Genomic DNA, 144,179 nt, shown 5'->3' on the forward strand with positions numbered 1-144,179 from the left:
TATAGGACGGTCTCAATCACCTTGTGTCCACGCGAAACTGCAGCTTCTATGTTTAACAAGAGATCAAGACCTACCTACCTTGCTCTTCATAACACGAGTGGTGGTGCTGATAGCACCACATAAGACAGGTATTGGTGACTTTACTGGAGCAGCAGTATCTCTCGTATGTTGCACTGTCCTTTAATCAACCAACTGTCCACAACACAATCTGTTACATTACACTACAACCAAGATTTGTCCTTTTGTGGTAATTTCGCAACAGGAAGATACACTTCACTGTAGTAGTTCTACCGCAAATTTTGAGATTGTACAAGAGTCAAATGTTGAACACTATTGTTCATTTGTTTAGGGCAATGCTCATGCAACACACTCTTCCCCTTCTTCTCCTGAAGTCAATCTGAGCCCTCCAGTGCACTTTGGGTGTCTCTACAAAGGATTTGCTGAATTCAGCGTTATTTCTCTTCCTTGCTAAACACCATCACAGTATTCATTACAAATGATAGATTTCCTGGTATCTATCGACGACAGTTCATTATTGTTTCACATTGTAAGTAAAGTGATGCAAGATTTTCCTGCAATTTTCCTGCTAAGTGAAGAGTTATTTTTCTCATTTCACTGTCACTCTCATTACATGAACACTTGGTGCAACACGAGGTGGTGTGACTTATGACTGGTACACGCTGCATGTGGATTTCATTAAACTGTTTATGCGGAAACAAGAGAAGCTATCAGCCCCTCTGTTGGGCCGAGTCCTTCAAGGGGATTGAAAGGGGCTGAGGGGCTGAAATTCCCTTTCTGGAGAAATTTTTCTCCACATTTACCCTAGACTCTATACATCCCTAATTAAGGTGACATATTGTATAATAATAATAATTACTCTCATGCTACCTGTCTCTCACATTATTACCATACAGTAGAACCCCCGTATCAACTGATTTGGTATCGTCAATTTCAGTTATCCATGGTTTACTGTGGACCAAAAATACCTCTTAATTTTGCATAACAATGGCCCCAATGTACAATAGTAGAAAAGCTGGTAGTTCTTCAAAGACTAAGAGAAGCCATGAAATTCTTCCCATCAGTGATAAGGTGATAATTCTCCACTTACTGTGCATAATTTATCAGTTAAACTTTTTAATAGGTATATATAGGACTTGCTACTATCCAATGGTTTTAGTATCCACGGCAGATCCTTGGAGCTTTTCCCCTGCATATATGGGGGTCCTAATGTATACAAATTATTTTTTAAATTACTGCAATGGCCATCTCCCACCCAAAGAAAGCATGCTGTAAATTTAATGCTTAAGACAACAACATTTGAGTATCTTTATTCGTGAAGTGTTTTATCAGTTCAGAGAAAGGTGGAAGATGAGTTTGAGGTAATCAGTCCCTCGATGTGTTCAGGCCATCAGTTAAGTAGCCTCTCTGGTTAGTGATACAAAAATAATTTTAAACTATATTTATTACAGAAATAAAAAAAAAACATACATTTTTATTAATAATAAGCAATATTTATATGTATAAAAAAGACAGAACTTCCATTAACGCTGAGAGAAGACCCCCAGTTTTGGATGGTACTTAAAAGGGAATGCTCGGTCTGGACCTCTGAAAAGACAAAAAAGCAAAAAATTTTTTCATTAAAATTACCTCATTATTCATAATTCATTATTAAACCATACTACGGGTAGGGATAGAACTTGTGGTCAGAGTCATAAAACTCCAGACCAACAATATTAATGCATCCATCTGGAGTTTTATGGCTCTCTGACTGCAGGTTCTATCCCCACCCGTGGTATGGCTTGTTTGCAATCATATCATTACGATATCATGAGTCAATTCATTATTAATTATACTGCAATTTACAAATGCAAGTGTAATAAATAGTGGTGAACTGAACAAGCTAATGCATATGATATGATGAAGAGTAGTTAACTGAACAAGATAACACAGTGAGAACAGTCAAATCTTAACACACACCTGTCTCTCTTCTCCATGCTTCTTGTGTTACAAAGTCTTTGGGTAGGAAGGGTGTGTATATTTCAGTGTTTAATTTTTAACCCATGTGAAATTTACCTGTCTATTTATCAGTCTTTATGACATGCATGGATAAAATAAGAAAAGAGCCCAAGTTGTAAGCTGTTATAGTGTTCTTATACTTAAGGTGAATTTCGAGTTTTTTTTACTAGAGCCCGGCCTTGGGCCAGGCTCGTCTGGTGCCTGCCTAGTCAACGAAGATGTTACTGCTGATGACCCGCTCCAAGTAGGTTTGTATTGAATCATGATACGGTGCATTGTATATGATATTAGATGTTGGGAACAAGTTTATATCCATCCCATCCACATAATACAGAAAGTGGAACTTCAAACTTACCTTGCAGGTCTAAAAAATATTTTCTCCTTATGGAATTGAGCATCAGGACCTCTGGCATCAGCATGAGCACTGTAAGCCTCGGTATAAACATCTAAACACACCGCCAGGCGGTATAAGATCAAGGGGAGCAGGTGAAGGCGATCACTACGTGATGAAACTAACTCATCCCAATGTACATTTACTTCTTTTTCCATATGCTGAAAAGGAAAAATCAATTATTGGAACACTGAATCTGAAAGTACTTAACACTCATGAAAGGTGCTACAGACTAATACAGTAGATCCCTGACTTAGGATACTCTGGCTTATGATATTCCACATGTAACACATTGGTACTTTGGAATCAATTAATGACTCGCAAACACTGACCTGGAGTTACAATCTTTGCCAATAGTCAAGTAAATTATTTAAAAAAAGTTTTTTCTTGAATATTTTTGCACCAAATACATTCATATGTTGCATAAGATCATGCTACATGTGGGGAGAGTTCATGTTTGTTTGACAGCAACTGGTAAATAAGTATAGATTCAATTATAATGATTTTATTAAAACTCAATTATATTCATTAATTTGTCCTCCTAGTTTTCACCAAATGTAGAAATAACGATGTGTGCACACTTACTGAAGGACATGTTTCACCACTGGTGACTTTATATCCTCACACAAAGAGAACTAGAAACACATGTACAATGCCAGAAAAATAAATCAAGCCAATAATGCTAAATAAATCAACAAATATCTATGTTGCTGAAGCTTATTGTATGTTGGGCAGCTTGCATATAACAAAGCAGTAACTTCAACCCATCACTCATTCTCAGTTGCCACGGAGTTTCTGCAGCCTTGTCTCTCATTTTGGATTTTCGTGCTTAACCGTTTGATAGTTTAAGCTAATTTGGTTACCAATGATTCTAACAGTGCTCTGTAAGCTTAGTATGGAAGAGAAAGCTTCCATTTTGGCCCTGGTGAGAGAACAAAATAACTTTGAGACAGCCATGAGACTTAAACAATCAGAAGTATCCATGTAGAGGGTGAAGACTGCACCAGTCACTTTTCCTCCTCGGGACACTGAACGCCTGACCACACCCCATCAGCTTGACAAAGCTATATCCCCAGATTTTGTTTTTCCTGACTCCCCACTATATATTCTGTATTTCTAGTTATTTTTATTTATTTTATTATCACACTGGCCGATTCCCACCAAGGCAGGGTGGCCCAAAAAAGAAAATTTTCCACCATCATTCACCTCTTCATCGTCTTGCCAGAGGCGCGCTTACACTACAGTTATAAAACTGCAACATTAACACCCCTCCTATTTCTAGTTCTTTGCATAAAAAGATTGGGAAAAACCTTCACTTCCAATCTGTGTAGATATTATTGCAGTTTCATCCTTACTCTTCACCAAATACAGTCATATTTTGTGTATGTTCATATTGGGCTCACATTTAAGTATTAAAGACTGGTCAAGAACTGTAGATAATAAAAATGTTCATTGTTTGGGTGAAATACTTATTCAACCCAGCCACACAGTAACTTCATCTTACCATATCAGTGAGTGTTGTGGGAAGAAAGATGCAATTCATGGCATGAGGTTTGATGTGGTGGATAAGTACAGTGCAAGGGTGTTGGGGTGCAACACGCTGTGGTAGTGGTATGGGATGCATAGTACATCATGGGGGGATAGTGTGGGTGGGTGGTGGCACAGCACATTGTGGGGAGTACAATGTGGGGGGAGTATAATGTGCAGGGTGGTACAGAGACTTAGTACATTGTGGGGTTGGAATAATGCAAAGGCATATTACAGTGTATTGTTGGAGTACAGTCAAGAGGGTGGAATAAAGTAGGGAGGAGGCATATGAGGGATTAGTTTAGTACAGTAAGGGAGAGAAATATAGTGTGGAAGTGGAGAAAAAATGTACTGTTGTGTTAGATATGATGGGAGGGAGAAAAGGAATGCAAGGGAACAGGAGGTAAGGAATGGGAGGAAAGAAAAGGAGAGGAAGAAAGAGGCACAAGTCTGAGTACTTTACAATATCAATTTCAATGTTAAAAAAAAAAATAACATTAATTAAGGAATATTATAGGTCAAGAAGATATCAGTGTAGTGTCTGTGGCACATTGGGAACAGTTCCAAACAGATCGACACATGAACATTTTTCAGGAACACATGAACAATGTTGGTGAGGGAGCTAGTGTAAAAACATTGTAAATTACTGAGGCTGAGAGACAAACCCTGAGCTGTGGGTTGTTAGTTGTCTGGTGTTGACCCTCCCAGTGAAGTGACAGTGCCACCACTGGAACTGTACTCGGATGATCCGGGGAAACTGCCACCATTGCTTCTAGACGCACTGTTACACAAATTATTAATATGCATAATAATAATAATACTATTATAATAATAATAACAAATGTAAACTACATTTTATAAAAGCTATCATTATACTCAGTGGATTTTCCCATAATTTTAAAAGTCCGTTATATGAAGGGTATACTGTACAAAAATGTATATATCCTGTGTTAACAAATGTATTTCTATCTTTTAAGTGCTGTGAAAAGAGTCCCTGACTATGCGCCTACAGTAGAAATACCTTCAAAAGTATCCATAACATTATGTGAAGTCACACAACAATAAGAAAAGCAAAACAATTTCTAGAGAGATTAATACATTTCCTTTGTTTCTTAAGATGAAGCAAAAGTATTCCTAGTTTATTAACCCGTAAACGGTCCAAGCAGATCTACGTTCACATGTGTAGCGCTCCAAAAGTATATCTACATTTTTTTTACATATTTTCAAATATAACAAAAAAAAAAAGTAGATCAAAGTTTTTTTTACACATTTTCAAATGTAAAAAAAAAAGAGATCTACTTTTTTTACATACTTTCAAATGTTGAAAAATTGTATATATACATTTGGACCGTTTACAGGTTAATCCTTGTGATACAGCAACAGAAACTTATGATGAAGAGGAGATGGCAAAGAAATCTGAAATATACAGTGGTCCCTCAATTATCGCCCATAATCCGTTCCTGGAAGTGGGACTATTATCGAAATAGACGATTTTCGAATCAATTTTCCCCATAAGAAACAATATAAATACAATTAATCCGTTTCTGACACCCAGAAGTATTAAAACAAAAAAATTTTTTACATGAAATATAGATGTAGCACATAATACAATGGCACATGATGAATGAAACATTAACAGCATAACACTTACCTTTATTGGCAATTCTTCTTAGTGTATGGAAGACTGGAGGAGGAGAGACATTGGATTACTGTTTGGAAGGGAAATCCCCTTCCATGAACACCTCGGGCACCTTTTCTGGGGCTACTTCTCTTCTCTGTTTCTTAATGCCACTAGGACCAGCTTGAGAGTCACTGGAGTCCTGTCTCGCAAAAAAAATTGTCCAGAGAGCTCTGTTTCTGGCGTCTCTTTAAAACTTCCCTAAAATGGGCCAAGACTGTCACTGTACAAGTGGCCGATATGGCTTGCAACATCCTTCTCAGGGTGATGTTTCTCCATAAATCTTTCCATCCTACCCCACATTTCAAAAATCTCCTTAATTTCTGAAGAAGGCACCTTCTTCCATCTCTCTTCCTCCTCCTCCTCTGCAGCAAGATTCTGAGCTGCGATCTGTTGCTGTTCCTGCTGAAGCTCTTGCAGCTCCTCAGTGGTTAGCTCTCCGTTGTGGTCCTCCACCAACTCTTCCACATCCTCCAAACTCACATCCAACCCCATGGAACTCCCCAATGCTGCAATAGAGTTCACAACTGACATAGGCTCATCAGGGTCAGCCACAAGCCCTTCGAATTCCCTCTTGTGGACACAATCTGGCCACAATTTTCTCCAAGCAGAGTTCAAAGTCCTGGTAGTCACTCCCTCCCAAGCCTTACCTATAAGGCTTATGCAATGGAGAATACTGAAGTATTCTTTCCAAAAATCTCTTAGGGTCAAGTGAGTGTCTGAGGTCACATTAAAGCACCTTTCAAACATTGCCTTGGTGTAGAGTTTTTTAAAGTTTGTAATGGAATATTATGAAATATTTCGTATGAACACGTGAGGGGACTGTCACTCACTGGTAAACAATGGCACACTGGCTGGGAAGGGAGGCCGAGGCGGCTCAGAGCCATGAGTATGCGTCCCGGACAAAAGACGATTAGTGAGTTAACGGACTATTTGCGAGCCAATGTTTAGACGAAATAATGGGACTACATATATTTCCGAAATGGACGATTTTCAGGCCGGACGATTATTGAGGGACCACTGTATTTGGCATATTTGTATTCACTGTCAATTTATATCGCACTAATTTACCAATATCACGGGAAAGCCACGAAGCTGCCGGAAAAGCATTGGACAATTGAACTACCTTGCTGTTTGTCCAATAATAAAGTGGTACATAAAAACCAAAGAATAAAGGAGATTAAGAATTTGTAGGAATGACTGTTTATAGTAAATAAAAAGCATGTAACAGGTTTACACACTGGCCTGGAGCTTTAGGACTCGTGCCATGGGTTCAATCCCCGCCTGTTCACTGGTTTGTTTGCAATCATGTTATTACAATTTCATGAGTCACGATGGTGGTGTTGAGGGGACTTGAGCTAGAGTTCGCCACAGCCACGCTGGTGGGAGATTCATCTTAAGATTTTATGAGTCATGTTTATTTTACACACAAAATTGCATATGTCAGGTCATATGAGACCTTGGACTGTAAACCTCTCAAATTTCAAAGTTTGACTAAAAAGCCTCAAGTAATTCCATTCCCTTTAAGAAATGTACAAAATAATAATTTTTTTTTAACACAGCACAATGCGCACATGTATGTGTGTTTCTGTCCCTTCTTCAATATTTCCAACTTGTTTTCAATATTTATCATGATGTAATCTTTGTTCTTTATATACATTCTACTGTGCCAATGTAAGAAAATGACATTTCCACCATTATGTGGAACTCTTTACTAAACATTTTAAGTTCTCAGTAGAGAGTCTTAAAATTTCTTTGAAAGCAGTTAATGGATGAAGCTGGCTGGTTTGTACGAGACTAGTACCTTCAGGATGGAGAAGACCCAGAGCAAACAAACCTGGATTGTACAAGGCCAATACCTCCAGGAGGGAGAGGACCCAGAGCAAACAAACCTGGTTTGTATTAGGCCAGTATCTCCAGGAGGGAGAGGACCCAGAGCAAACAAACCTGGTTTGTATGAGGCCAGTACCTCCAGGAGGGAGAGGACCCAGAGCAAACAAACCTGGTCTGTACGAGGCCAGTACCTCCAGGAGGGAGAGGACCCAGAGCAAACAAACCTGGTTTGTATGAGGCCAGTACCTCCAGGATGGAAAGGACCCAGAGCAAACAAACCTGGTTTGTATGAAGCCAGTACCTCCAGGAGGGAGAGGACCCAGAACAAACAAACCTGGTTTATATGAGGCCAGTACCTCCAGGAGGGAGAGGACCCAGAGCAAACAAACCTGGTTTGTATGAGGCCAGTACCTCCAGGAGGGAGAGGACCCAGAGCAAACAAACCTGGTTTGTATGAGGCCAGCATCTCCAGGAGAGAAAGGACCCAGAGCAAACAAAGATGGTTTGTATGATGCCAGTACCTACAGCAGGAAAAGGGCACTGAGCAAACAAAGATGGTTTGTGTGAGGCCAGTACCTCCAGGAGAGAAGGACCCAGAGCAAAGATGGTTTGTGTGAGGCCAGTACCTCCAGCAGGAAGAGGACCAAGAACAAAGATGCAGAGAGAGACAGGATATTAAGACAGTATTCCTATTTTATCTTCATGTTGTTTATCTAATTTAACAACAATGTATTACCTTCAAATTGAAAACTTACCATGTTTGCGATCAAATATAGCCTTGAACAATAAATGTTGTGGCGAGACTATCTGAGCTTCACAAAGTGAGCGAGTGGATGGGGCTGCCTCGTAATCTGCCCAGGTGATGGGGCGCCAGGACTTCAACTCAGAGCACACCTTCCCTGGGAAGTGTTGACGTAGCAGCTCAGCAGGTATTGCAATCGAACTGCAGTGTTAAACTTTATTACTAAGTGATGTCAAAATACACTGAATAATGTTAACAAATATAACTAAAAAAATTGCAAATTTATTGAGGTTATTGGTCAACCAGCAGAGAAATGCATTGTTTAGGGAAATATTTAATTATTTTAAAAATATACATTACCATAATATATCTATAAGTACGGCACTTAATAAATTTCTCTTAGGGACTCCCAGGAAGTAACCTCAAGACAAACATCTCTAGCAAGTTAAAATTATGTACCTTGCCCTTTCTTTCTCTTGAGAGACATACATATACATATTCTTCCATCTTACCTTTCCAAGATGTTGATTGCCTGCCAATTCCTACAACCCTGTGCATCACTTTGTACATTTTTCTTGCAGTTCTATCATCTGCTACAACCTCACATATTATATATCCAACAGCCCATATTTATAGTCTCTGACATCAAACATCTTTCATACACTTGGTGTTTGTGGGTTCTGATGAACCACAAGGAACCTCCTAATGAATCACAATGTATACAACTTATTTGTTTAACCTCTTAATGCACCAGTTTAGGACTTCCCCAATGCATTCTACCTTAGGTTTCCTCCTACTACCTTTCTGTTATGAATGCCATTGTCTATGCCATCAGTGATTACCCCACAATGCCACATTCCTCACAACCCCAGTCTGTCAGTGACTCCACAATGCCACATTCTCACAACCACCATAAGTCATGTACTGTACCATACTGCACATCTCTCAGTCACTCGTCAACCAGCCTCATGTGTTCCTCAGTACGCATCGCCACCCTTACATGGCACAAATTAAGACAATCTCACACCTAATCATCACAATCTCTTCACTTATACAGATGCTCATTGCTTTACGATGATTTCACTTATATATTTACTTTACGATGGCATGATAGCACCACTGTAAAGCACTGTACAATACTGTACATTTATTGATAGGACAAACTTGTATTCATTTATTTACTTTTCAATACTGGTATTTAGTTACAGAAATTGTTTTTTCACTTATTCAGTGACAGTAATTATTTATTTATATCATGTTCGTAAACAACTTACAATATTTTCACTTTACGATGGGTTCATTGGAACAAAACCCCTTCGTAAGTTGAGGAGTACCTGTACAGTAAAACTTTAACAAAACAGACTCGTATGTAACAAGATTTCTCAAATAATGGACAAAACATCCAACCAAACAAACATTTGATCCAACAGATTAAGTCCACTGCATCAAAATTTTGTTATTAACAGTAGTGTGAATGTCTGGCAGGCTCTCCATACAAGAAACCATGTCTGCTGCACTGACATTTTATCTGTTAACAGTAGTGTGAGTGTCTGGCAGACTCTCCATATAAGGAACTAAGACCGCTGCATCTGGCATTACAAAATAACGGATTTTTGTTCAAGGGACACTCCCTTTCCCTTTATATTATACTTCATTATACCAAGATCTCATTGTATAGTCATGCTTACTATGACCTCTCTACAGACTTGACATGACTGCTGCTAGCAGCCTGCAGAACTACACAGCCATAACAATCAGGCACATGAAGCAAGTTGTGCTCCAATTTGCTCTTGAAAACATCTGCCATTGTTCTGGCAACACTTTTAATATCTGCAGATAACACATTAAAGTTATGAAGAGGCAATATTTCTGATATCTGCAGATAGCAGATGAACCCTTTCAAGGCCGAGACCCCTGATCTCAAACTTGCTCTCAGGGTTGAAGAATTTAAAAAAAAAATTATTTTAACTTATGATAGGGAATCTTTGTCCAAAGGTATTGAAACCAAAAATACAAAATGTGATAGTAACATACAGAATGTTGTTATTTATATACGGAATTACACTCTAGCAAAGTTAGTGGTCTTAGTGCGATATTTACACACTGGTGATTTTGCCCACTTTGCACCCTATTTTTGGCCAATTCCATTTTTTTTAATCGACCAAACTATAGCAATTTTGCTGGTATTCCTTCTATTCTATCGACTGAGTACAAGAAACTGTCCATTTACCTATTTCAACTACCTAATAACGTGATCAGAAATCGGTAGTTTGACCAATTTCACACAAAATTAAAAAATCGCCAATTTAAAAATAGGACCCAGAATAAACAACACAGGTATTTCTGACACTAAAAAACAAAAAAAAAAATTTCCTCTGTTCCATAGTCATGTCTCCAGGCCCCTCCTATATTACGCTTGCTTTCCATTTTGAATTTTTATCACAAAAAGTAGATTTAATGTTATGCAGACTACTGCATTATTGTAATAATTGTAAAAATAATGTCAGTGCATTCCTAAATGTGCATAAGACTGGCCAGTTGGACATGTATTGGACAAGTGTGTACTCTGTAATACAGCCTCTTCTCACTTACTGACGTACTCATTTACTGACAACTCAGCATTACAACGGGCTCTCTGACGAGTTATTTAATACTGCATGGGAACTTGGGTCATGAATGGGCAGCGCAGCATCTCAGCATCAAGCATCTTAATCTCCTTCCTACAGCCACTCAGTACACTAACTTTCAGTCTCCAAGACTACATATTTGTAAAAATTTTCTGTTGTTTTTCCTCTTGGAAGAGGCTGCGGCAAAATTTATGTAGGTGAAACAGCAAGAAACCTTGACACCCGCCTCAATGAACACATTTATGCATGTAGGAACAATAACTTGGGCAACACCTGTGTACAACACCGTAATTCCACCAATCATCTCATGAAATTCAGGGACGCCCAATTAGTGATCAAACAAACTAATTTCCACAGACACAAGTGCCTTGAATCAGCATTAATTGCTATTTCTAATACAATTAAACAAAATAAAGGCAGCTTCACCATCTCTGAAGTCTTAGCAATAATCCTCCTGTCAATACTACACAAGCACATTACAGAGAATGAACATTAAAACAGGCCTTCTCTATCCAGCCTCCAATAGAAATATATGTCTAACCTATTTTTTTGTTACCCAAGTAATAGCTTTTACATCCTTTTACTCATGTGCAAGTTAATTGTTCTACCATATTGTATTACTACTACTACTACTACTACTACTACTACTACTACTACAACTTATATCACTACTACTACTACTACTACTACTACAACTTATATCACTACTACTACTACTAACACTAGTATTGCACCTCACTCTGAGCCTATATATACCCTCTGTGTCCATGTATTGTTTGTAACGACTTGACAAAGCTCCTGGAGAGCAAAACGTTGCCACAATAAAAATGTCACATCAGTTGCACTTGTGTCCTTTTACTTTACATATTGTCGGTAATTCTACCAACATTATTACTACCAACTGTAACTCATGGAAGCCACACTGCCTTTAATCTCCAAATAAATTTATGTGTGGGGTAACAGGTTTAAAAGTCATGAACCACGGATATTAATACAGTGGACCCCCGCATAACGATGGCATCACATAGCGATTTTTCCGCATAACGATTACTTTTATCGCAAAATTTTTGCCGCGCATACCGATTAAAAACCCGCTTACCGATTTTCGTCCGAGACGCGTCCAATGTGCCCTCACATGTGCCGGCCGTCCCATTGTTTACCAGCCAGCCTCCGCGGTAACATCCAAGCATACACTCGGAATATTTCGTATTATTACAGTGTTTTCGGTGCTGTTTCTGGAAAATAAGTGACCATGGGCCCCAAGAAAGCTTCTAGTGCCAACCCTGTGGTAAAAAGGGTGAGAATTAGTATGGAAATTAAGAAAGATTTTGAAGGGTTTGGGGCTAACCCTGAGAAGCCTATGCCAGTTGTGGAATCCATTGTGCCTACTTCAAAGATTAAGGAAATGTGTGCACAGTGGGTTGAACTGCAAACCTTTATAGATGAAAATCACCCTGACACAGCTGTTGCAAGCCGTGCTGGTGACTATTTCAATGACAATGTTATGGCCCATTTTAGGAAAGTCTTGAAGGAACGGGAGGTACAGAGCTCTATGGACAGATTTGTTGTGCGACAGAGGTCCAGTGACTCTCAAGCTGGTCCTAGTGGCATTAAAAGAAGAAGGGAAGTAACCCCAGAAAAGGACTTGCTACCTCAAGTCCTAATGGAAGGGGATTCCCCTTCTAAACAGTAAGAAGATAATGCTCTCCCCTCCTCCCATCCCATCAATCATCACCAGATCTTCAATAAAAGTAAGTGTCATGTAATTGTGCATGCCTTTTTCAGTTTGTGTGTATTAAAATTAACATTTCATGTGGTAAAAAAAAATTTTTTCATACTTTTGGGCGTCTTGCACGGATTAATTTTATTTCCATTATTTCTTATGGGGAAAATTCATTCGCATAACGATTATTTCGCATAACGATGAGCCCTCTTGCACGGATTAAAATCGTTAACCGGGGGTCCACTGTACATGGTTCTCTAACTATATTATATATTCAAACCTAAGATCCTTTTGTGGCTCGAAGGAAAAAAAAAAAACATTCAGTGAATTCATTGTTCATTCACTGCTGAACAGTAATCATGAAAGGCTATGTATAGTGCCATGCTTAAGGCAACACAACAACATGTTAAGATACTTGCCACACCTAACATGACATAGTAGTGGGCAGCAGGGCATAGAGCCACAACAAATAAACATTACAATAAAGTCTGTTGGCATTGTGCATACAAGTAACCAATAAGACCAAAAAGATACTGTGTGGAAAGCTGGTTGTGTGAGAGGATGACTGTGTGAGAGGTTGGTTGTGAGGAAGGTAGGATGTGTGGGAGGTTGGCTGTGTGGGAGACTGGCTGTGTGGGAGGCTGGCTGTGTGGGAGGTTGGCTGTATGGGAGACTGGCTGTGTGGGAGGCTGGCTGTGTGGGAGGTTGGTTGTGGGAGGCTGTGGAAGTTAACAGAAGATCATCATCTTGCTGTGAATTAACAATGGCTAACAACCAACCACTTTTCATGATGGCTGACAAAATATTTAGTATTTGAGAAAGTCCATACAAGTCTGGGCCAGTAGGCCTACCACAGTGCTCCTAAATATTGGTATTAATTTGCTCTCCTGTTATCACTGCAGTAATGAACCAGAGAGAAGTAGTTCCTACCTGGTTGAATTAGCAGTTTCCAAGTTGACAAGTTGAGCATGCAGAGCAAGTCTGGCTTGTAGCCTCCGGCGGATTGCCTGTATGGTGTGAGGCATCTGTTCAGCACTATCCTGCCAGGTTACTACCTCTGCCACCTCACCAACACTGCTTCCACCACCAACAGCACACTGTAAGGTTCAACAATGTAAGAATAATAGTAAGAATAATAATAATAATAATGCCCCTTCTCCTGTATATATTACTAAATGTAAAAGGAGAAACTTTCGTTTTTCCTTTTGGGCCACCCCGCCTCGGTGGGATACGGCCGGTGTGTTGAAAGAAAGAAGAATAATGAAAAAGAGTGAGGAAGAGCCAGTTGTGAGTGTGGGGGAAGTTTATGAGGCAGTGAGTAGAAAGAAATCTAGTAAGGCAGCTGGGATTGATGGAATAAAGATAAAAATGTTAAAAACAGGTGGGAATATAGTTTATGAGTGGTTGGTGCTTTTATTTAATAAATGTATAGAAGAGGGTAAGGTACCTAGGGATTGGTAGAGAGCATGCATAGTTCCTTTGTATAAAGGCAAAGGGGACAAAAGAGAATGCAAAAATTATAGGGTAATAAGTCTGTTGAGTATACCTGGTAAAGTGTTTGGCAGAGTTATTATTGAAAGAATTAACCCTTTCAGGGTCCATGCCGTAGATCTACGGCTTGATATTGAGGGTCCAAACCGTAGATCTATGCCATGAGCTAAGCTCACTCTGATAAGCTGTGAGTGGTAAATTTGGGCCTAGATATGAGAGAATACATCTATGTGGTATGTGTGCACCAAATAAAACAAATCCTGCAGCACACAGTGCATAATGAGAAAAAAAACTGAGACCGTAATTTTCAATTAAAACAGCAACTTTGCAGTGTTTTTCCTATTTTTTTATAGTTGTATTTGCGATTTCTTGGTATCATTTGATAGAATGGAAGATATATTACAGAAATAGAGATGATTTTGATTGGTTTTAGTACTGAAAATGCCTTGAAACTGATCTCAAAGTAGCGGAAATGTTAAATTTTTGCCGATGTTCAAGAGTAAACAAATGACCTCACACATCTAATACATGCCAGCTGGTGGGTCTAATATACATTCACAAATGTGCTGATATTATTTATACAATTATTACAATATTGCATGACAGTAAATCTTCTATTTTTTGGTTTGAATAAAAATTCATTATGTGAATTAAAAATCAAAATGGAATTCAATTGTAAAGCCTGAAAAATGTAACTAATGAACAGAGGAAATGTTAGTTTAGTGCCAGGAATGCCTGCATTGTTTAATCTGGACCCTATTTCGAAACTGGAATATTTTGAACTTTGCACTAAATTGGTCAAATTACCAATTTCCAATCACTATTTTGTAGTTGAAACAGTTGAGTTGGTGATTTCTTGTGCTCAGTCGATAGAATAGAAGTAATACTAGTGAAATAGCTAAGAATTTGGTCGACTGGAATAATGTAATTGGCCTAAAATGAAAGTCAAAGTCGGCAAAATCGTCGATGCGTAAATATTGCTGACACATCAAAATTCGCAAGAGCATAATTTCATCAATTTTCCATCAAATTTCGTACTTTTTGTTTTATTACCTTCAGAAAAAGATTCTCTACCATTTCATAAGAAAAAATAAAATTATTTTTTGAAAATTCTTGGATGCTGGTGTGTACTTTGAAATTTGGCCTCTGGATCCTGAAAGGGTTAAGAGTAAGACAGAGAGTAGGATAGTAGACGAACAAGGTGGCTTTAGAAAAGGAAGGAGGTGTGTAGACCAAGTGTTTACAGTGAAATCATATAGATGAACAATATTTACATAAGGGAAAAGAGGTTTGTGTGGCATTTATGGATTTGGAAAAGGCGTATGACAGGGTGGATAGGGGGCAATGTGGCAGATGTTACAAATGTATGGAACAGGAGGTAGGTTACTGAAAGCAGTGATGAGTTTTTATGAGGATAGCGAGGTTCAGGTTAGAGTATGTAGGAGAGAGGGAGATTATTTCCCAGTAAAAGTAGGCCTTAGACAAGGATGTGTGATGTCACCATAGTTGTTCAACATACAGTGGTACCCAGCGTTTCATACAAAATTCGTTCCAGAAGGCTATTCCAGTGCCATTACCAAACGAATTTGTGCCCATATGGAATAATGTAAATTAGATTAGTCCATTTCAGACCCCCAAAAATACACTTACAATAGCACTTACAATAATACACTTACATAGCTGTTCGAGTTAGGAGCTGTACTAAACTCGGGGTACCACTGTATTAATAGATGGCGTTGTAAGAGAGGTGAATGCTCGAGTGTTGGCAAGAAGTGTGGGATTAAAAGATAAAGGATCTAACACAAAGTGGGAGTTGTCACAGTTGCTCTTTGCTGATGACACTGTGCTTTTGGGAGATTCTAAACAGAAGTTGCAGAGGTTGGTGGATTAGTTTGGAAGGGTATGTAAAAGAAGGAAATTAAAGGTGAATACAGGAAAGAGTAAGGTGATGAGGATAACAAAAAAAATAGGCGATGAAAGAATGGATATCAAATTGAAGGGAGAGAGTATGGAGGAGGTGAATGTATTCAGATATTTAGGAGTGGACATGTCAGCAGATGGGTCTATGACAGATAATGTGAATCATAGAATTGATGAGGGGAAAAGGGTGAGTGGTGCACTTAGGTGTCTGTGGAGATAAAGAACTTTGTCCATGGAAGCAAAGAAGGGAATGTATGAGAGTATAATTATACCAATGCTCTTATATGGGTAGTGAATGTTGCAACAAGGAGAAGGCTGGAGGCAGTGGAGATATCATGTCTGAGGGCAATGTGTGGTTTGGTTATTATGCAGAGAATTCATAGTGTGAAAATTAGGAGGTGCAGGATTACTAAAATTATCCAGAGGGCTGAGGAGGGGTAGTTGAAGTGGTTCGGAAATGTAGAGAGGCTAGAACAAAATAGAATGACTTTGAGAGTGGATAAATCTGTAGTGGAGGGAAAGTGGTGTAGGGGTCACCCTAGGAAAGGTTGGAGGGAGGGGGTAAAGGAGGTTTTGTGTGTGAGGGGCTTGGACTTCCGGCAAGCATGCGTGAGTGTGTTAGATAGGAGCAAATGGAGGCAAATAGTTTTTAGGACTTAATCTGCTGTCGGAGTGTGAGCCGGGTAACATTTATGAAGGGATTCAAGGTAACCGGCAGGCCGGACTTGAGTCCTTGAGATGGAAGGGTTGTTAATGTTGCAGTTTTATAATTGTAGTGTAAGCAAGACAGTGATGGAGTGAATGATGGTGAAAGCTTTTCTTTTCGGGCCACCCTGCCTCTGTGGGAGACGGCCGATGTGTTAATAAAAAAAAAAATAATACTACTAATAATAATTATTTTTACAACTGATACAAACCAGCTGACATCACTGGCATACTATACAGGAAGCTACTAGTTAAGAAGAGCATTTTAGTCAACTTAGGTTAATCTTGTGCCCCAGGATGTGACAACAGTCGGCTAACACCCAGGTACCTACTTACTGAGAAGTGAACAGAGGCAACAGAAGATGCAAGGAAACATGCCCAATGTGCCGCCCATGCTGAGGATCAATCCCAGACCCCTCAGTGTGTGAGATGGTGAAAAGGGGAAATGGAAGAAGCAAGTAACAGAAAATGGGACTACGATGGCATGAGAATTTTTCTGAGAGAAGTGGAATGGGAAAGTTAACTGGAAAGTAGAACTGTGCAAGAAATGATAGAGTTAAAGTGCGACTTATTCCAAGCATAAAGAAAAGAAGCAGGAAAAACAAAGCCCATAAGGGTTTAGCTAAGAATGCAGAGGCCATGGGAAGGTACTAGTAGGAGGGCTTGGAAAAAATAAAAATGCAGAAAACCAAGAGGCAAGCAAGAAATGAATATGCAAGAATAAGAAGGGAGGCTGAAAGACTATGTGAGAATAATTTTGCATCTAAGGCCAAAACAGAACCAAAGTTACTCCACAACCAAATGAGAAAAAAAACGACTTTAAAGGGGCATGCGATAAAGCTGAGGAAGGAGGAAAGGGCACTAACAGAAAAGTATATAAAGTGCCTAGCAGAAGACTCAAAGAACTATTCACAGAAGAGACAAACAGGTACTGGAGAGTATCAGTACAATAAAAGAAGTGATGACATTCTTAAAAGAATTGATGTAACAAAAGCAATGGGAACAAATAATATATCTTCATGGTTGCTGAGAGAAGCAAAATAACTATGTGACCCAATAGCAAAGGCATTTAAATAGTCTCTCCAGTCAGGACAACTACAAAAAAATTATAAAAGAGAAAATGTCATTCCTTCTTCTTTCAACATACCAGCCGCATCCCACTGAGGTGGGGTGGCCCAAAAGAAAAAACTAAACCTTCTCCTTTTAAATTTAATAATATATACAGGAGAAGCTGTTGCTAGCCCCTTGCTCCTGGCATTTTAGTCGCCTCTTACGACACGCATGGCTTACAGAGGTAGAATTCTGTTCCATTTCCCCCATGGAGATAAGAGGAAATAAACAAGAACAAGAATTATAAAGAAAATTGAAGAAAACCCAGAGGGGTGTGTATATATGCTTGCACACGTATGTGTAGTGTGGCCAAAGTGTAAGTAGAAGTAGCAAGATTTACCTGTAATCTTGCATATTTATGAGACAGACAAAAGACACCAGCAATCCTACCATCATGTAAAACAATTACAGGCTTTCGTTTTACACTCACTTGGCAGGACGGTAGTACCTCCCTGGGCGGTTGCTGTCTACCAACCTACTACCTACAAAAATGTCATTCCTATATGTAAAAAAAGGACAGCAAGAGACCTTGAATTACAAGCTGGTATCTCTAACACACATAATGTCAAAAGTTTTGGAGAAGATAGTGTGGAAAATGATCCTGGAACACTGAGAGATGTTTCTTTACTGACAATCAGGGTTGGGTAGAATGAATTTTCTTGAGCTGTAGAAAAGCATTTGATACAGTACACCAGAGATTAGTCCAGAAGTTAGAAGAACAGGCAGAGTCCTCCTCTGGGATTAAGTTCCATGTTTCACTGTTTGTTAATGATGTAAAAACTAATGAAAAGAATAGGAACAGGAGAGGACAGTGATCAACTCCAGAGAGACCTCAACAGACAGTAGAAATAGCCACACAAGTGGCTTTTCAAGTTCAACCCATACAAATATATGGTCATGTGCTTTAGAGGAGGAGAGGACAGACTGGACACAGAGTACAGCATGGGAGGAGAGAAGCTGCAAATATCAGGAAAAGGAAAGAATCTTGGGGTAAACATAAAACCTATGATATTACCAGAATCACATATAAATCATATAATGGCAGAGGCACATGAAGACTAGCAAACCTCAGAATAGCCTATAGGAACTTGAATAAAGAAGCACTCAGAATATTACGCACAATATATATTGCTGAGTATGTAGCCCCAGCATGGAGCCCCACACCTGGTCAAGCATATGAATTAAATGGAAAAGGTTCAAAGGTTTGCAACCAGGCTCATACAAAACTCAGAGGAATGCACTGTGAGGAAAGGCTGAAAAAATTACCCTGATGACCTTAGAGGAAGGGGATATGATTACTACAGGTATATACACAAACCTAGGTAGTAGGTTGGTAGACAGCAACCGCCCAGGGAGATACTACCGTCCTGCCAAGTGAGTGTAAAACGAAAGCCTGTAATTGTTTTACACAATGGTAGGATTGCTGGCGTCCTTTTTTCTGTCTCATGAACATGCAAGATTTCAGGTACGTCTTGCTACTTCTACTTACACTTAGGTCACACTACACATACATGTATAAGCATATATATACACACCCCTCTGGGTTTTCTTCTATTTTCTTTCTAGTTCTTATTCTTGTTTATTTCCTCTGATCTCCATGGAGAAGTGGAACAGAATTCTTCCTCCGTAAGCCATGCATGTAGTAAGAGGCGACTAAAATGCCGGGAGCAAGGGGCTAGTAACCCCTTCTCCTGTATAAATTACTAAATTTAAAAAGAGAAACTTTTGTTTTTCTTTTTGGGCCACCCTGCCTCGGTGAGATACGGCAGATTTGTTGAAAGAAGATACACACAAAATCTTCAGAGGAACTGATAGGCTTGATAAGGACAGACTGTTTGAATCAAAAGGACCAGGATCAAGGGGATACAAATGGTTGAAAAGTGGATTGACTTGGATGAGGGCAGTGGTGGAGGTAAACTCAATAAACAGCTTCATGAGAAGATATGCTAAGGCCCCAAGAGGCCAACGATCTCTGTATTTGTTCCAGCTCTGATATTTCTCTTGTTTTGAATGGGGCCATCAGCACTGAGCAATATTCTAAATGAGGGAGCACTAGCAATTTGAAGAGTGTCACCATCGGCATTATTTCCCTTATTTTGAAAGTTCTCAATACCACACCCCGTCATCTTCCCGGCTGTTGTGATCTTTGTCTCGTTATGTTCCTTAAAAGAAAGGTCAGCTGACATAATTATTCCCAGGTCTTTTACATGTTCCTTTCATTCTATTTGGTGACGCTCTTGAGTTTTGTATATAGTATTTCTTTTAGCTCTCCATTCTTTCCATATCTAAGAAGCTGGAACTTATCACCATTGAATGTCATGTTGTTCTCCACTGCCCACTGGAAAACCCTGCTTATGTCTTCCTGTAAATTTTCAGTGTCCTCTACCATAGTGATTTTCATGCTTATTTTAGTATCAACTGTAGTGTAAAGCACCCTTCTGGCAAGACAGTGATGGAGTGAATGATGGTGAAAGTTTTTCTTTTTCGGGCCACCCTGCCTTGGTGGGAATCGGCCAGTGTGATAATAATAATAAATAAAAAAAATAAAAAAATAATCTGCAAATGATGATAAAAAAGTGTGATGGGTGTTTTTATCTATGTCTGCTATGAGGATGAGAAACGGCAAAGGTGCCAGGACAGTGCCTTGGGGCACTGAGCTTTTGACCTCGCTGATGCTGGATTTTGCTCTGTTTACTAATGCTTTTTGTGTTGTGTGTGTTAGGAACCTGGAAATCCATCTGCCTACCTTCCCCATAATGCCCATGGTCCTCATTTTGTGCGTTATCACTCCATGATCGTATTTGTCAAACACCTTAGCAAAATCTGTGTAAATCATATCTGCATTTTGGTCTCCTTCCAATGCCTCCATAATTCTGTCATAATGGTTCAGTAGCTGTGACAAGCATGATCATCCTGCTCTAACACCATGCTGGTTTGGGCTATGCTGGTTGTGCTGGCCCATGAAATTTGTAATCTGCCGTCTCATCACTCTTTCAAAGATTTTTATGATGTGAGAAGATAGGGGTACTGGTCTGTAATTTTTAGCTAGTCTCTACTACCTCCTTTATGCAAAATAGCTATGTCTACACTCTTTAAGGCCTCCTGTATTTCACCTAGATCTAAACTCTTTCTCCAAAGAATACTGAAGGCTCGTGCAAGTGGTACTTTGCACTTCTTTATGAAAAGAGCATTCCATGAATCTGGTCTAGGTGCTAAATGAGTGGGCATGTTGTCCATGTTGTAACCTTTCTTCCAATAGTTGCTTATATCTCACCCTAACTTCCTCTTCTCTTAGTTTATGAATTTTCACCTCTCTCTTATGTGCTGTTACCATTTTCATTTTTGCCCCCCCATCTACCTCTTATTCTAACTGTAGCTACTTCAAAATAATGATCTGATACATCTGTTTCCCCTCTATAAACATGCACATTCTGGTCTACCCATCAAGCTTTTATCCACCAATACATAATCCAACAAGCTACTTTCATTATGCACTATATTGTATCTGGTATACTTATTTATCCTCTTTTTCTTAAACTATGTATTACTTATTACCAAACCCCTTTCTATACATAGTTCAAATAAAGGCCCCCATTTTCATTTACCCCTGGTACTCCAAACTTACCTACTACTCCCTCCAGTTTTAACAACTTTAGCATTTAGTACCTCCACTACAAGCACTCTCTCACTTGGTTCAAAACTCCCTAAATACTCAATCAACATCTCCCTCTCTCCTCTACACTTATCTCTTCCCCAGATGTATAAACACTTACTATATCCACTTTTCACATTCAACCCTTATTTTACTCCACATAATCCTTGAATTTATACATTTAAATACCCTTTTTTCCTGCCAAAACTGATTCTTGAACATTACTGCTACTCTTCCTTAGCTCTAAATCTATTAGAAACCCCTGACCTAATTCCATTTATTTCTCCCCACTGAAACTCTCCTACCCCCTTCAGTTTTGTTTCACTTAGAGCCAAGACATCCAGGTTCTTTTCATTCATAACATCCACAATCATCTCTTTCTTATCATCTGCACTACATCCATGCACATTCAAACACATCCATGCACATTCAAACAGAGCTATGAAGAATTTGAAGGTGTCTTTGGATAATGACCTTCACACAGTGAGAATATGAAGCAAAAGGAAATAAAGAAACACATTAGAGAACTCAACAAACAAATGAATGATGATGTTGCAGGACTGGTTTCCTTATTCTTATTTTCATCAAGCTATACGGAAGAAGGGGTTACTAGCCCATTGCTCCCGGCATTTTAGCTGATTTTTACAACACGCATGGCTTATGTAGGAAAGATTCTTATTCCACTTCCCCATGGAAATGAAAAGAAATAATAAGAACAAGAACTATTAAGAAAAATAGAAGAAAACTCAGATGAAAGTGTTTACATAAATGTGTACATGCATGTGTAGTGTGATCTAAGTGTAAGTAGTAGCAAGATATACCTGTTATCTTGTGGTTTATGATACAGAAAAAAAGACAACAGCAGTCCTACCATTGTGTAAAATAAATACAGGTTTCAGTCTTACACTCATTTGGCAGGACAGCAGTACCTCCTTGGGTGGCTGTGTGTTTTAATATATCATGTAGCAACCTTCAGGTAGTAGGTTGGTAGACAGCAGCCAGCCAGGGAAGTACTACCATCCTGCCAGATGACTGTGAAACAGAAACCTGTAACTATTTTACATGATGGTAGGATTGCTGGTGTCTTTTTCTGTCTCATAAACACGCTAGATAACAGGGATATCTTGCTACTCCTACTTACACCTTGGTCACACTTCACAGACACGCACATGCATATATATATACATACATCTAGGTTTTTCTCCTTTTTCTAAATAGCTCTTGTTCTTCTTTATTTCCTCTATTGTCCATGGGGAAGCGGAAAAGAATCTTTCCTCCATAAGCCATGCGTGTCGTATGAGGCGACTAAAATGCCGGAGCAATGGGCTAGTAACCCCTTCTCCTGTAGACATTTACTAAAAAAGAGAAAAGAAAAACTTTATAAAACTGGGATGCTTGAATGTGCGTGGATGTAGTGCAGATGACAAGAAACAGATGATTGCTGATGTTATGAATGAAAAGAAGTTGGATGTCCTGGCCCTAAGCGAAACAAAGCTGAAGGGGGTAGGGGAGTTTCGGTGGGGGGAAATAAATGGGATTAAATCTGGAGTATCTGAGAGAGTTAGAGCAAAGGAAGGGGTAGCAGTAATGTTGAAGGATCAGTTATGGAAGGAGAAAAGAGAATATGAATGTGTAAATTCAAGAATTATGTGGATTAAAGTAAAGGTTGGATGCGAAAAGTGGGTCAAAGAGGGAAATGTATGAGAGTATAGTTTTACCAATGCTCTTATATGGGTGTGAAGCATGGGTGATGAATGTTGCAGCGAGGAGAAGGCTGGAGGCAGTGGAGATGTCATGTCTGAGGGCAATGTGTGGTGTGAATATAATGCAGAGAATTCGTAGTTTTGAAGTTAAGAGGAGGTGCGGGATTACCAAAACTGTTGTCCAGAGGGCTGAGGAAGGGTTGTTGAGGTGGTTCGGACATGTAGAGAGAATGGAGCGAAACAGAGTGACTTCAAGAGTGTATCAGTCTGTAGTGGAAGGAAGGAGGGGTAGGGGTCGGCCTAGGAAAGGTTGGAGGGAGGGGGTAAAGGAGGTTTTGTGTGCGAGGGGCTTGGACTTCCAGCAGGCATGCGTGAGCGTGTTTGATAGGAATGAATGGAGACAAATGGTTTTTAATACTTGACGTGCTGTTGGAGTGTGAGCAAAGTAACATTTATGAAGGGGTTCAAGGAAACCGGCAGGCCGGACTTGAGTCCTGGAGATGGGAAGTACAGTGCCTACACTCTGAAGGAGGGGTGTTAATGTTGCAGTTTAAAAACTGTAGTGTAAAGCACCCTTCTGGCAAGACTGATGAAGTGAATGATGGTGAAAGTTTTTCTTTTTCGGGCCACCCTGCCTTGGTGGGAATCGGCCAGTGTGATAATAATAATAAAATAATGTAGCAACCATACACATATTATACATTCCTTATTGTATTAGGCCACTTGCAATAAAAAGTGTCTCAACATTTCATAAGTATGTTCTCCACTTACGAAAATTATCTTTTTCCACTAAAAAGCGTCTTACTCTTCTTGAATGTTTTCTCTACTAATAATGAGAAGTGTCTTACCATCTCTTGAGTTTCTTCTCCAGTACCTGCAGACTGTTTAGAACTTGAGAATGACAAGCCTGCCAGTGTCTGTGCCCACTTGTATGGTCTACCAGTGGCACTGAGGTGGTCACAGAGGTTGATGCGTAGACGGTTCAGCTGGAAAAAGTTGGCAGGATTGGGCGATGTCTGTCCATCATCGTCAGGTAAGAGACAGTTCAAGAGAGTATCTCCACTGATCACATCTCTGAAAATTAAAATACATCATGGTAATGATTTCTCAGTGACTACTAATATACAAGCTCTCACCAATGTTTCTGAACATTATGAACACAATATATCTTAGTGTCATATTGAACGTGCAATCTTTAGCGTAGCCTTCAATATACTACCTGTGTTCAGAACCTCAAGTAACACAAACCCACAGAAACACTAAACATTCCTTGTGTTCAGAACCTCAATGAACACAAACCCACACACTAAACAACAGAAATTACATAGATTAATGAAAATTTGGACTTTATACTGAAGCATTCTTGAGTTTACTAAAGGGGAGCTACTAAATATCAGTTACCTCTCAGTGTAAGTTATCTTTCTTTTGTTGTGACATTCTAATTTTTAAGTTGTTCCATAAGCCTTTTCCCCTTCATTGTATTCTTGTAATAATGTTGGTAGAATTACTGACAATATGTTAGGTAAAAGGACACTAGTGCAACTAATGTGACACTTTATTGTGGCAATGTTTTGCTCTTCAAGAGCTTTGCCAAGCCATGTAACGGCCTGACAAAGCTCCTGGAGAGCGAAACATTGCCACAACAAAATGTCATACTAGTTGCATTTGTATCCTTTTACCTAGCTGTATGTTCTTTGTCTCCTGCATATTCTATGTGCTTTTTCTTCTGTACATTCCTCTACATTCTTTCTCTGAGGAATAGATTTTATACCTTATATGCTTGTGTACAGATCCTCCCAGACTTTACATCCGAGTTCTGTTTCGACCAGCCGGTCGGATCTTGAAATGGACAGACGTTGGAGCTTTGTCAGCATGGCATGTACAAGTCGTATACCTGTACAATATTCTTTTAACCCAATAAATTTCTGTAATGATTATTTCATTTTTTATCAACCTGCTTTATTACCTTAAGTTTCATTACTCACAAACTGATGTTCCTAACTTGTATGTATTATTTACAGACTTCACAAATTAAAATGCTGTATGGAATGTAGCCTAGACTAGGTCTATCAATTTTCTTGTTACTCATTAATTTAACATTATCTTTCACCATCATAGTCTTTTGATGATTTTAACAAACACAATACAGAAAACATATTTATCATTTTTTGTTTTCTATTTTATCATTTTTAAAATACCAAGAGTAATTTCTATATTCACATATTTTTTTTTAACATGTCGGCCATTTCCCACCAAAGCAGGGTGACCTAAAGAGAAAGAAAAACCCTAAACAGAAAGAAAAAAATTTCATCTTCATTCAGTACTTCCACCATCATTTATATATAGTCACTGTTTTTGCAGAAGCACTCAGATACAACTTTTTAGATGTCCCTCCAAAAAGCCAATATCCCAAGCCCCTCCTTTAAAGTGCAGGCTTTGTACTTCCCACCTCCAGGACTCAAGTCCGGCTAACCGGTTTTTGTGAATCCCTTCACAAAATATTACCCTGCTCACATTCCAACAGCTCATCAGGTTCCAAAAACCACTTGTCTCCATTCATTCCCATCTAACACGTTCATGCACAATTTCTGGAAAGTCAAAGCCCCTCACCCACAAAACCTCCTTTGCCCCCTCCCTCACCCCCTCCCTCCAACCTTTACTAGGATGACCCCTACCCTGCCTTCCTTCCCCTAAAGATTTATACACTCTCCAACTCATTCTACTTTGTTCCATCATCTCTAAATGACCAGACTGCCTCAACAACCCTTCTTCAGCCCTCTAATACTTTCAGTAACTCCACACCTTCTAATTTTCACACTATGAATTCTCTGCATAATAACCACACCACACACTGCCCTTCGACACGACATCCCCACTGAAAATTATACTTATGTGTACCTGTACCTAAATAAACTTACAGCATTATGCAGGGTGAGCACCCCGGCATAATGCTGTGGCAAAAATCAAAGGCATACCATACAGGGGGGTCTTTTTCGTCAGCGCATTATGCTGGGTAGCAGCCATTAGAATGATGTCACGGCCTGCCGCCACACTCCACAGTGACTCCTCAATGCTCACGTGGCTGCTGTGGTGAGAGGAAGTGTTGCACTTTTGTCTCTCATCCGCCCCATCTTCAGTTCGCTGCTCTCTTTGGTTTTGGGGCTATACATGTTTGATTATGGGTAAAAGGAAGTCTTAACACCAGAAACTATAGCTCAAATCATAGGGCCTCACAAAGCTGGGCACCACACAAAAGAAATAGTGGAGAATGTTGGTGTGTGTGTGAGCATTCAGTGAGGAACTGGGTGCAGTGTTTCAAGGCTGGTGGCTGTGTTGAGTTACCATCTGCCAAACCTCGGCCTGGCCCCTCGAAGAAGGCATCTGTTCGTACTTCAACTGTGTTAAAGAAGCTGTTAGAGAATACACCTATCATAATTGCTAGAAAATTGAAAGAAAACAACCCACATCTTCTCTCAGAGGTGTCTGTAAGAACTGTTAACAGACGTGTGTCAGAGCTGGACTACAGTAGTCACCACCAGGTTAAGAAACCAAACGTCTCCAAGCCACAGAAGAAACATAGGATGGATTATGCAAAGAAATATCTTCACTGGAATTCTCAACAGTGGTCTAAAGTACTTTGGAGTGATGAAGCAACCTTTATCATCACCTGTAACCGTGGGGGACATGTGTACCAGCCCAGAGGTAGTGACCCGTTAGACCCACGCTACACCTGTGAGACCACCAAACACCCAGACTTGCTCATGATTTGGAGGTGTTTCAGTGCTCAGAGTGTTGGTGAAGTCATTGCACTTCTCCTAAACCAGTATATGAGCTAGTATAATTACCTGGAGTTACTGTGTGACAATTTACATGAGGCGTTTGACAAGTGTGGGGCTACGATTTTTATGAAAGATAGTGCATCGTGTCATACTGCTAAATCTGTATTTCAGTGGCTTAAGGACTGTGAAGTGAGGTTCTTTAATGACTGGCCAGAAAATTCCCCAGACCTGAACCCTATTGAGAACCTCTGGTCAACAGTGAAATGAAGTTTACTGGGCAAGGATATCAGTTCCATCCCACGGTTGGTGGCTGCTCTACATGAGGCATGGAATAATATACCTCCCCAAACTCTCAAGAATTTGTGTGAGAGTCTTCCTACATGGCTGAGGTCCATGATTAACCCTTTCAGGGTCACCAGGCCCTCTCCGAGACTTGGTCTCAGGGTCACCAAATTTTCAAAAAAAAAAAATTATTTTTTCTAGTGAAAAGATAGAGAATCTTTTCCCAATCATAATGACACTAAAAGTATGAAATTTGATGGAAAACTTATGGAATTATGCTCATGCAAAGTTAGCGGTCTTGACGATGTTTACGCATCGGCAATTTTGCCTAATTTGAGCCCTATTTTCGGCCTATTCCAGTGTACTAGTCGACAAAAATCATAACTATTGCACTAGAACTCCATTTTTTCTATCGAATGAGTACAAGAAACCACCCATTTACTGATTTCAACTATCCAATAAAGTGGTCAGAATTTAGCAATTTTGCCAATTTCACACAAATTTCCAAAGATGCCAATTTCCAAATAGGGTCCAGAATAAACAAGAAAGACATTCCTGGCACTAAAATAACATTTCCTCTGTTTATTAGTCATGTCCCCACGCCCCTCTTACATTCTTTTGCTTTCCACTTTGAATTTTTATTCTCACAAAAATAGAAGATTTACTGTTATGCAGACTACTGCATTAGTGTAAAAAATGGTATAAATAATATCGGCGAACTTGTGAAAGAATATTAGACTCACCAGTTGACGTGTATTGGACGCTTGGCATGATTTGTTTACTTTTGAACTTTGGTAAAAATCAAACATTTCTGCTACTTTCAGCTAAATTTCAAGGTACTTTTCATTGTAAAACCAGTCAAAATCATCTCAATTTCTGTAATATGTCTTCCATTCTATAAAATGAGACCAGGAAAACTAGAATACAACAATAAATGCCATATGAAAATACAGTGCAAAGTCGCTGTTTTAATCCAAAAACACGGTCAAAGTTTTTTTTTCTCATTATGCACTGTGTGCTGCAGGATTTTTTTTATACTGTGCACACTGACCACATAGACCCATTCTTTCATATGTAGGCCTACCAGCTTTCTCTCACTAGATTTGAGGGCGCTAGAATTTAGGCGCACTAGTACGTCAAAAACCCTGGTGCGTAAGCCGTACTAGTACGGCCAAAACCCTGAAAGGGTTAAGCATAAAAGACACAGCAGCAAGTATTAAAACCTTAGTAAGTATGCAAATATATGTATTATAATCTTTCATGGTATGTGTTTGTGTTTTGGTATGTTTGTGCAGGAGGGGCGGCATAATGCTATGACTAACACTGTACATGCTGTGCTGGCATGCTGGTACAAATTAAAATCACTAAGAGTGTCTCACTAATCTTTAAGATATCATATTAATAACAATAATAATAATCACTCTAGGCACTTTAAATGTTGTATATAACATTATTATAGACATTTTCATTAATCCATCTATAAGAACATAAGGAGGAACACTGCAACAGGCCTAATGGCCCATGCGAGGAAGGTCCAAATCGCCTACCAACTGTTATTTATTCTACTGCAATAACGTGAAGACAACTTGTCCACAATGCAAGGTGTTTGTATTATGGGGAAAAAGTTTCACAAACACATGTATTATGCAAAGGGAATGCATATGAACTGTGTTTAACCACCCATTACCTGTTCATTCTCAGTTTGTTTACATTTTCCATGTCTCTCATTCTCTCTCGTTTACTACGACATCTAGGGTAAGTTGTGATAAAAAGAGGGGGGTTAAGGTACCTAGAGATTAGCAGAGAGCATGCATAGTTCCTTTGTATAAAGGCAAAGGGGACAAAAGTGAGTGCAAAAATTATAGGGGAATAAGTCTGTTGAGTTGTAGATAGTAGGTTGGTAGACAGCAACTGCCCAGGGAGGTACTACCGTCCTGCCAAGTGAGTGTAAAACGGAAGCCTGTAATTGTTTTACACGATGGTAGGATTGCTGGTGTCTTCTTTTTCTGTCTCATACACATGCAAGATTTCAGGTACGTCTTGCTACTTCTACTTACACTTAGGTCACACTACACATACATGTACAAGCATATATATACACACCCCTTTGGGTTTTCTTCTATTTTCTTTCTAGTTCTTATTCTTGTTTATTTCCTCTTACCTCCATGTGGAAGTGGAATAGAATTCTTTCTCCGTAAGCCATGCGTGTTGTAAGAGGCGACTAATATGCCGGGAGCAAGGGGCTAGTAACCCCTTCTCCTGTATATATTAATAAATGTAAAAGGAGAAAATTTTGTTTTTCCTTTTGGGCCACCCCGCCTCGGTGGGATACGGCCGGTGTGTTGAAAGAAAGAAACAAAGTCTGTCGAGTTGTAGGTAGTAGGTTGGTAGACAGCAACCGCCCAGGGAGGCACTACCGTCCTGCCAAGCGAGTGTAAAACGGAAGCCTGTAATTGTTTTACATGATGGTAGGATTGCTGGCGTCTTTTTTTCTGTCTCATAAACATGCAAGACTTCAGGTACGTCTTGCTACTTCTACTAACACTTAGGTCACACTACACATACAAGTACAAACATATATATACACACCCATCTGGGTTTTCTTTCTAGTTCTTGTTCTTGTTCATTTCCTCTTACTTCCATGGGGAAGTGGAACAGAATTATTCCTCCATAAGCCATGCGTGTTGTAAGAGGCGACTAACATGCCGGGAGCAAGGGGCTAGTAACCTCTTCTCCTGTATATATTAATAAATGTAAAAGGAGAAACTTTTGTTTTTCCTTTTGGGCCACCCCGCCTCAGTGGGATACAGCCGGTGTGTTGAAAGAAAGAAACAAAGTCTGTTGAGTTGTAGGTAGTAGGTTGGTAGACAGCAACCGCCCAGGGAGGTACTACCGTCCTGCCAAGTGAGTGTAAAATGAAAGCCTGTAATTGTTTTACATGATGGTAGGATTGCTGGTGTCCATTTTTATATCATGAACATGCAAAGTTTCAGGTACGTCTTGCTTCTTCTACTTACACTTAGGTCACACTACACATACATATACAAGCATATATATACACACACCCCTCTGAGTTTTCTGCTATTTTCTTACTAGTTCTTCTTCTTGTTTATTTCCTCTGATCTCCATGGGGAAGTGAAACAGAATTCTTCCTCCATAAGCCATGCATGTTGTAAGAGGAGACTAAAATGCCGGGAGCAAGGGGCTAGTAACCCCTTCTCCTGTACAAATTACTAAATTTAAAAAGAAAAACTTTCGTTTTTCTTTTTGGGCCACCCTGCCTTGATGGGATACGGCCGGTTTGTTGAAAAAAAAAAATTATTTAGAGACCTTAAAAAATTTAGTAAATTTTTTAAGGTAAGTAATGAGTGTACTGGTTGTGCATTTTACTTTTTACAGTTTTTATACCAAATTCTATTGCCTCGGTGGGAGACGGCCGACTTGTTGAAAAAAAAAAAAATATATATATATATATATATATATATATATATATATATATATATATATATATATATATATATATATATATATATATATATATATATTTTTTTTTTTTTTTCTTCAACAAGTCGGCCGTCTCCCACCGAGGCAGGGTGACCCAAAAAAAAGAAAGAAAATCCCCAAAAAGAAAATACTTTCATCATCATTCAACACTTTCACCACACTCGCACATTATCACTGTTTTTGCAGAGGTGCTCAGAATACAACCGTCTAGAAGCATACACACATAAAGATACACAACATATCCCTCCAAACTGCCAATATCCCAAACCCCTCCTTTAAAGTGCAGGCATTGTACTTCCCATTTCCAGGACTCAAGTCCGACTATATGAAAATAACCGGTTTCCCTGAATCCCTTCACTAAATATTACCCTGCTCACACTCCAACAGATCGTCAGGTCCCAAGTACCATTCGTCTCCATTCACTCCTATCTAACACGCTCACGCACGCTTGCTGGAAGTCCAAGCCCCTTACCCACAAAACCTCCTTTACCCCCTCTCTCCAACCCTTTATATATATATATATAGTAGGTTGGTAGACAGCAACCACCCAGGGAAGTACTACCGTCCTGCCAGATGACTGTGAAACAAAAACCTGTAACTGTTTTGCATGATGGTAGGATTGCTGGTTTCTTTTTCTGTCTCATAAACACGCTAAGATAACAGGGATATCTTGCTACTCCTACTTACACTTTGGTCACACTTCACAGACACGCACATGCATATATATATATACATACATCTAGGTTTTTCTCCTTTTTCTAAATAGCTCTTGTTCTTTTTTATTTCTTCTATTGTCCATGGGGAAGTGGAAAAGAATCTTTCCTCCGTAAGCCATGCGTGTCGTATGAGGCGACTAAAATGCCGGGAGCAATGGGCTAGTAACCCCTTCTCCTGTAAACAATTACTAAAAAAGAGAAGAAGAAAAACTTTATAAAACTGGGTTGCTTAAATGTGCGTGGATGTAGTGCGGATGACAAGAAACAGATGATTGCTGATGTTATGAATGAAAAGAAGTTGGATGTCCTGGCCCTAAGCGAAACAAAGCTGAAGGGGGTAGGAGAGTTTCAGTGGGGGGAAATAAATGGGATTAAATCTGGAGTATCTGAGAGAGTTAGAGCAAAGGAAGGGGTAGCAGTAATGTTAAATGATCAGTTATGGAAGGAGAAAAGAGAATATGAATGTGTAAATTCAAGAATTATGTGGATTAAAGTAAAGGTTGGATGCGAGAAGTGGGTCATAATAAGCGTGTATGCACCTGGAGAAGAGAGGAATGCAGAGGAGAGAGAGAGATTTTGGGAGATGTTAAGTGAATGTATAGGAGCCTTTGAACCAAGTGAGAGAGTAATTGTGGTAGGGGACTTGAATGCTAAAGTAGGAGAAACTTTTAGAGAGGGTGTGGTAGGTAAGTTTGGGGTGCCAGGTGTAAATGATAATGGGAGCCCTTTGATTGAACTTTGTATAGAAAGGGGTTTAGTTATAGGTAATACATATTTTAAGAAAAAGAGGATAAATAAGTATACACGATATGATGTAGGGCGAAATGACAGTAGTTTGTTGGATTATGTATTGGTAGATAAAAGACTGTTGAGTAGACTTCAGGATGTACATGTTTATAGAGGGGCCACAGATATATCAGATCACTTTCTAGTTGTAGCTACACTGAGAGTAAAAGGTAGATGGGATACAAGGAGAATAGAAGCATCAGGGAAGAGAGAGGTGAAGGTTTATAAACTAAAAGAGGAGGCAGTTAGGGTAAGATATAAACAGCTATTGGAGGATAGATGGGCTAATGAGAGCATAGGCAATGGGGTCGAAGAGGTATGGGGTAGGTTTAAAAATGTAGTGTTAGAGTGTTCAGCAGAAGTTTGTGGTTACAGGAAAGTGGGTGCAGGAGGGAAGAGGAGCGATTGGTGGAATGATGATGTAAAGAGAGTAGTAAGGGAGAAAAAGTTAGCATATGAGAAGTTTTTACAAAGTAGAAGTGATGCAAGGAGGGAAGAGTATATGGAGAAAAAGAGAGAGGTTAAGAGAGTGGTGAAGCAATGTAAAAAGAGAGCAAATGAGAGAGTGGGTGAGATGTTATCAACAAATTTTGTTGAAAATAAGAAAAAGTTTTGGAGTGAGATTAACAAGTTAAGAAAGCCTAGAGAACAAATTGATTTGTCAGTTAAAAATAGGAGAGGAGAGTTATTAAATGGAGAGTTAGAGGTATTGGGAAGATGGAAGGAATATTTTGAGGAATTGTTAAATGTTGATGAAGATAGGGAAGCTGTGATTTCGTGTATAGGGCAAGGAGGAATAACATCTTGTAGGAGTGAGGAAGAGCCAGTTGTGAGTGTGGGGGAACTTCGTGAGGCAGTAGGTAAAATGAAAGGGGGTAAGGCAGCCGGGATTGATGGGATAAAGATAGAAATGTTAAAAGCAGGTGGGGATATAGTTTTGGAGTGGTTGGTGCAATTATTTAATAAATGTATGGAAGAGGGTAAGGTACCTAGGGATTGGCAGAGAGCATGCATAGTTCCTTTGTATAAAGGCAAAGGGGATAAAAGAGAGTGCAAAAATTATAGGGGGATAAGTCTGTTGAGTGTACCTGGTAAAGCGTATGGTAGAGTTATAATTGAAAGAATTAAGAGTAAGACGGAGAATAGGATAGCAGATGAACAAGGAGGCTTTAGGAAAGGTAGGGGGTGTGTGGACCAGGTGTTTACAGTGAAACATATAAGTGAACAGTATTTAGATAAGGCTAAAGAGGTCTTTGTGGCATTTATGGATTTGGAAAAGGCGTATGACAGGGTGGATAGGGGGGCAATGTGGCAGATGTTGCAAGTGTATGGTGTAGGAGGTAGGTTACTGAAAGCAGTGAAGAGTTTTTACGAGGATAGTGAGGCTCAAGTTAGAGTATGTAGGAAAGAGGGAAATTTTTTCCCAGTAAAAGTAGGCCTTAGACAAGGATGTGTGATGTCACCGTGGTTGTTTAATATATTTATAGATGGGGTTGTAAGAGAAGTAAATGCGAGGGTCTTGGCAAGAGGCGTGGAGTTAAAAGATAAAGAATCACACACAAAGTGGGAGTTGTCACAGCTGCTCTTTGCTGATGACACTGTGCTCTTGGGAGATTCTGAAGAGAAGTTGCAGAGATTGGTGGATGAATTTGGTAGGGTGTGCAAAAGAAGAAAATTAAAGGTGAATACAGGAAAGAGTAAGGTTATGAGGATAACAAAAAGATTAGGTGATGAAAGATTGAATATCAGATTGGAGGGAGAGAGTATGGAGGAGGTGAACGTATTCAGATATTTGGGAGTGGACGTGTCAGCGGATGGGTCTATGAAAGATGAGGTGAATCATAGAATTGATGAGGGAAAAAGAGTGAGTGGTGCACTTAGGAGTCTGTGGAGACAAAGAACTTTGTCCTTGGAGGCAAAGAGGGGAATGTATGAGAGTATAGTTTTACCAACGCTCTTATATGGGTGTGAAGCGTGGGTGATGAATGTTGCAGCGAGGAGAAGGCTGGAGGCAGTGGAGATGTCATGTCTGAGGGCAATGTGTGGTGTGAATATAATGCAGAGAATTCGTAGTTTGGAAGTTAGGAGGAGGTGCGGGATTACCAAAACTGTTGTCCAGAGGGCTGAGGAAGGGTTGTTGAGGTGGTTCGGACATGTAGAGAGAATGGAGCGAAACAGAATGACTTCAAGAGTGTATCAGTCTGTAGTGGAAGGAAGGCGGGGTAGGGGTCGGCCTAGGAAGGGTTGGAGGGAGGGGGTAAAGGAGGTTTTGTGTGCGAGGGGCTTGGACTTCCAGCAGGCATGCGTGAGCGTGTTTGATAGGAGTGAATGGAGACAAATGGTTTTTAATACTTGACGTGCTGTTGGAGTGTGAGCAAAGTAACATTTATGAAGGGATTCAGGGAAACCGGCAGGCCGGACTTGAGTCCTGGAGATGGGAAGTACAGTGCCTGCACTCTGAAGGAGGGGTGTTAATGTTGCAGTTTAAAAACTGTAGTGTAAAGCACCCTTCTGGCAAGACAGTGATGGAGTGAATGATGGTGAAAGTTTTTCTTTTTCGGGCCACCCTGCCTTGGTGGGAATCGGCCGGTGTGATAAAAAAAATATATATATATATATATTTTTATATATATATATATTTTTATATATATATTTTTATATATATATTTTTATATATATATTTTTATATATATATTTTTATATATATATTTTTATATATATATTTTTATATATATATTTTTATATATATATTTTTATATATATATATATTTTTATATATATATATATATATATTTATATATATATTTTTATATATATATTTTTATATATATATATTTTTATATGTTGGAGTGTGAGCAGGGTAATATTTAGTGAAGGGATTCAGGGAAACCGGTTATTTTCATATAGTCGGACTTGAGTCCTGGAAATGGGAAGTACAATGCCTGCACTTTAAAGGAGGGGTTTGGGATATTGGCAGTTTGGAGGGATATGTTGTGTATCTTTATATGTGTATGCTTCTAGACTGTTGTATTCTGAGCACCTCTGCAAAAACAGTGATAATGTGCGAGTGTGGTGAAAGTGTTGAATGATGATGAAAGTATTTTCTTTTTGGGGATTTTCTTTCTTTTTTGGGTCACCCTGCCTCGGTGTTGAAAAAAAAAAAATATATATATATATATAATATATATATATATATATGACATGTTATCAGCTATTTATATGCATTTAAAGGTGAAAAAGGGGTGATTCACTTCACGGCAATTTCTGTTTTACAGCAGTAGCCTGTAACCTAACCTGCCATATAAATGATGACCCTCTAGTAAAGTATATGCCCAAGAAGCAATGTACTCTTTGGGCCTTCAGTTTATTGTATATCCTGGGCCGTAATACTGAAATTTAGATTAGAATCTGCATATGCATTTGATCAACATTAACAACCTCCTTAAATGTTAAAGCATGTTGTGTAACTAAAACCTCTAACAAACTGTCAGAAATACTCTCATAACAAGGAGCTTTCTAAAAAGCTTGTCACTAATGTCACCTTATTTGCATCAACTGTCAGTCATTCTTTATAGAAATAAAGTTTTCTTTACATAGTTTTCACTAAATGTTGTGTACTATTTAAGCACAAGATCATCTACATGGTTATCACTTCAAGCACAAGATCATCTACATGGTTATCACTTCAAGCACAAGATCATCTACATGGTTATCACATCGAGCACAAGATCATCTACAAGGTTATCACAATGTTCCACACAAGTCATCCATACCTTGGGAGACGAGACATCTTCATTCAAATTAAGATGTGCTCTCAAGCCCAATTCATTTAATCATACAAAATGCAATAAGTTAGACAGATACAAAGCAGACAACAGCAGTAATCTTACGTTATGGCAGACTTGGTCTTCTCATGGAGATGAACTGAGCACTTGGCTGTCACTATACGCAATGTCTGCATGTAGAAAAATGAAACGCACACGCTGTTTCCTTCTGAAAAAATGAACATAGAAATAAGAAGATAGAGAAGCATGTAAACTATCACCCAGTACTTCTGGACATATTGTTATTCCTTACATATTAGTAAGGGTTCACATACATGTATAACACACACTTTTAAAATTGCAACTTAACAACTCATGCCATCATCTGCCTCTTCTTACACAGGACAGACCTTGAGAAACCTAGAGACACAAAACACAAAAGAGTTGTCATGGCTACCACCATGGTGAACACACAACAAGTCATCACTACCTCAAATAACCCCAATGTCACTGATAAAACAACCTTTCAGTGAACTCCTGCACTCTGCATAGTAAAAACTATACATGCATTTGCTCAATATCATGAACATGGATAAAACATTATAATCAATCTATATTTACTCTCAATATCTGTAATCCTCTCAAATGTTAATCATTTCATTGTGTCCACCTTAAGTTAATAATCAAAACTGTAATTCTTCTCTACTAAACTTATTAAAGCCATATAGCATGAACTAATAGAATATTAAATTTTCTTGTAATCATTGTAACTCAACTAATGACCATATGTACAATTACTGCACTGTTATTGCCTTATTAATCTTAAGTTAGATTTAAGTTTGCCCAAAATGCTCTGCATATAGAGGGGCTTTTGGAATGTACACCCAACTGTTATACGCCTTTGTACAAACATGTATCACGCTAAAATAAAAATTATTATTATTATTATTAAATCTAACTTCATCCTATGTGACAAACAAGATCTTCAATACCTTAAGGATATTACTGAATGCACAAATAACCCACATATGGAAGAATGAAACTTACACGTAACGACTTTTCGATCCATGTGTAGTATGACTTAATTGTATATAAAAGTATCAAGATATATCTATTATCTTGAGAGTTTTTGAGATAGAAAAAAAGGCACCAGCACTCCTACCATCATGTAAAACAAATACAGGTTTCTGTCTCACACTCATTTTGTATGACAGTAGAACTTCCCCTGGGTGGTTGCTGTCTACCAACCTACTACTATAATGTTCAGTAATATAGAATAAAAACTGAAAACTCACAATACCCTGATTGGAACAATACACAAATAACCTGTAAATAGGAAAATGACACATGATGACATTTCGGTCCAACTTGGATCATTAACCAGTTAACCTGTTCACTGTCACAACCCTTGCTCTCGAGCTTGCTCTTAGTGTCGAAGAATTAAAAAAAAAAAAAAAAGTAATGTTTTCTGACGAAATGATTGAGAATCTTTTTCCAATGGTAATGAAACCAAAAGTACGAAATTTGATGGAAAACTTGTAGAATTACGCTCTCGCAAAGTTACGGTGATTTCCACAACTTTGAGCCCTATTTTTGGCCAATTCCATTGTTCCAGTCAACCAAACTCAGAGCTACTTCACTAGAACTCCTTTTGTTCTATCGATTGAGTACAAGAAACTGCCCCTTTACCAATTTAAACTACCCAATAAAGTGATCTGAAATTGGTAATTTGGGCAATTTCTTACGAAATTCAAGAAAGGTCAATTTCAAAATAGAGTCCAGAATTAACAATGCAAACATTCTGAACACTAAAATAACATTTTCTCTGTTCATTAGTCATGTCTCCAGGCCCCTCTTATATTACGTTTGCTTTCCATTTTGAACTTTTATTCACATAAAAAATAGAACATCTATTGTTAAGCAGACTACTGCATTATTGTAAAAATTATATAAATAATATCAACCCATTTGTGAAAGCATATCAGCCCCACCAATTGACATGCATTGGACGTGTGAAGTGATCTGTTTACTCTTGAACATCAGCAAATATCGAACCTTTCCACTATTTTCAGTTCAATTTCAAGGTACTTTTAGTCTGTAAACCATTCAAAATCATCTCTATTATCTGTAATATATCTTTCATTCTATCAAATGAGACCAAGAAAATTAGAATACAACCATAAGTACCACACGAAAATACACTGCAAGTCGCTGTTTTCAATCAAAAACACTGTTGCAGTTTTTTTATCATTATGCATTGCATGCTGCAGGATTTTTTTTACACAGTGAACACTGACCACTCAGACCCATTCTCTCGTATACAGGCCAACCAGCTATCTCCTGCAAGACTAAAAGCCACTAGAATTTTGGCATTGTATTATGGGACCAACACTGGCTTGCAAGCCGTAATATTATGGGACTGACAGTGAAAGGATTAATCGTCCAAGTTGAACCATAAACTAATTAAGGGGTAAGGTTTCGGATATTGTCTGTTCGGAGTGACATCTAAACTGTCGTATCTCAGCACCTCTGCAAAGACAGTGATTACGTATGATGGTAAAAGTGTTGAATGGTGATGAAAGTTTTTTGTCTTTCTTTCTTTTTGGGTCAACCTGCCTTGGTGTGAAACACCCAATGTGTTTAAAAAAAAAATGATCAAACATTAAATAACAATAGTCAAGGATCTCGAAAAACTTGTAGAGACAGCAATATTCCCAGAAGACTGACTGGGTATTAAAAATATCTTAACTAAGATATTTTTAATACCCAATCAGTCATAAAATGAGAAATACAAGAAAAAAAAAAAACTAAAGATGATGACAGTCCATCACAACAGATAAATCAAATTGCCCAGGGGTTAAGAATAACTTACGACCATACTAGAAAACAAGACCACATCCAAGATAACACAGCACAACATAATGAATCCCTTGATGAAATTGACCAACAGAGACAAACTTTATCACAGCAAAAAGTACCAACCTATCTCCTGATCCTCAATACAAGGACTGCACACAAATGCCAGTGAACTTTATAAATAAAATGTGCAGTGTTATATTCGATAACAAAATAACACCACAATACATACATCTGGCAAACATATATCAGGAGGAGCACAACAACTATTGCTAAAATTTAACAATACTTCAACAAAATTGCACCTAATGAAGTTTGCAATTTCTCACAGATAAAATTTCTGTGTTAAGAAGTGTATCACAAAAAAAAAAAAGTACCAAAACATGTTCCACAGCCGAGACTATGACAAAAACAAAACAAGCTAGAACTAATTCACCAATAATTCATATTTGTACAAATTGCCAAGTGTTAAACAATACATTTTCTCTTTATATCACACTATTCTTCATGTGTATCATAAGAGGCAACTAAAATGTTGCAAAAAAAGAGAAAAACTTTCATTTCTTCTTGTTTGGGTCACCCTGCCTCTGTGGAACATTAGTCTTGTTCTGTGTGGACTATTTTCTTTTGTTTTCTTGCAATTACTGATTATAACACATCTGCAACTGTGATACAAGTTTTTTTTATACTGATTACTGATACTACGTACTTGTTGAAAATGAGAAAAAGTTTTGGAGTGAGATTAATAAGTTGAGAAAGCCTAGGGAACAAATGTATTTGTTAGTTAAAAAATAGGAGAGTTATTAAAGGGAGAGTCAGAGGTATTGGAAAGATGGGGGGAATATTTTGAGGAATTGTTAAATGTTGATGAAGATAGGGAAGCTGTGATTTTGTGTAAAGGGCAAGGAGGAATAACATCTTGTAGGAGTGAGGAAGAGCCAGTTGTGAGTGTGGAGGAAGTGCGTGGAGCAGTGGGAAGAATGAAAGGGGGTAAAGCAGCTGGGATTGATGGGATAGAGATAGAAATGTTAAAAGCATGTGGGGATATAGTTTTGGAGTGGTTTGTGTTTTTATTTAATAAATGTATGGAAGAAGGTAAGGTACCTAGGGACTGGCAGAGAGCATGCATAGTTCCTTTGTATAAAGGCAAAGGGGACAAAAGAGTAAAAATTATAGAGGAAGAAGTTTGTCGAGTATACCTGGTAAAGTGTATGGCAGAGTTATTATTGAAAGAATTAAGAGTAAGATGGAGAGCAGGATAGCAGGCATGTATAGGAGGCCTGGGTTACAGTTTCAATTAGTGCCTCTAATCAGAGGCACTAACTGTAACCTGACTGAATTACTTCCCTTGGACCACTGTTTGAGCCCCTCATCCATCCTTCTGTTTATTCATCATAAGTGGTTGTTTACCTTTAGTGCTGACATTGATCTTAACACAAAGTGGATGTAGTCCCAGCATTTGCTTCACTCCATCGTCTATTTCTTCTGTGTCCATTTTCTGGGCTTTGCGATTGCGCTTCTTACGAGACAGATTCTCCTGTTGAAAATCAAAATTTCGTTGCAGAATAATTGCAACACCAAGCAGTCACCAGTCTGACCCACATAACAAATTTCACATTTTACACAAGGGATCTTGTAGATGAAGCTACCAATATTTTTTGATGCATTCTTTATCAAGATTTTATGACAACTTGGCTTATTACCCCTACATGGAAATTAAAAATTTTGCGAGTGTGACAAATTAAAAGAGAATGTTTTTCTTAAAATAGCTACTTAAAGAAAATTAAATCAAAAGTAAACTTTCGATTTTATGGTGAGCTGAAGTTAGCAAAAAATGATAATTGTAGGCAACAGCTGTGTAAATGATTTGTAGGCAACAGCTGTGTAAATTATTTGTAGGCAACAGCTGTGTAAATGATTTGTAGGAAACAGCTGTGTAAATGATTTGTAGGCAACAGCTGTGTAAATGATTTGTAAGCAACAGCTATGCAAATTATTTGTAGGAAACATCTGTGTAAATGATTTGTTGGCAACAGCTGTGTAAACAACTTGTGGGCAATAGCTTGTAAATGATTTGTTGGCAACAGCTGTGTAAATTATTTGTATGCAACAGCTTGTAAACGATTTGTAGGCAACAGTTGTGTAAATAATTTGTAGGCAACAACTGTGTAAATGATTTGTAGGTAACAGCTGTGCAAATAATTTGCAGGCAACAGCTGTGTAAATGATGATTTGTAGGAAACAGCTGTGTAAATAATTTGTATGCAACAGTTGTGCAAATGATTTGTAGACAACAGCTGTGTAAATAATTTGTAGGGAACAGCTGTATAATAATTTGTAGGCAACAGCTGTGTAAATGATTTGTATGCAACAACTTTTCACAAGGCAGTCTTTGATTTCACTCTGATCACTATTATTCCGGGTTCTATTTGTTAGAGAATTACATATCCATTTGTCTGCATTTCCAGTTATTGTTCTGCATGCATTTCCTGAGCTACAGCACAATGGCTGCACATATCAAAGGTGTCAGCAAAATATGTGTACACAACTGCATTTTGCTTGTTTTCAATACATCCAAGACAATGTTGTAATGGTCTAGCAATTGCAAGATGCAAGAGCGACCTGCTCTAAACTCATATTGTCCTGGTTGCTCAACTGTTAGAAATTCATGTAAGTAGCAATCTTGCTGCTTAGAACTTTTTCAAAGAGTTTCATAATGTGTAACATTAGTATTTAAGTTGACAGTTTTTTGCAATTGCATTACTGCTACCTTTGTGGAGTGAGGCAATAGCAGTGATTTTAACCCTTAAACTGACCAAACAGATCTACGTTCACATGCGTAGTGATCCAAAAGTAGATCTATTTTTTTTACATATTTCCAAACATTAAAAAAAAAAAAAAAAAAAAGTAAAACAAAGTTTTTTTTACACGTTTTCAAATGTAAAAAAAAAGGATCTACATTTTGTACATACTTTCAAATGTTGAAAAAATGTAGATCAACATTTGGACAGTTTAAGGGTTAATAAATAACAAAAAAAAGCACAATACCGTGACTGGAACGACACACAAATAACCCGCACATAGAAGAGAGGAGCTTATGACGACGTTTCGGTCCGACTTGGACCGTCGTAAGTAAGCTCCTCTCTTCTATGTGCGGGTTATTTGTGTAAGGGTTAATGACTCCAGCACATAAGTTCCATCATCTGTGAGATGATTTCTCGAAGTTTTTGATGAGCATGGAGTTCCACAAGTCAGGGCCTAGGGCAGTGTGCTGGGGCACACTATCAATAGCTTCATCAGGTGAGTGGTGTTAGCATTAAGTCAGATATTTTGAAGATGTCATCAGAGTTTTGAATCTCATACATGAAAAGCAGCTAGTAACATAGTATAACATTACAAAACATAAAATGTTTTCCATCCGCAAGTGGTCAAGACTGCCTGACAAGCATCACTAACCTCTTGTTCATCCTGGTTATTATTAGACACTGTAACCCACCACTAACCTCTTGTTCATCCTGGTTATTATTAGAGACACTGTCATACACCACTAACCTCTTGTTGATCCTGGTCATTATTACAGACACTATCATGCACCACTAACCTTCTCTTGATACTGCTCATTATCACAAACACTGCCATGCACCACTAACCTCCTGTTGATCCTAGTCATTATCACAAACACTGTCATGCACCACTAACCTCCTGTTGATCCTGGTCATTATTAGAGACACTGTCATGCACCACTAACCTCCTGTTGATCCTAGTCATTATCACAAACACTGTCATGCACCACTAACCTCCTGTTGATCCTGGTCATTATCAGATTCAGAAAGGTTTTCAGTTCGGGAATCTTCTTCCTTAGCAATGAGTTTCTTGGCAGCGTCAACATCACCAAACACTTCAACTTTTATGTTAGCATCAAATGCTTCTCCATAGGCAGATGCCTGTAAAAAAAAAAAAAAAAAAAAAAAAAAAGAGTAAAAAGAGGATCAAAATCCACGCCTTAAAATGATAATCTCACCGTATCATTCAAGTAACAAATTGTGCAGGGAGTGCTGGCCAGCAAACTAGCATTCTTGCTTGTGTAAAACTATATTAACCCAGCCAGAGTGAACTAGACATACCTGTGTGAGTAGCCAAAACGGTTGATAAACCTACTATTAATAGGCTGAAACTTCACATAACAAAAACTGTTGTGAAGATATCTGATATCTTCACAACAGTTTTTGTCTATATCTGATATACACAAAAACTGTTGTGAAGATATAATAAACACTTGTAAAGATATCATAGAGATAAGATGCAGCAACTTCCGATGCTACACAGACTGTCCTGAATGGATCCACAATCTTAGCAAAGTTAAGAAGGTAATGACAGATACAATACTGATTTTCCACCACCCTTAGTTCCAAGGCATTACAAAAAAAAATCACAGAACAGATGGGGCTTGAACCATGGCAAGTGAATCCTAAAACTCACAGGCCAGTGTGTCAACCACTTGATACATTTACTGATTTTGCAGGACCAATAATACACCTCTGACCCACCGTGGTCTGCAGGAAACAATAAATTAAACACTGGAACGAATGAAATAGGTTCATTAATTTTTGTTAGATAGGAATAAGTGGTTGATTTCCATTATTTCTTATGGGGAAAATTGATTCGCTTTTCGATATTTTCAGTATTCGATGAGCTCTCAGGAACAGATTAATATCGAATACCGGGGTTCCACTGTAGAAGAAAACCCAGAAGAGTGTGTATATATATGCTTGTACATGTATGTATAGTGTGACCTAAGTGTAAGTAGAAGTAGCAAGATGTACCTGAAATCTTGCATGTGTATGAGACAGAAAAAAAAAGACACCAGCAATCCTACCATCGTGTAAAACAATTACAGACTTCTGTATTACACTCACTTGGCAGGACGGTAGTACCTCCCTGGGTGGTTGCTGTCTACCAACCTACTAGCTAGGTCTTTTTTTTATAATATATGTAACTGCATTTGTGTATACCTGAATAAACTTACATCCTTACTATGAACCAAAACCAGACGTGTTCGTCTGTTTGTTTATACAGTGCACCACCGCATAACGATCACCTCCGAATGCGACCAATTATGTAAGTGTATTTATGTAAGTGCGTTTGTACGTGTATGTTTGGGGGTCTGAAATGGACTAATCTACTTCACAATATTCCTTATGGGAACAAATTCGGTCAGTACTGGCACCTGAACATACTTCTGGAGTGAAAAAATATCGTTAACCAGGGGTCCACTGTACATGTATACTCCACGCCTCTGGCCTCTCTCATTTATTCATTCTCTCTCTCTCTCTCTCGTTTATTCATTTTATCTCATTTACTCACCTCTCGCCCTACATTAAGACAACAAATATTTTAAAGTAAGTAATGAGTGAACTGTATATGCATTTTATCACTCTGGGATGCTTTAAATGTCATAGTTTATTATGAGCTGGCTACCATACCTCCCCACACCTGACTTCCTACAAAAAAATACAACTCGCCTCTCACCCTACATTAAGACTACAAATATTTTAAGATAAATAATGAGTGTACTATATGTCTACTTTAATTTTTTATTGCTTTTTAATACCTCGTTCTACCGCTAACTTAATATATGTTAGTGTAAACTTGTTATCTAGCATTTATATGCATTTATAAGTGAAAAAAAGGGCATTCCATTTTACGGCGATTTCCGCTTTACGGCAGTAGACTGGAACTTAACCTGCTGTATAAGCGAGGCCCTACTGTATTACTTGAATACAGTGGACCCCCGGTTAACGATTTTAATCCGTGCAAGAGGGGTAATTGTTATGCGAAATAATCGTTATGTGAATGAATTTTCCCCATAAGAAATAATGGAAATAAAATTAATCCGTGCAAGACACCCAAAAGTATGAAAAAAAAAATTTTTTACCACATGAAATGTTAATTTTAATACACACAAACTGAAAAAGGCATGCACAATTACATGACACTTACTTTTATTGAAGATCTGGTGATGATTGATGGGATGGGAGGAGGGGAGAGAGAGTGTTAGTGTTTAGAAGGGGAATCCCCTTCCATTAGGACTTGAGGTAGCAAGTCCTTTTCTGGGGTTACTTCCCTTCTTCTTTTAATGCCACTAGGGCCAGCTTCAGAGTCACTGGACTTCTTTCGCACAAGATATCTGTCCATAGTGGCCTGTACCTCTCGTTCCTTTATGACTTGCCTAAAGTGTTTCACAACATTGTCAGTGTAATAATCACCAGCACGGCTTGCAATAGCTGTGTGAGGGTGATTTTCATCCATGAAGGTTTGCACTTCAAGCCACTTTGCACAGATTTCCTTTATCTTTGTAGTAGGCAACTTCTTCAATTTCTCTCTCCCCTCCTCTGAACCAGTTTCCCCAGGTCTGGCCTCTTGCTCTTGAAGTTGATCTATCAGCTCATCAGTGGTTAGTTCTTCATTGTCCTCCTCCACCAACTCTTCCACATCCTCCCCACTAACCTCCAACCCCAAGGACTTTCCCAATGCCACAATGGATTCCTCAACTGGCACAGGATTCTCAGGGTTAGCCTCAAACCCTTCAAAATCCCTTTTGTCTACACATTCTGGCCACAGTTTCTTCCAAGCAGAGTTCAAGGTCTTCTTAGTCACTCCCTCCCAAGCCTTACCTATAAGGTTTACACAATTGAGGATATTAAAGTGCTCTCTCCAAAACTCTCTTAGAGTCAGTTGAGTTTCTGAGGTCACTACAAAGCACCTTTCAAACAGAGCTTTTGTGTACAGTTTTTTGAAGTTTGCAATAACCTGCTGGTCCATGGGCTGCAGGAGAGGAGTGGTATTAGGAGGCAAAAACTTCACCTTAATGAAGCTCATGTCCCCATAAAGTCGCTCTGCCACGTCTGTAGGATGACCAGGGGCATTGTCTAACACCAGGAGGCACTTAAGGTCTAATTTCTTTTCAGTTAGGTAATCTTTCACATTGGGGGCAAATGCATGGTGTAACCAGTTATAGAAAAAGTCCCTAGTGACCCATGCCTTACTGTTTGCCCTCCACAGCACACACAAATTATCCTTGAGGACATTCTTTTGCCTGAACGCTCTGGGAGTTTCAGAGTGATACACTAATAAAGGCTTAACTTTGCAATCACCACTAGCATTGGCACACATCAACAAAGTAAGCCTGTCTTTCATAGGCTTATGTCCTGGGAGTGCCTTTTCCTCCTGAGTAATGTAGGTCCTGCTTGGCATTTTCTTCCAGAACAGGCCTGTTTCATCACAATTAAACACTTGTTCAGGTTTCAGTCCTTCACTGTCTATGTACTCCTTGAATTCCTGCACATATTTTTCAGCCGCTTTGTGGTCCGAACTGGCAGCCTCACCATGCCTTATCACACTATGGATGCCACTACGCTTCTTAAATCTCTCAAACCAACCTTTGCTGGCCTTAAATTCACTCACATCATCACTAGTTGCAGGCATTTTTTTAATTAAATCCTCATGCAACTTCCTAGCCTTTTCACATATGATCGCTTGAGAGACGCTATCTCCTGCTAGCTGTTTTTCATTTATCCACACCAATAAGAGTCTCTCAACATCTTCCATCACTTGCGATCTTTGTTTCGAAAACACAGTTAAACCTTTGGCAAGAACAGCTTCCTTGATTGTCTTTCTGGTGCCCACAATAGTAGCGATGGTTGATTGGGGTTTCTTGTACAACTTGACTAGGTCGGCGATACGCACTCCACTTTCATACTTATCAATGATCTCTTTCTTCATTTCAATGGGAATTCTCACCCTTATTGGTGTACGGTTGGCACTAGAAGCTTTCTTGGGGCCCATGGTCACTTATTTTCCAGAAACAGCACCGAAAACACTGTAATAATACGAAATATTCCGAGTGTATGCTTGGATATGAGTAGTAGGTTGGTAGACAGCAACCACCCAGGGAGGTACTACCGTCCTGCCAAGTGAGTGTAAAACGAAAGCCTGTAATTGTTTTACATGATGGTAGGATTGCTGGTGTCTTTTGTCTGTCTCATAAATATGCAAGATTACAGGTACGTCTTGCTACTTCTACTTACACTTAGGTCACACTACACATACATGTACACGTTTATTTATACACACTCATCTGAGTTTTCTTTGATTTTATCTTAATAGTTCTTGGTCTTATTACTTTTCCTTTTATATCCATGGGGAAGTGGAATAAGAATCTTTCCTCCGTAAGCCATGCGTGTTGTAAAAGTCAACTAAAATGCCGGGAACAATGGGCTAGTAACCCTTTTCCTGTAAAGATTACTAAAAAGAATAAGAAGAAGAAAATTGTCAAAGTGGGAAGTCTGAATGTGCGTGGATGTTGTGCAAATGATAAGAAAGAGATGATTGTGGATGTTATGAATGAGAAGAAACTGGATGTCCTGGCTTTAAGTGAAACAAAGCTGAAGGGGGTGGGAGAGTTTCAATGGAGAGGAATAAATGGGATTAGGTCAGGGGTTTCAAATAGAGTTAGAGCTAAAGAAGGAGTAGCAATAATGTTGAAGGATAAGCTATGGCAGGAAAAGAGGGACTACAAATGTATAAATTCAAGGATTATGTGGAGTAAAATAAAGATTGGATGTGAAAAGTGGGTTATAGTAAGCGTGTATGCACCTGGAGAAGAGAGAAGTGTAGAGGAGAGAGAGAGATTCTGGGAAATGTTGAGTGAATGCGTGGGGAGTTTTGAATCAAGTGTGAGAGTAATGGTGGTTGGGGATTTCAATGCTAAAGTGGGTAAAAATGTTATGGAGGGAGTAGTAGGTAATTTTGGGGTGCCAGGGGTAAATGTAAATAGGGAGCCTTTAATTGAGCTATGTGTAGAAAGAAATTTGGTAATAAGTAATACATATTTTATGAAAAAGAGGATAAATAAATATACAAGGTATGATGTAGCACGTAATGAAAGTAGTTTGTTAGATTATGTATTGGTGGATAAAAGGTTGATGGGTAGGCTCCAGGATGTACATGTTTATAGAGGGGCAACTGATATATCGGATCATTATTTAGTTGTAGCTACAGTTAGAGTAAGAGGTAGATGGGAAAAGAGGAAGGTGGCAACAACAAGTAAGAGGGAGGTGAAAGTGTATAAACTAAGGGAGGAGGAAGTTCGGGCGAGATATAAGCGACTATTGGCAGAAAGGTGGGCTAGTGCAAAGATGAGTAGTGGGGGGGTTGAAGAGGGTTGGAATAGTTTTAAAAATGCAGTATTAGAATGTGGGGCAGAAGTTTGTGGTTATAGGAGGGTGGGGGCAGGAGGAAAGAGGAGTGATTGGTGGAATGATGAAGTAAAGGGTGTGATAAAAGAGAAAAAGGTAGCTTACGAGAGGTTTTTACAAAGCAGAAGTGTTATAAGAAGAGCAGAGTATATGGAGAGTAAAAGAAAGGTGAAGAGAGTGGTGAGAGAGTGCAAAAGGAGAGCAGATGAAAGAGTGGGAGAGGCATTGTCAAGAAATTTTTATGAAAATAAGAAAAAATTTTGGAGTGAGTTAAACAAGTTAAGAAAGCCTAGGGAAAGTATGGACTTGTCAGTTAAAAACAGAGTAGGGGAGTTAGTAGATGGGGAGAGGGAGGTATTAGGTAGATGGCGAGAATATTTTGAGGAACTTTTAAATGTTAAGGAAGAAAGGGAGGCGGTAATTTCATGCACTGGCCAGGGAGGTATACCATCTTTTAGGAGTGAAGAAGAGCAGAATGTAAGTGTGGTGGAGGTACGTGAGGCATTACGTAGAATGAAAGGGGGTAAAGCAGCTGGAACTGATGGGATCATGACAGAAATGTTAAAAGCAGGGGGGGATATAGTGTTGGAGTGGTTGGTACTTTTGTTTAATAAATGTATGAAAGAGGGGAAGGTACCTAGGGATTGGCGGAGAGCATGTATAGTCCCTTTATATAAAGGGAAAGGGGACAAAAGAGATTGTAAAAATTATAGAGGAATAAGTTTACTGAGTATACCAGGAAAAGTATACGGTAGGGTTATAATTGAAAGAATTAGAGGTAAGACAGAATGTAGAATTGCGGACGAGCAAGGAGGCTTCAGAGTGGGTAGGGGATGTGTAGATCAAGTGTTTACATTGAAACATATATGTGAACAGTATTTAGATAAAGGTAGGGAAGTTTTTATTGCATTTATGGATTTAGAAAAGGCATATGATAGAGTGGATAGAGGAGCAATGTGGCAGATGTTGCAAGTACATGGAATAGGTGGTAAGTTACTAAATGCTGTAAAGAGCTTTTATGAGGATAGTGAGGCTCAGGTTAGGGTGTGTAGAAGAGAGGGAGAATACTTCCCGGTAAAAGTAGGTCTTAGACAGGGATGTGTAATGTCACCATGGTTGTTTAATATATTTATAGATGGGGTTGTAAAAGAAGTAAATGCTAGGGTGTTTGGGAGAGGGGTGGGATTAAATTATGGGGAATCAAATTCAAAATGGGAATTGACACAGTTACTTTTTGCTGATGATACTGTGCTTATGGGAGATTCTAAAGAAAAATTACAAAGGTTAGTGGATGAGTTTGAGAATGTGTGTAAAGGTAGAAAGTTGAAAGTGAACATAGAAAAGAGTAAGGTGATGAGGGTATCAAATGATTTAGATAAAGAAAAATTGGATATCAAATTGGGGAGGAGGAGTATGGAAGAAGTGAATGTTTTCAGATACTTGGGAGTTGACGTGTCGGCGGATGGATTTATGAAGGATGAGGTTAATCATAGAATTGATGAGGGAAAAAAGGTGAGTGGTGCGTTGAGGTATATGTGGAGTCAAAAAACGTTATCTATGGAGGCAAAGAAGGGAATGTATGAAAGTATAGTAGTACCAACACTCTTATATGGATGTGAAGCTTGGGTGGTAAATGCAGCAGCGAGGAGACGGTTGGAGGCAGTGGAGATGTCCTGTCTAAGGGCAATGTGTGGTGTAAATATTATGCAGAAAATTCGGAGTGTGGAAATTAGGAGAAGGTGTGGAGTTAATAAAAGCATTAGTCAGAGGGCAGAAGAGGGGTTGTTGAGGTGGTTTGGTCATTTAGAGAGAATGGATCAAAGTAGAATGACATGGAAAGCATATAAATCTATAGGGGAAGGAAAGAGGGGTAGGGGTCGTCCTCGAAAGGGTTGGAAAGAGGGGGTAAAGGAGGTTTTGTGGGTGAGGGGCTTGGACTTCCAGCAAGCGTGCGTGAGCGTGTTAGATAGGAGTGAATGGAGACGAATGATACTTGGGACCTGACGATCTGTTGGAGTGTGAGCAGGGTAATATTTAGTGAAGGGATTCAGGGAAACCGGTTATTTTCATATAGTCGGACTTGAGTCCTGGAAATGGGAAGTACAATGCCTGCACTTTAAAGGAGGGGTTTGGGATATTGGCAGTTTGGAGGGATATGTTGTGTATCTCTATACATATATGCTTCTAAACTGTTGTATTCTGAGCACCTCTGCAAAAGCAGTGATAATGTGTGAGTGTGGTGAAAGTGTTGAATGATGATGAAAGTATTTTCTTTTTGGGGATTTTCTTTCTTTTTTTTTTTTTTGGGTCACCCTGCCTCGGTGGGAGACGGCCGACTTGTTGAAAAAAAAAAAAAAAAAAAAAAAATGCTTGGATGTTACCGCGGAGGCTGGCTGGTAAACAATGGCACGGGCGGCACATGTGAGGCTGGCTGAGGGCGCACATTGGACGCGTCTCGGACGAAAATCGGTGAGCGGGTTTTTAATCGGTATGCGCGGCAAAATTTTTGCGATTAAAGTAAGCGGTATGCGGATTAATCGCTATGTGATGCCATCGTTATGCGGGGGTCCACTGTATAGGCATTTTCACTAATTCATTGATATTTTTTTCGAAATTATATAATAAACATGCTACGTAACATAAACATGATAAAAACACTCACAGTTGAATAAATTAACATAAATATGAGATTTTTCCCAGTCGTCTTGCTGGAGCATCAGAAAGAATAACATTTTCTCTAGTTCAACTTGTTGGAGCATCGGAAAGAATAACCTTTTCTCTAGTTCAACACCAAAGGAAATGTGTACACAACAGTATTACTTTTGGTAATTAGAAAATTGTTCCTTTCATATGCCTTCACTCAGAGCGTCATTCCTTCTAAAAATGGTGTTACATGAGAATGGGAGTGTTGCTCGTTATTTGTTCTACTGTACCACTGTGGAGACAACTTGTACACAATGTAAGGTGTTTGTATTAACGTGTATGAACCATAACCAGATGCGTTTGTCTGTTTGTTTACACACTCTGCACCTCTGTCCTCTCTCATTTACTCATTCTCGCTCTCTGTTTTTAGCTCGCTTACTCACCTCTCACCCTACATTAAGACTACAAATATTTTAGGGTAAATAATGAATGTACTGTACAGTGGAACCTCAAAAACCGAACTGCTCCCAACACAACCAATTATGTAAGTGTATTTTTGTAAGTGCTTTTATAAGTGTATTTTTGAGGGTCTGAAATGGACTAATCTAATTTACATTATTCCTGATGGGAATAAATTCATTCGGCAAAGGCACTCGAACAGCCTTCTGGACTGAAGAAAGTTCGATATTTGAGGTTCTACTGTATATGCATTTTATCGCTCTAGGGTACTTAAAATGTTGTAGTATATTACGTGTGGGTGGGTTGGCCAGGACTACCATACCTACCACACCTAACTTCTTGCAATAAATATTACTTCTCAGCCTATATTAAGACAACAAATATTTTGAGATAAGCAATGAGTGTACTGTGCGTGTATTTTACTTTTTATCGTTTTTTAATGCCTAGTTCTATTGCTAACTTAATATATGTTAGTGCAAACTTGTTATCTGGCATTTATGTATTTATAAGTGCAAAAAATGGAGTACTGCTTTCCAGCGATGTCCGCTTTCCAGCGGTAGCCTGGAACCTAGCCTGCTGTATAAGTGGGGCCCTACTGTACTGTGGAACTTTTGAACAGTGATATTGTGCAGTGACATTATGATACAGTCATACCACAGTACAGTGGAATTGTGAGAATGTGAAACTCTGGTACTGTGGTACTATAGTAAAGTTGTACAGTGCTACTGTAGTATGGTGAAATTGTGATACTGTCGTACTATGGTATTGTCGTGCTGAGGTAGTATCACTCTCAAACTCTAGTACAGTAGGTTCTCACTTAATATCGTTGATAGGTTCTTGGAAACTGCACTTTAAGCTAAATGATGTACTATATCAAAACAATTTTACCACAGATTAATAGATATAAACAAAAGTTAAGTTCTTACTGTACATTTCTGATCACAAAAACACCACCAAACTTCTAAAGACCTAAAACACTTCTAATATTAAACATTGAAATAAATGTGAACTATACATACATTTAAGTGATGGTGGTCAACAAGGCGGGACCCAACCATGGACAGGACATGTGCGTGAGTGCAGGGAGTACTCACGCACACCCACACTCACTCATACTGGGACAATTTAGACACACCAATTAACCTAATGTGCACATTTGGGATGTGGGAGGAACCCAGAGTACCTGGAGAAAACCCACGGAGACATGGGGAGAATGTGCATATCCCTACATAGGAATTGCCTCCAGCTGGGAATCAATTTTTTTTCTCATCAATGTTATAATGAAATGATGCTATTTTGTGGAACTGTGATATTATATTTTGGGTACTGTGTATTGTTGAATAGTTGGTTTAGAAAGACACGTAAGCAAACACTATGACATATGTCATAGTGTTTGCTTACGGTATTTATTACCAAGGTTTATACCATAGTTGAATAGTACTACAGAGCAAACTGTCAAACTATGGTACTGTGGAAGTGATGCTGTGATACAGAAGACTAGTTGTACTGTGGTATTTTGTCACAATGACTATGATACTACTTTCGTTTTTCTTTTTCGGCCACCCTGCCTCAGTGGGATATGGCCAGTTTGTTGAAAGAAGAAGACTGTGATACTGTGTAGCGTTCAATTAACCTGAACATAGTGTGTGTGGAGAGGACTCGCCTAAACCCAGAGTGTGTAGAGTGGACTCACCTGAACCCAGAGTGTGTAGAGTGGACTCACCTGAACCCAGAGTGTGTAGGTGTACTCACCTGAACCCAGAGTGTGTAGAGTGGACTGGGCAGCAGTTGAACAATCCTCTGCTGATCTCTCTTGGCATCAATGGGCAAGTCCAGAGCATCTTGAAGAGGACGAGTAGCCTGAAAGTAATACCAGAATGATGAGTAGCCTGTATTAGTATGATGGGTAGCCTGTATCCATATAATGAGTAGCCTGTATCAGTAGTATGATGAATAGCCTGTATCAGTAGTGTGATGAGTAGCCTGTACCAGTAGCATAAATGAGTAGTCTTTATCAGTATGATGAGTAGCCTGTATCAGTAGTATAATAAGTAGCCTGTATCAGTAGTAGAATAAGTAGCCTGTATCAGTAGTATAAGTAGTCTGTATCAGTAGTATAATAAGTAACCTGCATCAATACTATAATAAGTAACCTGTATCAGTAGTATAATAAGTAGCCTGTTTCAGTAGTATAATAAGTAGCCTGTATCAGTAGTATGACACAGCCTGGGGAAAAACTTTATTACTCATATATTCTTCTCAAAACTCCTCAGAGAGACACTTCATTACCTACACCAAGGCAGCAAGACCCAAACAAGAAAAAACATTCACCTTCACTCATTCAACAGTTGTCCTGCCAGAAGTGCAAGGATATCACACTGCAGATGACTCTTTGACCTGCAACATCCCCACCTATATGTTGACATTTGTTACTTCAACCTGACCTGCAACATCTCCACCCATATACTGACATCTGTTACTTGAAACCTGACCTGCAACATCCCCACCCATATGCTGACCTTTGCTTTGTGTGACCAGGGCAGGCATGGGCCCTATGCTTTAGAATGGCATCAGAAATATTTTCATTAAATATAATGTTAATAATTGGAAAGATGACTGAAGAATATCTATATACTACATACAAGATAATAACTTCTCTTGGCTCCTAGTATCATAACGTGCTCACCTCCAAAATTGAGTTAATCCTCGGTGCCAGTGATGCCAACTTTCGCTCTTGCTCATTGATATTTTCAGCAACTGCCTCTTTCTCTTGAGTGAGTTTATCAAAGAGCTGCGTCTGGTCCCGGCGCTGCTCCAGTTCCCACTGCAGGCGAGCCAACCGCTGTTCGTGAGGATTTTCCACAGTCTCAGCCTAGAAAACATAACCCCTTTCAAACACTCTTCTGTTATACATATACATACATTTCTTAACACAGTGGCTCTTCCTCATTAATGCAAGGTGAGATAAATGTGACATCACACTTATTTCCTTCCTTGTCTGTCTGCTTATTATGGGACAAAGTGTAACTAACTAGAGAACAACTCCTCACTTCCCTTAAAACCTGGCATCACCTGAACAGCCTTCCAATTCCAATTAACATGGATATACTAAATTTTAGTACCTTATTTTCCAGCACTTAAGGTGCACTTTTTTCCCCACAGAAAGTATTGGAAAAATCAGCCTGAACTTTATACGCTCAAGGTCGGGGTCAAGGGTAGGCTTCGGGTTACGCTTTAGTATGAAGTAAGAAAGCAATTAGCCTCTGAATATGATTACTGATTTCCCATTATGATACTTTTGTCTTGCATTTTATATGCAAGAAAATACAGTAAACTAAGTTTCTACTCTGCACCAACTCTAACCTAGCAATCTAAGTTGACTCTGCTGAAATTCACATTAAATATTGCATAAATTAGGTGTGGAGTTAATAAAAGTATTAGTCAGAGGGCAGAAGAGGGGTTGTTGAGGTGGTTTGGTCATTTAGAGAGAATGGATCAAAGTAGAATGACATGGAAAGCATATAAGTCTACAGGGGAAAGAAGGCAGGGTAGGGGTCGTCCTCGAAAGGGTTGGAGAGAGGGGGTAAAGGAGGTTTTGTGGGCGAGGGGCTTGGACTTCCAGCAAGCATGTGTGAGCATGTTAGATAGGAGTGAATGGAGACGAATGGTACTTGGGACCTGACGACCTGTTGGAGTGTGAGCAGGGTAATGTTTAGTGAAGGGATTCAGGGAAACCGGTTACAGTGGACCCCCGCATGATGATTACCTCCGAATGCGACCAATTATGTAAGTGTAATTATGTAAGTGCGTTTGTACGTGTATGTTTGGGGGTCTGAAATGGACTAATCTACTTCACAATATTCCTTATGGGAACAAATTCGGTCAGTACTGGCACCTGAACATACTTCTGGAGTGAAAAAATATCGTTAACCGGGGGTCCACTGTATTTTCATATAGTCGGACTTGAGTCCTGGAAATGGGAAGTACAATGCCTGCACTTTAAAGAAGGGGTTTGGGATATTGGCAGTTTGGAGGGATATGTTGTGTATCTTTATACGTATATGCTTCTAAACTGTTGTATTCTTAGCACCTCTGCAAAAACAGTGATAATGTGTGTGTGTGGTGAAAGTGTTGAATGATGATGAAAGTATTTTCTTTTTGGGGATTTTCTTTCTTTTTTGGGTCACCCTGCCTCGGTGGGAGACGGCCGACTTGTTAAAAAAAAAAAAAAAAACTGTGAACAGCATAACTAAACTGTTACCTGGAGAAGAGTTCCTTTATGTTTACCTTGCATCGATTCTGGGGGTCACCCCCTCTCTCGGATGCTGGTCTGATCACCCAGGGTGTTGGTGCCGCCTGCATGCAATCCAATGTTTGTGCCACAGCCTGGCTGATCAGGAACTGACTTGAGAAACTTTTCAAGCTCCCTCTTGAAAACAGCCAAAGGTTTGTTAATAGTTCCCCTTGTGCATGAAAGCAGGACGTTGATAAGTTGAGGTTCTCTTACGCTTATGGACTTCTCTTTTATTGTCCTCACTGTGCTCCTCCTTTTCACTGGGGGCATTTTGCATCATGTGTCAAGCCTCTTTGTTTTCCTATGGAGTGATTTCAGTATGAAGGTTTGGGACCAGATTTTCCAGGTGTAAACTATGACGTACTTTTTTTGCTTATTGCAAGGAGAGCAATTCAAGGACTTCAGAGTTTCCAGAAGCACAGATGCTCTCTGAATATATCAGGTTCTCTATATAGTCCCAGCTCTGCAATTTCTCCTACCTTGATTGGCACCATTAACATATAGCAAAATTCCAGCCCAGGGAGAACACATGACTTGAACATTATTACCACTGGCTTGGGAACTCATTTTGAATATTCTAGTTTCCTAGCCTACCATGTTAATGCAGTAGCAATAGCAACATTGTTGTAATCACTAAACGCGACATTCTCGAACACTGTTACTCCTAAGTCTCTCACATTGAATTTCTGCTCCAATGAATGATTTGAATTTGTCTTGTACTCAGTTTAAATCTTTCCTAGATTCTTCCAGAGCAGAGTAACTGAAATTTGTCATCAATTAGCACTGTATTGTTGTCTGAGGCTAAATAAAGATTCCCATATGTTGCGTAAGTGTCTCAATTCTTCAACTTGTCAGTTTTCAAAACCATTCATCACATCTGGCACCTCTTGTACTCCCCTTCCTCCAACCATTCCTTGGACGACCTGACCCCTACCCCTCCTATATTGCACCTCAGATTCATATACCTTCGTCGTCTTACTGATACTGAACATCCTCTGTCAACATGCCCAAACTACTTAAATTAAGCAGCCCCTCCTCCCTCTGAATTAAACCCTAAGTAACCCACATCACTTTTTAATTTCTACATTACAAATTCTCAGCATGATATTCATACTACACATTGCTCTCAAACAACATCTATACTGCTTCCAGCCTTCTCCTTCCTTCAGCATTCAAAACCCATACTTCACACCCCTAGGAGTGTTGCTAAAACTATACTGAAGTATAGAAAAAATACTGAAAAAATAATTATTATTTTCACCCTTTTTCAGCACATCACTTGTCTTCCACTAATGTAAGGTAACCTTTATACTGCATATCAGTATTGAATATTTAAATCAAAAGAGTATAGTGTGTGTGGAGGGAAGACTAAGTGAAGATCTTACTGGACGACTGATGGACTCCGGAGCTTCCACGTAGAACTGCTCTACAGGCACAAGATCAATCTCCTGGTCAGCTGACTGGAAGTCCAGGCACCGTCTCACTTCCTTCTTCAGATGGGCCACTTCATAGAGAAGATTCTGCAGCTGCAATGTCACGCCGTCAACGCTCTGACGAGCTTCAGCAGTCTTCTCGCGGGAATCACGCATTCGAACCTGTTGACAAGAAACTCTGAGGTAATTTATACTGACCAAGATACTGTGAATAACATAAAACTGTGAGTAAAATACAATCATGGAAAGCAGTAAACACATAAGGGTCATGCAGTGCCTGCAGACTGGCAAGTGGCCAGGTTAGATCCAAGGGAAGGATACCTCTAATTCAATGGATCAAGAGCCCTTCAGCATCAAGGCAGCTCCTGGAAGGGTACTCAGAGTAACACTACTACTTCTTTCTTTCTTTCAACACACCGGCAGTATCCCACCGAGGCAGGGTGGCCCAAAAGGAAAAACGAAAGTTTCTCCTTTTACATTTAGTAATATATACTGGAGAAGAGGTTACTAGCCCCTTGCTCCCGGCATTTTAGTCGCCTCTTACAACACGCATGGCTTACGGAGGAAGAATTCTGTTCCACTTCCCCATGGAGATAAGAGGAAATAAACAAGAATAAGAACTAGAAAGAAAATAGAAGAAAACCCAGAGGGGTGTGTGTATATATACGCTTGTACATATATGTGTAGTGTGACCTAAGTGTAAGTAGAAGTAGCAAGACTTACCCGAAATCTTGCATGCTCATGAGACAGAAAAAAGGACACCAGCAATCCTACCATCATGTAAAACAATTACAAGCTTTCGTTTTACACTCACTTGGCAGTACGGTAGTACCTCCCTGGGTGGTTGCTGTCTACCAACCTACTACCTAGGTAACACTACTTATAATTCAAAATAAATATTGTAAATCAAGACAATTTATGCATTAAAAGTAACACATTACAATGTATAAAAATTACAACATAATAATAAGTAAATGTTTCTTGGTGTCAAGTTTTAAAATGGAAGACAAACTACTGAAATGGAAATGATATTGGTTGGTTTCAGTATTGGAAGAAGCTTGAAATTAGGCTGAAAGTAGTGAAAATATCTGACCTTTCACAATATTCCTGGTCTATCTGTGTTTTGACCAGGTCTGCTTCAATTACTGGACCATCGTAAACCATGACCAATCATTCTTGGTTATATTTTATTATCAGAGAAACAGGATAAAACTTCAATTTTTTGTATAATGATGGATTCAGCATGGAAGGCAAGTGTTACATAGGAGAGGCCTGGGGACGTGATTAATTAAGAATAAAGACTGCTTCACTGGCTGGAATCTCTAGTGTTTATTTCAAATTTTTAAATTGAAATTTCTTTAAATTTTGTGTAATATTCACCAAAGTACCAACTTCTGTGCAAATTATAGGGTAGTTCTGATAATTGAATGAGCTCAGTTGATAGAACAGGAGGCATACTAGCAAAATAGCTAGAAACTGGGTCAAACTAAGCATAGAAATTTTATTAACCCGTAAACAGTCCAAGCAGATCTACGTTCATATGCGTAGTGCTCCAAAAGTAGATCTACGTTTTTTTTTTATATATATATTTTCAAATATAAAAAAAAAAGTAGATCAAAGTTTTTTTACACGTTTTCAAGCGTAAAAAAAAAAATGATCTACTTTTTTTTACATACTTTCAAATGTTGAAAAAACATATATATACGTTTGGACCGTTTACGGGTTAAAATAGAACTCAAATTTGACATAATTGCCCACTACCAAATTTTGTATTTTTGATGTCATTACCCTCAGAAAAAGATTTCTACCATATCAGCTGATTAATTTTTTTTTTTAAATTCTGACACTGTCAACACTTAATCTTTGAATGTCCAGCCCCCTCCCTTCTCTGCTGGAACTAACCCTTTCACTGTCCAGATCCCCTTGGAATTAACCTCTTTCACTGCCCAGACCCCTGGAATTAACTCTTTCTCTGTCCACACCCCCCTGGAATTAACCTCTTTCACTGGCCAGAACCTTGGAATTAACCCTTTCAGTGGCCATCACATACAACTATGTCATTGAGGCCAGGCTCCCTCACACAGCTTAGTTAAGCTGCAAGCAGCAAATTTTGGCCTAGACATGAAAGGATGGGTCTCTGAACAGTATAAAAATAAAATCTTGCCTTACATGGTGCATGATGGAAAAAGCTTAACATCTCTGACCACATATTTGGTTTTAAAGAGTGACTTCGAGGTGTTTTTTAGGTTTTTATGGTTTTATTACATGTGTCATTTGACAGAACAGAAGATATATTACCAAAATACAGATGATTTTGCTGGTTTCAGAACCAGAAGTAGCTAGAAGTAATGAAAATATTAATTTTTTGCCGATTTTCCTGAGGATGGGTAAGGCCCCTCTACACCCCTTGGTCTGGTTCATGAGTTTTTAATAATAGATCTGATTCAATTATTGGAATGCCGTAAACCATGACCAATCATTCCTGGTTATAGTATATTGTTATCCAGGAAACAGAGTAGATCATCTATTTTTGTGGTTATGAATTCAAAATGGAAGAAAAGTATAATATAGGAGAGGCCTGGGGATGTGATTCATGCACGGAGGAAATGTTTTAGGAATGCCTACATTGTTTATTTTAGACTATTTTGAAATTGGTATTTTTTTTAATTTTGTGTAAAACTGGCCAAGGTACCAATTTTTGTGCATTTTATAGGGTACTTGTGATAGATGAATGGGCAGTTTCTTGTGCTCAACTGATAGAAAATAAAACACACTAACAAAATAGCTTAAAGTCTGCAAAATTTCCGATGCATAAATTGCATCCAAACCATTAACTTTATGCCTGCTTAATTCCATAAATATTCCAGCAGATTTGATTTCATTACTTTCAGAAAAAGATTCTCTACCATTTCAAAAGAATTTTTTTTTTTAAAGTGGACACTGGGTGCAATATTAATTTTGGGGGACTGGACAGTGAAAGAGTTAATTTCTGTGATAGTCTGAAACATTACTGTGATAACATCAGTATCAGTAACCTTGTCTTTCCTGGCTTACCTTCTACACTCAACTGAAACACAGCAGTGACAACATTAATTTAAAAAGTCTCACATATCCTAGCTTACCTTCTGTACCCAACTGAGACACAGCAGTGACAACATTAATATAAGCAGCCACACATGTCCTAGCTTACCTTCTGCACTCGACTGAGACGCCTCAGTGACAACATCAGCATAAGAACTTGGATACGACGTTCTTCCACCTCGTTCAACCACTGAAACCCACAACATCTTGTTATTCTATATTCATAAAACCTGAAACATGTTATGTATCATCCACAATCATGGTAATTCATTTTGATAAATCATTTAATGTGTTTTCCATAATATAGGAAGCACTGGTGTACTGAAGACCTGTGACCAGTTACAAGGTTCTTCAACCCTAGCAGCTTGACCCAAGACCAGACTTCACTGGTGACTGCCAGGTGACCTAGGTTGTTGCTGCTAGCAGCCTGCATGCCTACCAAGTCATCACAACTTGTCTAATTACTCACTTGTAGTGAGTAGCTGGAACTTTTCCCTTAACAGTTTTGATATTCCTGGTAGAAGGAAGTTATTTACCCTAGACACTGCTGTGTTTGCTCTGAATGACCACCATGGTTTTAATGTTTAACATAAATATAAAACTTACATGCCTGTCATCTATAACTGTGCCTATGGTACCTCTGCTTTTACTGAGTTTTACATAGTTTCTCCCACATCTTTCATGCTTCAAGTTATGGTAGTGTGCAGATTGGGGACCTGACACTTAAGCATTTTCCAAATACAGTGGACCCCCGGTTAACGATATTTTTTCATTCCAGATTGCCAGGGAACATAAGGAATATTGTGAAGTACGTTAGTCCATTTCAGACACTACACGTAAGCATAATTGGTCGCATTTGGAGGTGATCGTTAAGCGGGGGTCCACTGTATATAAACTAGAATCTTATATATGGTATATCTGGGGATAATATATTCAGTAAATCCAGCATTTTCTGGCCAAAACTAACATGGCAGTCATCCTCCCGCCCTCTCTACTCCACTGATCCAGCCCCCCTGTGACTTCTTTCTCATCTCAAAAATAAAAATGGTACTCAAGGGGTGGTGTTTAAATGATGTGGAGGCGGTTCCAGCAGAATCATATACAGCACTAAACACCGTTATGAAAGAAGAGTTCCAGACATGTTTTGACAAGTAGCATTACAAATCCCCTGCTCACTTTCCTAATCTTAAATTTTCAATCAAAATGCTTTCACACAGTCCATAAAAAAAAAATTCCCACAGTATACTTGCAATGTCCTGGATACTCTGATGACAGTCTTTGTGAATGACCTTGATCAATTTTTGAATGCTGGCCTTTGTGTCTGACATTTATGGATGACCAGTGTTCATCATCCTCAATTGATAGTCATCCTGCTTCGAATGGAGAAAACCATTCAAAACACTGTGTCCGGCCCACTGCTTCATCGACAAATGCTTGTTAAAGCATTTTGCGAGTTTCACTAGTCATTTTACCAGGCTTGAAACAGAATCTCTCACACAAACTCACATACATGCTGTTCTTCAAATATTCCATCTAGTTACACAAAAAAAATCACAATGCACTGACATGACAAAAAATGCCTGTCTAACCTCAACAGAATGACCAACTGCAATGAAACTCGCCATGCTACTTCACAGAGGAGAGTATGGTAGTACCCCCGTATCCACGATGGATACATTCCAAGGACTTCCCATGGATACCAAAACCATGGATAATAGCAAACCCTATATTTATGTCCTATACATACCTATTATAAAGTTTAATTGATAAATTATGCACAATAAGTGGAGAATTATCACTGTTTCACTGATAAGAAGTACTTCACAGCTTCTCTTAGGCTTTGAAGAACTGCCAGCATTTCTACTTTTGCACTTTGAGGCCATTATTATGCAAAATACAGAGGTATTTTTGGGCCACAATAAACTATGGATAACTGAAACTGCAGATACCAAATCATTGGATACTGGGGTTCTACTGTACTGCACAATGTGATCTACACTGTTGCAATACGGTATTGCACCCAGGAAGCATGTGAAAATTTGAGTACCGGAACTTTTGGATAGCACCTCGTATATCATTTCTTCAGCTGCCCATGGATCATTTCTTCAGCTGCCCCTGGATCATTTCTTCAGTGGCCAACTGGATCATTTCTTCATTTGCCCCTGGATCATTTCTTCAGTGGCCAACTGGATCATTTCTTCAGTGGTCAACTGGATCATTTATTCAGTGGCCAACTGGATCATTTATTCAGTGGCCAACTGGATCATTTCTTCAATGAGCCCTGAATCATTTCTTCAATTGCCCCTGGATCATTTCTTTGGTTACCCCTGGACCTTTTCTTCAGTGGCCAACTGTATCATTTCTTCAGTTGCCCCTGGATCACTTCTTCAGTTGCCCTTGGATCACTTTTTCAGTTGCCCCTGAATCACTTCTTTGGTTGCCCCTGGATCATTTATTCAGTGGCCAACTGGATCATTTCTTCAATGAGCCCTGAATCATTTCTTCAATTGCCCCTGGATCATTTCTTTGGTTACCCCTGGATCATTTCTTCAGTGGCCAACCAAATAATTTCTTCAGTGGCCAACCGAATAATTTCTTCAGTGGCCAACCAAATCATTTCTTCAATTGCCCCCTAGATCATTTCTTCAGCTGTCCCCAGATCATTTCTTTAGTTGCCCCCAGAACATTTCTTCAGCTGTCCCCAGATCATTTCTTTAGTTGCCCCCAGATCATTTCTTTAGTTGCCCCCAGAACATTTCTTCAGCTGTCCCCTGATCATTTCTTTAGTTGCCCCCAGATCATTTCTTCAACTGTCCACAGATCATTTCTTTAGTTGCCCCCAGATCATTTCTTCAACTGTCCCCAGATCATTTCTTTAGTTGCCCTCAGATCATTTCTTTAGGTGCCCCAAGATCATTTCTTTAGTTGCCTCAAGATCATTTCTTTAGTTGCCCCAAGATCATTTCTTTAGTTGCCCCCAGATCATTTCTTTAGTTGCCCCCAGATCATTTCTTTAGTTGCCCCCAGATCATTTCTTTAGTTGCCCTCAGATCATTTCTTTAGTTGCCCCAAGATCATTTCTTTAGTTGACCCAAGATCATTTCTTTAGTTGCCCCCAGATCATTTCTTTAGTTGCCCTCAGATCATTTCTTTAGTTGCCTCAAGATCATTTCTTTAGTTGCCCCAAGATCATTTCTTTAGTTGCCCCCAGATCATTTCTTTAGTTGCCCCCAGATCATTTCTTTAGTTGCCCCCAGATCATTTCTTTAGTTGCTCCCAGATCATTTCTTTAGTTGCTCCCAGATCATTTCTTTAGTTGCCCCCAGATCATTTCTTTAGTTGCCCCCAGATCATTTCTTTAGTTGCCCCAAGATTATTTCTTCAGTTGCTGGTCAAAGGCCTCCAGCCTTTGACCAGTCTTCCCTAAATTATGATGGAAATATTACAAAAATGAGACCTACTGCATTAACCCTTAAACTGTCCAAACGTAGATCTATGTACTGCTAGCGCTCCAAACACAGATCTACATTTGTGCCGCTAGCGTTCCAAATATAGATCTACGTTTGTACCACTAGCACTCCAAACGTAGATCTACGTTTGTACCACTAGCACTCCAAACGTAGATCTACGTTTGTGCCATTAGCACTCCAAACGTAGATCTACGTTTGTACCACTAGCACTCCAAACGTAGATCTACGTTTGTACCACTAGCACTCCAAATGTAGATCTACGTTTGTACCACTAGCACTCCAAACGTAGATCTACGTTTGTACCACTAGCACTCCAAACGTAGATCTACGTTTGTGCCGCTAGCACTCCAAACATAGATCTACATTTTATTTTACATGCTTTCAAATGTAAAATAAAATGTAGATCTACGTTCGGAGCGCTACGCAAGTAAACGTAGGTCTACGTTTTGACAGTTGAAGAGTTATAAAAACCATTCAGGAAAGTAAAAACAGTAAATCCTGAATGTAAGTCGAAGTTTGCAAGATTTACTTGTCAACTTACATGCTCAAGTCAGAGATATAAAGTAAGGCCTACAATCCTGCCATTGTGAATTTTAAACAGTCTTCCACTTCACAGTTATACAACAAAATGGCCATGGACGGTGGATGTCTACCAGCCTACTGCTATTATTTATCAATCTTATGAAAAATATGTTTCCTAGTACAGTATGTTTCCAGCAAAACCTACTACATAAAAGTGATGCAGGACCTGATGCCTCTGTGTCAAATATGTTAAACAATATTGTGAAAATAAACTTAGTCAAAACTCAGCCATGAAGAAAGTAAAGTATTTAACTAAATTACAAACAATATGGGGTCTTAATTATATCAACTATACATTGTGTATGGAATATGGAGTTTAACACACAAGGCACTGTATGTGCAGTGTACAGTACTACTGTATGTGTACTATCAAAGTTAAGAAGAGTTTTTGGTTACTTTTATCAGTGTTTACCTGGTCAGGCCTGTCAAGCTTCAGTTTGAGGATTTCCTTCATCAGAGTTCTTATGTGTTGCATAATCGCTGCCACAAGTTTCTCATCCTCTTCCTCAGATCTCTCCTGAGCCTCTAAACACTCATGGTCCAAGCTTGCCTGCAACATTCAACTCTTATTAACTCATCCTCAAAAATTGCCTAAAACTATCATGTAAATGGTATACAAAACTGACACTTGTGTACCTGTATTGTGAAGATGTTTCACCAACCTGGGGTTTTGTCAATACAATGCAAAGAATAAATAATGGAAGATGAGAAGAGATAATCTAAAGTGGTCAGTCCCTCAGCCATGCTAGAAGCGCTCACACCCATCTAATTTCTGTAATGGATTGATAAAGCCACTGGTTTTCACAACATCTACATAATAAAGATACCCAAGCATTGTAGCTGTGTTATAAACACAGTTGCAACATTTGTATTGACAAAAAATTAATTATAAAGCACATTAAACAATAGTAATTATCCAGTGTAATTGTTGGCCTGGGCAGTAGGCTCGCATCTCACCAGCTGCTCATCCATCATTAGGTCAGTGGATGGAAGAGTAGCCATGTAAGCTCTGTAATAACTAACACACTGTAGCAATACCCTAAGCAAGCTGAGAGTACGTAACTTATCTCAGGTTAAATTACATTTTTTAAAACCATTAATTTATGGGCAAAGAGTTGTTATTCTACCTCAGCTCATTATATAACTCAGTCCTATACAAGACATACAGTTGACCCCTTGAACAACACAGGCTTGAACTGCACAGGTCCACTTATATTTGCATTTTTTCAATAAATATATTGGAATTTTTTTTTCAGAGATTTGCGACAACCTGATAAAACTTGCAGATGAACCAAGTAGCCTAGAAATATAAAAAAATTAAGAAAAAGTTAGGTATGTAGACCCTCATATATTACACAGATTTATTTGGCACATTTTGGTTACTACACTATTGTATTGTTTATGTACTACATCTACATTTCATGTAAAAAATTTTTTTGTTTTAATACTTCTGGGTGTCAGGAACGGATTAATTGTATTTACATTATTTCTTATGGGGAAAATCGATTCAAACATCGTCTATTTCGATAATAGTCCCACTTCCAGGAAAAGGATTATGGATGATAATTGAGGGACCACTGTATGTCACTTATATCAGCAAGGTCTATATACCTTGTACAGGTCGGCCATCACTAATCCGGCAATCAGTTATCCGGTTCCATCAGTAATCTGGCATTAATTTTGGCTAGCATAATTTCAAATTTCATCATTATACTGGCTCAAATCATTATACTGACTCAGAAATTGTGCACTGTTGTAAATCCACAGCAGATGGTTGTAAATCCACAGCAGATGGTTGTAAATCCACAGGAGGAGAAAGCAGTGATGAAAATGAGGAAGATGTGGCAGAAAGAGTCCCTATTGATAGGGAACCACTGTAATCCGGCAAACTCACTAATCCAGCACACTACAGGCCCCAATGATGCCGGATTAGTGATGGCCGACCTGTACATGTACTTATAGAAATAAAAATTTTAAATTATTAAATAGTATTTAATTATCAAATAATTATTATATAAATTAAGTATGCATCTAGATACCCCGATCCCCATGGGAGGCTGATTTGCACACATCCCATCACCCTCCCCCACAGTGCTAAGACAATGCATATTGGAGAGGTCTCAGGCAGGTCTGCCGCAACACTCCTTGCGCCTTAATGGAAATGAGTGCTCTTCTATTGGAAATGAAAACCTAAATTTAAATCATGTTACAGTGGACCCCCGCATAGCGACTTTAATCCGTGCAAGAGGGCTCATTGTTATGCGAAATGATCGGTATGCGAATGAATTTTCCCCATAAGAAATAATGGAAATCAAATTAATCCGTGCAAGACACCCAAAAGTATGAAAAAAAAATTTTTACCACATGAAATATACATTTTCCAACACACAAACAGAAGGATACATGCACAATAGTAGAGCAGTACATGCACAATATATATTGTGCATGTACTACTCTACTAAATGAAGAATAAATGACACTTACCTTTATTGAAGATGCAGCAATGACTGATGAGACACTGTGTCCTGGGAGTGCCTTTTCCTCCTGAGTACTGTAGGTCCTGTTTGGCATTTTCTTCCAGAACAGGCCTTATCACACTGTGTATGCCACTACGATTCTTAAATCTCTCAAACCAACCTTTGCTGGCTTTAAATTCACCAATATGAGCACTAGTTCCAGGCATTTTTCCCTGTTCACCTGGGTGTTAGTCGACTGGTGTGGGTTGCATCCTGGGAGACAAGATTAAGGACCCCAATGGAAATAAGTTAGACAGTCTTCGATGACACTGACTTTTTTGGGTTATCCTGGGTGGCAAATCCTCTGGGGTTAATTGTTTCTTGGTATTCTTAATAAGCCACACCAACAACAGTGCTACAGCAGCAGCAGCTGACAGTGCTACAGCAGCAGCAGCAGCAGCAGCAGCAGCAGACAGTGCTACAGCAGCAGCAGACGATGCTACAGCAGCAGCAGACGATGCTACAGCAGCAGCAGCAGCTGACAGTGCTACAGCAGCAGCAGACGGTACTACAACAGCAGCAGCAGCTGATGGTGGTACAACAGCAGCAGCAGCTGACAGTGCTACAGCAGCAGCAGACGATGCTACAGCAGCAGCAGACGGTACTACAGCAGCAGCAGCAGCAGCAGCTGACGGTGGTACAACAGCAGCAGCAGCTGACAGTGCAGCAGCAGCTGACAGTGCAGCAGCAGCAGCAGCTGATGGTGGTACAGCAGCAGCAGCAGCTGTACCACCAATAGTAGCGATGGTTGATTGGGGTTTATTATACAACCTGGCCAGCTCAGAGACACGCACTCCACTTTCATACTTATCAATGATCTTTTTCATCTCTATAGTAATTCTCACCCTTATTGCTGTAGGGTTGGCACTAGAAGCTTTCTTGGGGTCCATGGTCACTTATTTTGCAGATAAAATCACCAAAAACACTGTAATAATACGAAATGTTCCGATTGTATGCTTGGATGTTACCGCGGAGGCTGGCTGGTAAACAATGCCACCGGCAGCACATGTGAGGCTGGCTAAGGGCGCACATTGGACGCGTCTCAGACGAAGAGTGGTGAGCGGGTTTTTGAGCGGTATGCGAGGCAAAATTTTTGTGATAAAAGCGAGCGGTATGCGGATTGAACGTTATGTGATGCGTACGGTATGCGGGGGTCCACTGTATATATAAAATGGGAGTTATAACAGTGGCATGACTTAAAGTTTTCTACTGTACTTTATTCCCAACATGATTTTGTGAGCTAAATTGTCCAAAATTGATGCAAACATACATTTACAATACAGTGGACCCCCGACTTATGATATTAATCCGTTCCAGAGAGCACATCGTAAGACAAAATTATTGTAAGTCGAATTAATTTTCCCCATAAGAAATAATGGAAATCAAATTAATCCATTCAAGACACCCAAAAGTGTGAAAAAAATTTTACCACATGAAAAATACATTTTCCTAGTGTACTAAATAAAGAATAAATGACACTTACCTTTACTGAAGATGTGGTGATGAGTGATGAGACACTGTTTGTATCCTGGGAGTGCCTTTTCCTCATGAGTAATGTAGGTCCTGTTTGGCATTTCCTTCCAGAACAGGTCTTATCACACTGTGTATGCCACTACGATTCTTAAATCTCTCAAACCAACCTTTGCTGGCCTTAACTTGACTCACGAAATCGTGGTATGGTTTGCTGGCCTTAAATTCGCCAATAAGAGCACTAGTTTCAGGCATTTTTTCCTGTTCACCTGGGTGTTAGTCAACTTTTCTGGGTTGCATCCTGGAGGACAAGGTTAAGGACCCCAATGGAAATAAGGTAGACAGTCCTCGATGACACACTGACTTTCTTGGGTTATCCTGGGTGGCTAAACCTCTGGGGTTAATCATTTCTCGGTATTCTCGATAAGCCCATGGTGGTTTATTTAACAGTTACAAGCACTAAAAACACTGGAATAATACAAAATTTATCTAATGTATGCATGCAACCGTCCACCCTGACTTGTAAACAATATCACACTAGCTCAGCTGAGGAGCTCAGGCCAGACAGACCAGACGGCTGTGTTCGGGACGAATGAAGTGGAGTTTTTCAACGTAAGTCGGGGTCAAATTTTTACGCTGACAAGCATCGCAAGTCAGTTTTATCGTAGGTTGAGGCCATCATAAGTTGGGGGTCCACTGTATAACCCAACCTAACATAACCTAACTCAACATAATCTACTGTCAATTAATTAATAATGAAACACACATTGTTGAGGGTGAAAACAGACAATATTGCATTGAGGAAGTTGCTGTGTTATTGTTTTTTAATAATAATAATAACATCTGTATTTACTACCAGTACATGTACAAGGTATACAGACCATAGCTGACATCAGTGACATACTACTATATAGAAAGCCGCTCGTTATGCTGAGCATTTCCCGCAAATTAGGTCAGTTTTGTCCCAGGATGCGACCCACACCAGTCCACTAACACCCAGGATGCGACCCACACCAGTCCACTAACACCCAGGTACCTATTTTACTGATGGATGAACATAGACAACTGGTGTAAATGCCTTACTGTGTTAATACAAATGATAGTATTGCCTGTCCTGCCTGCTGTGGTCTACCTTTCCTGCCTGCTGTGGTCTACCTTTCCTGCATGTTGTGGCCTGCCTGTCCTGCCTCCTGTGGTCTACCTTTCCTGTCTGTTGTAGCCTGCCTGTCCTGCCTGTTGTGGTCTACCTTTCCTGCCTGTTGTGGCCTGCCTGTCCTGCCTCCTGAGGTCTACCTTTCCTGCCTGTTGTAGCCTGCCTGTCCTGCCTGCTGTGGCCTGTCTGTCCTGCCTGCTGTGGCCTGCCTGTCCTGCCTGCTGTGGTCTGCCTGTCCTGCCTGCTGTGGTCTGCCTGTCCTGCCTGCTGTGGCCTGCCTGTCCTGCCTGCTGTGCCCTGCGTATCATGCCTGCTGTGGCCTGCCTGTCCTGCCTGCTGTGGTCTGCCTGTCCTGCCTGCTGTGGTCTGCCTGTCCTGCCTGCTGTGGCCTGCCTGTCCTGCCTGCTGTGGTCTGCCTGTCCTGCCTGCTGTGGTCTACCTTTCCTGCCTGTTGTGGCCTGCCTGTCCTGCCTGCTGTGGCCTGCCTGTCCTGCCTGCTGAGGCCTGCCTGTCCTGCCTGCTGTGGTCTGCCTGCTGTGGTCTGCCTGCTGTGGCCTGCCTGTCCTGCCTGCTACATTCTGCCTGTCCTGCCTGCTACATTCTGCCTGTCCTGCCTGCTGTGGCCTGCCTGTCCTGCCTGCTGTGGTCTGCCTGTCCTGCCTGGTATGGTCTGCCTGTCCTGCCTGCTGTGGCCTGCCTGTCCTGCCTGCTGTGGCCTGCCTGTCCTGCCTGCTGTGGTCTGCCTGTCCTGCCTGCTGTGGCCTGCCTGTCCTGCGTGCTGTGGCCTGCCTGTCCTGCCTGCTACAGTCTGCCTGTCCTGCCTGCTACAGTCTGCCTGTCCTGCCTGCTATGGTCTGCCTGTCCTGCCTGCTGTGGCCTGCCTGTCCTGCCTGCTGTGGCCTGCCTGTCCTGCCTGCTGTGGTCTACCTTTCCTGCCTGCTGTGGCCTGCCTGTCCTGCCTGGTATGGTCTACCTTTCCTGCCTGCTGTGGCCTGCCTGTCCTGCCTGGTATGGTCTGCCTGTCCTACCTGCTGTGGTCTGCCTGTCCTGCCTGCTGTGGCATGCCTGTCCTGCCTGCTGTGCCCTGCGTATCCTGCCTCCTGTGGTCTGCCTGTTCTGCCTGCTGTGGCCTGAATGTCCTGCCTGCTGTGGTCTGCCTGTCCTGCCTGCTGTGGTCTGCCTGTAGTGCCTGCTGTGGCCTGCCTGTCCTGCCTGCTGTGGTCTGCCTGTCCTGCCTGCTGTGGTCTGCCTGTAGTGCCTGCTGTGGTCTGCCTGTCCTGCCTGCTGTGGTCTGCCTGTAGTGCCTGCTGTGGCCTGCCTGTCCTGCCTGCTGTGGTCTGCCTGTCCTGCCTGCTGTGGTCTGCCTGTCCTGCCTGCTGTGGTCTGCCTGTAGTGCCTGCTGTGGTCTGCCTGTCCTGCCTGCTGTGGTCTGCCTGTAGTGCCTGCTGTGGCCTGCCTGTCCTGCCTGCTGTGGTCTGCCTGTCCTGCCTGCTGTGATCTGCCTGTCCTGCCTGCTGTGGTCTGCCTGTAGTGCCTGCTGTGGCCTGCCTGTCCTGCCTGCTGTGGTCTGCCTGTCCTGCCTGCTGTGGTCTGCCTGTCCTGCCTGCTGTGGTCTGCCTGTAGTGCCTGCTGTGGCCTGCCTGTCCTGCCTGCTGTGGTCTGCCTGTCCTGCCTGCTGTGGTCTGCCTGTAGTGCCTGCTGTGGTCTGCCTGTCCTGCCTGCTGTGGTCTGCCTGTAGTGCCTGCTGTGGCCTGCCTGTCCTGCCTGCTGTGGTCTGCCTGTCCTGCCTGCTGTGGTCTGCCTGTCCTGCCTGCTGTGGTCTGCCTGTAGTGCCTGCTGTGGTCTGCCTGTCCTGCCTGCTGTGGTCTGCCTGTAGTGCCTGCTGTGGCCTGCCTGTCCTGCCTGCTGTGGTCTGCCTGTCCTGCCTGCTGTGATCTGCCTGTCCTGCCTGCTGTGGTCTGCCTGTAGTGCCTGCTGTGGCCTGCCTGTCCTGCCTGCTGTGGTCTGCCTGTCCTGCCTGCTGTGGTCTGCCTGTCCTGCCTGCTGTGGTCTGCCTGTAGTGCCTGCTGTGGCCTGCCTGTCCTGCCTGCTGTGGCCTGCCTGTCCTGCCTGCTGTGGCCTGCCTGTCCTGCCTGCTGTGACCTGTGTACTCACCTACATGTGTTTGCTGTGGGTCGAGCCAGAGCTCCTGGTCCCTGCCAGACCGGTGGATCACCAGACTCACCTGGTAGACATCTGTTATGTTGATGGTGGTAGTGGTGGTAGGGATGGTGGTAGGTGGTATGGTGGTGGTAGTAGTGGTGGTAGTAGTGACCTTGTTAAGCAGACTACGAGGCTGTGGCTGCTGTTGTTGTGTTGCTACCACCACCGCCGGGGCATCACCTCCTCCTGTTGCTCCTGTTGTTCCTGTTGCAGGTTTCCTGGTCACTTCAGCTGCAGTTTTGCGTCGACGTTTAGACTCACGAGTCCCTGTGTCACCATTCTCGTCTCCACGACCCATTATTGTGTTATAATGATGATCACCAGAACTGTGTCAGCCACGCCGCCACCTTTGTTTATCTCAGGGACCACCACTATAAACTACCACCACTATAAACTACCACCACTATAAACTACCAGCACTATAAACTACCACCACTATAAACTACCACCACTATAAACTACCACCACTATAAACTACCACCACTATAAACTACCACCACTATAAACTACCACCACTATAAACTACCAGCACTATAAACTACCACCACTATAAACTACCACCACTATAAACTACCACCACTATAAACTACCACCACTATAAACTACCACCACTATAAACTACCACCACTATAAACTACCACCACTATAAACTACCACCACTATAAACTACCACCACTATAAACTACCACCACTATAAACTACCACCACTATAAACTACCACCACTATAAACTACCACCACTATAAACTACCACCACTATAAACTACCACCACTATAAACTACCACCACTATAAACTACCCACTATAAACTACCACCACTATAAACTACCACCACTATAAACTACCACCACTATAAACTACCACCACTATAAACTACCACCACTATAAACTACCACCACTATAAACTACCACCACTATAAACTACCACCACTATAAACTACCACCACTATAAACTACCACCACTATAAACTACCACCACTATAAACTACCAGCACTATAAACTACCAGCACTATAAACTACCAGCACTATAAACTACCACCACTATAAACTACCACCACTATAAACTACCACCACTATAAACTACCACCACTATAAACTACCACCACTATAAACTACCACCACTATAAACTACCACCACTATAAACTACCACCACTATAAACTACCACTACTATAAACTACCACCACTATAAACTACCACCACTATAAACTACCACCACTATAAACTACCACCACTATAAACTACCACCACTATAAACTACCACCACTATAAACTACCACCACTATAAACTACCACCACTATAAACTACCACCACTATAAACTACCACCACTATAAACTACCACCACTATAAACTACCACCACTATAAACTACCACCACTATAAACTACCAGCACTATAAACTACCACCACTATAAACTACCACCACTATAAACTACCAGCACTATAAACTACCACCACTATAAACTACCACCACTATAAACTACCACCACTATAAACTACCAGCACTATAAGCTACCACCACTATAAACTACCAGCACTATAAACTACCACCACTATAAACTACCACCACTATAAACTACCAGCACTATAAACTACCACCACTATAAACTACCAGCACTATAAACTACCACCACTATAAACTACCAGCACTATAAACTACCACCACTATAAACTACCAGCACTATAAACTACCAGCACTATAAACTACCAGCACTATAAACTACCACCACTATAAACTACCAGCACTATAAACTACCACCACTATAAACTACCAGCACTATAAACTACCAGCACTATAAACTACCACCACTATAAACTACCACCACTATAAACTACCAGCACTATAAACTACCACCACTATAAACTACCACCACTATAAACTACCAGCACTATAAACTACCACCACTATAAACTACCAGCACTATAAACTACCACCACTATAAACTACCAGCACTATAAGCTACCACCACTATAAACTACCAGCACTATAAACTACCAGAACTATAAACTACCACCACTATAAACTACCAGCACTATAAACTACCACCACTATAAACTACCAGCACTATAAACTACCACCACTATAAACTACCACCACTATAAACTACCACCACTATAAACTACCACCACTATAAACTACCAGCACTATAAGCTACCACCACTATAAACTACCAGCACTATAAACTACCAGCACTATAAACTACCACCACTATAAACTACCACCACTATAAACTACCACCACTATAAACTACCAGCACTATAAACTACCAGCACTATAAACTACCACCACTATAAACTACCAGCACTATAAACTACCACCACTATAAACTACCACCACTATAAACTACCACCACTATAAACTACCACCACTATAAACTACCACCACTATAAACTACCACCACTATAAACTACCACCACTATAAACTACCACCACTATAAACTACCACCACTATAAACTACCACCACTATAAACTACCAGCACTATAAACTACCACCACTATAAACTACCACCACTATAAACTACCAGCACTATAAACTACCAGCACCATAAACTACCACCACTATAAACTACCAGCACTATAAACTACCACCACTATAAACTACCACCACTATAAACTACCAGCACTATAAACTACCAGCACTATAAACTACCAGCACTATAAACTACCACCACTATAAACTACCACCACTATAAACTACCAGCACTATAAACTACCAGCACTATAAACTACCAGCACTGTATACAACCATCACTATAAACTACCAGCACTGTATACAACCATCCCTATAACTATTTTTTTTATTAACACACTGGCCGATTCCCACCAAGGCAGGGTGGCCCGAAAAAGAAAAACTTTCACCATCATTCACTCCATCACTGTCTTGCCAGAAGGGTGCTTTACACTACAGTTTTTAAACTGCAACATAAGAACATAAGAACATAAGAATGTAGGAACACTGCAGAAGGCCTACTGGCCCATACGAGGCAGGTCCAAGTCTCCTACCGGCTTAAGCCAATGCACCCAACCTAGTCAGGTCAGGTCACACTGACTTAAGGGAGGAACACGGCAACCGACCTGGTAGCACAAGCTATCAGGTCTAACTCACACCCACCCACATCTACTCATGTATTTATCCAACCTATTTTTAAAGCTACACAACGTTCTGGCCTCTATAACGGTACTTGGGAGTTTGTTCCACTCATCCACAACTCTATTACCAAACCAGTACTTTCCTATATCCCTCCTGAATCTGAATTTTTCCAACTTAAAACCATTGCTGCGAGTCCTGTCTAGGCTAGATATTTTCAGCACACTATTTACATCCCCTTTATTTATTCCTGTCTTCCATTTATACACCTCAATCATATCCCCCCTAATTCTACGTCTTTCTAGAGAGTGCAGTTTCAGGGCCCTTAGTCTATCCTCATAGGGAAGGTTTCTGATACATGGGATCATCTTTGTCATCCTCCTTTGTACATTTTCCAGAGAATTTATATCCATTCTGTAATACGGTGACCAAAACTGTGCAGCATAATCTAAATGAGGCCTAACCAAGGATGTATAGAGTTGAAGAACAACCTGAGGACTCCTATTATTTATGCTTCTTGATATGAAGCCAAGGATTCTATTAGCTTTATTGCGAACACTTATGCACTGTTGTCTTGGTTTCAGATTACTGCTAACCAGAACTCCTAAATCTTTTTCGCAATCCGTAATATTAAGATCTACATTATTTAGTTTATATGTGGCATGGTTATTGTCCTGTCCAACATTTAGAACTTTGCATTTGTCTATATTAAACTGCATCTGCCACTTCTCCGACCACTGCATCAGTCTATTCAAATCTTCCTGGAGTGCTCGAATGTCCTCGTCAGAATGAATTCGACGGCCTATTTTGGTGTCATCGGCAAACTTGCCGATGTCGCTCTTTATGCCCTCATCTATGTCGTTTATGTAGATTGTGAACAGCAGGGGGCCCAACACTGACCCCTGTGGAACACCGCTCGTGACGCTTCCCCACTCTGATTTCTCCCCATTTATGCAAACTCTCTGCTGCCTATTTGTCAACCATGCCTCTATCCAGGAAAAAATTTCTCCTCCTATTCCATGTGCTTTAATTTTCCTCAATAGTCTCTGATGTGGGACCCTGTCAAAAGCCTTACTGAAGTCCATATACACAATATCATATTCATTACCATGATCTACCTCCTCAAATACCTTAGTGAAAAAAGTTAATAAATTCGTAAGGCAGGAACGCCCCTTTGTAAAACCATGCTGAGATTCGTTGATTAATTTATGCTTTTCAAGGTGGCTACGAACTGCCTCGGCAATTATTGATTCCATAAATTTTCCCACTATGGAGGTTAGGCTTATTGGTCTATAGTTCGAAGCTAAGGACCTGTCACCTGTTTTGAAAATAGGTATCACATTTGCCATTTTCCACTTATCTGGCACCATGCCAGTTTGTAGTGATATGTTGAAAAGATTAGCCAAAGGTGTGCTAAGCTCCTCTTTACATTCCTTTAGAACCCTTGCATACAGTTCATCAGGGCCTGGGGATTTGTTAGGTTTTAATTTATCTATTTGCCTAAGGACCATGTCACTTGTGACCCTAATAGTGCACAGTTTATTATCGTCCTGTTCTACATAATTTATCATTACTGGAATATCGCTGGTATCCTCCTGTGTAAAAACTGAGAGGAAGTATGTGTTAAAAATTCTACACATTTCCTTATCACTGTCAGTGAGCTGACCCGAGGAACTTTTGAGTGGGCCTATCTTGTCCCTGATCTTACTTCTGTATACCTGAAAGAATCCTTTTGGGTTAGTCTTCGATTCTCTTGCAACTTTAACCTCATAATCTCTATTTGCTTTTCTAATTCCCTTTTTTATTTCTCTCTTTAACTGAATATATCGATTTCTTAATTGCCCCTCTCCTCTTTTGATTTGCCTATATATGCCTCTCTTTTGACCAATCAGATATTTTAATCTATTGTTCATCCATTTAGGATCATTTTTGTTTGATCTGATTTCCCTATTTGGAACATAATTTGACTGAGCAGCTAGAACTATGCCCTGGAAAGCATCATATCGGCAACCATCACCACCTACCTGACCCCTAGTCAGGTCATTCCAGTTCAGCCCACCTAAGTAATTTTTCAGTCCTATGAAATCAGCCAAGCGAAAGTCAGGGACGGAGACTTGATTGCCATTATTAGGGGAATTCCATGATATGTTAAAACTGAGTGATTTGTGATCACTCTCCCCAAGCTCATCATTAACCTCAAGATTATTAATTAGTGTTTCCCTACTGGCAAGAACCAAGTCAAGGAGGTTATTTCCCCTAGTTGGCTCTGTCACAAACTGTTTTAAAAAATAATCCTGGATCGTATAAAGAAAGTCACCCGACTCTAAATTTCCTGTCAAATTGCTCCAGTCAATCTGTCTATAGTTGAAATCTCCCATTAGCACAACATTTTCGTATGTAGATGCCTTACGAATTTCGTCCCATAGAAGTTTACTGCACTCCCTATCAAGATTTGGGGCCCTGTAAATCACACCCAAAATTAGTTTTTCTCGGCCCTCGAGAAGCTGTAACCAAACAGATTCAGTGGCTGACGCTTCTAATTTAATATCTTGTCTAACACAACAATTTAAATTGTCTCTGACATACATCGCTACTCCACCACCTTTCCTGTTGACCCTGTCAGTGTGGAATAATTTATAGCCTTGTATGTGACATTCAGAGGGCATCTCTCTATCTTTCAGATTGAGCCAGGTCTCTGTTATAGCAATAATATCTATGTTTCCTGCACTTGCAATTAATCTTAGCTCATCTATCTTATTTCTAACACTCCTGCTATTAGTATAGTAAACCTTAAGGGAGCTAGTCCCTTGCTGCCCTCTGCTGTCCCCCTTTGTTTGCTGACCTGTTCTATTGTCTTTATTTATAACTTCATGCTGAATGCCTTTTATACATTTACTGTTTCCAACCCTAGTGTTGCAACCTGCTTGTTTCCCACACACACCCATACCTCTATCTTCCATCAGTTTAAAATCATAGGCATTTCACCAATGGCCTTCTCAATCGAGTCTGCAAGTGCTACCACCCCTGCCCCAGAGAGATGTACCCCATCCCTTGCATACATATCATGTTTGCCATAAAAGTTGTTCCAGTTGTCAATGAATGGGATTGCAAGTTCCTTGCAGTATCTGTCTAGCCAGCAATTTACACCAATTGCCCTAGACAACCATTCATTTCCTACTCCCCTTCTAGGCAAGATGCTACATATGATTGGGATCCCTCCCTTAGACTTAATGAAATCTATAGCTGACCTGTACTTATCTAGCAGCTCTTCTCTCCTACCCTTCCCAATATCATTTCCACCAGCACTGAGACAGATAATGGGCTTGTTTCCATTACCTGACATGATATTATCCAGCCTGTTGACAATGTCCCCAACACCAGCTCCAGGGAAGCACACTCTATCTCTCATCTTCTTATTCCTATTACAAAAAGCACGGTCAACATATCTTACCTGAGAGTCACCAACCACAAGAATGCGCTTACCTTCATTAGCAGGGGCAGTAGTACCCTTACCTTCACTGGCCACTGAAGTACATTCATCCTGGAGAACAGAGAAGCGATTTCCTACCTTCAGATCTTCACTCTTAACTTTCCTTACTCTGATGCGCCTCCCATTACTGTGAACAACTCGCCACTTGTAGCAGGTGCTGGGTTGCACCTCACTGCTGGTAGCCGTTGCTACCTCCCCACCTACAGCCTCCTCACAGTGAGAGACAGACTGCACCTCACTGGTAGAAGCCTCATTCCCCACATCTCCAACCACCTCACACTCTCTCCCAGGCCCATTGAGGTGGACCTTCAGCCTCCTAATCTCCTCCTGGAGAAGCAAGACCTCCTCCTTCAACTCTGTACTTCCCATCTCCAGGACTCAAGTCCGGCCTGCCGGTTTCCCCGAATCCCTTCATAAATGTTACTTTGCTCACACTCCAACAGCACGTCAAGTATTAAAAACCATTTGTCTCCATTCACTCCTATCAAACACGCTCACGCATGCCTGCTGGAAGTCCAAGCCCCTAGCACACAAAACCTCCTTTACCCCCTCCCTCCAACCTTTCCTAGGCCGACCCCTACCCCACCTTCCTTCCACTACAGACTGATACACTCTTGAAGTCACTCTGTTTCGCTCCATTCTCTTTACATGTCCAAACCACATCAACAACCCTTCCTCAGCCCTCTGGACAACAGTTTTGGTAATCCCGCACCTCCTCCTAACTTCCAAACTACGAATTCTCTGCATTATATTCACACCACACATTGCCCTCAGACATGACATCTCCACTGCCTCCAGCCTTCTCCTCGCTGCAACATTCATCACCCATGCTTCACACCCATATAAGAGCGTTGGTAAAACTATACTCTCATACATTCCCCTCTTTGCCTCCAAGGACAAAGTTCTTTGTCTCCACAGACTCCTAAGTGCACCATTCACCCTTTTCCCCTCATCAATTCTATGATTCACCTCATCTTTCATAAACCCATCCTCTGACACGTCCACTCCCAAATATCTGAATACATTCACCTCCTCCATACTCTCTCCCTCCAATCTGATATCCAATCTTTCATCACCTAATCTTTTTGTTATTCTCATAACCTTACTCTTTCCTGTATTCACTTTTAATTTTCTTCTTTTGCACACCCTACCAAATTCATACACCAATCTCTGCAACTTCTCTTCAGAATCTCCCAAGAGCACGGTGTCATCAGCAAAGAGCAACTGTGACAACTCCCACTTTATGTGTGATTCTTTATCTTTTAACTCCACGCCTCTTGCCAAGACCCTCTCATTTACTTCTCCTACAACCCCATCTTTAAATAAATTAAACAACCACGGTGACATCACGCATCCTTGTCTAAGGCCTACTTTTACTGGGAAATAATTTCCCTCTTTCCTACATACTTACCTCTGTAACTTGCTCAGCCATCAAAACTTTGAGGCCTAGTCCCTGGACCCATTATGTACCTCTGTAATCTTTTGACTACCGCCCACAGGATGGGTATGGGGTGCATAATAAACATATTAAACTAACTAACCTACATACTCTAACTTGAGCCTCACTATCCTCGTAAAAACTCTTCACTGCTTTCAGTAACCTACCTCCTACACCATACACCTGCAACATCTGCCACATTGCCCCCCCCCTATTCACCCTGTCATACGCCTTTTCCAAATTCATAAATGCCACAAAGACCTCTTTAGCCTTATCTAAATACTGTTCACTTATAGGTTTCACTGTAAACACCTGGTCCACACACCCCCTACCTTTCCTAAAGCCTCCTTGTTCATCTGCTATCCTATTCTCCGTCTTACTCTTAATTCTTTTAATAATAACTCTACCATACACTTTACCAGGTATACTTAACAGACTTATTCCCCTATAATTTTTGAACTCTCTTTTGTCCCCTTTGCCTTTATACAAAAGAACTATGCATGCTCTTTGCCAATCCCTAGGTACCTTACCCTCTTCCATACATTTATTAAATAACTGCACCAACCACTCCAAAACTATATCCCCACCTGCTTTTAACATTTCTATCTTTATCCCATCAATCCCGGCTGCCTTACCCCTTTCATTTTACCTACTGCCTCACGAACTTCCCCCACACTCACAATTGGCTCTTCCTCACTCCTACAAGATGTTATTCATCCTTGCCCTATACACGAAATCACAGCTTCCCTATCTTCATCAACATTTAACAATTCTTCGAAATATTCCCTCCATCTTCCCAATACCTCTAACTCTCCATTTAATAACTCTCCTCTCCTATTTTTAACTGACAAATCCATTTGTTCTCTAGGCTTCCTTAACTTGTTAATCTCACTCCAAAACTTTTTCTTATTTTCAACAAAATTTTTTGATAATATCTCACCCACTCTCTCATTTGCTCTCTTTTTACATTGCTTCACCACTCTCTTAACCTCTCTCTTTTTCTCCATATACTCTTCCCTCCTTGCATCACTTCTATTTTGTAAAAACTTCTCATATGCTAACTTTTTCTCCCTTACTACTCTCTTTACATCATCATTCCACCAATCGCTCCTCTTCCCTCCCGCACCCACTTTCCTGTAACCACAAACTTCTGCTGAACACTCTAACACTACATTTTTAAACCTACCCCATACCTCTTCGACCCCATTGCCTATGCTCTCATTAGCCCATCTATCCTCCAATAGCTGTTTATATCTTACCCTAACTGCCTCCTCTTTTAGTTTATAAACCTTCACCTCTCTCTTCCCTGATGCTTCTATTCTCCTTGTATCCCATCTACCTTTTACTCTCAGTGTAGCTACAACTAGAAAGTGATCTGATATATCTGTGGCCCCTCTATAAACATGTACATCCTGAAGTCTACTCAACAGTCTTTTATCTACCAATACATAATCCAACAAACTACTGTCATTTCGCCCTACATCATATCTTGTATACTTATTTATCCTCTTTTTCTTAAAATATGTATTACCTATAACTAAACCCCTTTCTATACAAAGTTCAATCAAAGGGCTCCCATTATCATTTACACCTGGCACCCCAAACTTACCTACCACACCCTCTCTAAAAGTTTCTCCTACTTTAGCATTCAGGTCCCCTACCACAATTACTCTCTCATTTGGTTCAAAGGCTCCTATACATTCACTTATCATCTCCCAAAATCAATCTCTCTCTCCTCTACATTCCTCTCTTCTCCAGGTGCATACACGCTTATTATGACCCACTTTTCGCATCCAACCTTTACTTTAATCCACATAATTCTTGAATTTACACATTCATATTCTCTTTTCTCCTTCCATAACTGATCCTTCAACATTACTGCTACCCCTTCCTTTGCTCTAACTCTCTCAGATACTCCAGATTTAATCCCATTTATTTCCCTCCACCGAAAACTCCCCTACCCCCTTCAGCTTTGTTCTGCTTAGGGCCAGGACATCCAACTTCTTTTCATTCATAACATCAGCAATCATCTGTTTCTTGTCATCCGCAGTACATCCACGCACATTTAAGCATCCCAGTTTTATAAAGCTTTTCTTCTTCTCTTTTTTAGTAAGTGTCTACAGGAGAAGGGGTTACTAGCCCATTGCTCCCGGCATTTTAGTCGCCTCATACGACACGCATGGCTTACGGACGAAAGGTTCTTTTCCACTTCCCCATGGACAATAGAAGAAATAAAGAAGAACAAGAGCCACTTAGAAGAAGGAGAAAAACCTAGATGTATGCGTGTGCGTGTCTGTGAAGTGTGACCAAGGTGTAAGTAGGAGTAGCAAGATATCCCTGTTATCTAGCGTGTTTATGAGACAGAAAAAGAAACAACCATCACTATATACAACCATCACTATATACAACCATCACTATATACAACCATCACTATAAACTACCAGTACTATATACAACCATCACTATATACAACCATCACTATAAACTAACAGTACTATATACAACCATCACTATAAACTACCAGTACTATATACAACCATCACTATATACAAACATCACTATAAACTACCAGTACTATATACAACCATCACTATATACAACCATCACTATATACAACCATCACTATATACAACCATCACTATAAACTACCAGTACTATATACAACCATCACTATATGCAACCATCACTATATACAACCATCACTATATACAACCATCACTATATACAACCATCACTATATACAACCATCACTATATACAACCATCACTATATACAACCATCACTATATACAACCATCACTATATACAACCATCACTATATACAACCATCACTATATACAACCATCACTATTTACAACCATCACTATATACAACCATCACTATATACAACCATCACTATATACAACCATCACTATATACAACCATCACTATATACAAAAATCACTATATACAACCATCACTATATACAACCATCACTATAAACTACCAGTACTATATACAACCATCACTATATACAACCATCACTATATACAACCATCACTATTTACAACCATCACTATATACAACCATCACCATATACAACCATCACTATATACAACCATCACTATATACAACCATCACTATATACAACCATCACTATATACAACCATCACTATATACAACCATCACTATATACAACTATCACTATATACAACCATCACTATATACAACCATCACTATATACAACCATCACTATATACAACCATCACTATTTACAACCATCACTATATACAACCATCACTATATACAACCATCACTATATACAACCATCACTATATACAACCATCACTATATACAACCATCACTATATACAACCATCACTATATACAACCATCACTATATACAACCATCACTATATACAACCATCACTATATACAACCATCACTATATACAACCATCACTATATACAACCATCACTATATACAACCATCACTATATACAACCATCACTATATACAACCATCACTATTTACAACCATCACTATATACAACCATCACTATATACAACCATCACTATATACAACCATCACTATATACAACCATCACTATATACAACCATCACTATATACAACCATCACTATATACAACCATCACTATATACAACCATCACTATATACAACCATCACTATATACAACCATCACTATATACAACCATCACTATTTACAACCATCACTATATACAACCATCACTATAAACTACCAGTACTATATACAACCATCACTATATACAACCATCACTATATACAACCATCACTATATACAACCATCACTATATACAACCATCACTATATACAACCATCACTATAAACTACCAGTACTATATGCAACCATCACTATATACAACCATCACTATATACAACCATCACTATATACAACCATCACTATATACAACCATCACTATATACAACCATCACTATATACAACCATCACTATATACAACCATCACTATTTACAACCATCACTATATACAACCATCACTATAAACTACCAGTACTATATACAACCATCACTATATACAACCATCACTATATACAACCATCACTATATACAACCAGACCGGCCCCAGACCGACAAAATGAGACTAGTCACGAGGGAGCATTCACCAAATTCAACTTCAATAACAAAAACATAAAGTGGGACCAAGTAAACCAAGTCCTAACCGATATAAGTTGGGAAGATATACTAAGCAACACAGACCCCAACTTATGCCTAGAACAGATTAACTCGGTGGCACTCGATGTATGCACAAGGCTTATTCCTCTAAGAAAAGGGAGGAGTAGATGTAAAACAGAAAGAGACAGGCGCTCCCTTTACAGGCGACGGAAAAGAATAACAGAGCGGCTAAAAGAGGTCAATATATCTGAAATGCGCAGGGAGACACTGGTCAGAGAAATAGCAAGCATCGAACTTAAGCTAAAAGAATCCTTTAGGAGTCAGGAATCGCGGGAAGAACTAAAAGCCATAAATGAAATCGAAAGAAACCCAAAGTATTTCTTCTCCTATGCCAAATCAAAATCGAGAACAACGTCCAGTATTGGGCCCCTACTTAAACAAGATGGGTCCTACACAGATGACAACAAGGAAATGAGTGAGCTACTCAAGTCCCAATATGACTCAGTTTTTAGCAAGCCGCTAACCAGACTGAGAGTCGAAGATCAAAATGAATTTTTTATGAGAGAGCCACAAAATTTGATTAACACAAGCCTATCCGATGTTATCCTGACGCCAAATGACTTCGAACAGGCGATAAATGACATGCCCATGCACTCTGCCCCAGGGCCAGACTCATGGAACTCTGTGTTCATCAAGAACTGCAAGAAGCCCCTATCACGAGCCTTTTCCATCCTATGGAGAGGGAGCATGGACACGGGGGTCGTCCCTCAGTTACTAAAAACAACAGACATAGCCCCACTCCACAAAGGGGGCAGTAAAGCAACAGCAAAGAACTACAGACCAATAGCACTAACATCCCATATCATAAAAATCTTTGAAATGGTCCTAAGAAGCAAGATCACCACCCATCTAGAAACCCATCAGTTACACAACCCAGGGCAACATGGGTTTAGAACAGGTCGCTCCTGTCTGTCTCAACTACTGGATCACTACGACAAGGTCCTAAATGCACTAGAAGACAAAAAGAATGCAGATGTAATATATACAGACTTTGCAAAAGCCTTCGACAAGTGTGACCATGGCGTAATAGCGCACAAAATGCGCGCTAAAGGAATAACAGGAAAAGTCGGTCGATGGATCTATAATTTCCTCACTAACAGAACACAGAGAGTAGTCGTCAACAGAGTAAAGTCCGAAGCAGCTACGGTGAAAAGCTCTGTTCCACAAGGCACAGTACTAGCTCCCATCTTGTTCCTCATCCTCATATCCGACATAGACAAGGATGTCAGCCACAGCACCGTGTCTTCCTTTGCAGATGACACCCGAATCTGCATGACAGTGTCTTCCATTGCAGACACTGCAAGGCTCCAGGCGGACATCAACCAAATCTTTCAGTGGGCTGCAGAAAACAATATGAAGTTCAACGATGAGAAATTTCAATTACTCAGATATGGTAAACATGAGGAAATTAAATCTTCATCAGAGTACAAAACAAATTCTGGCCACAAAATAGAGCGAAACACCAACGTCAAAGACCTGGGAGTGATTATGTCGGAGGATCTCACCTTCAAGGACCATAACATTGTATCAATCGCATCTGCTAGAAAAATGACAGGATGGATAATGAGAACCTTCAAAACTAGGGAGGCCAAGCCCATGATGACACTCTTCAGGTCACTTGTTCTATCTAGGCTGGAATATTGCTGCACTCTAACAGCACCTTTCAAGGCAGGTGAAATTGCCGACCTAGAAAATGTACAGAGAACTTTCACGGCGCGCATAACGGAGATAAAACACCTCAATTACTGGGAGCGCTTGAGGTTCCTAAACCTGTATTCCCTGGAACGCAGGAGGGAGAGATACATGATTATATACACCTGGAAAATCCTAGAGGGACTAGTACCGAACTTGCACACGAAAATCACTCACTACGAAAGCAAAAGACTTGGCAGACGATGCAACATCCCCCCAATGAAAAGCAGGGGTGTCACTAGCACGTTAAGAGACCATACAATAAGTGTCAGGGGCCCGAGACTGTTCAACTGCCTCCCAGCACACATAAGGGGGATTACCAACAGACCCCTGGCAGTCTTCAAGCTGGCACTGGACAAGCACCTAAAGTGAGTTCCTGATCAGCCGGGCTGTGGCTCGTACGTTGGTTTGCGTGCAGCCAGCAGCAACAGCCTGGTTGATCAGGCGCTGATCCACCAGGAGGCCTAGTCACAGACCGGGCCGCGGGGGCGTTGACCCCCGAAACTCTCTCCAGGTAAACCCCAGGTAAACCATCACTATATACAACCATCACTATATACAACCATCACTATATACAACCATCACTATATACAACCATCACTATATACAACCATCACTATAAACTACCAGTACTATATACAACCATCACTATATACAACCATCACTATATACAACCATCACTATATACAACCATCACTATATACAACCATCACTATATACAACTATCACTATATACAACCATCACTATATACAACCATCACTATATACAACCATCACTATATACAACCATCACTATATACAACCATCACTATATACAACCATCACTATATACAACCATCACTATATACAACCATCACTATATACAACCATCACTATATACAACCATCACTGTAAACTACCACCACTACCACTACAGTAAGCTACCACCACTATCAACTACATCACTATAAACTACCATCACTATAAACTACCACCACTATAAACTACCACCACTATAAACTACCACCACTATAAACTACCACCACTATAAACTACCACCACTATAAACTACCACCACTATAAACTACCACCACTATAAACTACCACCACTATAAACTACCACCACTATAAACTACCAGCACTATAAACTACCACCACTATAAACTACCAGCACTATAAACTACCACCACTATAAACTACCAGCACTATAAACTACCACCACTATAAACTACCAGCTCTATAAACTACCACCACTATAAACTACCAGCACTATAAACTACCAGCACTATAAACTACCAGCACTATAAACTACCACCACTATAAACTACCACCACTATAAACTACCACCACTATAAACTACCAGCACTATAAACTACCAGCACTATAAACTATCACCACTATAAACTACCACCACTATAAACTACCACCACTATAAACTACCAGCACTATAAACTACCAGCACTATAAACTACCAGCACTATAAACTACCAGCGCTATAAACTACCAGCACTATAAACTACCAGCACTATAAACTACCAGCACTATAAACTACCACCACTATAAACTACCACCACTATAAACTACCACCACTATAAACTACCAGCACTATAAACTACCACCACTATAAACTACCAGCACTATAAACTACCACCACTATAAACTACCAGCACTATAAACTACCAGCACTATAAACTACCACCACTATAAACTACCAGCACTATAAACTACCACCACTATAAACTACCAGCACTATAAACTACCAGCACTATAAACTACCACCACTATAAACTACCACCACTATAAACTACCACCACTATAAACTACCACCACTATAAACTACCAGCACTATAAACTACCAGCACTATAAACTACCAGCACTATAAACTACCACCACTATAAACTACCAGCACTATAAACTACCACCACTATAAACTACCACCACTATAAACTACCACCACTATAAACTACCACCACTATAAACTACCACCACTATAAACTACCACCACTATAAACTACCACCACTATAAACTACCACCACTATAAACTACCACCACTATAAACTACCACCACTATAAATACAACCACTATGAACTACCACCACTATAAACTACCACCACTATAAACTACCACCACTATAACCTACCACCACTATAAACTACCACCACTATAAATACAACCACTACAAACTACCACCACTACAAACTACCAGCACTATAAACTACCACCACTATAAATACAACCACTATAAACTACCACCACTATAAACTACCACCACTATAAACTACCACCACTATAACCTACCACCACTATAAACTACCACCACTATAAATACAACCACTATAAACTACCACCACTACAAACTACCACCACTACAAACTACCACCACTCTAAACTACCACCACTCTAAATACCACCACTATAAACTACCACCCCTAGTCAGTAGTAAGTAAGTTTATTCAGGTATACACAAATACAGCTACATAGATTATCACACATAACAGCATATGTGTAAAGAACCTGGGATAACCCAGAAAAGTCAAAGTGACTTATTTCCATTGGGGTCCTTTTAATACCTTATTATTATACTATAAAGGAGATAATATATTATTATTATACTATAAAATATATTCTAGGAATAAGGTAAAATGAGTTATTTATATTTATATGTGTGTTAGCTAAACAAAATAAAATCATTCTCCTCCCTTTCTGTTGCTACATTCATCAGTCACCTTTTGGTTCTCTTCTTGAACTGGCTCATGTTATGACTGGCTTTGACATGTGCAGGAAGTCTGTTCCATTTCTTTACTGATTGTGGGTACTACAAAGTTGTGCTCTCTCCCCCTAGTACTATGATAACTTTGGTTCTCAACCTTGACAAAATTGGCAGCAAGATATTCTGGACACTGTTTGTGAGCAATTTTATAAACTTTATTTAACTTCAGTTGTTTTACTCTGTCTTCAACATTCAGCATATCCAGTTGTTGTAATTCATTCTGGCCTACATGCTCTCTTGGACCCAGATCCAGGATGAATCTTACCATTTTGTTCTGGGTGATTTGCAGCCTGTCTTTCAGTTTTTTGTCAAGACAGAGTACCATGAAGAGCAAGCGTAGTCCATATGACAGTGTATAAGGGCTAGACATAGGGTCCTGCGAGCCTTAGTAGGTAGACACTTTGCTTGTCTGTAGAGGAACTTCACTCTGGCATTCGCTTTCTTTACTACACTGTTCCCGATCAATTCTCCTGACATGCATGGGTCAAAGGGGATTCCCAGATATTTTACTGAGGAAACTGAAGTAATTGGTTCCTCATTACACAGGACATTTATATTATTTACCCTTCCCAGTTTGTGTTTCGTGCCAAAGAGTATGGCTTCAGTTATCCTGGGGTGTAATGATAGTTTGTTGTCTACTAACCATTTGCTGCTGGATTCTAGGTTCTCATTATCCATCCTGTCATTTTTCTAGCAGATGCGACTGATACAATGTTATGATCCTTAAAGGTGAGGTCTTCTGACATGATCACTCCCAGGTCTTTTATATTAATTTTTCGCTCCATTGTGCGGTTGGAATTTGTTAAATACTCCGATGTAGTTTTAATTTCCTCACGTGTCCCATATCGGAGTGATTGAAATAACTCATCATAGAACTTCATACTGTTTTATGTGGCCCATTTAAAGTATTGGTTGATGTTCGCCTGGAGTCTTGCATTGTCTTCGGTGGAGGACACTGTCATGCAAATTCGGGTGTCATCTGAAAAGCTTATATCTCTGTCTATGTCAGATATGAGGATGAAGAACAAGATGGGAGCAAGTACTGAACCTTATGGAACAGAGCTTATCACCGTAGCCGCCTCAGACTTTACTCTATTGACTACTACTCTTTGTGTTCTATTTGTTAGGAAATTAATAGATCCATCTACCATCTTTTCCTGTTATTCCTTATCACGCATTTTTATGCACTATTACACCATGGTCACACTTGTCAATGGCTTTTGCAAAGTCTGTGTATATTATATCTACATTCTGTTTGTCTTCTATAGCACCCAGTACCCTGTCATAGTGGTCCAGTAGTTGGGACAGACAGGATCGACCTGCTCCAAACCCATATTGCCCTGGGTTGTGTAACTGATGGGTGGCGATCTTGCATCTTAGAGCCCTTTCAAAGATTTTTATATGGGATGTTACCACTATCGGTCTGTAGTTCTTTGATATTGCTTTACTGCCCCTTTGTGGATGACAGGGTACTAGTGCTGGTGACTCGAAGTAGGGAGGGGAAAGGTTGGCTGCTGGTCGTCTCTGTTTTTTTTTTTTTTTTTTTTTGATCTAAGGGGAGAGGCCATAAAGAAAACTGAATCTGTGCACACTGGTCGGTGATAATAGAATGTCAATGATTCGCGTCATCACAGCTCACCCAGGTAAGTACGCCATTATTACCTAGCAACTAGAATACTGAAGCCACTGTGTGGCGAAACGTTTCCTGAATAAAGATTTCCATATGCTGCATAAGTGTCTCAATCTTCAACTTGTCGGTTTTTCAAACCATTCATCACAACTAGAATACTGACTGCCCAGTTTAGATTCTTTTTGTTAGGTAGATGTTAGGGTGCGTCTCAAAATTTCTCTTTTTAATAATTACAGGTTTAAAGTTAATTAGGAAATTCTTACCATGTCTGTCTATAAGTGTTCCCATTAATCCTTACAAGAGTTCAGTTCTTTTGAATTTTATACAATCTACATAATTTAAATTTACCAGAGTAGCTTATTTTTGGTAATGTTAATTATTAATTTAATGTTAGGTCTAGCTTTTTGTGAGAGTGGTGAAGGAGTGGGCCTCAAGGGAGTTGCAATTCTGTGACTTACTGTGACTAAGTCCCACTTATCTCACCCAAATTACTTACATGTAATAATTCAGGCAATATCCTGTAACTCACATGCCTGGAGTATACCCGGAGAAGGTTTCAAGAGTCAACGCCCCTGCAGCCCAGTCTGTGACCAGGCATCATGGCGGATCAGGGCCTGATCAACCAGGCTGTTACTGTTGGCCTCACGCAACCCGACGTACGAACCACAGCCCGGCTGGTCAGGTACTGACTTTAGGGGGAGTATCACTCAATTTTTTTCGTCCGATTTCTTTCATTTTTTTGTGTAAATTAAGAAGTATTTACTCTCCTTATTATGTGCAAGTTTCAATAAGATAACTCATAAGACAACTGAAAAAATATTTACTGAAAATAAGCATTGGGCTTTATTTTTCCTACATGGCACTACGAAAGGTTATTGGGGGATTTTCTCCTCATAAAACAATGGTAATGTGATGTTTTGATGAAGTACAATCCTGTAAATATTATCTTTATTCTACAAAAAAAAAAATGAAGTTGCTAAGCTTTTGACATATTGCAAAATAAACCATACCCCGGCCGGGTTTGAACCCGCGGTCTGGAGTTTTGAGACTCTCTGACCGCGGGTTCAATCCCTGCCGGGGTATGGTTTGTTTGCAATCGTGTCATTACGATTTCGTGAGTCATATTGCAAAATATCTGCCCTTTACTCCCACCCAAATCCCAAAATATTTGGAATATTTCCAATATTACTTCACCAGCTTGTGGAACAATCATTATTTTATGATTCTTCTGAAAAAAAAACTTCAATTAATTCAGTATTAAATGGGAAATTAAGCGAAATAAGTTAATAACTAATTTCCAAGATATTTAGCAAGAACGCGCGCGTGCCTCATGACTCGTGAATTTTTTCTGGAGAAAATCGCTTTTTTTTTCAGTGTTACTGTATATAACTAGTCATCTAGTGGAGTTAGCCTCACATACACTCCGTTTTCTCTTATGCCGGGATCTCAGATGACAGAGAAAATGGATGAAGTCAGAGCGGTAATTATTATATCTTTGGGTCTGACAAGATAAGATTTCGTTTGGATTTTTAACCCCGGAGGGTTAGCCACCCAGGATAACCCAAGAAAGCCAGTGCGTCATCGAGGACTGTCTAACTTACTTCTATTGTGGTCTTCAATCTTGTCCCCCAGGATGCGACCCACACCAGCCGACTAACACCCAGGTACCTATTTGCTGCTAGGTGAACAGGACAACAGGTGTAAGGAAACGTGTAGAAATGTTTCCACCCGCCAGGAATCGAGCTCGGGCCCTCCGTATGTGAAGCGGGAGCTTTAGCCACCAGGCCACCGGGCCACAGCAATAACTTGTCATATTATGGCGTATTTTATTCATTCAAGAATATCTGTCATGTTTCTATGTCATTTACACATTGTCTTATGTCATATTAGATCAACTGTGAAAGCGTGATAATGAAGCTTGATCGGTAGCGCACTCAGCTCACACACTGAGATCCGGAGTTCGAATCTCCTCCGGTACGGCAGGAAAACATTAGGGACGTGTTCCCGTAAGACACCTGCTGTCATTGTTCACCCATCAGTAAAATAGGTACCTGGGTGTTAGTCGACTGGTGTGGGTCGCATCCTGGGACAAAACTGACCTAATTTGCCCGAAATGCTCAGCATAATAAGCGGCTTTCTATACAGTAGTATGTCATTCATGTCAGCTATGGTCTGTATACCTTGTACATGTACTGGTAGTAAATAAAGATAATATATTCCCTGAGTTACGAGACTCAGGAATTCCTACTGACGTAAGCATATGTTCCCTGACGGCCCAAGACTGTACAACTGCCTCCCAGCATACATAAGGGGGATTACCAGTAGACCCCTGATTGTCCTTAAGAAGGCACTGGGCAGGGACCTAAAGTCAGTACCTGACCAACCGAGCTGTGGTTCATACGTCAGCTTGCGTGCTGCCAGCAGTAACAGCCTGGTTGATCAGAGCCTGATTCACCATGAGGCCTGGTCTCAGACCAGACCGCGGGGGCGTTGACCCCCGAAACCCTCTCCAGGTAAACGGTTCTTGATTGGCTCCAGACTTCATATTATCTCCACTCGTTCTGTTTTAATGCCAAATCGTCAATTATTATATTAGAATAATACAAGAACAGGAAAAAATCTAAAAGTTTACTGCCTCTGAGCAGGCATCATGGTCAGAGAAATAGCAAGCATCGAACTTAAGCTAAAGGAATCTTATAGGAGTCAGGAGCAGGCATCATGGTCAGAGAAATAGCAAGCATCGAACTTAAGCTAAAGGAATCTTATAGGAGTCAGGAGCAGGCATCACTGGTCAGAGAAATAGCAAGCATCGAACTTAAGCTAAAGGAATCTTATAGGAGTCAGGAGCAGGCATCACTGGTCAGAGAAATAGCAAGCATCGAACTTAAGCTAAAGGAATCTTATAGGAGTCAGGAGCAGGCATCATGGTCAGAGAAATAGCAAGCATCGAACTTAAGCTAAAGGAATCTTATAGGAGTCAGGAGCAGGCATCACTGGTCAGAGAAATAGCAAGCATCGAACTTAAGCTAAAGGAATCTTATAGGAGTCAGGAGCAGGCATCACTGGTCAGAGAAATAGCAAGCATCGAACTTAAGCTAAAGGAATCTTATAGGAGTCAGGAGCAGGCATCACTGGTCAGAGAAATAGCAAGCATCGAACTTAAGCTAAAGGAATCTTATAGGAGTCAGGAGCAGGCATCACTGGTCAGAGAAATAGCAAGCATCGAACTTAAGCTAAAGGAATCTTATAGGAGTCAGGAGCAGGCATCATGGTCAGAGAAATAGCAAGCATCGAACTTAAGCTAAAGGAATCTTATAGGAGTCAGGAGCAGGCATCATGGTCAGAGAAATAGCAAGCATCGAACTTAAGCTAAAGGAATCTTATAGGAGTCAGGAGCAGGCATCACTGGTCAGAGAAATAGCAAGCATCGAACTTAAGCTAAAGGAATCTTATAGGAGTCAGGAGCAGGCATCACTGGTCAGAGAAATAGCAAGCATCGAACTTAAGCTAAAGGAATCTTATAGGAGTCAGGAGCAGGCATCATGGTCAGAGAAATAGCAAGCATCGAACTTAAGCTAAAGGAATCTTATAGGAGTCAGGAGCAGGCATCACTGGTCAGAGAAATAGCAAGCATCGAACTTAAGCTAAAGGAATCTTATAGGAGTCAGGAGCAGGCATCACTGGTCAGAGAAATAGCAAGCATCGAACTTAAGCTAAAGGAATCTTATAGGAGTCAGGAGCAGGCATCACTGGTCAGAGAAATAGCAAGCATCGAACTTAAGCTAAAGGAATCTTATAGGAGTCAGGAGCAGGCATCATGGTCAGAGAAATAGCAAGCATCGAACTTAAGCTAAAGGAATCTTATAGGAGTCATGAGCAGGCATGATGGTCAGAGAAATAGCAAGCATCGAACTTAAGCTAAAGGAATCTTATAGGAGTCAGGAATCGCGGGAAGAACTAAAAGCCATAAATGAAATCGAAAGAAACCCAAAGTATTTCTTCTCCTATGCCAAATCAAAGTCGAGAACAACGTCCAGTCTTGGTCCCCTACTTAAACAAGATGGGTCCTACACAGATGACAGCAAGGAAATGAATGAGCTACTCAAGTCCCAATATTACCTGGAGTTTACCTGGAGAGAGTTCCGGGGGTCAACGCCCCCGCGGCCCGGTCTGTGACCAGGCATCCTGGTGGATCAGAGCCTGATCAACCAGGCTGTTGCTGCTGGCTGCACGCAAACCAACGTACGAGCCACAGCCCGGCTGATCCGGAACTGACTTTAGGTGCTTGTCCAGTGCCAGCTTGAAGACTGCCAGGGGTCTGTTGGTAATCCCCCTTATGTGTGCTGGGAGGCAGTTGAACAGTCTCGGGCCCCTGACACTTATTGTATGGTCTCTTAACGTGCTAGTGACACCCCTGCTTTTCATTGGGGGGATGGTGCATCGTCTGCCAAGTCTTTTGCTTTCGTAGTGAGTGATTTTCGTGTGCAAGTTCGGTACTAGTCCCTCTAGGATTTTCCAGGTGTATATAATCATGTATCTCTCCCTCCTGCGTTCCAGGGAATACAGGTTTAGGAACCTCAAGCGCTCCCAATAATTGAGGTGTTTTATCTCCGTTATGCGCGCCGTGAAGGTTCTCTGTACATTTTCTAGGTCGGCAATTTCACCTGCCTTGAAAGGTGCTGTTAGTGTGCAGCAATATTCCAGCCTAGATAGAACAAGTGACCTGAAGAGTGTCATCATGGGCTTGGCCTCCCTAGTTTTGAAGGTTCTCATTATCCATCCTGTCATTTTTCTAGCAGATGCGATTGATACAATGTTATGGTCCTTGAAGGTGAGATCCTCCGACATGATCACTCCCAGGTCTTTGACGTTGGTGTTTCGCTCTATTTTGTGGCCAGAATTTGTTTTGTACTCTGATGAAGATTTAATTTCCTCATGTTTACCATATCTGAGTAATTGAAATTTCTCATCGTTGAACTTCATATTGTTTTCTGCAGCCCACTGAAAGATTTGGTTGATGTCCGCCTGGAGCCTTGCAGTGTCTGCAATGGAAGACACTGTCATGCAGATTCGGGTGTCATCTGCAAAGGAAGACACGGTGCTGTGGCTGACATCCTTCTCTATGTCGGATATGAGGATGTGGAACAAGATGGGAGCGAGTACTGTGCCTTGTGGAACAGAGCTTTTCACCGTAGCTGCCTCGGACTTTACTCTGTTGACGACTACTCTCTGTGTTCTGTTAGTGAGGAAATTATAGATCCATCGACCGACTTTTCCTGTTATTCCTTTAGCACGCATTTTGTGCGCTATTACGCCATGGTCACACTTGTCGAAGGCTTTTGCAAAGTCTGTATATATTACATCTGCATTCTTTTTGTCTTCTAGTGCATTTAGGACCTTGTCGTAGTGATCCAATAGTTGAGACAGACAGGAGCGACCTGTTCTAAACCCATGTTGCCCTGGGTTGTGTAACTGATGGGTTTCTAGATGGGTGGTGATCTTGCTTCTTAGGACCCTTTCAAAGATTTTTATGATATGGGATGTTAGTGCTATTGGTCTGTAGTTCTTTGCTGTTGCTTTACTGCCCCCTTTGTGGAGTGGGGCTATGTCTGTTGTTTTTAGTAACTGTGGGACGACCCCCGTGTCCATGCTCCCTCTCCATAGGATGGAAAAGGCTCGTGATAGGGGCTTCTTGCAGTTCTTGATGAACACAGAGTTCCACGAGTCTGGCCCTGGGGCAGAGTGCATGGGCATGTCATTTATCGCCTGTTCGAAGTCATTTGGCGTCAGGATAACATCGGATAGGCTTGTGTTAATCAAATTTTGTGGCTCTCTCATAAAAAATTCATTTTGATCTTCGACTCTCAGTCTGGTTAGCGGCTTGCTAAAAACTGAGTCATATTGGGACTTGAGTAGCTCACTCATTTCCTTGCTGTCATCTGTGTAGGACCCATCTTGTTTAAGTAGGGGTCCAATACTGGACGTTGTTCTCGATTTTGATTTGGCATAGGAGAAGAAATACTTTGGGTTTCTTTCGATTTCATTTATGGCTTTTAGTTCTTCCCGCGATTCCTGACTCCTAAAGGATTCTTTTAGCTTAAGTTCGATGCTTGCTATTTCTCTGACCAGTGTCTCCCTACGCATTTCAGATATATTGACCTCTTTTAGCCGCTCTGTTATTCTTTTCCGTCGCCTGTAAAGGGAGCGCCTGTCTCTTTCTGTTTTACATCTACTCCTCCTTTTTCTTAGAGGAATAAGCCTTGTGCATACATCGAGTGCCACCGAATTAATCTGTTCTAGGCATAAGTTGGGGTCTGTGTTGCTTAGTATATCTTCCCAGCTTATATCGGTTAGGACTTGGTTTACTTGGTCCCACTTTATGTTTTTGTTATTGAAGTTGAATTTGGTGAATGCTCCCTCGTGACTAAAATCTCATTATGTCGGTCTGGGGCTCCGCGCATACATGACTGAACCTCAATTATGTTGTGATCTGAGTATATTGTTTTTGATATGGTGACATTTCTTATCAGATCATCATTGTTAGTGAAGATGAGGTCTAGTGTATTCTCCAGTCTAGTAGGCTCTATTATTTGCTGGTTTAAATTGAATTTTGTGCAGAGATTTAAAAGCTCGCGTGAGTGTGAGTTTTCATCAGAGCTGCCTCCTGGTGTCATTACTGCAACAATATTATTTGCTATATTCCTCCATTTTAGGTGCCTTAAGTTGAAATCCCCTAGGAGCAAGATGTTGGGTGCAGGAGCTGGAAGGTTTTCCAGACAGTGGTCAATTTTTAACAGCTGTTCCTGGAATTGCTGGGATGTTGCATCCGGAGGCTTGTAGACTACCACAATGACTAGGTTTTGGTTCTCGACCTTTACTGCTAAAACTTCCACTACATCATTTGAGGCATTTAGCAGTTCTGTGCAAACAAATGACTCAGTTTTTAGCAAGCCCCTAACCAGACTGAGAGTCGAAGATCAAAATGAATTTTTTATGAGAGAGCCACAGAATTTGGTTAACACAAGCCTAGTGTATAGCAGAATACAGTGTTGTAGTAGCAACTAACCAGTATTATAATGGTACTTAGTGGAGTGGAGTGACTTTCATTAGTTTCTTTTTTCTTGAAATACCAGACGTATACTGTGAATTTCATATAACCTGTAGTTACCAGTGCTCGCAATATACACAACGAGAAGCAATTATTACTACATAAAAAGCCTCCTTCCTCCAAAATTTCCACCAGTCAACTATAGTGATAATATAGCATTTATTGTGGTGGAGACGGAAAAAAATACAAAAGCTAGATACAGCGATTGATAAACAAGGGTTGAGGTCGACCGTTCGTCATTGTAGGAGTTGCCAGCAGTCACCGGTTTCTTCAACACGCAAGTTATACTTTTGTATCAATCAAATCACATATTACTCGGGTAGATAATTTCCAGTAGATCCTTCATGTGTTAGCTCAAATCACCGACCAGTATGTTTTAAATAAGTGACCCACTGATCAGATCAGATCGACTGGTCCGAACCCTTGACTGGTCCGAACCCTTGACTGGTCCGAACCCTTGACTGGTCCGAACCCTTGACTGGTCCGAACCCTTGACTGGTTTCAAACGGTTTCGTTGCACAATAAAGCAGACTGTAAATGGATGGGGTTGTAGGCGCCCTTATAAACACAAACATTAAATATAAATCAGGAACGTGCACGGTAAGCTGTCCAATATACAAAAACAGTTAGAAACAGAAATACAAATAGCTAGAGCTTCATTTAAGGAGGTTATTAATAGAATATTCAAGAGGTTGCTAGTAGAATTGCAGTAAATCAACCATTCAAATCATTATGAAGCTGTGTGTAGTCTGTGGTCAGTCAAACAAACGGGCTTCCACTTGGGTAAATTGTCATTTTTGTGGAAATTGGTGTCACGCCCCTTGTGCAGATATCCAAGAACTAGCTACAAGCAGTGTTAAAACAGGGAAGTGTTTTTGGGTATGCCCAAATGAGATAAATCTGTGGACTAAAATCACAAGGGTATTAAAAGAGGACAACATCAAAGCTGCTTTCATAGAAAACCTGGAAGCTTTCTACAACAGATGGGAACATAAAAAGTCTGGGCTGAATGGTACTGCCCTTGATACTGGCCATGTAGTCAGAAACTGTAAGGCTGGAGATGAAGTCCTGGTAGTCAGTAAATGTGGGGCTGATAGTGCTGTCCTGGGAGACAGTAATGGTGAAGCTGGAGGTGCTGTCCTGGGAGACAGTAATGGTGAAGCTGGAGGTGCTGTCCTGGGAGACAGTAATGGTGAAGCTGGAGATGCTGTCCTGGGAGACAGTAATGGTGAAGCTGGAGATTTCGTCCAGGTAGTCGGGAATTATACGCAGGAAGGAATACATATAAATGACCTCATAGGGGACAGGAGCCATAGTAGGGAAACAAGTGTAGTCAAAGATAAGATAAAACCAATATTGGAAACTAGAAATACCGCAGGAAATAGCAAACAAGAGGACTCCACTAGCAATAGTGAGGATATATTACCAAAAACAACTGGTAGGAGCTCCATTGTTGGTGCTAGGGAGGATAGAAGTAAGACAGGGAAACATGCACCAACAGGGAATACAGTCACAGAAACCCAAGGCAAACGGAAACCAAGCCTGTGCACATACTATGCACTTGGTATCTGCTGGCATGGGAAATCTGGAAAAACAGATGGGACGTGCAACTATGACCACCCTAGAAAATGCCATGCCCATATGACAACAGGAAAATGCAAACTCCCTTCCTGTAAGCTTTTTCACCCTGAACTGTGTACCTCTTCAGTACAGGAAAGACTGTGCTATAACTTAAATTGCCAGGCATACCATCTAAAGGGGACAAAAAGATACAAAACATCCAGGCCATGGGAAAACCTGGGTAGCCACAGCCACTCAAGAGGGAGAGGTTTTTTAGTGCCAGGAAGGAAAAAAAACTGGCAGGAAATGGCAGAAATTGTACACCAAATCCAGTCATTCCTGGAGTGGAACCACAGTCGATGGCCTCCACTCCAAACCAACAGATACAGATACTAATGCCGGAAAAAAATATCCCCCCAGTACCAACAATACCACCAGTCCAATAACATTCTTCTTTGCAAATATACAGGGTCTAAAGCCAGCAACAAACAACAAAATACCTTTCATCCGTGGACTGCTTGCAGAGGCAAAGGCAATGTTCGCGGCTTTCACTGAGACCCACATAAAGGATCACTTGGACAACGAAATATGGATCCCAGATTACAACCTATACAGATGTGACAGAGTGAACAGGCAAAAGGGGGGGTTGGCCTGTACATTGCAGAGTCACTTGTTTGCACAGAACTGCTTAATGCCTCAAATGATGTAGTGGAAGTTTTAGCAGTAAAGGTCGAGAACCAAAACCTAGTCATTGTGGTAGTCTACAAGCCTCCGGATGCAACCAGGAAGGAACAGCTGTTAAAAATTGACCACTGTCTGGAAAATCTTCCAGCTCCTGCACCCAACATCTTGCTCCTAGGGGATTTCAACTTAAGGCACCTAAAATGGAGGAATATAGCAAATAATATTGTTGCAGTAATAACACCAGGAGGCAGCTCTGATGAAAACTCACACTCACACGAGCTTTTAAATCTCTGCACAAAATTCAATTTAAACCAGCAAATAATAGAGCCTACTAGACTGGAGAATACACTAGACCTCATCTTCACTAACAATGATGATCTGATAAGAAATGTCACCATATCAAAAACAATATACTGAGATCACAACATAATTGAGGTTCAGACATGTATGCGTGGAGCCCCAGACCGACATAATGAGACTAGCCACGAGGGAGCATTCACCAAATTCAACTTCAATAACAAAAACATAAAGTGGGACCAAGTAAACCAAGTCCTAACCGATATAAGCTGGGAAGATATACTAAGCAACACAGACCCCAACTTATGCCTAGAACAGATTAACTCGGTGGCACTCGATGTATGCACAAGGCTTATTCCTCTAAGAAAAAGGAGGAGTAGATGTAAAATAGAAAGAGACAGGCGCTCCCTTTACAGGCGACGGAAAAGAATAACAGAGCGGCTAAAAGAGGTCAATATATCTGAAATGCGTAGGGAGACACTGGTCAGAGAAATAGCAAGCATCGAACTTAAGCTAAAAGAATCCTTTAGGAGTCAGGAATCGCGGGAAGAACTAAAAGCCATAAATGAAATCGAAAGAAACCCAAAGTATTTCTTCTCCTATGCCAAATCAAAATCGAGAACAACGTCCAGTATTGGGCCCCTACTTAAACAAGATGGGTCCTACACAGATGCCAGCAAGGAAATGAGTGAGCTACTCAAGTCCCAATATGACTCAGTTTTTAGCAAGCCGCTAACCAGACTGAGAGTCGAAGATCAAAATGAATTTTTTATGAGAGAGCCACAAAATTTGATTAACACAAGCCTATCCGATGTTATCCTGACGCCAAATGACTTCGAACAGGCGATAAATGACATGCCCATGCACTCTGCCCCAGTGCCAGACTCATGGAACTCTGTGTTCATCAAGAACTGCAAGAAGCCCCTATCACGAGCCTTTTCCATCCTATGGAGAGGGAGCATGGACACGGGGGTCGTCCCACAGTTACTAAAAACAACAGACATAGCCCCACTCCACAAAGGGGGCAGTAAAGCAACAGTGTGTGTGTGTGTGTGTGTGTGTGTGTGTGTGTGTGTGTGTTTGTGTGTATGTGTATGAGTGTGTGTGTGTGTGTGTGTGTGTGTGTGTGTGTGTTTGTGTGTATGTGTATGAGTGTGTGAGTGTGTGTGTGTGTGTGTGTGTGTGTGTGTGTGTGTGTGTGTGTGTGTGTGTGTGTGTGTGTGTGTGTGTGTGTGTGTGTGTGTGTGTGTGAGTATGAGTGTGTGTGTGTGTATGAGTGTGTGTGTGTGTGTATGAGTGTGTGTGCGTGTGTGTGTATGAGTTTGTGTATGTGTGTGTGTGTGTGTGTGTGTGTGTGTGTGTGTGTGTGTGTGTTTATGTGTGTGTGTGTGTATGAATTTGTATGTGTGTGTGTGTGTGTCTGTGTGAGAGAGAGACTCAGCAATCAACATTTGCACCAATAACTCACTACAGTTGTGACCGGGTGTGGAAGTGTGAATTGCTCATTACTCTAAAATTTGTTCATGATTGCAGCCATGTATAAACGTAAGTAACCATTCTTACAGTATTCATTACCTTTGTAACTTGTGAGTTCATTACCTTTGTAACTTGTGAGTTCATTACCTTGTACCTAGTTCAGCCATCAAAACTTTGGAGCCCGGTCCCTGGACCCATTGTGTACCTCTGTAATCTGTAAATACCTTTGTAACTTGTCATGATTGTGACTAGACCTACCTGGAGTTCATTACCTTTGTAAATTGTGAGTTCATTACCTTTGTAAATTGTGAATTCATTACCTCTGTAACTTGCTCAGCTATCAAAACTTTGAGGCCCAGTCCCTGGACCCATTATGTACCTCTGTAATCTTTTGACTACCGCCCACAGGATGGGTATGGGGTGCATAATAAACATATTAAACTAACTAAAGCAACAGCAAAGAACTACAGACCAATAGCACTAACATCCCATATCATAAAAATCTTTGAAAGGGTCCTAAGAAGCAAGATCACCACCCATCTAGAAACCCATCAGTTACACAACCCAGGGCAACATGGGTTTAGAACAGGTCGCTCCTGTCTGTCTCAACTATTGGATCACTACGACAAGGTCCTAAATGCACTAGAAGACAAAAAGAATGCAGATGTAATATATACAGACTTTGCAAAAGCCTTCGACAAGTGTGACCATGACGTAATAGCGCACAAAATGCGTGCTAAAGGAATAACAGGAAAAGTCGGTCGATGGATCTATAATTTCCTCACTAACAGAACACAGAGAGTAGTCGTCAACAGAGTAAAGTCCGAGGCAGCTACGGTGAAAAGCTCTGTTCCACAAGGCACAGTACTCGCTCCCATCTTGTTCCTCATCCTCATATCCGACATAGACAAGGATGTCAGCCACAGCACCGTGTCTTCCTTTGCAGATGACACCCGAATCTGCATGACAGTGTCTTCCATTGCAGACACTGCAAGGCTCCAGGCGGACATCAACCAAATCTTTCAGTGGGCTGCAGAAAACAATATGAAGTTCAACGATGAGAAATTTCAATTACTCAGATATGGTAAACATGAGGAAATTAAATCTTCATCAGAGTACAAAACATATTCTGGCCACAAAATAGAGCGAAACACCAACGTCAAAGACCTGGGAGTGATCATATCAGAGGATCTCTCCTTCAAGGACCATAACATTGCATCAGTCGCATCTGCTAGAAAAATGACAGGATGGATAATGAGAACCTTCAAAATTAGGGAGGCCAAGCCCATGATGACACTCTTCAGGTCACTTGCTCTATCTAGGCTGGAATATTGCTGCACACTAACAGCACCTTTCAAGGCAGGTGAAATTGCTGACCTAGAAAATGTACAGAGAACCTTCACGGCACGCATAACGGAGATAAAACACCTCAATTACTGGGAGCGCTTGAGGTTCCTAAACCTGTATTCCCTGGAACGCAGGCAGGAGAGATACATGATTATATACACCTGGAAAATCCTAGAGGGACTAGTACCGAACTTGCACACGAAAATCACTCACTACGAAAGCAAAAGATTTGGCAGACGATGTAACATCCCCCCAATGAAAAGCAGGGGTGTCACTAGCACGTTAAGAGACCATACAATAAGTGTCAGGGGCCCGAGACTGTTCAACTGCCTCCCAGCATACATAAGGGGGAATACCAACAGACCCCTGGCAGTCTTCAAGCTGGCACTGGACAAGCACCTAAAGTCGGTTCCTGACCAGCCAGGCTGTGGCTCGTACGTTGGTTTGCGTGCAGCCAGCAACAACAGCCTGGTTGATCAGGCTCTGATCCACCAGGAGGCCTGGTCACAGACCGGGCCGCGGGGGCGTTGACCCCCGGAACTCTCTCCAGATAAACTCCAGGTATGCAAGGGATGGGGTTCATCTCTCTGGGGCTGGAGTGGTTGTATTAGCCAATTCTATTGAGGGGGTCATTGATGACTTGTCTAGGACTTTTAACTGATAGGTTATAGAGGTATGGGTGTTTGTGGGAAACAATCAGGCTGCAGCATTAGGGTTGAAAACAGTAGATATTACCGGGATACCTCAGAGATATGTTTAAAAGACAATATTCAAAATAAAGTTGCTAGTAAAGTCTAATCAATTGATCAACAAACAAAGAGAGATAGCAGAGGGCAACAAGTGGCTAGTTCCCTTATGGTTTACTATACAAATGGTAGGAGTCTAAGAAATAAGATAGATGAGCTAAGATTACTTGCAAGTGCAGGTAATATAGATATTATTGGTATAACAGAGACCTAGTTCAACCTGAATGATAAAGAAATGCCTTCTGAATGCAACATACAGGGCTATAAACTATTCCACACTGAGGGGGTCAACAGGACGGGTGGTGGAGTGGCGATGTATGTCAGAGATAATTTAAGTTGCTGTTATAATTTAAATTGTTGATGTAAGATTAGAAACATCGGACACGGAATCTGTTTGGTTACAGTTTCTCGAAAGTTATGACAAATTAATTTTGGGTGTGATTTATAGGCCCCCAAACTTTAATAGGGAGTGCAGTAAGCTGTTATGGGACGAAATTCATAACTCATCTAGATATGAAAATGTGTTAATGGGAGATTTTAACTTTAGACAAATTGATTGGAACAATATGACAGGAAATCTTGAGTCTAGTGATTTGATACGGTTCAGGATTGCTTTTTAGAACAGGTTGTGACAGAACCAACTAGAGGAAACAATCTGCTTGATTTGGTTCTTGCCAACAAAGAATCACTAATTAATAATCTTGAGGTTAATGATGAGCTTGGGGAAAGTGATCACAAATCACTTAGTTTCAATATATCATGGATTTACCCAGATAACTGCAATCAAATCTCTGTCCCAGATTTTCGCTTGACCGATTTCATGGTACTGAGAAATTACCTGGGTGGGCTAAATTGGGATGTCCTGACTATGGGTCAGGTAGGTGATCTTGGTTGCCAATATGACGTTTTTTAGAACATAGTTCTAGCTGCCCAGACAACTTTTGTTCCGAGTAGGGAAATTAGATCTAACAAAAATGATCCCAAATGGATGACCAATAGATTAAACCATCTCATTGGTCAAAAGAGAAGCATATATAGGCGTATCAAAAGAGGATATGGGCAGTTAAGAAACCAATATATTCAATTGAAGAGAGAAATAAAAAAAAGAAATAAAAGCAAAAAGAGATTATGAGGCTACGGACGCAAGGGATTCAAAGACTAACCCAAAATGGTTCTTTCAGGTATACAGAAGTAAGATTAGGGACAAGATTGGCCCACTTAAGAGTAACTCTGGTCAGATCACTGACAGTGATAAGGATATGTGTGAAATTTTCAATAATTGTTTCCTCTCAGTTTTTACCCAGTAAAATACTGGCGAAATTCCTGAAATAATAGATTATGTAGAACAGGATGATAATAAACTATGTACTATTGCGGTAACTAGTGACATGGTCCTCAGACAAATAGAGAAACTAAAACCTAACAAATCCCCAGGTCCTGATGAACTGTTTGCAAGGGTGTTAAAGGAATGTAAAGAGGAACTTAGCATACCTTTGGCTAATCTTTTTAACATATCACTACAAACTGGCATAGTGCCTGATAAGTGGAAAATGGCAAATGTAATACCTATTTACAAGGCAGGTGACAGGTCCTTGGCTTCGAACTATAGACCAATAAGCCTTACCTCAATAGTGGGAAAATTTATGGAATCAATAATTGCCGAAGCAATTCGTAGCCATCTTGATAGGCATAAATTGATTAATGAATCTCAACACGGTTTTACAAAGGGGCGTTCCTGCCTTACGAATTTACTAACTTTTTTCACTAAGGTGTTTGAGGAGGTAGATCATGGTAATGAATATGATATTGTGTATATGGACTTCAGTAAGGCTTTCGATAGAGTTCCACACCAGAGGCTATTGCGGAAACTTAAGGCACACGGAATAGGAGGAGAAATTTTTTCCTGGGTAGAGGCGTGGCTGACAAATAGACAGCAGAGAGTTTGCATAAATGGGGGGAAATCAGAATGGGGGCACGTCACAAGTGGTTTTCCGCAGAGGTCAGTGTTGGGCCCCTTGTTGTTCACATTCTACATAAACGACAGAGATGAGGGAATAAATAGCGACATAAGCAAATTTGCTGATGACACCAAAATAGGCCGTCCAATTCATTCTAATGAGGACATTAGAGCACTCCAGGATGATTTGAATAGATTGATACAATGGTCGGAGAAGTGGCAAATACAGTTTAATATTGACAAATGAAAAGTTCTAAATGTTGGACAGGACAATAACCATGCCACATATAAACTAAATAATGTAGATCTTAATACTACTGATTGCGAAAAGGATTTAGTAGTTCTGGTTAGCAGTAATCTAAAACCAAGACAACAGTGCATTAGTGTTCGCAATAAAGATAACAGAATTCTTGGCTTCATATCTAGAAGTATAAATAATATAAGTCCTCAGGTTGTTCTTCAACTCTATATATCCTTGGTTAGGCCTCATTTAGACTATGCTGCTCAGTTCTGGTCACCGTATTACATAATGGATATAAATGCTCTGGAAAACGTACAGAGGAGGATGACAAAGTTGATCCCATGTATCAGACATCTTCCCTATTTATTTATTTATTTACTTATTTGTTTGATGTCTTTGCAAACAGTACATTGAGATTTTGTATTTACAATAGTGGGTTGCAATGCAAAGAGAGCCTCTATTATGCCTAGACATTATGGGCCAACTTAACATTATTTGCTTACAGACTACTTAACACTAAGAATTATGTCATAGTTGTACAGTAGGATAGTAATTATTTCATAGTTGTACAGTAGATTATTAATTATAAATGAATCAAAATTTGTATAAGACAAAAGATATATTCATATATTCGAAAATGTTTTTTGTGAAAACAATGATTCAATTAGACTGAGGATAGACTGAGACCCTGAATCTGCACTCTCTCGAAAGACGTAGAATTAGGGGGGATATGATCGAGGTGTATAAATGGAAAACAGGAATAAATAAAGGGGATGTAAATAGCGTGCTGAAAATTTCCAGCCAAGACAGGACTCGTAGCAATGGTTTCAAATTGGAAAAATTCAGATTCAGGAAGGATATAGGAAAGCACTGGTTTGGTAATAGAGTTGTGGATGAGTGGAACAAACTCCCGAGTACAATTATTCAGGCTAAAACGCTGTGTAGTTTTAAAAATAGGTTAGATAAATACATGAGTGGGTGTGGGTGGGTGTGAGTTGGACCTGACTAGCTTGTGCTGCTGGGTCTGATGCCGTGCTCCTTCCCTAAGTGGAAGTGATTTGACTAGGTGGGTCAATTGGCTAATCCGGAGGAGGGGGGGCATGGACCTGCTTCACATTGGTCAGTAGGCCTGTTGCAGTGTTTCTTCTTTCTTATGTTCTTATGTTTAAAGTTTTTAGCACGTAAAAGAAACCGTGATAATCCACGAAAACGACGGAGCACGGCGGAGTACGACGGAGTACGATGGAGCACGGCGGAGCACGGAATGGCATGTCCACGTATGCAGGTAATTTCTCATAAGAACATAAGAACATAAGAACGAAGGAACACTGCAGAAGGCCTACTGGCCCATGCGAGGCAGGTCCAAGTCTCCTACCGGCTTAAGCCAATGCACCCAACCTAGTCAGGTCAGGTCACATTGACTTAAGGGGGGAACACGGCAACCGACCTGGTAGCACAAGCTATCAGGTCTAACTCACACCCACCCACATCTACTCATGTATTTATCCAACCTATTTTTAAAGCTACACAACGTTCTGGCCTCTATAACTGTACTCGGGAGTTTGTTCCACTCATCCACAACTCTATTACCAAACCAGTACTTTCCTATATCCTTCCTGAATCTGAATTTTTCCAACTTAAAACCATTGCTGCGAGTCCTGTCTAGGCTAGATATTTTCAGCACACTATTTACATCCCCTTTATTTATTCCTGTCTTCCATTTATACACCTCAATCATATCCCCCCTAATTCTACGTCTTTCTAGAGAGTGCAGTTTCATAGGGAAGGTTTCTGATACATGGGATCAACTTTGTCATCCTCCTTTGTACATTTTCCAGAGAATTTATATCCATTCTGTAATACGGTGACCAAAACTGTGCAGCATAATCTAAATGAGGCCTAACCAAGGATGTATAGAGTTGAAGAACAACCTGAGGACTCCTATTATTTATGCTTCTTGATATGAAGCCAAGGATTCTATTAGCTTTATTGCGAACACTTATGCACTGTTGTCTTGGTTTCAGATTACTGCTAACCAGAACTCCTAAATCTTTTTCGCAATCCGTAATATTAAGATCTACATTATTTAGTTTATATGTGGCATGGTTATTGTCCTGTCCAACATTTAGAACTTTGCATTTGTCTATATTAAACTGCATCTGCCACTTCTCCGACCACTGCATCAGTCTATTCAAATCTTCCTGGAGTGCTCGAATGTCTTCGTCAGAATGAATTCGACGGCCTATTTTGGTGTCATCGGCAAACTTGCCGATGTCGCTCTTTATGCCCTCATCTATGTCGTTTATGTAGATTGTGAACAGCAGGGGGCCCAACACTGACCCCTGTGGAACACCGCTCGTGACGCTTCCCCACTCTGATTTCTCCCCATTTATGCAAACTCTCTGCTGCCTATTTGTCAACCATGCCTCTATCCAGGAAAAAATTTCTCCTCCTATTCCATGTGCTTTAATTTTCCTCAATAGTCTCTGATGTGGGACCCTGTCAAAAGCCTTACTGAAGTCCATATACACAATATCATATTCATTACCATGATCTACCTCCTCAAATACCTTAGTGAAAAAAGTTAATAAATTCGTAAGGCAGGAACGCCCCTTTGTAAAACCATGCTGAGATTCGTTGATTAATTTATGCTTTTCAAGGTGGCTACGAACTGCCTCGGCAATTATTGATTCCATAAATTTTCCCACTATGGAGGTTAGGCTTATTGGTCTATAGTTCGAAGCTAAGGACCTGTCACCTGTTTTGAAAATAGGTATCACATTTGCCATTTTCCACTTATCTGGCACCATGCCAGTTTGTAGTGATATGTTGAAAAGATTAGCCAAAGGTGTGCTAAGCTCCTCTTTACATTCCTTTAGAACCCTTGCATACAGTTCATCAGGGCCTGGGGATTTGTTAGGTTTTAATTTATCTATTTGCCTAAGGACCATGTCACTTGTGACCCTAATCGTGCACAGTTTATTATCGTCCTGTTCTACATAATTTATCATTACTGGAATATCGCTGGTATCCTCCTGTGTAAAAACTGAGAGGAAGTATGTGTTAAAACTTCTACACATTTCCTTATCACTGTCAGTGAGCTGACCCGAGGAACTTTTGAGTGGGCCTATCTTGTCCCTGATCTTACTTCTGTATACCTGAAAGAATCCTTTTGGGTTAGTCTTCGATTCTCTTGCAACTTTAACCTCATAATCTCTTTTTGCTTTTCTAATTCCCTTTTTTATTTCTCTCTTTAACTGAATATATCGATTTCTTAATTGCCCCTCTCCTCTTTTGATTTGCCTATATATGCCTCTCTTTTGACCAATCAGATATTTTAATCTATTGTTCATTCATTTAGGATCATTTTTGTTTGATCTGATTTCCCTATTTGGAACATAATTTGACTGAGCAGCTAGAACTATGCCCTGGAAAGCATCATATCGGCAACCATCACCACCTACCTGACCCTTAGTCAGGTCATTCCAGTTCAGCCCACCTAAGTAATTTTTCAGTCCTATGAAATCAGCCAAGCGAAAGTCAGGGACGGAGACTTGATTGCCATTATTAGGGGAATTCCATGATATATTAAAACTGAGTGATTTGTGATCACTTTCCCCAAGCTCATCATTAACCTCAAGATTATTAATTAGTGTTTCCCTACTGGCAAGAGCCAAGTCAAGGAGGTTATTTACCCTAGTAGGCTCTGTCACAAACTGTTTTAAAAAACAATCCTGGATCGTATCAAGAAAGTCACCTACTCTAAATTTCCTGTCAAACTGCTCCAGTCAATCTGTCTATAGTTGAAATCTCCCATTAGCACAACATTTTCGTATGTAGATGCCTTACGAATTTCGTCCCATAGAAGTTTACTACACTCCCTATCAAGATTTGGGGCCCTGTAAATCACACCCAAAATTAGTTTTTCTCGGCCCTCGAGAAGCTGTAACCAAACAGATTCAGTAGCTGACGCTTCTAATTTAATATCTTGTCTAACACAACGATTTAAATTGTCTCTGACATACATCGCTACTCCACCACCTTTCCTGTTGACCCTGTCAGTGTGGAATAATTTATAGCCTTGTATGTGACATTCAGAGGGCATCTCTCTATCTTTCAGATTGAGCCAGGTCTCTGTTATAGCAATAATATCTATGTTTCCTGCACTTGCAATTAATCTTAGCTCATCTATCTTATTTCTTACACTCCTGCTATTAGTATAGTAAACCTTAAGGGAGCTAGTCCCTTGCTGCCCTCTGCTGTCCCCTTTGTTTGCTGACCTGATCTATTGTCTTTATTTATAACTTCATGCTGAATGCCTTTTATACATTTACTGTTTCCAACCCAAGTGTCGCAACCTGCTTGTTTCCCACACACACCCATACCTCTATCTTCCATCAGTTTAAAATCATAGGCATTTCACCAATGGCCTTCTCAATCGAGTCTGCAAGTGCTACCACCCCTGCCCCAGAGAGATGTACCCCATCCCTTGCATACATATCATGTTTGCCATAAAAGTTGTTCCAGTTGTCAATGAATGGGAGTAAGATAAACTCACTTATGTACAGTAAGAATAAAGTCAGGATCTAATAATAGCACATGTATGTTAGATATACAAGAAATCACTCTCCACCCTTTTTGTAGCCTTATTCATCAGGTACTTCTCGAAGTGGCTCGTGCTATGACTGGCTCTGACATGTGCAGGTAGTCTATTCCACTCCTTTATTGCTGTACAATGAAATGTGTTTGAAACCTGGCCACTGACTGTGGGCACTACAGTGGCCAGGCTTCAAACACCTTTTATTGTACAGCAGCCATAGCATGAACCAGTTCAAGAAGAGAACCAAAAAGTGCCTGATGAATGTAGCGACAGAGAAGGGGGAGAATATATATATCAATAACTCATTTTACCTTATTCCTAGTATATCTCATTTATAGTATACTTAAGGCAGAGTACTATGAAGAACAAGAAAAAATCCTAATAACATTTTTTGAAAGCTAGACATAGAGTCCCGTGAGCCTCAGTAGGTAGAGGAACTTCACTCTGACATTCGCTGTCTTTACTACACTGTTCCCTATTAGTTCTCCTGACATACCTGGGTCAAAGGGATTCCCGGACATTTCACTAAAATTACTGAAATGATGGATTCCCCATTACAATGGACAATAAAATTATTTGCCCTTTTAAATTTATGTTTCGTGCCAAAGAGTATGGCTTCCGCTTTCCCGAGGTGTAGTGATAACACTGATCAACAACCAAAATGCTTCCGAGACCAGAGTAAAAATTTCCAACTAATTTTAGGTCACTGAAAACGAATATCATGGTTAAAATTGTTTTTTTAGCTCTACTTTTCAATATACACCTACGTGTCACAACAGGTTCTTTTCATATGTGGCTATGCACCACATATGAAAGAAACTTATGAGAATATAAAGCATATGTTGCAATGCATGAAATATGATGAACATCAATGGTAGCTGTGTTGTGACTTAGAGGTTGTTGGTCTTGTGATGGGCTTGCAGGGCGGGTACACCGAGTACTTCTGCTTTCTATGTGAATGGGACAGCCGTGCAAGAGGTTCCCCCTACATCAGGAGAGACTGGTCACCTCGTCAGTCATTGGATCCTGGGATGAAAAATGTTTAACATCCACCTGTGTAACATCTGGGTATCTTTATTGTAGACGTTTCGCCATCCAGTGGCTTTATCAATACAGATTCTCGGACATAATAAGAAATCAGAAGAACTATATACAAAAGATGAGGAAATCAGTCCCTCAGCCTAGAAGTAGGTGCGAAGAGCACCATAGTCGTGAGAATCTCCACGACTATGGTGCTCTTCGCACCTACTCCTAGGTTGAGGGACTGATTACCTCATCTTCTGTACATAGTTCTACTGTCTTCAAGTTATGTCCTAGAATTTGTATTGATAAAGCCACTGGATGGCGAAACGTCTACAATAAAGATACCCAGATGTTGCACATGTGTCTTAATCTCATCTTGTCGGTATTATATACCATTCGTACACAACATCCACCTCTCATTGAATCAAACAAAATTTTGTTACCACCACTACACATAAAACTGGGCTCATGAAAAAATTTGTAAAAGCTATGGGCAAATCCGGTCAGGGATTCAAGTATTTAACATCAAAATTCCCCCTCACTGAGCGACGCTAAGATAAGAGAGGGAGTCTTCAATGGTCCTCAGATTCGAGACTTTGAATCAGACCTTCATGGGGAGGAGAAAGCTGCTTGGGAAGTATTCAAGTTAGTGGCGAAGGAATTTCTGGGAAACAGAAGGGAAGGCAACTATGAAGAATTGGTGGAAAACCCCATCAATGCTTACAAGAACATGGGATGTAACAAGTCACTTAAAATCCACTTTTTGGATTCACATTTAGACTTTTTTCCAGGTAACTGTGAGGCAGTTAGTGACGAACATGGTGAAAAGTTTCACCAAGATATTTCAACCATGGAAAAATGGTACCATGGCAAATGGGAAGCGACGGGAAGGGAGAGAGAATAAAAGGGAGGAGGAACAGCAAAGTAGTGTGCAGCACTCTGCAGTTCCCAGGATCATTGTCCCCGGGTTTTGCAATCACGCCAGACTTCCTGCTTGCTGGCTGGACCACTTAACTATTGGTGCTAGCAACATGCACACCAACCTGACCATCACAACCTGGTTGATCAGGAAGTACTTGCACTCAGCTCCTCAAGTTTCCTCCATTAGACAGCTGAGAATCTGATAAATCAAACACATCTGCAATACTTGGTGTCTTTATTGTTCGATTTCCAGGGAGGGTAGAAACATTGGGCGTGTTTCTATACGTGAGGCCAGCAGTAACAGCCTGGTTGATCAGACCCTGATCCACCACGAGGCTTGGTCTCAAACCGAGCCGCGGGGTCGTTGACCCCGGATACTCTCTCTAGGTAAACTCCAGGTAAACACCGCTTGTCTATGTTCACCCATCAGTAAAAGGGGTACTTGGGTGTTAGTGGACTGGTGTGGGTTGCATCCTGGGACAAAACTGACCTAATTTGGGGGAAATGCTCAGCATAACAAGCGGCTTTCTATATAGTAGTATGTCACTGATGTCACCTATGGTCTGTATACCTTGTACATGTACTGGTAGTAAATAAATATTATTATTATTATTATTATTATTATTATTATTATTATTATTATTATTATTATTATTATTATTATTATTATTATTATCATTATTATTATTACTGTTTAAAAATAATATAAATGATTTAGATATTCCAAATACGTTAGGAACACATTTGTTACTCGAATTTTATAGCAGAAATAGTCAAACACGAGAGCAAAAACCAAAGCACGTGCACAAATATACATATAGAATATAGACAATGATAGCCAGGGGTTCAAGGATGGTAATTCTGGTGTCGGGAAAGAGATGCACTGTGCATACTGGAGTGCAAGTAACCTTGAAGTGTATCTGTGGAGATTATCTACCATAAAGATTCCTTGTACTCGGTGACAGAACTACGCAGTTCACTCTCCCACTTGTTCCACTTACTGATTATCTTCACTCTTGTGTCTCTCTCAGCTCGTGAACATCGATGGTATACCAACACGTGTGTCAGCAAGACATGTAATTTGTGGCATATTATTAAGACGATGTTTCAACCACCAGCGATTATAACTTCTCTGATAAACCATACCACGCGTGGGGTTAGAACCCGTAATCAGAAAGTCACAAAACTCCAGACCGACGCGTTAGCCACTGGGCCAGCTAGCCACAATAAGATTCATCTAACTAGGTATATTTGTACACTATAGGAAGGTTAACGTAGGCACCACTGTGACACAAATGCAAGTTTTTACAGACGAATCTCCCGGGAGATTCGCCTGTATTACCTGGAGTTTACCTGGAGAGAGTTCCGGGGGTCAACGCCCCCGCGGCCCGGTCTGTGACCAGGCCTCATGGTGGGTCAGAGCCTGATCAGCCAGGCTGTTACTGATGGCTGCACGCAATCCGACGTACGACCCACAGCCCGGCTGGTCAGGTACCGACTTCAGGTGTTTGTCCAGTGTCTGCTTGAAGACAGCTAGAGGTCTATTGGTAATCCCCCTTATGTATGCTGGGAGGCAGCTGAACAGTCTCGGGCCCCTGACACTTATTGTATTGTCTCTTAACGTGCTAGTGATACCCCTGCTTTTCATTGAGGGGATGTTGCATCGTCTGCCGAGTCTTTTGCTTTCGTTGTGAGTGATTTTCATGTGCAAGTTCGGTACTAGTTCCTCTAGGATTTTCCAGGTGTATATAATCATGTATCTCTCCCGCCTGCGTTCCAGGGAGTACAGGTTCAGAAACTTCAAGTGCTCCCAGTATTTGAGGTGTTTTATCTCCGTTATGCGCACCGTGAAGGTTCTCTGTACATTTTCTAGGTCAGCAATTTCACCTGCCTTGAAAGGTGCTGTTAGTGTGCAGCAATATTCCAGCCTAGATAGAACAAGTGACCTGAAGAGTGTCATCATGAGCTTGGCATCCCTTGTTTTGAAGGTTCTCATTATTCATCCGGTCATTTTTCTAACAGATGCGATTGATACAATGTTATGGTCCTTGAAGGTGAGATCCTCCGACATGATCACTCCCAGGTCTTTGACGTTGGTTTTTCGCTCTATTTTGTGGCCGGAATTTGTTTTGTACTCTGATGAAGTTTTAATTTCCTCATGCTTACCATATCGGAGTAATTGAAAATTCTCATCGCTGAACTTCATATTGTTTTCTGCAGTCCATTGAAAGATTTGGTTGATGTCCGCCTGGAGCCTTGCAGTGTCTGCAGTGGAAGACACTGTCATGCAGATTTGGGTGTCATCTGCAAAGGAAGACACGGTGCTGTGGCTGACATCCTTGTCTATGTCAGATATGAGGATGAGAAACAAGATGGGAGCTAGTACTGTGCCTTGTGGAACAGAGCTTTTCACTGTAGCTGCCTCGGACTTTACTCTGTTGACTACTACTCTTTGTGTTCTGTTTGTGAGGAAATACAAAGAATTTTCACGATAAGGCACCTAAAAATCTAGGAACGGTTGAAGGCCCCTGATCTGTATTCCCTGGAGCGCAGGCGAGTGATATACATAATAATATACACTTGGAAAATCCTAGAGGGATTAGTACTAAACTTACACACGAAAATCACTCCCTATGAAAGCAAAAGACTCGGCAGGAGATGCAACATTCCCCCAGTGAACAGCAGGGGCGCCACGAGTACACTGAGAGACAACACAATAAGTGTCTGGGGCCAAAGACTGTTAAACTGCTTCCCAGCATACATGAGGGGGACTACCAAGAAGGCACTGGATATGCACCTAAAGTCAGTACCTGACCAGCCGGGCTGTGGTTCGTACGTCAGTTTGCGTGCTGCCAGCAGTAACAGTCTGGTTGATCAGACGTTGATCCACCACGAGGCCTGATCACAGACCAAGCCGCGGGGGCGTGGGCCCCCCGAAACCCTCTCCAGGTATACTCCAGGTAAATATGTGCAACACTGTAGTCTTGAGGGACTGATTATCTCATCATTTATATACAGTTCTACATTCTCCACATTATGTTCTCGTTTTGTATTAATAAAGCCACTAGTTTGCGAAACATCTACAAATAAAGATACCCAGATGTTGCACAAGAGTCTAATTCTTTATTAAAATCGTAGGAGGCGATGAGCCGCAGAGAACTTCCGGGAGCGGCGGAGTTCACTGCTACATCTAAGAACAGCGAGGAGATATGCCCGGCGCCATTCTAGAGGACTTACCGAGTACCAGCTTTATGGGTACTAGATAAATATCCTCTCGTTTCTCGTTTTTCACCTGACTTTAAGAGCTGAGAATTAAGATCACAGAGCCAGAAATTGGTGTGGGTGAACTGGCTCGCACTGGCGTGAGTGGGTGGGTGGGTGGCACCGCTGATGACACACGCCCAATAACTCACACCTCTGACTGGCTTGCCGAGATACAATGCAACCCAATTTAAGCCACGTTAAGCCTCCTTGACAGGAGAGGGATTGACGAGACTAAAAAGAACTTGTAGGAACGACCACAGATGAAGAGATGCCTCGCAGAGCAGGCCAAGCCAGTGGTTTAGAACAGGGTACCTAGACTGGCTTTTTTGTCTTGCAGACATGTGCATCTGAGATGACAGATCACTAGCAAAGCCACATATGGTAACAGACAATCTCATAACAGGATTGGTTCACTGCTGGTTGGGTTACTGGCTTGCAAGTTGCTTGCTTGCACGTTGACAGTGCATAATCTGACAACTCTTGTTTCGGCAGCTTGGATGATCTACAGAAACACCAGCAAACCACTCGTAAACACCATAGGCACATTGGAAGGCTGGACTGTTTCCTTGACACTGGTGGTAAAGAGTGACGGTGCCAGCCAAGGCTCCGTGACTTAGGGAAGTCCACTCCACACCACAAAATTCACTGAAATTCGTGAGAATTTCGGAATCACTGCCACCAGATTGTTGTAGGTGGGTTCCAGTAATGTTGTGGACATATTGGAGATATTCATAATTGCTCTGCCTTGTGTTTATTGGGTAGATAGTCGTGACGTTCACCAGCCATGATGCTACAGGCTCGGTGTCGACCTCCTGACTGACTATGCCAGCAGGTGTTGTTGGTGTTTGAACTCTGGTAAATCAGCGTCGCTGACCTGCCAGTGTCTCAAAGTAACCATCACATTCCTATGCCGTGACACTAGCAACGGACGACCTTTCATATACCGCAACACTCATCCTACAAACACTAATGCTCTCCCTAGAAACACCAACACACACCCAAGAAACACCTACAATCACATGTAATACTAACAATCACCCAAGAAATATTAACAGTCACACAAGAAACACTAACAATCACCCAATAAACACCAACACTGTCCCCACAAACACCAACACATTCCCAACGGACACCTACAATCACCCACAAGCACCAGCACTCACTAACAAACACTGCTTACCGTTACCATTAACTGCGTGTTTTCTACGCCAGAATCTAACATAAAACGTCAAGTTGAACCCGTCGTCCAGCCAGCACTTCCAGCACCATCACCCGAGTGGGACAACCTTGAAGATTCAGCTTCAGAACTGGTTTTACTGCGTCTTGATCAGCAAGAGGTCAGGTTGTTGCACAATTGAAACAGTGTTAAGACTTATGCTCACGTCTGGGGTCCTCTACTCTCACCTCTCTAATGTCTTCTTAATTATGTGATTGAATACAAATGCCTGAGTTACTTTTCCTCAAGAGACTACCATCTTTCTTGCATGTTTGTGTGATGAATCTGTAACATCAATAATAACTCCACGAGTGCAACCTAAGACGTAATGGCCTGATTTCCTATCACTTAAGTAATAGTGAGAGATAACACGCAGCATTTTTTCGTATGTTGCATCACAAACACTGCATGTATTTCCTTCTTCCAGGATACGTGTGACCGGAGGCTGCCAAGTTCCAGCTGTTCAAAGAACACTGTAGTGAGTTCTTAGTACGCTGTAGTGGGTTCTTAGTACGCTGTAGTGAGTTCTTAGTACGCTGTAGTGGGTTCTTAGTACGCTGTAGTGGGTTCTTAGTACGCTGTAGTGGGTTCTTAGTATGCTGTAGTGGGTTCTTAGTACGCTGTAGTGGGTTCTTAGTACGCTGTAGTGGGTTCTTAGTACGCTGTAGTGAGTTCTTAGTACGCTGTAGTGGGATCTTAGTACGCTGTAGTGGGTTCTTAGTACGCTGTAGTGAGTTCTTAGTACGCTGTAGTGGGTTCTTAGTACGCTGTAGTGGGTTCTTAGTACGCTGTAGTGGGTTCTTAGTACGCTGTAGTGGGTTCTTAGTACGCTGTAGTGGGTTCTTAGTACGCTGTAGTGGGTTCTTAGTACGCTGTAGTGAGTTCTTAGTACGCTGTAGTGGGATCTTAGTACGCTGTAGTGGGATCTTAGTACGCTGTAGTGGGTTCTTAGTACGCTTTAGTGGGATCTTAGTACGCTGTAGTGGGAACTTAGTACGCTGTAGTGGGTTCTTAGTACGCTGTAGTGAGTTCTTAGTACGCTATAGTGAGTCCTTAGTACGCTGTAGTGGGTTCTTAGTACGCTGTAGTGGGTTCCTAGTACGCTGTAGTGGATTCTTAGTACGCTGTAGTGGGTTCTTAGTACGCTGTAGAGGGATCTTAGTACGCTGTAGTGGGATCTTAGTACGCTGTAGTGAGTTCTTAGTACGCTGTAGTGGGTTCTTAGTACGCTGTAGTGGGTTCTTAGTACGCTGTAGTGGGATCTTAGTACGCTGTAGTGAGTTCTTAGTACGCTGTAGTGGGTTCTTAGTACGCTGTAGTGGGTTCTTAGTACGCTGTAGTGGGTTCTTAGTACGCTGTAGTGGGTTCTTAGTACGCTGTAGTGGGATCTTAGTACGCTGTAGTGAGTTCTTAGTACGCTGTAGTGAGTTCTTAGTACGCTGTAGTGGGTTCTTAGTACGCTGTAGTGGGTTCTTAGTACGCTGTAGTGGGTTCTTAGTACGCTGTAGTGGCTTCTTAGTACGCTGTAGTGGGTTCTTAGTACGCTGTAGTGGGTTCTTAGTACGCTGTAGTGGGATCTTAGTACGCTGTAGTGGGTTCTTAGTACGCTGTAGTGGGATCTTAGTGCGCTGTAGTGGGTTCTTAGTACGCTGTAGTGGGTTCTTAGTACGCTGTAGTGGGTTCTTAATACGCTGTAGCGGGATCTTAGTACGCTGTAGTGGGTTCTTAGTACGCTGTAGTGGGTTCTTAGTACGCTGTAGTGGGTTCTTAGTACGCTGTAGAGGGTTCTTAGTACGCTGTAGTGGGTTCTTAGGACGCTGTAGTGGGTTCTTAGTACGCTGTAGTGGGATCTTAGTACGCTGTAGTGGGTTCTTAGTACGCTGTAGTGGGTTCTTAGTACGCTGTAGTGGGTTCTTAGTACGCTGTAGTGGGTTCTTAGTACGCTGTAGTGGGTTCTTAGTACGCTGTAGTGGGTTCTTAGTACGCTGTAGTGGGTTCTTAGTACGCTGTAGTGGGATCTTAGTACGCTGTAGTGGGTTCTTAGTACGCTGTAGTGGGTTCTTAGTACGCTGTAGGGGGATCTTAGTACGCTGTAGTGGGATCTTAGTACGCTGTAGTGGGTTGTTAGTACGCTGTAGTGGGTGTTCAATGCACTGTAGCAAATACCGCTGGACTTGCGCTACCCTTGGTCCTGTGCTACCCTGGGTCTTCTGCTACCCTGGGTTCTGTGCTGCCCTGGGTTCTGTGCTGCCCTGGGTCTTGTGCTACCCTGGGTTCTGTGCTGCCCTGGGTCTTGTGCTACCCTGGGTTTTGTGCTGCCATGGGTCCTGTGCTGCCCTGGGTCCTGTGCTGCCCTGGGTCTTGTGCTACCCTGGGTTCTGTGCAACCCTGGGTCCTGTGCTGCCCTGAGTCTTGTGCTACCCTGGGTTCTGTGCAACCCTGGGTCCTGTGCTGCCCTGGGTCCTGTGCTACCCTGGGTCTTGTGCTACCCTGGGTTCTGTGCAACCCTGGGTCCTGTGCTGCCCTGGGTCCTGTGCTGCCTTGGGTCCTGTGCTACCCTGGGTCCTGTGCTACCCTGGGTTCTGTGCTGCCCTGGGTCCTGTGCTACCCTGGGTCCTGTGCTACCCTGGGTCCTGTGCTACCCTGGGTCCTGTGCTACCCTGGGCTCTGTGCTGCCCTGGGTTCTGTGCTACCCTGGGTCCTGTGCTACCCTGGGTCCTGTGCTACCCTGGGTCCTGTGCTACCCTGGGTCCTGTGCTACCCTGGGTCCTGTGCTACCCTGGGTCCTGTGCTACCCTGGGTCCTGTGCTACCCTGGGTCCTGTGCTACCCTGGGTATTGTTGTGTGAAGGTGGAATATTGTACGTAGTAGAATTTAGAGTGACCACGAAACACGTCAAAAAATTAGATAATCGCAACTGTACACGACTCAAAAAGTCAGCGCTTCAACATATAACTGGAGAGACGGATTATTATTATTATAATCATGGGGGAGCGCTAAACCCGTAGGGTTATACAGGTCATGTTGGGGGGGGAGGTATTCAGACTCAATTCAGGGCACCAGAGAACAGATCTAATTCCCAAGATCAAGAGCCCCTCACCAGCATCAAAGAAGCTCCCTTGTGAGGTGGAGAGACGGCCAACACAGTCACCAAGTTATATGTGGGTGTTTCACCGTCAGTAGTAGACGGGTAACTTTGAGCACTCTGAAGGTCAGCGAGAGATACACACAACTGATTGTAATTCTCTCCAGTGTGCTAAGACACTCTGATGTGACATCCAGAAGATACTTTAATAAATAAATATCTTTACTACCAGTACATGTACAAGGTATACAGACCATAGCTGACATCAGTGACATACTACTATATAGAAACCATACCCCCGGCCGGGATTGAACCCGCGGTCATAGAGTCTCAAAACTCCAGACCGTCGCGTTAGCCACTAGACCAGCTAGCCACAATAAGATTCATCCAACTAGGTATATTTCTACACCATAGGAAAGTTAGCACAGGCACCTCTGTGACCACAAATGCAAGTTTTTACAGACGAATCTCCAGCTAGCGTGGCCGTGACGAACTCTAGCTCAAGTCCCTTCACTGCCGGCCGGGGGTATGGTTTATTTGCAATCGTGTCATTACGATTTCTTAAGTCATGTTGACGGCAGTGAAGGGACTTGAGCTAGAGTTCGTCACGGCCACGCTAGCTGGAGATTCGTCTGTAAAAACTTGCATTTGTGGTCACAGTGGTGCCTGTGCTAACCTTCCTATGGTGTAGAAATATACCTAGTTGGATGAATCTTATTGTGGCTAGCTGGTCTAGTGGCTAACGCGACGGGCTGGAGTTTTGAGACTCTATGACCGCGGGTTCAATCCCGGCCGGGGGTATGGTTTATTTGCAATCGTGTCATTACGATTTCTTAAGTCATACTATATAGAAAGCCACTTGTTATGCAGAGCATTCCCCGCAAATTAGGTCAGTTTTGTTCCAGGATGCGACCCACACCAGTCCACTAACACCCAGATACTCATTTTACTGATGTGTGAACATGGACAACCGGTGTAAAGAAACGCACCCAATGTTTCTACCCTTGCTTGGAATCAAACTCAGACCCCTCGCCGTGTGAAGCGAGAGTTTTAGGCACCAGTGAAAGTAGGTGCAGTCACAAAGCTATAGCTTAGCTCTAGCTATCCGCCTTGTCTCACATGCGTCGGATGACCCAAGCCGAATCACAAGGTTAAAAGAAATAAAGAAGATAACAGTTAACCAAGACAAGCGATCACTGAGGATTTGGTAAAATTTCCTTAATCAACACAACAAGTCAACTCAGGTTCGGTCACATTAACATTAAAACCCAACATCTGGAATATATATAAGAAAAACAAAAACAGGAGTGGAACCCCCATACAGATATGATGGGAGCAGGAAGTCAAGTGGTTTAAAACTGACTAGGAGGGTCCGTTGTCAACTCACACCAGGTGGAGTCAGGGGAAGGGAAGAGAGGTAAGAGAGGTAACGATGCCTGACACTTACTCAACAATCATTTACTCATTTATTCTACCATCACTATTAATTCTTGTGTCCACTCATTATCCTACCAACTTTTCTCTCTCACTTACGTTAATAAATTAGCAAACTTGCACCTACACTGTTTAAACTTAAAGAGGAACTTTGTCCTGATGTAATGTAACAGATTTTGAAATGTTAAGACGATTTAGAATGTAAGTGTTAAGATTTTAGGATTTAAGTATTAAACTGAGCCAGTCATCACCTACCCTTCCAATAACAAAAAAATCATTCTATGATCTATAAAACTGACCCAAGACACTTGCACGTTCCTATAACAATATATTTTTTCCACCAGAGACGGCACACCAACGCTGAAAGTTTGAAGTTGATCGGACGGGGCATTGCCAAGGTATATAAAAAAAAAAAAAACTGAGGAGGGATGAATGAAAATCAGCCATAGGATCCCCGTCTGAGATGTCTCTAACATACCTAATTAACACCCCTTCGTTACATATAACGATGGTATAAACCTTGGTAATAAATACCGACAAGTTGGTTTAGAAAGACACGTAAGCAAACACTATGACATACGAAAGAAATACCCAAGAGTTTTAATGCGTATACGCAAGCAGAGCTTCTCCGGAGACTTGTTCGTTAACCCACGAAAACACTCACGAATTCCTAACCACTAATTTATCAATGGAATATTTCTTTCTTTTATGATACGTCACATAAGTTATTAAAGTTGACCTGGCCACGGGGGGGGGGCGTTGATCCCCGAAATATCCTTCAGGCAGGTAAGTATCTGTGGAGTCTAGTCCCCGTGTTTCCTACTCCGGAATTTATCATACTGAGTCGTGTTTTCCAGGTCAGGTTTGTCAGGACAGTGAGTGAAACTGGAAGTGCATGACGGTGTGTCGCGCGTCCCGGGAAACTGGAAGTGCATGGCGGTGTGTCGCGCGTCCCGGGAAACTGGAAGTGCATGGCGGTGTGTCGCGCGTCCCGGGAAACTGGAAGTGCATGGCGGTGTGTCGCGCGTCCCGGGAAACTGGAAGTGCATGGCGGTGTGTCGCGCGTCCCGGGAAACTGGAAGTGCATGGCGGTGTGTCGCGCGTCCCGGGAAACTGGAAGTGCATGGCGGTGTGTCGCGCGTCCCGGGAAACTGGAAGTGCATGGCGGTGTGTCGCGCGTCCCAGGAAACTGGAAGTGCATGGCGGTGTGTCGCGCGTCCCGGGAAACTGGAAGTGCATGGCGGTGTGTCGCGCGTCCCGGGAAACTGGAAGTGCATGGCGGTGTGTCGCGCGTCCCGGGAAACTGGAAGTGCATGGCGGTGTGTCGCGCGTCCCGGGAAACTGGAAGTGCATGGCGGTGTGTCGCGCGTCCCGGGAAACTGGAAGTGCATGGCGGTGTGTCGCGCGTCCCTGGAAACTGGAAGTGCATGGCGGTGTGTCGCGCGTCCCAGGAAACTGGAAGTGCATGGCGGTGTGTCGCGCGTCCCAGGAAACTGGAAGTGCATGGCGGTGTGTCGCGCGTCCCGGGAAACTGGAAGTGCATGGCGGTGTGTCGCGCGTCCCGGGAAACTGGAAGTGCATGGCGGTGTGTCGCGCGTCCCAGGAAACTGGAAGTGCATGGCGGTGTGTCGCGCGTCCCAGGAAACTGGAAGTGCATGGCGATGTGTCGCGCGTCCCAGGAAACTGGAAGTGCATGGCGATGTGTCGCGCGTCCCAGGAAACTGGAAGTGCATGGCGATGTGTCGCGCGTCCCAGGAAACTGGAACTGCATGGCGGTGTGTCGCGCGTCCCAGGAAACTGGAAGTGCATGGCGATGTGTCGCGCGTCCCAGGAAACTGGAAGTGCATGGCGATGTGTCGCGCGTCCCAGGAAACTGGAAGTGCATGGCGATGTGTCGCGCGTCCCAGGAAACTGGAACTGCATGGCGGTGTGTCGCGCGTCCCAGGAAACTGGAAGTGCATGGCGGTGTGTCGCGCGTCCCAGGAAACTGGAAGTGCATGGCGGTGTGTCGCGCGTCCCAGGAAACTGGAACTGCATGGCGGTGTGTCGCGCGTCCCAGGAAACTGGAACTGCATGGCGGTGTGTCGCGCGTCCCAGAAAATATTGATCATGTCCTTGATAACTCCCAAGATGGCAGTCAAGAAAATACATAAATATATTTCTCATAATATGTCAGGAAGTAGCAGAGTGTGAGGAAGGTGTGGGATGTGAGAGAGGTGTGAGTGAGGTGTGAGAGAGGTGTGAGAGAGGTGTGAGTGAGGTGTGAGAGAGGTGTGAGTGAGGTGTGAGTGAGGTGTGAGGGAGGTGTGAGAGAGGTGTGAGAGAGGTGTGAGTGAGGTGTGAGAGAGGTGTGAGTGAGGTGTGAGAGAGGTGTGAGTGAGGTGTGAGGGAGGTGTGAGGAAGGTGTGGGGTGTGAGAGAGGTGTGAGTGAGGTGTGAGAGAGGTGTGAGTGAGGTGTGAGAGAGGTGTGAGTGAGGCGTGAGAGAGGTGTGAGTGAGGTGTGAGAGAGGTGTGAGTGAGGCGTGAGAGAGGTGTGAGTGAGGTGTGAGAGAGGTGTGAGTGAGGTGTGAGAGAGGTGTGAGTGAGGTGTGAGGGAGGTGTGAGGAAGGTGTGGGGTGTGAGAGAGGTGTGAGTGAGGTGTGAGAGAGGTGTGAGTGAGGTTTGAGAGAGGTGTGAGTGAGGTGTGAGAGAGGTGTGAGTGAGGTGTGAGAGAGGTGTGAGTGAGGTGTGAGGGAGGTGTGAGTGAGGTGTGAGAGAGGTGTGAGTGAGGTGTGAGGGAGGTGTGAGGAAGGTGTGGAGTGTGAGAGAGGTGTGAGTGAGGTGTGAGAGACGTGTGAGTGAGGTGTGAGAGAGGTGTGAGTGAGGTGTGAGAGAGGTGTGAGTGAGGTGTGAGAGAGGTGTGAGTGAGGTGTGAGGGAGGTGTGAGGAAGGTGTGAGGTGTGAGAGAGGTGTGAGTGAGGTGTGAGTGAGGTGTGAGAGAGGTGTGAGTGAGGTGTGAGAGAGGTGTGAGTGAGGTGTGAGAGAGGTGTGAGTGATGTGTGAGAGAGGTGTGAGTGAGGTGTGAGAGAGGTGTGAGTGAGGTGTGAGAGAGGTGTGAGCGAGGTGTGAGGGAGGTGTGAGGGAGGTGTGAGGAAGGTGTGGGGTGTGAGAGAGGTGTGAGTGAGGTGTGAGAGAGGTGTGAGTGAGGTGTGAGAGAGGTGTGAGTGAGGTGTGAGGGAGGTGTGAGGAAGGTGTGGGGTGTGAGAGAGGTGTGAGTGAGGTGTGAGTGAGGTGTGAGAGAGGTGTGAGTGAGGTGTGAGAGAGGTGTGAGTGAGGTGTGAGAGAGGTGTGAGTGAGGTGTGAGAGAGGTGTGAGTGAGGTGTGAGAGAGGTGTGAGTGAGGTGTGAGAGAGGTGTGAGTGAGGTGTGAGGGAGGTGTGAGGAAGGTGTGGGGTGTGAGAGAGGTGTGAGTGAGGTGTGAGTGAGGTGTGAGAGAGGTGTGAGTGAGGTGTGAGAGAGGTGTGAGGGAGGTGTGAGTGAGGTGTGAGAGAGGTATGAGTGAGGTGGGTGTGAGGGAGGTGTGAGAGAGGTGTGAGAGAGGTGTGAGTGAGGTGCGAGTGAGATGTGAGGGAGGTGTGAGGGAGGTGTGAGGGAGGTGTGAGGAAGGTGTGAGTGAGGTGTGATTGAGGTGTGAGTGGAAGACTTATACAAGGTAGACTACACTGTCTAGAAACCAATCACACACCATCACCCACCTGCTGCTTCATACACCCACCATCACCCACCTGCTGCTTCATACACCCACCATCACCCAACTGCTGCTTCATACACCCACCATCACCCACCTGCTGCTTCATACACCCACCATCACCCACCTGCTGCTTCATACACCCACCATCACCCACCTGCTGCTTCATACACCCACCATCACCCACTTGCTGCTTCATACACCCACCATCACCCACCTGTTGCTTCATACACCCACAATCACCCACCTGCTGCTTCATACATCCACCATCACCCACCTACTGCTTCATACACCCACCTGCTACTTCATACACCCACCATCACCCACCTGCTACTTCATACACCCACCATCACCCACCTGCTGCTTCATACACCCACCATCGCCCACGTGCTGCTTCATACACCCACCATCACCCACCTGCTGCTTCATACACCCACCATCACCCACCTGCTGCTTCATACACCCACCATCACCCACCTGCTGCTTCATACACCCACCATCACCCACCTGCTGCTTTATACACCCACCATCACCCACCTGCTGCTTCATACACCCACCATCACCCACTTGCTGCTTCATACACCCACCATCACCCACCTGTTGCTTCATACACCCACAATCACCCACCTGCTGCTTCATACATCCACCATCACCCACCTACTGCTTCATACACCCACCTGCTACTTCATACACCCACCATCACCCACCTGCTACTTCATACACCCACCATCACCCACCTGCTGCTTCATACACCCACCATCACCCACCTGCTGCTTCATACACCCACCATCACCCACTTGCTGCTTCATACACCCACCATCACCCACTTGTTGCTTCATACACCCACCATCGCCCACCTGCTGCTTCATACATCCACCATCACCCACCTACTGCTTCATACACCCACCTGCTGCTTCATACACCTACCTGCTCCTTCACACACCCACCTGCTGCTTCATACACCCACCTGCTGCTTCATACACCCACTTGCTGCTTCATGCACCCACCATCACCCACCTGCTGCTTCATACACCCACCATCACCCACTTGCTGCTTCATACACCCACCATCACCCACCTGCTGCTTCATACACCCACCATCACCCCCCTGCTGCTTCATACACCCACCATCACCCACCTGCTGCTTCATACACCCACCATCACCCACCTGCTGCTTCATACACCCACCATCACCCGTTTGCTGCTTCATACACCCACCATCACCCTCCTGTTGCTTCATACACCCACCATCACCCACCTGCTGCTTGATACACCCACCATCACCCACCTGCTGCTTCATACACCCACCATCACCCACTTGCTGCTTCATACACCCACCATCACCCACCTACTGCTTCATACACCCACCATCACCCACCTGCTGCTTCATACACCCACCATCACCCACCTGCTGCTTCATACACCCACCATCACCCACCTACTGCTTCATACACCCACCATCACCCACCTGTTGCTTCATACACCCACCATCACCCACCTGCTGCTTCATATATCCACCATCACCCACCTACTGCTTCATCCACCCACCTGCTGCTTCATACACCCACCTGCTGCTTCATACACCCACCATCACCCACCTGCCGCTTCATACACCCACCAACACCCACCTGCTACTTCATACACCCACCATCACCCACCTGCTGCTTCATACACCCACCATCACCCACCTGCTGCTTCATACACCCACCTGCTGCTTCATACATCCACCATCACCCACCTGCTGCTTCATACACCCACCATCACCCACTTGCTGCTTCATACACCCACCATCTCCCACCTGCTGCTTCATACACCCACCATCACCCACCTGCTGCTTCATACACCCACCATCACCCACTTGCTGCTTTATACACCCACCATCACCCACCTGTTGCTTCATACACCCACCATCACCCACCTGCTGCTTCATACATCCACCATCACCCACCTACTGCTTCATACACCCACCTGCTACTTCATACACCCACCATCACCCACCTGCAACTTCATACACCCACCATCACCCACCTGCTGCTTCATACACCCACCATCTCCCACCTGCTGCTTCATACACCCACCATCACCCACCTGCTGCTTCATACACCCACCATCACCCACCTGCTGCTTCATATACCCACCATCACCCACTTGCTGCTTCATACATCCACCATCACCCACCTGTTGCTTCATACACCCACCATCACCCACCTGCTGCTTCATACATCCACCATCACCCACCTACTGCTTCATACACCCACCTACTGCTTCATACACCTACCTGCTCCTTCACACACCCACCTGCTGCTTCATACACCCACCTGCTGCTTCAAACACCCACCATCATCCACCTGCTGCTTCATACACCCACCATCATCCACCTGCTGCTTCATACACCCACCATCACCCACCTGCTGCTTCATACACCCACCATCATCCACCTGCTGCTTCATACACCCACCATCACCCACCTGCTGCTTCATACACCCACCATCATCCACCTGCTGCTTCATACACCCACCATCACCCACCTGCTGCTTCATACACCCACCATCACCCACCTGCTGCTTCATACACCCACCATCACCCACCTGTTGCTTCATACACCCACCATCACCCACCTGCTGCTTCATACATCCACCATCACCCACCTACTGCTTCATACACCCACCTGCTACTTCATACACCCACCATCACCCACCTGCTACTTCATACACCCACCATCACCCACCTGCTGCTTCATACACCCACCATCACCCACTTGCTGCTTCATACACCCACCATTACCCACCTGCTGCTTCATACACCCACCATCACCAACTTGCTGCTTCATACACCCACCATCACCCACTTGCTGCTTCATACACCCACCATCACCAACTTGCTGCTTCATACACCCACCATCACCCACTTGCTGCTTCATACACCCACCATCACCAACTTGCTGCTTCATACACCCACCATCACCCACTTGCTGCTTCATACACCCACCATCACCAACTTGCTGCTTCATACACCCACCATCACCCACTTGCTGCTTCATACACCCACCATCACCAACTTGCTGCTTCATACACCCACCATCACCAACTTGCTGCTTCATACACCCACCATCACCCACCTGCTGCTTCATACACCCACCATCACCCACTTGCTGCTTCATACACCCACCATTACCCACCTGCTGCTTCATACACCCACCATCACCCACCTGCTGCTTCATACACCCACCATCACCCACCTGCTGCTTCATATATCCACCATCACCCACCTACTGCTTTATACACCCACTATCACCCACCTGCAGCATCATACATCCACCATCACCCACCTACTGCTTCATACACCCACCTGCTGCTTCATACACCCACCTGCTGCTTCATACACCCACCAACACCCACCTGCTACTTCATACACCCACCATCACCCACCTGCTGCTTCAAACACCCACCATCACCCACTTGCTGCTTCATACACCCACCATCACCCACCTGTTGCTTCATACACCCACCATCACCCACCTGCTGCTTCATACATCCACCATCACCCACCTACTGCTTCATACACCTACCTGCTCCTTCACACACCCACCTGCTGCTTCATACACCCACCTGCTGCTTCATACACCCACTTGCTGCTTCATACACCCACCATCACCCACCTGCTGCTTCATACATCCAATTGCTGCTTCATACACCCACCATCACCCACCTGCTGCTTCATACACCCACCATCACCCCCCTGCTGCTTCATACACCCACCATCACCCACCTGCTGCTTCATACATCCACCATCACCCACTTGCTGCTTCATACACCCACCATCACCCTCTTGTTGCTTCATACACCCACCATCACCCACCTGCTGCTTCATACATCCACCATCACCCACTTGCTGCTTCATACACCCACCATCACCCTCTTGTTGCTTCATACACCCACCATCACCCACCTGCTGCTTCATACACCTCCATCACCCACCTGCTGCTTCATACACCCACCATCACCCACCTGCTGCTTCATACAACCACCATCACCCACCTGCTGCTTCATACACCCACCATCACCCACCTGTTGCTTCATACACCCACCATCACCCACCTGCTGCTTCATACACCCACCATCACCCACCTGTTGCTTCATACACCCACCATTACCCACCTACTGCTTCATACACCCACCTGCTGCTTCATACACCCACCTGCTGCTTCATACATCCACCATTACCCACCTACTGCTTCATACACCCACCTGCTACTTCATACACCCACCATCACCCACCTGCTACTTCATACACCCACCATCACCCACCTGCTGCTTCATACACCCACCTTCACCCACTTGCTGCTTCATACACCCACCATTACCCACCTGCTGCTTCATACACCCACCATCACCAACTTGCTGCTTCATACACCCACCATCACCCACTTGCTGCTTCATACACCCACCATCACCAACTTGCTGCTTCATACACCCACCATCACCCACTTGCTGCTTCATACACCCACCATCACCAACTTGCTGCTTCATACACCCACCATCACCCACTTGCTGCTTCATACACCCACCATCACCAACTTGCTGCTTCATACACCCACCATCACCCACTTGCTGCTTCATACACCCACCATCACCAACTTGCTGCTTCATACACCCACCATCACCAACTTGCTGCTTCATACACCCACCATCACCCACCTGCTGCTTCATACACCCACCATCACCCACTTGCTGCTTCATACACCCACCATTACCCACCTGCTGCTTCATACACCCACCATCACCCACCTGCTGCTTCATACACCCACCATCACCCACCTGCTGCTTCATATATCCACCATCACCCACCTACTGCTTTATACACCCACTATCACCCACCTGCAGCATCATACATCCACCATCACCCACCTACTGCTTCATACACCCACCTGCTGCTTCATACACCCACCTGCTGCTTCATACACCCACCAACACCCACCTGCTACTTCATACACCCACCATCACCCACCTGCTGCTTCAAACACCCACCATCACCCACTTGCTGCTTCATACACCCACCATCACCCACCTGTTGCTTCATACACCCACCATCACCCACCTGCTGCTTCATACATCCACCATCACCCACCTACTGCTTCATACACCTACCTGCTCCTTCACACACCCACCTGCTGCTTCATACACCCACCTGCTGCTTCATACACCCACTTGCTGCTTCATACACCCACCATCACCCACCTGCTGCTTCATACATCCAATTGCTGCTTCATACACCCACCATCACCCACCTGCTGCTTCATACACCCACCATCACCCCCCTGCTGCTTCATACACCCACCATCACCCACCTGCTGCTTCATACATCCACCATCACCCACTTGCTGCTTCATACACCCACCATCACCCTCTTGTTGCTTCATACACCCACCATCACCCACCTGCTGCTTCATACATCCACCATCACCCACTTGCTGCTTCATACACCCACCATCACCCTCTTGTTGCTTCATACACCCACCATCACCCACCTGCTGCTTCATACACCTCCATCACCCACCTGCTGCTTCATACACCCACCATCACCCACCTGCTGCTTCATACAACCACCATCACCCACCTGCTGCTTCATACACCCACCATCACCCACCTGTTGCTTCATACACCCACCATCACCCACCTGCTGCTTCATACACCCACCATCACCCACCTGTTGCTTCATACACCCACCATTACCCACCTACTGCTTCATACACCCACCTGCTGCTTCATACACCCACCTGCTGCTTCATACATCCACCATTACCCACCTACTGCTTCATACACCCACCTGCTGCTTCATACACCCACCTGCTGCTTCATACACCCACCATCACCCACCTGCTGCTTCATACACCCTCCAACACCCACCTGCTACTTCATACACCCACCATCACCCACCTGCTGCTTCATACACCCACCATCACCCACCTGCTGCTTCATACACCCACCATCACCCACCTGCTGCTTCATACACCCACCATCACCCACCTGCTGCTTCATACACCCACCATCACCCACCTGCTGCTTCATACATCCACCATCACCCACCTACTGCTTCATACACCTACCTGCTCCTTCACACACCCACCTGCTGCTTCATACACCCACCTGCTGCTTCATACACCCACCATCACCCACCTGCTGCTTCATACACCCACCATCACCCACCTGCTGCTTCATACATCCACCATCACCCACCTACTGCTTCATACACCTACCTGCTCCTTCACACACCCACCTGCTGCTTCATTCACCCACTTGCTGCTTCATACACCCACCATCATCCACCTGCTGCTTCATACACCCACCATCACCCACCTGCTGCTTCATACACCCACCATCACCCACCTGCTGCTTCATACACCCACAATCACCCACCTGTTGCTTCATACACCCACCATCACCCACCTGCTGCTTCATACATCCACCATCACCCACCTACTGCTTCATACACCCACCTGCTACTTCATACACCCACCATCACCCACCTGCTACTTCATACGCCCACCATCACCCACCTGCTGCTTCATACACCCACCATCACCCATCTGCTGCTTCATACACCCACCATCACCCACTTGCTGCTTCATACACCCACCATCATCCACCTGCTGCTTCATACACCCACCATCACCCACCTGCTGCTTCATACGCCCACCATCACCCACCTGCTGCTTCATACACCCACCATCACCTACCTGCTGCTTCATACACCCATCACCACCCACCTGCTGCTTCATACACCCACCATCACCCACCTGCTGCTTCATACACCCACCATCACCCACCTGTTGCTTCATACACCCACCATCACCCACCTGCTGCTTCATACACCCACCATCACCCACCTGCTGCTTCATACACCCACCATCACCCACCTGCTGCTTCATACACCCACCATCACCCACCTGCTGCTTCATACACCCACCATCACCCACCTGCTGCTTCATACATCCACCATCACCCACCCGCTGCTTCATACACCCACCATCACCCCCCTGCTGCTTCATACACCCACCATCACCCACCTGCTGCTTCATACACCCACCATCACCCACCTGCTGCTTCATACATCCACCATCACCCACCTGCTGCTTCATACACCCACCATCACCCACCTGCTGCTTCATACACCCACCATCACCCACCTGCTGCTTCATACACCCACCATCACCCACCTGCTGCTTCATACACCCACCATCACCCACCTGCTGCTTCATACATCCACCATCACCCACCTGCTGCTTCATACACCCACCGTCACCCCCCTGCTGCTTCATACACCCACCATCACCCACCTGCTGCTTCATACACCCACCATCACCCACCTGCTGCTTCATACACCCACCATCACCCGCTTGCTGCTTCATACACCCACCATCACCCTCCTGTTGCTTCATACACCCACCATCACCCACCTGCTGCTTGATACACCTACCATCACCCACCTGCTGCTTCATACACCCACCATCACCCACTTGCTGCTTCATACACCCACCATCACCCACCTGCTGCTTCATACACCCACCATCACCCACCTGCTGCTTCATACACCCACCATCACCCACCTGCTGCTTCATACACCCACCATCACCCACCTACTGCTTCATACACCCACCATCACCCACCTGTTGCTTCATACACCCACCATCACCCACCTGCTGCTTCATATATCCACCATCACCCACCTACTGCTTCATCCACCCACATGCTGCTTCATACACCCACCTGCTGCTTCATACACCCACCCTCACCCACCTGCCGCTTCATACACCCACCAACACCCACCTGCTACTTCATACACCCACCATCACCCACCTGCTGCTTCATACACCCACCATCACCCACCTGCTGCTTCATACACCCACCTGCTGCTTCATACATCCACCATCACCCACCTGCTGCTTCATACACCCACCATCACCCACTTGCTGCTTCATACACCCACCATCTCCCACCTGCTGCTTCATACACCCACCATCACCCACCTGCTGCTTCATACACCCACCATCACCCACTTGCTGCTTTATACACCCACCATCACCCACCTGTTGCTTCATACACCCACCATCACCCACCTGCTGCTTCATACATCCACCATCACCCACCTACTGCTTCATACACCCACCTGCTACTTCATACACCCACCATCACCCACCTGCAACTTCATACACCCACCATCACCCACCTGCTGCTTCATACACCCACCATCTCCCACCTGCTGCTTCATACACCCACCATCACCCACCTGCTGCTTCATACACCCACCATCACCCACCTGCTGCTTCATATACCCACCATCACCCACTTGCTGCTTCATACATCCACCATCACCCACCTGTTGCTTCATACACCCACCATCACCCACCTGCTGCTTCATACATCCACCATCACCCACCTACTGCTTCATACACCCACCTGCTGCTTCATACACCTACCTGCTCCTTCACACACCCACCTGCTGCTTCATACACCCACCTGCTGCTTCAAACACCCACCATCATCCACCTGCTGCTTCATACACCCACCATCATCCACCTGCTGCTTCATACACCCACCATCACCCACCTGCTGCTTCATACACCCACCATCATCCACCTGCTACTTCATACACCCACCATCACCCACCTGCTGCTTCATACACCCACCATCATCCACCTGCTGCTTCATACACCCACCATCACCCACCTGCTGCTTCATACACCCACCATCACCCACCTGCTGCTTCATACACCCACCATCACCCACCTGTTGCTTCATACACCCACCATCACCCACCTGCTGCTTCATACATCCACCATCACCCACCTACTGCTTCATACACCCACCTGCTACTTCATACACCCACCATCACCCACCTGCTACTTCATACACCCACCATCACCCACCTGCTGCTTCATACACCCACCATCACCCACTTGCTGCTTCATACACCCACCATCACCCACTTGCTGCTTCATACACCCACCATCACCCTCCTGTTGCTTCATACACCCACCATCACCCACCTGCTGCTTCATACACCCACCATCACCCACTTGCTGCTTCATACACCCACCATCACCCACCTGCTGCTTCATACACCCACCATCACCCACCTGCTGCTTCATACACCCACCATCACCCACCTGCTGCTTCATATATCCACCATCACCCACCTACTGCTTTATACACCCACTATCACCCACCTGCAGCATCATACATCCACCATCACCCACCTACTTCTTCATACACACACCTGCTGCTTCATAAACCCACCTGCTGCTTCATACACCCACCAACACCCACCTGCTACTTCATACACCCACCATCACCCACCTGCTGCTTCAAACACCCACCATCACCCACTTGCTGCTTCATACACCCACCATCACCCACCTGTTGCTTCATACACCCACCATCACCCACCTGCTGCTTCATACATCCACCATCACCCACATACTGCTTCATACACCTACCTGCTCCTTCACACACCCACCTGCTGCTTCATACACCCACCTGCTGCTTCATACACCCACTTGCTGCTTCATACACCCACCATCACCCACCTGCTGCTTCATACATCCAATTGCTGCTTCATACACCCACCATCACCCACCTGCTGCTTCATACACCCACCATCACCCCCCTGCTGCTTCATACACCCACCATCACCCACTTGCTGCTTCATACACCCACCATCACCCTCTTGTTGCTTCATACACCCACCATCACCCACCTGCTGCTTCATACACCTCCATCACCCACCTGCTGCTTCATACACCCACCATCACCCACCTGCTGCTTCATACAACCACCATCACCCACCTGCTGCTTCATACACCCACCATCACCCACCTGTTGCTTCATACACCCACCATCACCCACCTGCTGCTTCATACACCCACCATCACCCACCTGTTGCTTCATACACCCACCATTACCCACCTACTGCTTCATACACCCACCTGCTGCTTCATACACCCACCTGCTGCTTCATACATCCACCATTACCCACCTACTGCTTCATACACCCACCTGCTGCTTCATACACCCACCTGCTGCTTCATACACCCACCATCACCCACCTGCTGCTTCATACACCCTCCAACACCCACCTGCTACTTCATACACCCACCATCACCCACCTGCTGCTTCATACACTCACCATCACCCACCTGCTGCTTCATACACCCACCATCACCCACCTGCTGCTTCATACACCCACCATCACCCACCTGCTGCTTCATACACCCACCATCACCCACCTGCTGCTTCATACATCCACCATCACCCACCTACTGCTTCATACACCTACCTGCTCCTTCACACACCCACCTGCTGCTTCATACACCCACCTGCTGCTTCATACACCCACCATCACCCACCTGCTGCTTCATACACCCACCATCACCCACCTGCTGCTTCATACATCCACCATCACCCACCTACTGCTTCATACACCTACCTGCTCCTTCACACACCCACCTGCTGCTTCATACACCCACTTGCTGCTTCATACACCCACCATCATCCACTTGCTGCTTCATACACCCACCATCACCCACCTGCTGCTTCATACACCCACCATCACCCACCTGCTGCTTCATACACCCACCATCACCCACCTGGTGCTTCATACACCCACCATCACCCACCAGCTGCTTCATACATCCACCATCACCCACCTACTGCTTCATACACCCACCTGCTACTTCATACACCCACCATCACCCACCTGCTACTTCATACGCCCACCATCACCCACCTGCTGCTTTATACACCCACCATCACCCATCTGCTGCTTCATACACCCACCATCACCCACTTGCTGCTTCATACACCCACCATCATCCACCTGCTGCTTCATACACCCACCATCACCCACCTGCTGCTTCATACGCCCACCATCACCCACCTGCTGCTTCATACACCCACCATCACCTACCTGCTGCTTCATACACCCACCATCACCCACCTGCTGCTTCATACACCCACCATCACCCCCCTGCTGCTTCATACACCCACCATCACCCACCTGCTGCTTCATACATCCACCATCACCCACCTGCTGCTTCATACACCCACCATCACCCACCTGCTGCTTCATACACCCACCATCACCCACCTGCTGCTTCATACACCCACCATCACCCCCCTGCTGCTTCATACACCCACCATCACCCACCTGCTGCTTCATACATCCACCATCACCCACCTGCTGCTTCATACACCCACCATCACCCCCCTGCTGCTTCATACACCCACCATCACCCACCTGCTGCTTCATACACCCACCATCACCCACCTGCTGCTTCATACATCCACCATCACCCACCTGCTGCTTCATACACCCACCATCACCCACCTGCTGCTTCATACACCCACCATCACCCACCTGCTGCTTCATACACCCACCATCACCCCCCTGCTGCTTCATACACCCACCATCACCCACCTGCTGCTTCATACATCCACCATCACCCACCTGCTGCTTCATACACCCACCATCACCCCCCTGCTGCTTCATACACCCACCATCACCCACCTGCTGCTTCATACATCCACCATCACCCACCTGCTGCTTCATACACCCACCATCACCCGCTTGCTGCTTCATACACCCACCATCACCCTTTTGTTGCTTCATACACCCACCATCACCCACCTGCTGCTTGATACACCCACCATCACCCACCTGCTGCTTCATACACCCACCATCACCCACTTGCTGCTTCATACACCCACCATCACCCACCTGCTGCTTCATACACCCACCATCACCCACCTGCTGCTTCATACACCCACCATCACCCACCTGCTGCTTCATACACCCACCATCACCCACCTACTGCTTCATACACCCACCATCACCCACCTGTTGCTTCATACACCCACCATCACCCACCTGCTGCTTCATATATCCACCATCACCCACCTACTGCTTCATCCACCCACATGCTGCTTCATACACCCACCTGCTGCTTCATACACCCACCATCACCCACCTGCCGCTTCATACACCCACCAACACCCACCTGCTACTTCATACACCCACCATCACCCACCTGCTGCTTCATACACCCACCATCACCCACCTGCTGCTTCATACACCCACCTGCTGCTTCATACATCCACCATCACCCACCTGCTGCTTCATACACCCACCATCACCCACTTGCTGCTTCATACACCCACCATCTCCCACCTGCTGCTTCATACACCCACCATCACCCACCTGCTGCTTCATACACCCACCATCACCCACTTGCTGCTTTATACACCCACCATCACCCACCTGTTGCTTCATACACCCACCATCACCCACCTGCTGCTTTATACATCCACCATCACCCACTTACTGCTTCATACACCCACCTGCTACTTCATACACCCACCATCACCCACCTGCAACTTCATACACCCACCATCACCCACCTGCTGCTTCATACACCCACCATCTCCCACCTGCTGCTTCATACACCCACCATCACCCACCTGCTGCTTCATACACCCACCATCACCCACCTGCTGCTTCATATACCCACCATCACCCACTTGCTGCTTCATACATCCACCATCACCCACCTGTTGCTTCATACACCCACCATCACCCACCTGCTGCTTCATACATCCACCATCACCCACCTACTGCTTCATACACCCACCTGCTGCTTCATACACCTACCTGCTCCTTCGCACACCCACCTGCTGCTTCATACACCCACCTGCTGCTTCAAACACCCACCATCATCCACCTGCTGCTTCATACACCCACCATCATCCACCTGCTGCTTCATACACCCACCATCACCCACCTGCTGCTTCATACACCCACCATCATCCACCTGCTACTTCATACACCCACCATCACCCACCTGCTGCTTCATACACCCACCATCATCCACCTGCTGCTTCATACACCCACCATCACCCACCTGCTGCTTCATACACCCACCATCACCCACCTGCTGCTTCATACACCCACCATCACCCACCTGTTGCTTCATACACCCACCATCACCCACCTGCTGCTTCATACATCCACCATCACCCACCTACTGCTTCATACACCCACCTGCTACTTCATACACCCACCATCACCCACCTGCTACTTCATACACCCACCATCACCCACCTGCTGCTTCATACACCCACCATCACCCACTTGCTGCTTCATACACCCACCATCACCCACTTGTTGCTTCATACACCCACCATCACCCTCCTGTTGCTTCATACACCCACCATCACCCACCTGCTGCTTCATACACCCACCATCACCCACTTGCTGATTCATACACCCACCATTACCCACCTGCTGCTTCATACACCCACCATCACCCACCTGCTGCTTCATACACCCACCATCACCCACCTGCTGCTTCATATATCCACCATCACCCAACTACTGCTTTATACACCCACTATCACCCACCTGCAGCATCATACATCCACCATCACCCACCTACTGCTTCATACACCCACCTGCTGCTTCATACACCCACCTGCTGCTTCATACACCCACCAACACCCACCTGCTACTTCATACACCCACCATCACCCACCTGCTGCTTCAAACACCCACCATCACCCACTTGCTGCTTCATACACCCACCATCACCCACCTGTTGCTTCATACACCCACCATCACCCACCTGCTGCTTCATACATCCACCATCACCCACCTACTGCTTCATACACCTACCTGCTCCTTCACACACCCACCTGCTGCTTCATACACCCACCTGCTGCTTCATACACCCACTTGCTGCTTCATACACCCACCATCACCCACCTGCTGCTTCATACACCCACCATCACCCCCCTGCTGCTTCATACACCCACCATCACCCACTTGCTGCTTCATACACCCACCATCACCCTCCTGTTGCTTTATACACCCACCATCACCCACCTGCTGCTTCATACACCTCCATCACCCACCTGCTGCTTCATACACCCACCATCACCCACCTGCTGCTTCATACAACCACCATCACCCACCTGCTGCTTCATACACCCACCATCACCCACCTGTTGCTTCATACACCCACCATCACCCACCTGCTGCTTCATACACCCACCATCACCCACCTGTTGCTTCATACACCCACCATTACCCACCTACTGCTTCATACACCCACCTGCTGCTTCATACACCCACCTGCTGCTTCATACATCCACCATTACCCACCTACTGCTTCATACACCCACCTGCTGCTTCATACACCCACCTGCTGCTTCATACACCCACCATCACCCACCTGCTGCTTCATACACCATCCAACACCCACCTGCTACTTCATACACCCACCATCACCCACCTGCTGCTTCATACACCCACCATCACCCACCTGCTGCTTCATACACCCACCATCACCCACCTGCTGCTTCATACACCCACCATCACCCACCTGCTGCTTCATACACCCACCATCACCCACCTGCTGCTTCATACATCCACCATCACCCACCTACTGCTTCATACACCTACCTGCTCCTTCACACACCCACCTTCTGCTTCATACACCCACCTGCTGCTTCATACACCCACCATCACCCACCTGCTGCTTCATACACCCACCATCACCCACCTGCTGCTTCATACATCCACCATCACCCACCTACTGCTTCATACACCTACCTGCTCCTTCACACACCCACCTGCTGCTTCATACACCCACTTGCTGCTTCATACACCCACCATCATCCACCTGCTGCTTCATACACCCACCATCACCCACCTGCTGCTTCATACACCCACCATCACCCACCTGCTGCTTCATACACCCACCATCACCCACCTGTTGCTTCATACACCCACCATCACCCACCTGCTGCTTCATACATCCACCATCACCCACCTACTGCTTCATACACCCACCTGCTACTTCATACACCCACCATCACCCACCTGCTACTTCATACGCCCACCATCACCCACCTGCTGCTTCATACACCCACCATCACCCATCTGCTGCTTCATACACCCACCATCACCCACTTGCTGCTTCATACACCCACCATCATCCACCTGCTGCTTCATACACCCACCATCACCCACCTGCTGCTTCATACGCCCACCATCACCCACCTGCTGCTTCATACACCCACCATCACCTACCTGCTGCTTCATACACCCACCATCACCCACCTGCTGCTTCATACACCCACCATCACCCCCCTGCTGCTTCATACACCCACCATCACCCACCTGCTGCTTCATACATCCACCATCACCCACCTGCTGCTTCATACACCCACCATCACCCACCTGCTGCTTCATACACCCACCATCACCCACCTGCTGCTTCATACACCCACCATCACCCCCCTGCTGCTTCATACACCCACCATCACCCACCTGCTGCTTCATACATCCACCATCACCCACCTGCTGCTTCATACACCCACCATCACCCCCCTGCTTCTTCATACACCCACCATCACCCCCCTGCTGCTTCATACATCCACCATCACCCACCTACTGCTTCATACACCCACCTGCTGCTTCATACACCCACCATCACCCACCTGCTGCTTCATACACCCACCATCACCCACCTGCTGCTTCATACACCCACCATCACCCACCTGCTGCTTCATACACCCACCATCACCCCCCTGCTGCTTCATACACCCACCATCACCCACCTGCTGCTTCATACATCCACCATCACCCACCTGCTGCTTCATACACCCACCTGCTGCTTCATACATCCACCATCACCCACCTGCTGCTTCATACACCCATCATCACCCCCCTGCTTCTTCATACACCCACCATCACCCCCCTGCTGCTTCATACATCCACCATCACCCACCTACTGCTTCATACACCCACCTGCTGCTTCATACACCCACCATCACCCACCTGCTGCTTCATACACCCACCATCACCCACCTGCTGCTTCATACACCCACCATCACCCACTTGCTGCTTCATACACCCACCATCACCCACCTGCTGCTTCATACATCCACCATCACCCACCTGCTCATTCATGCACTCAGTCACTCATCCGCTCACTCATATACTTAGTCATTTACCACTCTCTCATACACTCACAATCACTCACCCACTCATACACTCACAATCACTCACCCTCTCATACACTCACAATCACTCACTCATACACTCACAATCACTCACCCTCTCATACACTCACAATCACTCACCCACTCATACACTCACAATCACTCACCCTCTCATACACTCACAATCACTCACCCACTCATACACTCACAATCACTCACCCACTCATACACTCACAATCACTCACCCACTCATACACTCACAATCACTCACCCACTCATACACTCACAATCACTCACCCACTCATACACTCACAATCACTCACCCACTCATACACTCACAATCACTCACCCACTCATACACTCACAATCACTCACCCACTCATACACTCACAATCACTCACCTCACTCATACACTCAAAATCACTCACCCACACATAAACTCACAATCACTCATACTCTCACAATCACTCACTCATGCACTCACAATCACTCACTCATTCACTCACAATCACTCATAGACTCATTCATACATTCACAATCACTCACTCCTACACTCACAATCATTCATACATTCACAATCACTCACTCATACACTTACAATCACTCATACACTCACAATCACTCATACACTCACAATCACTCATACACTCACAATCACTCATACACTCACAACGACTCATACAGTCATAATCATTCGCCTGCTCACTCATTGTGAATGAACGACTCACTCTGGTTCCTGTTGTGTATTTGATGTCTCACTCTGAGAGTTCCAGGGATGAGGTAGACTCTGCCATGTCTGGATGAAGAGAAAATATGAAGATAATAACTCATTTCACACACAGAGTGTCCGTGGTTCGATCCTCGGCACGGTTAAACGTTAGGCATTTTTTCTTACACCTACTGTTGTCAATGTTAACCTAGAAGAAAGTAGGTACCTGAGTGTTGGTCACCTTACACCTGCTGTCGCTGTTAACCTACCAGTAAGTAGGTACCTGGGTGTTAGTCGACTGTTGTGGGTGGCATCCCGTTCTTTGAAGTAAGCAGAGGTACGATAACTGCTGTTAAACTGCAGTTAAGATGAGGTAGGATAACATCAGAGTCTATAAATTTGATTTATATAGATAAAAAAATATATTTTAGATAATCTCAGAATGATATTAATTATGGACTGCAATACTGATAGGTCAATTAATAATTTACGTGCTTGTATTTCACTTATAAAGCCTGCTGCGTATTATTATTATTATTATTATTAAAGATTCGCCGGTATTCTCCCGGCCCGGGCCTTTTCCAAGTGGTGGCCCGGCCTTGGCTCCCTCTTTAGGGAGTGTCTGAGACCTAAGTCTCCCATTGGAGGAGGCACAAGTACCCCCTCATCTTTGGGACCAACTGTCCCCAGGCCTAGCCACAAGCTAGGCCTCTCTGGTCTGCCATCCCCGCCCCAAGGGAGCAAATGGGAATGACAGTCTTATGAGCTAAAGACTCGGGCTCAGGCACCTACCCTACCCTAGAAGGGTTAGGCATGGTATCGATGCCTGCTGCGTAGACGCAACGTTTCTGTAGGGGAGATACATAAGTGTTACACATGTGTCTTGCTCATCAGCTTGTGGTATGGTATCAATAATGACGTGGTTCTAGATTCATGGTTCCAAGTATATTGTATTAATCCAAGAGAGATTTCTTCTTGTGATGGCAGAGACCCGGGTGGTGGAAGACGCTCGTTCTTTTAAACTTAATATGTTGTATGTGTACACACACTGATGCTGGATTTAAACTATTGCCAAATCTAAGGAAATGAATAGTTTAAAATATAACTATCTCTGGGAGAGCATTTTGCTCTATGGTGAGTTTAGTTAAGTCTCAGAGAATTCTAATAATAATAATAATAATAATAATAATAATAATAATAATAATAATAATAATAATAATAATAATAATAATAATAATAGTATCTTTATTTCTACCAGTACATGTACAAGGTATACAGACCATAGCTGACATCAGTGACATACTACTATATAGAAAGCCGATTGTTATGCAGCATTGCGGGCAAATTAAGTCAATTTTGTTCCAGGATGCGACCCACACCAGTCCACTAACACCCAGGTACCCATTGTTAGTGATAAAGAACACGGACAATCGGTGCAAGAAAACACGCCCAATGTTTTCACCCTCGCCGGGAATCGAACCCGGACCCTCGCCGTGTGAAGCGAGAGCTTCAGCCACTAGGCTACGGGCCTGGTTGGACCTACAGATGCCTGTTCTGTACAGTGAATCATTGCTAACGAAAACTGCTTCTTTGAATTAAATTTTTTGTCTCACAAAGGAATCATTAATCTTGTACTTAATATCTGTTCAAAGCATCTGAAGAAGACGCAGCCATCTGTATCTTCTCCAGATTCCAAGAATTTATTGCATGTCGAGTGAACGTTGTGTGATATACGTACAAACATAAGCAATGTCTTGGAGAGAATAAATAAAAAGGGACACTATAACAACCTTGCACGAATCCTCATTACACAATCTTGCACTTGACGGCATCACTTTAATTAAGTATTTGCTTGAATTCTCTTTTTTCTTTTGTTTTTCTCCAAGTATCCGAGTTTATTTCGCTCGTAACTCGAGAACATCGGATTTATATTGTCAATGTTTGTGTACGGTAACAGGGATCAGTCTCCAGGAACAATTAGCAAGGGCAGGACTCACAGTGGCGGCTCGTCCATAGGAGCTGCAGAGCTGCAGTCCCCCCAGATGCTCACTGCCAGACGTATGACTTCATCAACCTTACGCTAAAATAATTTGCAACTGACAAATATATTACAGGAAAAATCTGTTGTATGTTGTTTTTAATGTATTTATAAGATAAATTTTTATTTTTTTTTGTTGAAACGATATAAAAATGATTAAAAATAGAGGTTTGATGCGGTACGATAGTCTAGGTATTACTGTCGCTACGAGCCGCCATTGATCCTGTGGTTGAAGTTGTTGAACCTATCTTGTGCATCCAGGAGTCTCAGATAACTATCAAAATATGGTGGAGAGAAAATTCAAGCTGGTAGCAGCAGATTTGATCATTTTACGAATAAAATTCAAGTAGAAAGAGCTTGATTTGACTATTTCAAGGTTCCTGTTTAATCACGATCAAAATACGTGCCTTTGCATCTTCTAAATGGCTTCAATATACATTGGTTGATGCATTTTATGGGCAGGATGGTACGTGCCCAATTTAGTATATTGTTTGTGGGCAAATTTGTCAATGCAATAAACATTTTTTTAGCTGGACTATTGGAATATTTTTTTTTAATCAGATTAAACTATCTTAATTTTTTTTTTTGGCTTTCAGGATTGTAGAGAATTTTAAAATAAATACAACTGCAAAAAAGACGATCGAAAAGCATTAAAATCTCGCGCTTTTATATTACTGTGAAATTTCCTGAGTTGAGTGACCCCTTAAATACTGCACGGCTTGATGCCCAGCCGGCCATCTGTCAACTACGGTTTCCTCATATCTTCAAAGATTTTCCTTCATAACTTCAAAACGCCTTATCCAATGGGTTTCAAACTTCAAATCCTTGTCATCTAATAGTAGGTGAAGGGTCTTAGAGCAACTGACATGTGCAGGTATCCCGTGGCCTGGTGGGCAACGCTCTCGCTTCACACGGTGAGTGTCCAGGGTTCGATCCCCGACAAGGTTGAAAACATTAGACGTGTTTCCTTACACCTGTTGTCCCAGTTCACCTTTCAAGCAAGCAGGTACCTGGGTGTTAGTC

At 42.6% G+C, this 144,179-nt stretch overlaps 1 protein-coding gene across 2 annotated transcripts; it reads right to left on the reverse strand.

Annotated features, from left to right (window-relative positions):
• Positions 1–1,444: 1,444 nt before the first annotated feature.
• thoc5 (THO complex 5) lies at positions 1,445–71,745 on the reverse strand. Of its 2 annotated transcripts, none has more exons than XM_070083451.1 (15): positions 71,388–71,745; positions 64,437–64,574; positions 60,082–60,162; positions 56,844–57,053; positions 53,851–54,036; positions 52,917–53,024; positions 42,603–42,749; positions 40,216–40,342; positions 36,076–36,178; positions 23,967–24,192; positions 13,468–13,634; positions 8,201–8,388; positions 4,600–4,715; positions 2,372–2,568; positions 1,445–1,605 (listed from the first exon to the last, which is right to left on the reverse strand). In XM_070083451.1, the coding sequence occupies exons 1-15, from the start codon at positions 71,661–71,663 to the stop codon at positions 1,542–1,544; spliced, it is 2,334 nt and encodes a 777-aa protein (XP_069939552.1). In that variant the 5' UTR covers positions 71,664–71,745; the 3' UTR covers positions 1,445–1,541. The 2 variants fall into 2 exon arrangements, with proteins under 2 accessions (XP_069939552.1, XP_069939554.1); XM_070083453.1 differs by lacking the exon at positions 71,388–71,745 and adding an exon at positions 71,318–71,338.
• Positions 71,746–144,179: the final 72,434 nt, after the last annotated feature.

Source organism: Cherax quadricarinatus, chromosome 9, assembly GCF_038502225.1.
Source record: "Cherax quadricarinatus isolate ZL_2023a chromosome 9, ASM3850222v1, whole genome shotgun sequence".
In the NCBI taxonomy this organism is placed as follows: Eukaryota; Metazoa; Arthropoda; class Malacostraca; order Decapoda; family Parastacidae; genus Cherax; species Cherax quadricarinatus.

Bases quoted from the DNA above. Each gene is read 5' to 3' on its own strand.
- thoc5 (XM_070083451.1), bottom strand. From the start codon at position 71,663: ATGGGTCGTGGAGACGAGAATGGTGACACAGGGACTCGTGAGTCTAAA. The intron at 57,054-60,081 runs GTAAGCTAGGAC...TCTTGTCAACAG, and splicing joins GTCTCAGTCGAGTGCAGAAG to GTTCGAATGCGTGATTCCCG. The intron at 1,606-2,371 runs GTAAGTTTGAAG...TTGTCTTTTCAG, and splicing joins ATATTTTTTAGACCTGCAAG to AGGTCCAGACCGAGCATTCC.